The sequence below is a fragment of the Kogia breviceps genome, chromosome 14 (genome assembly GCF_026419965.1).
Source record: "Kogia breviceps isolate mKogBre1 chromosome 14, mKogBre1 haplotype 1, whole genome shotgun sequence".
Lineage (NCBI taxonomy): Eukaryota > Metazoa > Chordata > Mammalia > Artiodactyla > Physeteridae > Kogia > Kogia breviceps.
The window spans coordinates 90,023,288-90,138,084 of NC_081323.1; the positions used below are offsets into that span (position 1 = coordinate 90,023,288).

General features: G+C 60.7%; 4 protein-coding genes across 10 annotated transcripts; 2 read left to right on the forward strand and 2 right to left on the reverse strand.

Moving 5' to 3' along the window:
* Positions 1-12,907: 12,907 nt before the first annotated feature.
* On the reverse strand, positions 12,908-69,535 carry LOC131741549 (uncharacterized). The gene is made up of 9 exons (XM_067013712.1): positions 69,186-69,535; positions 68,871-68,886; positions 65,561-65,635; positions 62,875-62,940; positions 20,374-20,514; positions 19,077-19,836; positions 15,516-15,579; positions 13,770-13,916; positions 12,908-13,072 (listed from the first exon to the last, which is right to left on the reverse strand). Exons 1-6 carry the CDS (start codon positions 69,533-69,535, stop codon positions 19,498-19,500), a joined length of 987 nt encoding a protein of 328 aa, XP_066869813.1. The 3' UTR covers positions 12,908-13,072; positions 13,770-13,916; positions 15,516-15,579; positions 19,077-19,497.
* On the forward strand, positions 69,521-71,479 carry PSMG3 (proteasome assembly chaperone 3). Of its 3 annotated transcripts, none has more exons than XM_059038580.2 (3): positions 69,521-69,567; positions 70,185-70,422; positions 70,982-71,479. In XM_059038580.2, exons 2-3 carry the CDS (start codon positions 70,207-70,209, stop codon positions 71,132-71,134), a joined length of 369 nt encoding a protein of 122 aa, XP_058894563.1. In that variant the 5' UTR covers positions 69,521-69,567; positions 70,185-70,206; the 3' UTR covers positions 71,135-71,479. The 3 variants fall into 3 exon arrangements, with proteins under 3 accessions (XP_058894563.1, XP_058894564.1, XP_058894561.1); XM_059038581.2 differs by having other exon boundaries at positions 69,551-69,637; XM_059038578.2 differs by lacking the exon at positions 69,521-69,567 and adding an exon at positions 69,570-69,987.
* Positions 71,480-77,515: 6,036 nt separating this feature from the next.
* TMEM184A (transmembrane protein 184A) lies at positions 77,516-85,470 on the forward strand. 2 transcript variants are annotated; one of them, XM_067012811.1, is made up of 10 exons: positions 77,536-77,751; positions 78,050-78,181; positions 78,294-78,523; positions 81,085-81,250; positions 81,753-81,843; positions 81,953-82,028; positions 82,138-82,229; positions 83,071-83,240; positions 83,714-83,911; positions 84,728-85,470. In XM_067012811.1, the coding sequence occupies exons 1-10, from the start codon at positions 77,685-77,687 to the stop codon at positions 84,985-84,987; spliced, it is 1,482 nt and encodes a 493-aa protein (XP_066868912.1). In that variant the 5' UTR covers positions 77,536-77,684; the 3' UTR covers positions 84,988-85,470. The 2 variants fall into 2 exon arrangements, with proteins under 2 accessions (XP_066868913.1, XP_066868912.1); XM_067012812.1 differs by lacking the exon at positions 78,050-78,181 and having other exon boundaries at positions 77,516-77,751.
* Positions 85,471-87,987: 2,517 nt separating this feature from the next.
* MAFK (MAF bZIP transcription factor K) lies at positions 87,988-99,581 on the reverse strand. Of its 4 annotated transcripts, none has more exons than XM_059038571.2 (3): positions 99,389-99,581; positions 91,412-91,491; positions 87,988-90,582 (listed from the first exon to the last, which is right to left on the reverse strand). In XM_059038571.2, exons 2-3 carry the CDS (start codon positions 91,445-91,447, stop codon positions 90,148-90,150), a joined length of 471 nt encoding a protein of 156 aa, XP_058894554.1. In that variant the 5' UTR covers positions 91,448-91,491; positions 99,389-99,581; the 3' UTR covers positions 87,988-90,147. The 4 variants fall into 4 exon arrangements, with proteins under 4 accessions (XP_058894554.1, XP_066868915.1, XP_066868914.1 ...); XM_067012814.1 differs by lacking the exon at positions 99,389-99,581 and adding an exon at positions 96,777-97,023; XM_067012813.1 differs by lacking the exon at positions 99,389-99,581 and adding an exon at positions 93,674-93,912.
* Positions 99,582-114,797: the final 15,216 nt, after the last annotated feature.

The following is a 114,797-nucleotide window of genomic DNA, read 5'->3' on the forward strand; positions in this document are numbered from 1 at the left end:
GGGCCTCGAAGGGGATGCGGACTGCAAGGTAGTGGCAGGGGCTCTGACCCAAGGGACCTGAGGAGCCTCCTGAGTGTTTAGAAAATCCCACTGAAATCCAGAGCGCGCGCGTGTGTGTGTGTGTGTGTGTGTGTGTGTGTCTTAGAGACACACGCAGACGTGGGGCCAGGCAGGCACTCGCATGTTACCATGCTGAGACCCAAGTCACTGTCAGAATTCTGGCCCCACTAATTGCTCTCTTGGAGCAGGTGATGTTGACAAGCAGACATTTAGATTCAAATTCCCAGGGTCTAAGAGGGGGGCTGCTGGGTCCAGGTTTCTCCTGGGGGCCCCGGCCACCTGGTTTTTTTTGGGGGGGCGCGTAGGGAGCTGGGTGAGCAGCAGCCTCTCCCCAGCTCGGGTGGCGGGCGTCAGCTTCTAAAGGCACTTTGAAGAACTGCTGAGCTTTCCAGAGCGACTCCTGTGGGGCTCCGGGGAGGGGACCTCAGTCTTTCTCAGCCCCCCGCCCAGGCACACGTGCCCAGCACAACCCTTGCCCACCACCCACGCCTGCCAGGCCTCAGGGCGAGATGGCCATCCCTGCTTTTCCTAGTCAGGACTCCTAACTGCTGCCGCGGCCAGGGGGACGGAACAGCTGCTGGCAAGGGAGGGTCCAAGAGGATCCGACTGTATGACCCCCAACCTTCCTGACCCAGAGAACAGGGGGTGCTCAGCCCTCCCTTAACAAGAGCCCAGGAAGGTGAGGCACCAAAGTGCTGGGGTCCTGGCCCGGCTCCAACCCCCGAATCTAGAGAGCAGGTGGGCATTCCCTGCGACCACGGGCCATCTGGAATTTGTTCCTCTTCCTGACTGTGCCTCTTCTGAGGCACCCCACCCCCCAGGCAAGTATTGGCTGCCCAGGGTTAGGGCTCTGTGGAGGGGCTCAGAGGCCAAGGGGAGGGGCAGGGAGGGTCCAGGAAGCAGGATGCAGACCTGAGATGAGGTTGAGAGTGTGTCCCCCATTGCTCGTTCAATTAGAAGTTGAAAGCTGCAACGACCCAGGGTGCAGGCCAGGGGGCTGGCTAGGCAGGAAACATGTGACTATTTGTGGCTTCAAACCAACATAAGCCCCGTTCGCTCCTTTTCTCTGGGGCTGGGGCCTCACCGGAGACAGCCCCAAAGAGAGAGGAGACTGGGGAAGGCTACCTTTATATCCCGCCTCACCCTGCAGCCTTCGAAAGCTCCTGCCCCCAAGGCTCCTGAGATCTTACATCCCGTTAATGCTTTCTTCCCAGCCCCGAGCCCAATAGACAGGCAGAGAGGCAGACCCAGCTGCATCCAACCAAGGGCTCCAAGATGGGCCACGCAGACGAGAAGACGGCTCACACCTGAGGCTCCGCTGGGGCTGCAAACCTGGCTTGATCTCCCCAAGCCTGGAGGAGAGGCCTTCAGGGGCCCTGCCTGTGCTAAGCGTTCCCTGTGGTGTTTCTTCCATAAGGCACACGTTTTCATTGTACCCCCACTTTACAGCTTTGGAAACTGAGGCTCTGAGAGGTTTACCTGCCCCAAGGTCACACAGCTGATGCCGGCAAGAGTCTGGTTTTGATGCCAGAGGCTGCCGGTCTGTTTCGGAGGGGGAACACCTGCAAGGGGCCCCACCGTGAGCGACAAGCAGGTGACCTGCGGATTTTACAGGATGGAAGGGGGGGACCTGCGTCCTTAGAGGCAGGTTGGGGCAAGGAGGCTCAGCACCCCTCCCCCAAAGGATGACAATGAGAACAGGTCCGAGGTGGGGGAGGGGTGGAGAACATCCACCAGGCTCTGAGCAAAGGCCCCCGCCCCCACCCCCACGGCCCGGGCTTTGGCTCCCCGATCGCAGAATGCGGCCCCTCCCCCGAGAAAGGCTGGACCGTCCCGGGGCGCCTAGTGAGGAGGCGCGCAGCGTCGGAGAGCGGGCAGACAGGGCAGGAACGGTGACACCGGCACCGACGGGGGTCAGGGACCCTGGGCCGAGGAGGTCTGGGGAAGGGCAAGGGCCGCGGCGGGTCGGCCGCAGGGAGCAGCCGCTCTGGGCGAGGGTGGGACGCGGACCGACGAGGGGAGAGAGGTGCTGGGGAAGGGGCAGGTCCTAGAGAGGAGTAGTTGTGCGAGGGGCAGGGGCGACCTGGGGGCGCCAGCGGTACCCCTATCCAGGACCCCGCTCTCCCCGCTGCCGCCGCCAAGTTCCTCCAACTTTGCCCGCAGCGCTCGGAGGGCGCGCTGGGCCTGGGCGCACTAGGGCCGGGGGCGTAAAGAGAGCGCGCCGGGGGCGCGAGGTGCGGGGCCCGCCGCGCCGGCCCCGGGAGCGCCTGGACTCCCGCGCGCCCCGGCTCGGCCCCAGCCCCGCGTGGACTCGGGCTCCGCGGGCTCCGCACTCACCTGCTCGCCCGGCCGCCGCTCCGGGGCTGCGCCCGCCGCCGCCGCCGCCGTCCTTCAAGCTCTAACTTCGCTCCGGGGATTGAAATTCCTCCCCAGCTTCGCCCATCGATCCGCGCGCGCCGCCCCGCCCCTCGCCTCGCGGGCCGCGGGGCTGTGTGCGCGCCCCTCCCCTGAGCTCCCCGCCCCCCTGCGCGCTCCCTCCCACCCCGTCTTCCTCCCGCTCGAGTCCGGCCCGGAGTCTCGCGCCCTCCCCTCCCCCTCCCTCCAGACCCCCTCCCCCCCCCTCCGCTCGCCCGGCCTCGCCGCGGCCGCGCTCCTTCCCTCCGGCCGCCGAGCGGAGGGGGAGGGGAGGGGAGGTACTCGAAGGCGCAGAGGGTTTCTTCTCGGCCCCTCTCCGGCCCTTCCACCCACGTCCGAGTGGGGGCGGGGCCGCCCTCCGGGTGGGGAGCGCGCAACAGCTGTGCGGCCGGGAAGGGCCGCCCACGACCCCTCCCCTTTAAGCAAAGACCGGGCGTTCTCAGGACCCGATGCGGCCCGGCTGTCCGGCCCACCCAGGAGAAGGTAGGGGTCCGGGGGCAGAGAGCTGGGGGGCGGGGTGCGGACAGGTAGGGCTGGCACCCTCTCCGCAGCCCTGGCCCCCCTTCCTTCCCTCACTCACCCCGACATCTGGGAAAACTCCGAGGGGCTCGGCAGACTCTTCCCTCTTAGTTTGACCCTCACAACCTGCGTGTGCAGAAGCCCCCTTTCCGCGAGTTACAGAGAGGCCCGGAGGCTTGCCCCACGTCACACGGCGGGTCCGGAGCACAGCTTGGCCCCCAGGGCTGAGCCTCCTGGCCGCTCGGGGCTCCTCGCTGGGGCCGGGCAGGCCTCGGCGGTGCCACCGGCCGCCCGGCTGGGCTGCCCGGCCCGCGCCTCGGGCCGCTCGTGTCCCCGCGCAGCCCGGCCCGTCCCCGCCGGCGCCCGCCGCGCCCCCCCCGGCTTCCTGTCCCCCGCCCGCCTGATTTCCCGGCCTCAGTACCCCCGGCACGCTCTCCGCTCCCCGCCAGCAGCTGGGCAATTCACCGAGCATACAAAAGAGTTGACTCAATTCAAAGGCAGCAAATCAAGATAAATCCTATAGTGTGTGGGGACCGGAGAGAGAATGTGAATGAACGCCCACAGCACCAGCGACTCCTATAGGGACTGCCAGATCCCCCTCGCCCTGCGCCACCTGGGCACGGAAGGTCAGCCAGGAAGTGGGGAGTGGGCTCCACGCTGCCCTCCCCCTGCCGGGTGGGAATCTAGGAGTTTAGTGCTTTGTGGCCCCCTCCTGCCTGCCAGGTGGGGCTCCCTTGTGAGGGGGGTGCAGAGCCATAAAGGGGGTGCTGGGACAAAAGCAAGGGTGCCCCGTGGTTGCGTACTGGGGGGGGGGGCGGTGTGTCCAGAGACGTATCACAGCTCCAGGGGTCAGGGTGAGGCACAGGCAAGAAGGCAGCTGGGCCACGTGGGGCATCTCAGCTGCAGCCTTTCTCCTTGGGCTGCCCCCTACCTGGACCCTTGTCCCAGCAGGCCCCAGGCCAAGGGCAGGCCCTGGCTATCGCCAGATAGATATACTGCAAGCCTCAGCTGTGCCAGGCCTGGGGACCAGGGGACGGAGGGGTTGGTGAGAGGACCCCCTTCCCCTCCATGTTGTCTAAGAGGCCCTCCGCAGCTGCGGCTGGCACTGGGGAGAAACTGGTCCTTCCCCGGGGTGACACTGCTCACTCCTGGAAGGCCCAAGAAATCAACCTTCAAGCCTCTGGCCTCACCAGCCCTGTGCAGGGAGTGCATGGGAGCCGAGGCTCCAGTGCATTCTTTCCCAGGCAAGCCTCTGCCAGAGGTGACTGACTCCCGTTTCTGGCTGGTTCCCCCGGGGCTATGCTGGCCAAGCAGCTCGGGCTCAGGAAGGATCCGGTTGGCTTGGGATGGGCCACTGGGGTACACCAGGGACCAAGCTAGGGCCTGCCCAGAGTTACATCCCAACCCCCTCCTGCTCCCTGGGCCCAGGGGCTCTGAGCCCATCTCTTAGGCGTAGCGGCCAAGGCCAGAGGCCTCAGAGCGCCCTCACCGGCACTGCCCCTCCCCCGAGGCGAGTATTGGCCGCCCAGGGTTAGGGCTGTGGGGAGGGGCTGAGGCCAACGGGAGGGGCAGGGAGGGTCCAGGCGCCCGGGGGATCCGTGAGCCGGCCCCACTGAGAGCAGATCGCCGAGTTGGGGGCACAGGGGATTGGAGCTGGGGCGGAAGGCGGGGCTCCGGGTCCTGGCCACTGAGCCCCCCCCACCCCAAGCGGAGGCTGCACCTTAGGGCTGCGACCTCGTCCGCTGAGTCTCAGCTGGGTCGCCCCTCCCCCGTGGCCGCGCCGATTGGCGGCCTGCGTGTAAGTCATTAATTCTGTTACAGAGACGCCGGCGCCGCCGCGAGGACATCTGTCAGGGACCACATACTGCGCTCCACGCCCCCTAGCCCACCCCCAGACCCAGAGCGGGGGAAAGGATGCGGATCCTAGCTCACCGAGGCTCGGAGATCGCTGGAGCACAGCAAGCGAGCGCTGGACAGCGTCGGGGTCCCGGAGTTGAAGGAGGGGGCGGGGCCCGCGGCCAGGCCTGGGGACAAAGACACCCCCCCCCAGCTGCCTGGGGGCTGGGTGTTGCAGACGGGGAGACGGGAACCGGTACCCCGTGTCCCCCGTCCCCCAAATCCTCAAATCCACTCAAGCTCCGGTCTGAGTGTTGGGGGTGGGTGGAGCGGGGGGGGGTAGGAAATGGAGTCCTCCTGGGCCTTCGGGGTGCGCGCAGGCGACGCTGAAGTGGCGGCCACCAGGACATCGCCTCCTCCCTGCACGAGAGGCTGTAGCTACACCCCAAAACCCTCTCAGGAGCTTCGCGGGTCCCCTTCACTCTCCGGAACCCCGTCGGCTGCTCGCGGCGACCACCGCACTACCCGCGCCGCTCCGAAGGGGCGGGTGAATGGGCCGCGCACCACCCGTGTGAGCGCGGCAGGAATTCCCGCTCACCGCCGGCAGCCCGGCCCCAGGGATCCCCACCCACCGGCGCAGGAGGGCTCGGCTCAGGGCTGTGCTAGAGTCGCGCCGGTCTGGACGGTCACAGGCCACACCATGCAGTTTGGGAAGAGAAAAAGTTGGGGGGGGGCGACACCCCGAGACCAGAGAGTAAAGAATGAGGGGAGAGCAGGGGGCTATGGAGGGAAGAGCGGCAGGATGAGGACCACGAGAGGCGGGGGGGCAGCTCCGGGCCTGGGGTCCCGCCCCGCCCCGCAGCCAAGCCCAGCTTCACAGCTTCCCTGGCGGAGACAGGTGCGGGTCACGGGCGCCTATTAATAGCCTGGAGCCGGGTCCTTCCCGCGAGCATGGCATTGGCGGGCAGAGCCGGGCGACCGGACTGAGGGGGGGGGGGGTCCTGTAACACCCCCTCCAAGGGCTCCCGCGGCGGGGGCGGGGCAATGCTCCCTCCACGCCGGCTGTGCGAAGGCTAGGCGCCCACAGTCCGCTCCCTGCCCGCCCTCGACTACAAGGTGAGGCTCCCGATGGGGGGGGCAGAGTCTCCGCGTCCACTTGGGGCGCCGCGGCTACCACTGCTCCCTCGCAGGCAGGACCACCTCCCTACCCCGAGCTCCGCCTATCCCGCCCTTCGTGCTCACGGCGCTCAGGAAAGTTTCGGGGTCCCCGCGGCGCCTCCCAGCCCGAGGGGTCCGGAGTCCCGGGCCTTCGGGCCGCGGCGTCGAGGAGGGAAGTTTGTCCAGCCGGGGCTCGGCGACTGCTAACTTCGAGTACGCCCGCCTCGCAAGCCGAGAGCGGGGACGCCCAGGACCGACGGACCCAACGCGCCACAACCAAAGCCCCGCCGGCGGGGGCACTCGGCCCCGGCGCGGACGCCCAGGGCAGGGCGCGGGGACTGGAGCGGCCCGGGCTGCGAGAGCCGCTGGGGACCCCGCTACCGCCCGAGAGAGCATCTTCCTTGCCTCCCCCAGGGGCTGGGGCCCGCTGGCCCTGCAGCTGCGGTAGAAGCGGCCCCCGAGCCGCAGCCCCCGCGCAGCCCCCTCCCCTACACGCCCCTTCCTACCTGGGCCGGGGTGCGGGCCAGGGGCCGGAGGCACGGTCACGGCCGAGCGGAGCGCGCGCGCCCAGGTCCCCGGAGCGCGGCGGCAGCGGCGGCTTCCCCTCCTTCCTCCAGCTTTTCCTCCTCCGGCCTCGCCGGCTCCAGACAGATCTCCTCCCTCTCGCGCCCTGCCCGCCGCTCCCGGAGCCCGCCGGCCTGGGCTCGGCCTGCGACGGGGAGAGGAGAGGAGCCGGCGGGAGCCGGGCTGCGGCGCTCACTGCGTCAAGCGCGGGGCGAGCGCGGGGCGGCGGCGGGGACAGCGCGTGGCGAGCCCGGGGCCGGCCGGGCAGGCGGGGGAGCGGCGGCTCCGGCTCCGGCTCCGGCGCGGGCGCGGTGGTGGCGGCCGCGGCCGCGCCGAGGTTGTAGCACATTCTTTCCGAGCGTGATCGAAGGTTTCGTGGAGGAGCGCGAGCGGGGAGGGCTGGAGGAGGGGCGGGGCACGGGGGCGCGCGGCGGGGGCGGCCCCTCACGTCGGAGGACTGGGGGTGTCCGGAGGGCGAGGCGGGAGGGGAAGTTGGAGCGTGCTGTGGGGCGGCGCGGGGCCCAGCGGCATCCCCGCCCCTCCTTCCGGCTCGCCCTGCGCGCCCCCGCCCCGCCCCAGGCCACGTTAGGGCAGAAGCCCCCGGAGGCCGAGGAGTCGGGACACTGGGTGGACCTGGGAGGTGGGCCCCTGGCCGGAGGCGTGCACGCGCGTGCGGGCACTGCCCTGTGCACACACACCCGGGAACCGCGTGGAAGTTGACCCGAAGTCAGACCCTGTGTGGGCGCGCGCGTCCGCGAGTGCAATTGCTCGGCCCGCAGGGGCGCGCGTTTCCGGGATGGGGAGGGCCCTGCCCCTGCGGGGTGGGGTCGCGCCCTAAAGGGCTTGCCCTCCCCCGGATCGCTGACCCCCACGAACCCACCCATTGCTTGGCCCCGCCCCCCTTTCGTTAGTGGGAGGGCCTAGGAGGGCGTGTGGGATCAGCCAGGCTCCTTCGGATTCCGGAACGTTCGGTTGAGCGGATTTTCCTCCCACCGATCCCCTTCCCCGAACCCCCGGGGGGCTGAACTCTCTCGGTCGGCCTCTAAACAGGGTTCTAAATCCACAGCCCCCTGGTCTCGCTGAGCCGGCGCCCAGCGTCCACACCGCCTCCCCGGGCGGCTCCTGCTTCCCACGGCCGCTGCCCAGCCTGCGGCTGGCGTGTTCGGTGAGAATTTCAAACCAGACTCAAGAGCGCCCCCGCCCTGCACGGCCTGCGCGCCGCTTCCTGAGCCGCTGTGTCGGAGCCCCGGCCCGGGAAGGGAGACAGAGACGGCGGGGTCGACCTGCGCGCCGCGGGGCGCGCGCGGCATGGGTGGGGGGCTGCTGGAGGGTGAGGGGCGCCCCCCCCCGAGGAGGCGACGGGAGAGGCGTGGGAGTGGCGCGTGAGGCTGCGAGCAGCGCGGCCAAAGGCTGGCCCGGCCGAGGATGGGCGCGCAGGGTTCCGGTTCGGGGTCCGGTCCAGCGGCCTCTCCGCAGCCCATAAACTCCGTCCAGCCTGCGGCGCCAGCTGCCTCCCTCCAGCTCCTCCCAACCCCACCCGCGCCTCCGCCAGACTCGACGTCTCCGCGGGAGAGCCGAGACCCCAAAGGGGGCCAGGACAGAGGATAGGCCAGCGCCTCTCCCCCGGACCCTTGGGCCTAGAGGATGACGGTCAACGTCGGAGCCACTGTCTTCTGGCTGTCCTGTCCTTGAGGGGCGCTCAGGCCTCCTGGGACGAAGAGGTGGGGGCAGAGGCTGCCTTGGGGGGTTGTCTCTCTTGCCAAGGTCCCTACTAGAGGTGCACTGCGCCTCTGTAGCCTAGGCAGGCTCACAGCCCCCGTTCCCACTTTCTCCCCAGCTCGCCAGGGCCTTGCAAGCCCGTGACCTGGTTCGCCAGGAGCGGTGCTCCTGCCTTAGGGGAGCACTCGTGCCGGATGCCCAGGCCTTTCCTGCTCCAGCATCTTGAGATGTGGAAATATGCCTTTGTTTGCTCTAAGGGGGCAGAGCCTGGCTACTGCCCCCCAGAAAAGCCAGACGCGCCTCAGGCTAGGAATGGGAGACCGCAGGGCAGACCCAGAGGGAGGAGGGAGAGGCCGGTCTCTCTGGGCTAAAAAAGGCCGAGGGCTCTCTCTCTGGTGTGTCTGCTGTGAGGCAAGATCCTTCCCTCTCTCTCTCCCTCCCTCTCTCGTCTCTCACACACTCCTCTCCTCCTGAGAGCCCCCCCCAGCCTCTGTTGTAGACACACTGCACCCACACACCTCATGTCTATAGACAGCCGCAACCTCACCCACCAGCCCACCCCACCGCGAGGCATGATCTGGTCGGGAACACGGGATACTGCTCCACCCTCACAGAAGCCCAGCTTAAGTTGTAGCTGGTGTAGCCTGGCATCCTGCTCCAAGCAACCCCAAATCAAATACACCCCAAGTCCACACCTAACACACATGCACGCACGCACGCCCATATGTAATTATAAAATTCACCTCCGTGTGTCAAGCGTGTGCGTGCTGCTTGCATCAGCTCAGTTCATCCTCACGGCCACCCTGGAAATGAATACTGTGAACACCTCCCACTTCACAGGGAGGCCAGGATTGAACTCTACAGGAGCTGGGTCAGCAAGATTCTTGTTTTTATTGTAACAAACCAACTGCCATATCTGGATGCACCCCAGTGCTCTTTGGGGAGAGGCAAGCTAGGAAGTGAGGGCCCTCGGGCCTGGGCCTATGGGGCCACCACCTTCCCCAGCTGCTAGCCACCACCCCCCCCGTGCCTGTGTTCCCCACCCCTTTCCTCCGGACACTCTGAGATTCCCCCGGCCAAGTACTCACCACAATGGATTTTTCACCAGACTGTGAACTCAGCAGAGCAGGACAGTCTGACCCACCTCTGAATCTGGGTGCCATACACCCGACCAGCACAGGAGGGGTGACTGAGCGCAGTTTCAGAATAGATGAGGGTCTCACATTTCTCTGCACCCCTGTCATGGCTCCTCTCTCCTCTAACGATGGCCTGGCTGGGAGGAACTGACCCAGGCAGGTCAGTCAGTCACCTGAGAGTATGCAGGGAAAGAGAAGAGGGACACAGGTGGCTGGGACTAATGTGGAGAAGAGCCCTTCCCACCCCCATCCTGGGAGACGGTACCCAGAGAAAAATGGAGACTGTCTCTTCCTGTGCCCAGAACTTCACAGTAACAACAACAAACCCAAAAGGCATAAAAGAAGCAATATGTCCAACTTATATCCAAGCAAAGATCCTATATCCCCATATGTAAAGAGCTCTTACAAATCAATTTAAAAATACACCCAAGAGGGAAAAAAGTGAGCAGAGATTATGACCAGAAAAGGAAATAAAAATAACACTTATATATACAAAGAGTGCCCAGTCTTGCACTTAACAACAGAAATGCAAATTAAAATTACTCTCAAAGATGATCTTTCATTCATCCAATGGGCAAAGAGTAAAGTTTAATGACACACCATGTTGCAATGGTATAGGGAAGCAGGCACTCTTGGAACATCTGAAACAATGTCCAAATTACAAATACGTGTATCCTTTGGCCCAGCATTTACTTCTAGGAATCTGTCCTCCAGAGAACTGCTCGCAAACGTGAAAAATGATATATTACTGCATTCAAGGTTATTCACTGAAGCACTCTTTGTAATAGCAGCAGATTGGAAACATCCTAAATATCGGCTGGCGGTGGAGTGCTGGGACACATCCACATGGAGGCGCGTGCAGCTGGATAAGCACAGACTTATTTGAGTCCATCTCCCAGAATGGTCTTTAGGGGAACAAGCAAGGAGAGGAACAGTGTATGTAGTACTTTTTTTTTTTTTTTTACGAGTACAAAAAGGGTGTAACAAAGTAACATTTTACTTGCTTGTGTGTATTATTTACTGACAATGAAATTCACCCTTCTTGAGAGTACAGTTCCACGAGTTTTGACAAATGTATACATCTGTGCCATCACCACCCCAATCAGGATATTAAAACTTCCATCGCCCCAGAAAAGGAGACTTCTCATTGAGGACCCACGTCTGCCATTTGAATTTTGTACAACGTGCATACATTTCCTTTGGTAATAAATTTAAATACAGAAGTTAAAATGAAAAATTGTTTCATATCCGTCATCTCATCTGGTCCCTGCAATAACCCAGGAAGGCAAACCTTTGCAGCCCCATTTTACACATCAGACTGAACTTTGTTCCTGCAATGACAGAGACTTGCCCCAGAGAGCAGAGTCGGAACTTGAACCCAAGGCTCTCTTTTGTTTTAACAGATTTATTGAGGGATAATTTACATGCCATGCAATTCACCCATTTCAAGCGTGCTAGTCAACGGTTTTGAGTATATTCACAGAGTTGCGCAACCATCTAATTGTAGAGCATTTTTTACCCCAAAAGGAAACCCCAGTACCCGTTAGCAGTCACCCCCATCCTCCACCACCACCTCTAACCCTAGGCAGCCACCAACCTACTTTCTGTCTCTGTAGACTTGATTATTCTGGATATTTCAAATCAGTGGAATCACATGCTAAGTGGTCTTTTGTGACTGGCTCATTTCACTCGGTGGTATTGTCTTAGTGGTAAAATGCAGGGGGTTTTTTGTTTTTTGCTTTTCGGTGTTTTCAGATATGGAGTTTACTTAAAATCACGTTAACCTGTGATGTAGGCATTTGGAATAAAAGAGTGGAAAACGAGCTGAATGAGTCTGGGAAAGCATCTGAATCAGCATCATTTTACCCGCAAGGAAGATGACGCCCACGAGGTGAAGTTTCTTGCCCGCGTCAAATGTTAGTTAGCAGCAAGTCTGTGATGAAAATCTAGATTCCCTTCTTCCTACTCCACTGCTGCTGCTTCTGACAAATGCTTGGCCTACACGGTTCAGGTTTAGAATCCTAGGTCCCTCTTCTCCGACTTCTCCAGAGACGGCAAGACGTGGAGAGGATAGGAAAGGGGGGACCCACGCCTGCATCCTTCGACACAGGCCTCTGTAGAATCTTGAATTCATCATTCTCTTCCCATTTCCACTGCCATGACCAGAAGACTTCTGCAGGAACTTCAAAGCTGAGATTCATATATGTTGTAGCATATGTCACCATTTCATTCCTTTTGATTGGCTAATAATATTCCATCGTGTGGAAGGACCACATTTTATTATCCATTCATTAGCTGATGGACATTTGGGTTGTTTCCGCTCTGGGGATATTACGAATACGCTGCTGTGAACATGTACGTAGTTTTTACATTAACATGTGTTTTCATTTCTCTTGGGTATATACCAAGGAGTGGAATTGCTGGTCATATGGGAACTCTGTGTTTAACATTTTGAAGAATTCCCAAACTGTTTCCAAAGTGGATGCAACATTTCATATTTCCACCAGCAGTGTGTATGTTTCCATTTCTCCACACCCTCACCACCACTTGTTTGTATCTGTCTATTTGATTCTGGCCATCCCCGTGGGTGTGAAAGGGTATCTCACTGTGGTTTTGATTTGCATTTCCCAATGGCTAATAATGTAGAGCCTCTTTTCATGAGCTTCCTGGCCTTTGTAAATCTTTGGAGAAATGTCTATTAGGATCCTTGTCCACAGCCAGTAGGCTATTTCTCTTTTTCTTATTGAGTTGTAAGAGTTCTTTATAGATTCTAGACACAAGTTCCTAATTAGATTTATAATTTGCAAATATTTTCTCCCTTTCTATAGGTTGTTTTTTTCACTTTCTTGTTGGAATTGTTTGCAGCACAAAAGTTTTTAATTTTGATGAAGTCCAATTTTTTTTTTTTTTCTTTTCGTTGCTTGTGCTTTTGATGTCGTATCTAAGAAGCCCTTGCCTGAGGTGAAGATTTACTCCTATGTTTTCTTTTAAGAGTTTTATAGTTTCAGCCCTTATATTTAGGTCTTTGATCCATTGAGTTATTTTTCAGATGCTGTGAAAAAGGGGTCCAATTTCATTCTTTTGCATGTGTCGTTGGTCCCAGCACCAGTTGTTGAAAAGACTGTTCTTTCTCCATTGAATCATCTTGGCCCCCTTGTCAAAAATAAAGTGACCATAAATACAAGGGTTTATTGCTGCACCTCGGTTCCACCCCATCGGTGAATATGTCTCTATCCTCCTTCCAGACCACTCTATCCCGGTCACCGTAGAAGTCTGACAGTGGGACGTGTGAGCCCTCTGCTTCGTTGTTCATTTGCAAGATCGTTTTGGCTCTTTGGGGCCCTTTACTCTTGAACTCAGTGCAAACCCTTGGCTTATCCCTCAGCCTCCCTGGCTGCCTACAGCACATGTAGGAGCCCTGATAACTCAATATTACCAACGATGGAATTGCTACCAACAAAGGGCATACTTTTTAAGCACCTACTGTATGCCAGTACTTACTGTAAGTACTTGACGTTCATTAATTCTTTCATGCCATGGCGACACTGAGGCACCGGGAGTCCAAGAAACTAGTCCAAGGTCACACACACGGTCAGCGAACAGCTACCACGGTCCAGCCGCTTGTCTCCAGCACCGGGGCTCTTTCATTGGCTTTCACGTGTAATCTTGCAAACTTTCAAACATACAGAAAAGTTGAAATAATTTTATAGTGACACCCAAACGCCCACAGCAGACGTTTGGCTCCACTTGCTTTATCACCTTTCTCTCCAGCCCCCAGGAATCAACCACTTTCCCAGTTGGTTGCGGATGTCCGTACACGACACCCCTAAACAGGCAGCGTGCACAGCACAAACTAGAGTTCAATGTGCATTGTGGACTTTTAAATTCTTTGGAGTAAAACTGATAATGAAATGTAGAAACATCAGGGGGACCATCGAATGCTCTAACGTGTACGGACTCTGCAGCCCGAACCCCCACTGAGAGACAGAACGTTCACTCCAAAAACGCCCACGTGCCCCGGCTCCCCGCGCCACCCTGGCTCCGACTTTTTCCACCGTAGGTTGGCTTACTCTCTCTTCCGGAATTTCATAAACTTGGGGTCATGGAGTATACGCCCTCCCTGGGTCTGGTTCCTTCCACCCCGTCCGAGGTGTGTGTCCGTTGGCTGCTGTCTCGCCGAGCGGCGCTGAGCTGTACCCGCATCACGGCCGCTCTCCCATCCTGGGGCTGGGCGCCCGGAGGCCTCGCAGCACCCCCCTCCCCATGGCGTGTCTCGGCCCGAGGAAGGCAGAGAGACCCTCCCAGGCTTCAGACACCGCGTCGCCCCCCCACGGCCTCAGCTCTGGCCTCTCTCCTGCTCACCCGCGTGACCTCTGTTCGCACCTGCGTTCCCACCTGCTCCTCAGGACCCTCTGTCCAGCTGCACACCAATCGGAGGAAATGGGGGCCATGTCGCCTCCTCGGAAGCCAGAGGTGGCAGAAATGCACGTCTCTGTTGGCACCTTGCATCTGGGATAAACTACACGATATGCTGTTGGGTGGAGAAATCAACAGAGTGTGAACTGCATAGTAAATTCAATCCCAATTTTGCAAAGGAAAAATGTACGTGTGCGTAGAAGTAAGACCTGGCCGAATGATGGTGCTTTTCGTTCTCTTTTTTTGTTTTTCCCCAGAATTGTCCCTCTTGACGATTAGGAATGTGGATTACGACGGCCGGGGCTGTCGTGGCGCGTGAGGCCCGCAGGAGAGAAGAGAGGAGCCTGGGCCGGCTCTGAGGCGTCCTGCCCTTAGGGACCCTGGGATGTCAGGTCTGCGTCCCTGACAGGCACGGCCCAGGGCCACCATCAAGGACCAGCCAATGTTTGCAGACCGGATGCGGGCAGGAAGGACGGATGGACAGACAGACAGAGGGGGCCTCACACCTGGGTCGGGTCCATTGCGTCTCCACAGGCTGCCTTTCCCGGGGCTGCAGAGGTGGGGCCGGGAAAGCTGCCCCAAAGGGGCTCGCACCCCCTCGTGCTTCGAGGGCCGGAGCTGCTCTCCTACAGCGTGAGAGGCCGGGGACCACAGCTCCAGGCGCCCCCAGTCACTTGGGCCCCCTAGGATTTTTCCTACTCACTGAAGGACTAGGCCAGAAAATAACAAAGATGACATTTACGAGCTTTGAAGTGGACTGAGGGGTATTTTCTTTCTTAGAAATGGTTTCAGCCACCAGATTTCCTTCTCGGGAGGAGAGATCAAGGACGTCGAGGCTGGTAGGGAGTGGCCCCAGGGGGGCCCCCAGGTCCCTCCAGGGACTGACTCCAAGATGGAGGTGCCATCGGAAGCCACACGTGGACGTGGCCTTGAACACACGTGGACGCCCGCCGACTCAAAGAAAGCGGCTGCAGCACCGGCCCTTCCCCCACTTCTCACGCGAGCCCCTGGGGTCAGGGCCAGTCAGAGCGGTGTCACCTTTGGGCAAAGTACTCACAGCAGGTGCTTCGGGACCGAGCCGCAGGCGGGCCCTTCCTCACAGGTGGGCCGTCAGCGCGTAGCCCTGCTGCCCTGCTGCCCCGCTCGGTGGGGCGCCCAACGCCCACGCTTCTCCCTGGGAGACCCGCTGCAGCGCAGCCCCGGGGCGCAGGAGCCGGGGGCAGAGGGGCGGGTCTGGGTTCAGCGGGCACCATCCTAGCGCAGCACTCATATCCTGAGGGCGTGGCCCCCTCCCCTCCAGGCCTGTGCTCACACCTGCGCCCCATGCCGCCCGCCCCCGGCCTCTGCCCTTCAGGCCCCGCTTGGGTGTCCTGGGCCGGTTCCGGTGCCCGTGCACGCCCGTCACCTGGGCCGGCGTCGTGGCTCCTGGTCGGGGGTCACCTTGCAGGAGGAGGCTCGTGCCGGCGCCCCCGAGCCCCAGTGCCCCTCACAGGACTTGATCTGACCTGGTTGGAGGGGGCGGGGGCGGGGGGGTCCCAGGGCAGGGACAGGCAAGTGGGTCCGGGGAACAGAGGCCAACTCCGCCCCTCCCCCCGGCAGTCTCCATGCCAACCGACTGTCCCATCTCCTGCTTCGGTGTCAGCTGCTCTCCTTTCCCAGAGGGCCCCCTGCCCCCACAGACAGGCCACTTACCCTGAGCCCCCGTCAGGATGGAGAACCAGGCACAAGTAGGAGATTTGGGCCAGGAGGTGCCCTGCTGCAGGGAACGATTGATTGAGTTTCCTCCAGGAATGAGGCCAGCGCCTCCATCCTTCCTGGCCGAGTGCCCTCCCTCTGGCCTGATCCGTGGGTCAGAGGCATGCGGACGAGAGTCCAGGGGGTGGCCTTCCACACAGCAACCCTGATCCACCCCTTCCTGGGTCCGTGCCGAGGCCTCTGCAGGGCAGCCTGGGATCTACAGCTGCAGGCCTCAGATCCCCCCAGGCTGCCCCGCCCCTGGGCCTCCATTAAAGCACCAGCTAGCGTGGGAAGTGGCCTCTCCACCACCTCCTTGCAGGACAACGTGCCCCCCCCAATTACTTTTGAGAACAATATACACCGTCCCTTGTGTTACTGGCCTTTCTTCTCCCACTCAAGCCTCCTGGCCCAGTGGGGCATCAGGATGTGCTTGATTTCCTCCAGTGTCAGGGAGCTCACTACTCAGCCCTGGCAGCTGCTGGCTTTATGCACCTACATGTCCCACCTGGCTCTGTCTTGAGCAGGGCTGAGCACCCTGTCCTGCCCCAGACAGGGCGGCTCCTCGGGCCATCTCAGGGAAGCCTGCGGTGAGCCCACCTCTGAGGGCTCCTGGCCTCAGGTCAATCCTCGGCCCAGCCCCGCCTGCCCCCTCCCACGTGACCTCCACCCACACCTCCTCGCCTCCCCTGCATCTCTGCAAAGGTGTCCCCAGCTCTCCTGGCTGTGCAGCCAGCCACCAGAACCCCCTGGAGCTGACCTCTTGGGGGTCTGGGCTTTGCGGGCCAATGGGCAGCAGCCTGGGACAGGCTGTGATGGAGGCCAGCGGGGCAGGCACCCCGCTTCATGATGGACTGTCAAGTGGGCAGCAGATAAAATGCCTACCCAGTGTGACAGAAGCAAGAGATAAAAAGCCTCCACGGCGCCTTTTTATTGACTAGAAATTTGTCCTTCACGTCCCATTATCTCCCGGGCTAACAGGCCACACATCGAAGCTGGAGGGAAGTCAGCGTCCTGGCCACAGGGAGACGCAGGCTCCCGGGGCGCCCGACGCAGCCTGGGGCCCTCGGTCGCCCCCCAGCAACGGCGGGCCCCTCCCAGGACTCTCTGACGTGGCGGGTCACTGCCCCCCACGCACTTCCTCCCCCTTCTTGTCGGGGGTCCGGCAGGACACGGTCACCCCTCGCGGAGGCCGCGGGTGGCACGGGACTTGTCTAAAGCAGAACTGCTCCTAGTTCTGCGGCATCAGTAGAAGCGCAGGTTCTGGGGTCGCCCACCGCTCGGCATTCGAGGAGGACGTGCCCCCGTCTTGCAGTTGGGGCTAAGTCCAGGGATGGGGGGCGTTTACCCTGCATCCCTGCAAGTCAGAGGCAATGCTGGGCTGGGACTCAAGGCTATGGGGCCCCAGAGGCTCAGGGAGCCCCCGGGAGGGATTCGGCTGGGGTCCGGAGCGTCTGCAGATGGCTGTGGAGCTCCAAGCAGACCAACACCCAGAGCACAGGCTTCCCCGGCCCCAGGGGTCTGCGGCCCCAAGGCCCTTACGAGGCCAGCAGGCAGAGGGCTCAGGAGGGGCTTCGGGCGGCCTCAGCCCGGAGCTGCCTCCTGGGAGTCCTGGAGCGTCGTTGCCCGCCTGAGCCCCGGGCCGGGGTTCCCCGAAGCCCCTCCTGAGCCCGGGGGTCCCCCCTGTTCCTGTCCTGTGCCGGCCCCTCTCCCAGTCCCCTCGGGCAGGCGGCAGCTGCACGCCCGCGACTCCACGCCCGGCCCAGCACCCCAGGGACCGCGCGAGCCAGAAATGTCTGTGGTTCAAAGGAGGCCAGGAGGCACGTTGGTCTAAATGAAGGGCCATTTCTTCCTTCCAGAATAGCTGGGCCCGCGGCCCCTCCGAGGAGCCTGGAGCTGGCTGGCCCGTCGCAGCACGCGGAGCCAGTAATTAATAAAAGTGGGTAATGATGGGCCATCTGTCCCAGCCCGCGCTCCACGGCGGGGCCACGCCGAGCTCTCATTAGGCATTCCTCGGCTGTGTCCCCACAGATGTTGACGGTGGCCGTGGGGCTCCCGCGGGAAGACGGGGTTGAGCAAATTGAGGCAAACAGCACAGAGAAGGCCGGGTCTCAGGGAGGGAACTCACGCGGCGTCGGCCCGAGTGAGACCCGCGGGCGGGGGCCGCCGTCTGTCCTCCTCCCGGGAAGGTGGGACGGGGTGCAGGCTGCGCGTGGCGGGGGCCTGGCCTCACCTGCTCCCTGCACGACCTTGGCCGAGCACCGGACCGCTCCGGGCCTCCCCTCCCGGCTGCGGGGAGCAGGGCAGGGCCCCAGGACAGGGGTCAGAGCGTGTGTTGGAAGTGCACAGGCGTCAGGGGTCAGGACCCCCAGAGCCTCTAGTGTGTTCACGTGCAAAGGAGGCCGCTGTCCGTGGAGTCTAGTTGGTGAGCGGTGGACAGAAGGGGCCTCGTGTCTTGGGACTCCTGGAAGGTGCTGGTCGGGCTTACCGTCCTTGACAAGCCGGCCACCCTGTGCTCCTGCCAGAGACCCCCCGACCCTGGAAGAGGCCTGCAGGCCAGGAGCCACTCCTCGCCGCGGGGGAGTCCACCAGCAGGAGATGGGGGCTGTGGGCGCCCTGGACGCCCACGGCTTGCAGTCCAGTGAGAGTCAGATGATCAAAGCGGGGGCTGCAGGGAAATCGGGGTTCAGCACGGGCGGGGGTGCCAGGCGAGGAAGCGCCCCCAGAGGCCTGGGGCGGCAGGGAGCCTGCGCAGACGCGGAGGCAGGGTTTGCCCTCTTGGGATCCCAAAGCTTTGGGCTCTGCGGTGTGTCACGGCTCCGCAGGCCGGCTCCCCTCCGGACAGGTGGCCAAATGCCCCCGGGGGCGGGGGCAGGGCCCTCCCACGCGGGGCAAGGCCCTCCGTCGCAGGGCAAGGGTAGCTGGCCTTGAATCCGGCCGCAGGGAACAGGCATGCAGAGGGACACTGAGATGCAGAGCCAGGCGGCCTGTCCGAGGCCATGAGCAGTGGCGCCTGACTCCCTCCGGGCAGAGGGAAGCCCCAGCCCACCCGACCCTGACCTCGGAGGTCTTCCCGCCCCCTTGCCCACCCCCTCCGCAGCTTCCAGATCCGAATTCTCCTGTGGTATCTCTGGCCCTCGTCCCCTATGTCCCCCGGGTGTCTCTATTGCATGGTGAGAGGGAATCTCTCAAAATGGACCTCATTTTAGAGGTAAACACTCCGGTCTCCGCTGCAGACGCAGGTATTGAACACAGACCACAGCAGAGGATCTCTGCCTGCTCAGCAGCTCTTGGCCCTCCGTGTCCTGTCAGCTGACCCCACCCCTCCTGGTCAGTGCACCCACCCACCTGTGTCTCCCCGGTCCCAAGGGACAGCTAGCTGAGCAGGCCCTGGCCGCGGGCCCGTGACATCGGACCCCAGGCCTCTCTGGTTGCCCGCCTGGGTAACCCAAAGTCTGCCTGGCTCAGCCCCAGAGAACCCAAGCCCCCAGCTCTGTCCCCACACAACGGAGCACTCACCCGGAAAGTGGAATCAGAGAGGACGTGTCTGTTCCAGGGGCAGTCAGCCTGGCCGGACCGGACCCTCGGCGCCCATGGAGGTCAGAAGGGAAACCGAGGCCCAGCGGAAGCCAGCCCTTCCATGCAGAATGGGGTCAGAGTGGAGACAGGAACCCAGACCCCCTGGGCGCCAAGGCCAGGGGTCTTTCCCACCCAGGGTCTGCTGCCAGCCTCGCTGCAATAGAGGTAAAGCCCCCTCAGGCAGGGGTCAAGGAGAGAAGAGGGTGCAGGGAGCCTGGAAAGCTATGGAGGTGCTCAAGGGCAAGGGGGTGGAGAGGAGCGCGTCATTACCAACGTGAATATTCATGAGTCCTATGAATATTCATAGCAATCTCCTACCACTGATAAGGGAGAAGCTGGGCTGGGAGGGAGAATCCATTACTCACTTATCTGGCCAACGTGGGGCCAGAACCCGGACAGTAGCCCTGGGTCTTGCGGCCCATCCACCAGCAGACCCAACAAGGACCCCTCTCCAAAGGTTGCCAAGGAGCTGGGGCCAGCAAGGGCCTGGCCAGGGTGAGAGGGCCACATGGCTTCTCCCTGCCATGGGCGTGGGCTCCCGGGCCCAGCTGGTCACGGATGCCTGGGCGTGGCAGGCAGCGGGGGAGAGTGGCCAGGAGCTGGGTGCCTCAAGATGGGTCTGGCTCCTCCGAGTAACTGGCGAGCAGCCAGAAGGAGCTGGGAAGAGGTTGCAGCTGCTGGAAACAGGATCCCCTCGGGGCTGATGAGGACAAGATTGATGTCAGGGGTGGAGGGAGCCCAGAGAAGGAAAGCGAGGATGGCTCAGAGAGGGTCAGCAACTCGCCCGAGGTCACACAGCAAAACCATGAGGCAGTCCAGGGCTCCATTCTGTGAGTGTATAAGTGTGGGTGGGGGCTCTGGTATGCAGGAAGGTGACACCTGAGCTGGTTCCTACCCTAGGACAGGTGTCTGATTCTTCCCACACTTAGTAGGCCCTCAATTTGTATATGTCCAATGAATGTATGATCCACAGCTCCACGTGTGTCTGTATTTTAAAGGGAGAACCGAGTCTCAGAGGAAGGGCCCCGTCCCAGGTCATGCTGGAGGGTGCGATGGGTCAGCCCCTGTCTCACTGGGTTATGTCTGCAGGTTAGACACGGATCTTTGTGGAAAACCACGGTTTTTGGTGATTCTGAGCCGTTAGGAGCAGGGAAGACTCCGCCAGCAGTCCCGCCTCTCTGTGATCTCAGTCCCTTCTTATACACGGAGCTGAGAAAGGTGTGCAGGTGATACTCACCTGCAGGAAAACAGAAGACTCGGGAGACCAGGGGCCGTTGAGAGCGGAGGGCGCCAGGGCTGGGCTGAGCCAGGACAGGGCAGGTGGACAGGAGGGTCCCAAGGCCAAGGGAGGCCCGAGTCTCTGGAGCAAATCCCGAGGCTGAAAGGGTGAGCACACGTGTCCATCTGCATGGTGACAAAGCAGGCAGGACACCACATTGACAGAGGATCAAATGAGGAGGCTGACAGTTTGTGGGGGACTAAAATAATCATAAATGATGGTTTTTATTAAAAAGTATCACCGGGAAAACGTAGGCTCGTTCCAGAAGCCCAAAAAGAGCCCAAAATGTAATAAGGGGGAAGAGAGGAGCTGGGGAATGGAAAATCTAAATCATGAAAATAGCCCAAGAAAATCTTCTGATATCTGCTGGCAGCGGCGGGAGGGAAGGAGGGAAGGAAGGAGGGAGGGAGGGTGTCATGTAGTGTGAAGCGATAAACATTATTCTGCAGCCGGAACAGCACGAGGGCGGGAGGAGGAGGGACAGATAATCTATCACGGAGGCGTGATGGATGTTCCTGCTGCGGACAAGGAGGCCAGGCCAGCCGCGGGCCCAGCAGGAGCCCAGGTCCCCGGGAGAGTGGGGACAGCCTCTGGTGGCCCTGGGCAGCCTGAGTTACACGGTGTCTGGGCCGGAAGGGCCCGGGGCTCGTGGAGTCCAATCTGGACGAGAGAAGGGAAAGAGGCCCAGAGAGGGGAGGCCGGGGCCCAGAGTCACACAGTAATCCAGGGTCAGGGAGAGGCCGGAACATGGGCCTCCCTGGAGACAGGGGAGGTGGGGATGGAGCAGCAGCTGAGGACCCCCAGATCCAGGCCTCCCCCGGGGAGGAGTCGCAAGGCCTCGCTACCTCCTAGCAGCTCCCGCCGAGCCGGCGGCCGCAGCGGCCCCCCACCCCCACGGGGGTGCGGGCTGGGGACCCGGCCTGGGGGTGAGTCCCGAGTCACAGCCACTCCCCCCGGGAAAGTCCCCCGGCGCACAAGTCCCGTCAGGACGCGGAAGGTGGCCGGCGCGCAGTGCCGGGCACAGGGCAGGGGGCCCCTCTACATCCACGGCTGGCCCTGGAGCCTCTGGTGCCATGTCATGCAGGGGGCTCTACCTGGGGTTCCCTCCTGTGAAGCAGGGGACGCTAACCCCTGACGTGTCCAAAGACAAAAAAAAGAGAACGCAGGATCTCTCAGGTCAGTGATCATCTACCCTGTCTTTGCCTGGAATCAGAAATCATCGACGTGCAGGTTCTGGCTAAGGTGGCAGGGTGGCGGGAAGGAGTGGCGTGGCCCGGCCTCAGGGGCGTCGGGGCCTATTGAAACCCTCTGGACCTTGGGGGATGGGAGGCAGTCGGAACATCGCCTCCCCCCCTGCCAGGGGCTGCGGGAGCAGCTGGTCAGCCAGCAGCAGGACGGGCCCACAGGGGCACGGGCCAGCCGGCTCAGGGCCACACCGGAGGCCCCGGCACGGCAGGTGGGGAGAGGCAGGAAGACGGGAAGGTGGAGGCTAGGTCTGGACAAGCAAGGAGAGAGCCAGAGGCAGAGACCCCAGGACCCCTCCCCAGATTCCACCTCCCAGGACCCCTGCTCTCCCGGGGTCGCTCCGGGTGCCGCTGTCCTCCCAACCCTGGCCCCCCGCCCCCCTGGGCAGCTCCTTGCTGCCTCCTCCCCGCACCCCTCTTCTCTGTAATTAAAGGCGATCTCAACCCCCTTTCAGGAAAGTTTGGGAGGAATAGGAACAAACCCCCTTCCGCAGGCTCTGAGCCACTTTGATCAGAGCCGGGGAGAGGCCACGCCCCCTCTCCGCTTGGGAGGGAGCAGCCTCGTTCGCTGCTCTGGGAACCCCAGTCCCCACCCGCAGTCCTCTCCCTCTGCTGCAGGAGAAAGGGCCCGGGGTCCACGTGGACCATGGGATGCAGGGCGGGGAGCTGTGCTGCACGCACAGCCTTGGGCTCCTCCAGGAAATGGAGGGGGTCAGAACCGGCCCCTCGGGGGCTGTGAGGACAGGATGGAACTGCCCGCCCGACCACCACGGCCAGGGGACCTGCCTGCCGCGGCCCGCGGGGAGCTGTGACCGTCGGGGACCCCAGGGAGAGGAGAGTGTCCCAGACACCCCCCTTCAGCCATCCTGGGTCTATGTGGGCCCCCTGATGGGAGGGTGCAGGGCACCCAAGGCCCCCAGCCAGGTCTCGGGACCCCAAGTCCAGGATCCTTTCGGGGCTCGGGGACTCACGAGGCAGTTGTCTCCTAGGGCCCAGCCCCGCGAGGCTGTGTCCATCCCCCGCTGGCTGCAGAAGTCTCTGTGGGGTCGGCTGCGAGGAGGAGGAGGAGGAGGAGGAGGAGGAGGAGGAGGAGGAGGAGGAGGAGGGCCCATTCATCCTGCTCGGACACTGCAGAGGGGGCCTGGAAGGGCGGTGACCATGGCCGCGCCCAGCAGCGTCTCCCGGGCGCTTTGCAAGCGAGGGGAGAAGGATGGAGCCGTGACTGCCCGAAGGGTCCCAGGTGGGGTTTCGGTTTCTCGAGGAAGTTGAGGTGGATTTTTCCACACGACTAACTTTTCCCTCTGAAATTGGTTAAAGGCCTTCCTGGGTTCGGGAAACAAGGAGGCGAAGGAGGAGGGAGACAGAAGCAGGCCCTGGGAATGACGCCCAGCCAGCGAGAGAGGCCAAGGAGGTGGGCGCCCTGCTCCGAGGAGCTGAGAGGCCGCGCCGGCCCGGCTGTCACAGCTCCCGAGCCCCCGTGTTCAGGATGCCGGAGGAAACCACTGCGATCGGGCCATCAGCCTCTGGCGGCCTGGGCCTCTCGCCCCAAGCGCTGGAGGAATTTTTCAACAGCTGCAGATGACTTTCTCGGGGGGAGGGGAGCAAAGCTTCCTTCCCCCCCAGAGATGCCTGGAATCCTGAACTGGCCCCGGGCCCCGTCCACCTAACCGAGGAACGCCAGGGCAGACAAGGCAACACGCCACGGGAAGGACGCAGAGGGGGGAAGCTGGCCCGCAGTGCAGTATGGGCTTCGGTCACCCTGAGCAGAGGTGGCGGCCCGTGAGGCAGCTCCCCCCGCCCCCCACCCCCGTCCCCACCCCAGACCAGGGTGGATCTGCAGCCAGGACCCCCAGCACCCCTCTCCTGGCTCCCCGGCGCCCCTCTTCCATATGACACCGAAGCCCTCCCCATCCCTAACATTTCCCAAGGGTCGATTAGGATGTCTGGAGTTGATTAGACTCTGACACTGATGAAACCCAGAGGTAATTAGTGAAAGAAAAAAAAGTTTTGATGAGCCCTCAGCATAATTCTCTCCAATTATTCAAAGTTCATGCCTGCAGGGGGTGGAATAGCTCCAGGAATATTTATTTATATCCCGATTTTTTTCATCAACTTTGTGAATCTAGTTAATAATCACCAGGCCTGAACTTGTTAACTTGGAGACTGATGGGGCCAAGCCGGTCTGACGCGCAAGGGTTCAGCCAGGGGACACTGGGGCCTGTCTTTTCTCCCCCGGAAGAAGCCTGGGGTCGCCACCGACATGTGTCACTTGGGGCTCACCTGGAGCTTGTGGGGGGCAGGGTCGGGGGCAGGCCCTTCCTGTGGGTAGGAAAGTGGGAGGAGGTAGCAGCGGCCACGCGCCCGGGGCCACGGGAGGTGGCTCCCGCAGCAGGGCTCCTGTCCTGGGGACGACCTCTGGGTGGAGGCTAACGTGGGGTCTTGGCCATCTGCTGCCCCAGGCCCGGCCCGCCCTGCTCTCCCCGGGTGCCCGGGACTATAGCTGGTCCTCAGCCCTGCACAGCGCACGCTTTGCCAAGCCGTGCACACCCCCAATGGTCAAGGAGGCCCCTGCTGGTGGCTTGAGGCCCAGGCCAGGTCCTGTCTGTTTGTGGCTGGCAAGACAGGGCAAACTGCTGACAACAGGTGAGAGCGGTGTGGCCGAGGCCACCAGGTGTGTGCGGTGGGAGAGTCGGCTTCCCGCTCCGAGCCTCAGCAAAATCTCACGGGGACGGGCAGGGTCCCGGAGGACCCCTGCTGTTTTGGGGAAGTTCCAGGGCAGATATGGGGACACCACGGCAACTCTGGTGACTCTGAACTTGGAGCACAATTGCTTGGGGACAGTGTGTAATTCCGTTTCCCGGTGTTGCCCAGCTCATGGACCAGGTGAATGGGGGTGGGGGGTAGGGAGGGGTCTATTATAGGAAGGAGAAAATCAAACATTAAAGAGAAAGGTTTTCGGGCTTCCCTGGTGGTGCAGTGGTTAGGAACCCGCCTGCCAATGCAGGGGACACGGTTTCGAGCCCTGGTCCGGGAAGATCCCACATGCCGCGGAGCGACTAAGCCCGTGCGCCACAACTACTGAGCCTGTGAGCTGCGAGCCACAACTACTGAAGCCCGTGCACCTACAGCCCATGCTCTGCAACAAGAGAAGCCACCGCAATGAGAAGCCCACTCACCGCAACGAAGAGTAGCCCCCGCTCGCCGCAACTAGAGAAAGCCCGCGCGCAGCAACGAAGACCCAACGCAGCTCAAGAATAAATAAATAACTAAAAATTAAAGAGAAAGGCTTTCCATTCATCAGGAAAGTGCCGCAGCCTCTGATGCAGGTGAACAGAGCCCTCCCCCACCGGGCCGCGCCCCCTCGGCTGCCGGCCCCTCCCCCTCCATCCTCAGACCCTCCAAGTTAACAAGCTCGTGGCCTTTGCAGGTCTGGAAAGCTAGGCTTTAGCTCTTGCCCTCAGAGGCCATGGGGCAGAGCATCTGGCAGGGCTGGCGTTCCTGGGGGGCTCTGGGCTGGGTGAATCAGGGTCCTTTCTGCCTGCAGAGTGTGGGGTCCATGCAGGTGCAGCTCTAAGACTGGCCGCCTCACTACTTTCACGTCCCACACGCCCTTCCAGAACCCTCCACTCCCGTGCCGAGAGGTGGAGTGTGTTCCAGCCCTGCGTTTGCGGTGGTCCCCAGGACGCAGCGTGCGTGACGAAGTGATGTTCTGTGACTCCTGACACTGGTCACAAACGGCGGTACCACGGCCACCTGGCTCTGCCTTGGGGACGCAGACACCCTCTTCTGCCCACAGACCGCCCCCACTGGAGCTCACCCTCTGGAATGAGGCCCCGTCACCCGGGCAGGACGCCCCGCCCAGTGCCTCCGGCGGGCAGCAGAGACCAGCGTCCAGTCCACGCCCGGCCCCGCCCAAGGTGCAGACTAAACCGCTGTTGTTTCAGGCCACTGAGCTCGGGGCGCTTTGGGATGCAGCAATGGTACCAGCAGGACAGGGGGAGCAGGGCGGGGCTGGGCTGCCTCCTCAGCGGGAGGCTCAGAGCTCCGCCCCCTGCCGCCCCCACCCCCACCCCACCCCCGCCCCCGCCCCCGCCCCGCTTCTCTGCTGCTGTCCCGGCTGCCCAGAAGAGCCCGCCTCAACATCAGATTATACTCTTTTTGGATTAATTTAGCCCAAACCAGCTAGGGCTCTCCTCATTAGGTTTTTGGGGTTTTTTAAATACATTTATTTACTTTATTATTTTATTTTATTTATTTATTGTGTCTGGCTGCGTTGGGTCTTCGTTGCTGTGCACGGGCTTTCTCTAGTTGCGGCGAACGGGGGCTACTCATCGTTGCGGTGCGCGGGCTTCTCATTGAGGTGGCTTCTCTTGTTGTGGAGCACGGGCCCTAGAGCTCGCGGGCTTCAGTAGTTGTGGCACACGGGCTCAGTAGTTGTGGCGCACGGGCTTAGTTGCTCCGCGGCACGTGGGATCTTCCCGGACCGGGGCACGAACCCGTGTCCCCTGCATTGGCAGGCGGACTCCCAACCACTGCACCCCCAGGGAAGCCCCTCATTAGGTTTTAATGGGGAGCTTATTAGCTGGCGGTTCAGGGAAGGGTATTTGCTCTGTCTGCCCAGGTAATGCTGCTTCAATCCAGCCAAGAGGAAGTTCGGAGACACCCCCGTTCCCCTGTTCCCGTGAAGGTCCAGCAACCCCCACCAAGACGAAGGAAGAAGAGGGAACTGGGCGTCCACTGGCCACAGTAAGAGGCCTGGCCGCTGGGTCCGGCGTTGCCACTGACCCACTGGCCAATCCCAGTCAACACCCCACCCCACTGGCGGCCTGAGTTTCCACATTTGTGCCCTGACAGAGTCGGGCGAGATGAAGACGACACAGGGAGGTAGAATCGTTCAGCGCTTGCCGCGTGCTGGCCCCAGTAACAGCCTTCAGCAGCAAAAGGAATCCCGCCAACAAGCCAGGGCGGGGGTGCCCGATCTGCCCGGTTACGGGGAGCTGCTGGGAACATCCGTGCACCATTTTTGTGGGACATGTGCATGCGTCTCTCTTGGGTGAGAACCTAGGAGCGGAGCAGCTGGGTGTCTGGGTCGAGGGCAGGCGTATGTTTCACTTCCCCAAGTGGCTGCCCTGCCCTGCACCCAATGTCAGCGGAGGTCTGCTCCAGCTGACCGCACCCTCGCCTGCACCTGCTGTGGTCAGTCTTTCTCATTCAAGCCTTCCCAGGAGGTGTGAGGCGATACCGCGCTGCGGTTCTCATCTGCCTTTTCCTAATGACTAATGACATTGAGCATGTTTTCAATGTGCGGAGCCGCCGCGTCTTCGTTACTGAAATGTCTGTTTAAATACTCGGCCCATTTAAAAAACTGGGCCCCGAGTCTTCTTATCACTGAGTTCTGAAAGGTCTTTATATATTCTGAATACAAGTCCTTCATCAGATATATGTTTCGCAAATATTTTCTTCTAGTCTGCAGCATGCCTTTTCGTGGGAGAAAAACTTAGGGACCTTGGGTTTGGCAAACATTTCTCAAACGTGACACAAAAAGCACAGATTATAAAATAAAGTGGACTTGATCAATATTTAATGTGTTTGCCCTTCAAAAGACTGTGGTGCCCATTTTAAAGATGGGAAAAGTGAGACTTGAAGGGCTAAGGCATCTTGCCTTTCCTCTGTGAGTCTGGGCAGCAGTGTGGTGAGGGGAAGAAAAGGACTCGACGGGGGTGACCCCGCTCCCTGCTCAGCTCTGTGGCCTCAGAAGCTTATCCAAATTACTGTCCGGCCCCCACTGGTTACCGAGGGGGTGGGAGGCCACAGCACTGCCCAGCGACGCACGCCTACTGCCGAGTGGTGGCGCCAGTCTTGCAGCCAGGGGTCTGGCCCCCGGGGGGGTTCTGGGGCTCAGCGAGTGAGTGTGTGTGCCCCGTGGCTGCAGGGCTGGGGGCGTCCCAGGCAGGCTGGGAAGCAGAGACTGTCAGAGCCCATGGAGCAGCAGGGCGTGGCCTTGGGAGAGAAGTCAGGCCCAGAAACAAGGATCTGGGCACATCTGGGGGCCAGCTGGGGGCCTGGGGGGCACTCAGCGCAGGCTCTGTGCCGCCACCAAGCCCCTCACGGGACCTCACAGGCCCCTGCCTCGGCCCCAAGGTCAGACTGGGGCATGGGTCCCCTAGGCGGCTCATACCCTCAGAAGGCATCTACCCTGGTTCACGGATGGCCCAAGAAGGGAGGGGGTCCCGAAGCATACAGGGGGGCCACAGTGAGGTAGGGCCAGCCCCAGCATTACCTGCCAGGCAAGGGGGGTTCTCAGTCTCCACTGGGCCTCCCTGCCTCCAGGCCTCTCCCACAGGAGCTGGCGACATAGCAGCCCCCCTGCCACCACTCCAAAACCTGGGATGGCCCCTGATTCCACAGACTGTCCGGGCGCCAGGCCCTGGGCTGGGCGCTGGGCATGCAGAGGAGGGGACATATGGGGACACGGTTTCTGCTGGCCGACGTCTCCACCGGGTGTCCCAGGCCCTCTGTACGACTCTGGCAGAGTTCTCAGGTGCTCGGCCCCTCGCTGACCCACAACCGACCCACCCTCCTTAGCTCTGGTCTTGCTCTTTGGGGCTGAGTTGGACTTCTCCTCCAGGATGCCTTCCTGGGCCCCATAAACCCTGGAGGCCCAGCTTGGGGCACAAGGACCAGAGCGACTCACGAAGCCCCCACCTCAGTCCCTTCGTAGGAGGAATGGGGCTGTATCTCAGGGAGGGGCCTGTGAGCTAACGTGTGCACGTGTCTGCTGAGGTGCAGAGCGCTTCGCAATCCGGAATCCGGAATCCGGAAAGCGCTCCCTGCGGGGCAGCCTCGGAGGACACGCCCCTCCTGCTCTCGGCGCCCTCGCGCGGCTCTTCCGGTGCCGGGAAGCGTCGCACCTCCCCTCCCTGCCACCTTGGGTCCCGGGCTCTGGGAGGCCAGCCGCCGTGCCGCGAGGACACCCGGCCTGAGCAGGGGCCAAGTGGCAGGAACGGAGGCCCCGGCCACTACCGACCCCGAGGCACCTGGACGGGGAGCCTCCGGCCGCGGTCAAGCCTTCAGATGCAGCCTCGCGGGAGCCCCTGAGCTGGAACCACCCAGCTACGCGGCCCCCAGATGACTCACCCTGGAAATTATGGGAGATAAATACGCATTGTTGGGCTTCCCTGGTGGCGCAGTGGTTGGGAGTCCGCCTGCCGATGTGGGGGACGCGGGTTCGTGCCCCGGTCCGGGAGGATCCCACATGCCGCGGAGCGGCTGGGCCCGTGAGCCACGGCCACTGAGCCTGCGCGTCCGGAGCCTGTGCTCCGCAACGGGAGAGGCCACAGCGGTGAGAGGCCCGCGTACCGCAAAAAAAAAAAAAAAAAAAACGCATTGTTTTACCTCTCACTAAATGCGGGCGGGGGGGGGGGGTTGTTACGTAGCAAGAGATTTCGAATACACAAACCATGTGCTTTGTGAACCAAAAATAATGGTAAGAACAATGATAAAGTATGTTTGCAGGAGCAGCGGTTGGGCGCCGTCCCCGGAGCCACCGCGATGGAGTCGGGCGGGCTTCCCCGTGAAGACACGGAGCGAGCACGGGTCTCGTGCGCTGGGCACATCCCCACGCCCGCCCAGACGGCCAGCGGCTGCCTCCAAGTGGTTCGCCCAGGCAGGGGCTGGAAGGGGGTCTCAGGTCCCCCTCCTCTGCCCCCCCACCCCGGTCCAGTGATTGCCCCTTTCAGCAGGAAAAGCCCTCACACGGTTTCCCCCATCCATGGCTTATGCAAGAAAGTCCCTGTTCTCACTCAAAAACGCTTTCTTTCTCCAAAAGCCTTGCCCTTGCAAAAGAAATCCTCTGCACTTTCAGAATATTGCCTCTGCTGCGAGTTTTAAAAAATTCATCCAGAAAGTCAATTGATTTCTTTGTTCTTCGCTGTGTCTGCTTCCCCACCCCCCCCCCGACGCAGCCGGGGCCCCGATTCAGTGGGCAGAGGCCACAGAGAAAGAAGAAAACTGTGGAAAAGACAAAAACCTCCGTTATGAACTCCAGACTGTATGTTGTCACAAGTGGGCCCAGGCTGCCGGGGGGTCAGGGCGAGCCCCAGGACCCGGTGGTGGCGGAGCCGCGGTGGACGGATCGGGGTCAGCTGCCTCCCCCAGGCCCCCAGCCCCAGCCTTCCCGCCAGCCCGGAGGCCACCCCCTGGGATGTTAGCCCCGCCAGCCCTGCATGCCACGTGCTCAGTCTAGCCAGGCACACACGTGTCGGTGCACACAGCCCTGGGTGTGCACAGGTGAGGTGGGGGGGTATGGTGGCAGCCAGAGCAGGGCTGCAGGTCACCGCTGATGTCAGCTCAGAAGGGAGAGCAAACCTGAGGCCGCCCCAGGCCCCGGCCCTGCCCCTCGGGCCTGAGTGGCCCCCACTGCTTTCGCCTCTCTGTCCTCTGTGCTTAGCCACTGCCTCCTCGGGGTACCTGGAGGCTCCCACTGGACACAGACAGTGAGGGGCACCCCTGGGTGCCCAGTTAATGCCACCTGCACCAAGAGGGGACATCTCTGGGGCACCCACTGCATTGCCCTGTGCTGGGGACCTGAGCTCCCGGGATCTTGGCACAAATCGGTGCAAGTGGCGATCTGTGTCTGTCCCAGAGTCAGTGGGCATGAAAACCCCTCTCTGACTTGGTCCCGCTCCTCTTTCTTCTCGTGGAATTCATGTAACCCTGGCAGCTTCAGATTTTGACTGTCCTTGTGTGGAAGTCAAAGAAAAACAGAGTGTGAAGGGCCCCGAGAAATCACTTCATTCAACCTGCTTGTTTAAAGACAGCGAAACTTAGGTCCTGGAAGGTATTTCTAAACCCCAGTGTCTGGCATGGTTGGTGATCAGGAAGGGATGGGTCGGGGAACATGAAGTGGGTAGAAGAGGGAAGGATGTGGGTGAAGGATGGGTGGGTGGATGGATGGATGGGTGAAAAACGGATGCTTCGATGGATGGGAACACAGGTGGGTAAATACGTGAATAATGCATGGGGGGATGGGAACTCACAGCATTAGGCCTCCCACTAGCATCCTAATTTAGTCCATAAAGTAATGCACTTGTCTGGAAATACGATCAAAGCCTTAGGAAAAACTCTGCCATATACCCAACTCCGAAGGGCTCTTCACAGACGGTGCAGAATCAGTGACGACCCCCCCCCCCACCGCAAGAAACTCAGTGGGTAACGCAAGGGGCCTGGTGTCTCTAGATGGGGGACAACAAATGCGAGTACGTTAGTTCAGAGAGCGGATACAGTGATGGACAGACCACACCCGGGAAAAGCAGGAGAAGTTCCTGGAAAGCTCAGCCTGCAGGAGAGGAAACAGTATAAACCGTAACAACTGCCAACTATCATAGATCAGTGCAAGTCTGCACCAGGTCTGGTTTTGTTCGTCTTGAGAAATTGACAAGCTATTTGTAAAATTCAAATGGAACGCAAAAGACCGAGATGAGGCAAAGGGATTGAAAAAGAACAAAGTTGGAGCGCTGACTCACAACCTGATTTCAAGACAGATTATAAAACTATAGTGATCAAGACAGTGAGGTATTGGTATAGTACAGACAAATAGGCATGGAATAGAGAGTCCAGAAATAGATGCACACATACACAGACAGCTAATTCTGACAAAGGGGCAAAGACAACTTAGTGGAGAAAAGGACAATCATTTCACCCAACGATATTGGAACATTTGGATATCCTTATGTTAAAAAAAAATGAAAAATTTTGATCCATATCTCACACTACATACAAAATTTAATTCAAAATGGATCACAGACCCCAATGTAAAACCTAGAATTATAAAACGTATAGAATACAACATAGGAGAAAACCTTTGTGACCTCTGCTTAAGTAAGGATTGTTTAGATATGACACCAAAGGCGTGATCCAAAAAAATAAAAATTAATAAACTGGGCATCGTCAAAAGTAAAACTTCCTGTTCTTTAAAGATAACTGCAAAGAGAATGAAAGGACAACTCACAGGATGGGTGACAATATTTGCAAATTGTACATCTGACAAAGAATTTATATACAGAATGTGTAAAGAATTCTCAAAATTCAACAATAATAAACCAAAAAGTCAATTTTAAAATGGGCAAAAGATATGAACAGATACTTCACCAAAGAAGATATACAAATGGTAAATAAATACCTGAAAAGATGCTCAAAGCTAATAATCATTTGGGAAATACAAATTAAAATCACAATGAGATACCTCTCAGCACCTATTACAACAACAAAAATTAAAAAGACCAATCATATCAAGCATTGGTGAAGATTTAGAGGAACTGGAACACTCATACACTGCTCAAGTGAATACAAAACTGTACAACCACTTTGGAAAATAGTTTGGCAGATTCTTAAAAGTTGGAAGTTAAATATATACCTGTCATATGACCAAAACATTTCACTCCTAGGTATTTACCCAAGAGAAATAAAAAGATATGTCCATACAAAGAACTGTACAATAATCTTCATAGCAGCCCAATTTGCAGTAGCCTAAACTGGAAACAACCCAAATGTCTCTTAACAGGTGGATAAACAAATTGTGACATATCCATTCAACGGAATGCTATTCAACAATAAAAAGGAATAAACTATTGATACACGCAACCTCACCAATAAATCTCAAAAACAAATAATGCAAAGTAAAACTACCTCTATTAACAGATGACACAACCTTATATATAGAAAATCCTAAAGAATCTATACACACAAAAGAAACTGTTAGAGCTAATAAACAAAATCAGCAAAGCTGCAGAATACAAGCTCGACACACAAAAGTCAGTGGTATTTCTATACATTAACAATGAGCAATCTGAAAAGGAAATTAAGAAAACAATCCCATTAACAATAGCATCAAGTACTTAATAAGAAGAATCAGATACTTAATAATAAATTAAGTAAACCAAGGTAGTAGGTACAAACTGATATAAGGAAATCTATAAAACATAGAAATCTATAAAATCTATAAAACATCTAAATAAATGGAAATGCATCCCATGTTCATGGATTAGAAGACTTAATAATGTTAAAATGACAATATTCCCCAAACTGATCTACAGATTCAATGCAATTCCTATCAAAATTCCAAGGCCTTTTTTTTTTTTGCAGAAATGGACAAGCTAGTTCTAAAATTCATATGGAATTGCAAGGGGGTCCCAAATAGCCAAAATAATCTTGAAAAAGAAGGACAAAGGTGGAGGATTCAACTTGGACTTTCTGATTTCAAAAGTTACTACAAAGCTACAGTAATCAAACAACATGGTACTGATGTAAGGATAGACATAACGATCAGTGAGAGTTCAGAAAAAACTCATACATCTGTGGCCAACTGATCTCCAACAAGCAGGCCACCACCATTCAATGGGGGTAAATAGTTTCTTCAACAGATGGTTCTGGGGCAACTGGAGAGCCACACGTGAAAAAAATGAAGCTGGACCCCTACCTCACACCACATATAAAAATTAACTCAGGGCTTCCCTGGTGGTACAGTGGTTGAGAATCTGCCTGCCGATGCAGGGGACACGGGTTTGTGCCCCAGTCCGGGAAGATCCCACATGCTGCGAAGCGGCTGGGCCCGTGAGCCATGGCCGCTGAGCCTGTGCGTCCGGAGCCTGTGCTCCGCAACGGGAGAGGCCACAACAGTGAGAGGCCCGCGTACCGCAAAAAAAAAAAAAAAAATTAACTCAAAATAAATTTTAAAACCTGAACATGACAGCTAAAACTATAAAATTCTTGGAAGAAAACAGAGGCAAATCTTTATGACCTTGGATTTAGCAATGGTTTCTTAGCTATGACACCAAAAACACAAGCAACAAAAGGAAACATAGATAAATTGTACTTCATCATACTTTAAAACTTTTGTGCACCAAAGGACCCCACCAAGAAAGTGAAATGACAGAATGGGAGAAAATATTTGCAAAACATATCTGGTAGGGGTCTAGTACCCAGAACGTATAAAAAACTCATACAACTCAAGAATAAAAAGACAGGCCAATTTTTAAAATGAGCAAAGGATCTCAACAGACATTCATTTCTCCAAAGTAGATATACAAATGGTCAACAAGACATGAAAAGATGCTCAACATCATTAGTTATTAGGGAAACGCAAATAAAACCACAATGAGGTACCACTTCACACCTACTAGTCTGACCACAATAATAAAAAAGGAAAGAAAGGAATAGGTGTTGGAAGGATGTAGAGAATTGGCACCTCGTGCAAGCTGGCGGGATGTAAAATGGCGCAGTTGCTGTGGAAAACACTTCGGCAGTTCCAAAATGTTCAACACAGAGTTACCACGTCACCCAGCAATTACATGCCTAGGTACAGACCCCAAAAGAACAGAAAATAGTTGTTTAAACAAAAACTTGTACCTAAACGTTCGTAGCAGCAGTATTCACACTAGACAAAAGGTGGAAATAACTCAAATGGCCATCAACTGATGAATGGACACATAAATAGAATGCGGTCTATTCATATGAGGGAACATTTTTCTGCCACAAAAAAAGGAACGAAGCAGTGACACCTGTTACAACCTAGAGGAACCTTGAAAACATGATGCTGAATGAAAGAAACTGGACACAAAAGGCCACATATTGTGTGATTCCATTGATATGAAATGTCCAGAATAGGCAGGTCCTATTCCGGATTTGCTTAAAATCCTAAAAAGATACATAAGGCTACATGCTATATGATTATATTTATAGGATGTTCTAGAAAAGTCCAAGCTATTAGTACAGAAACCAGACCCGTGATTGCAGGGACTGGAGGTTGGGTAGGACGGGGGCCCGACTGCAAAGGGACCTCAAGGGGGACCTAGTATCGAGAGAGCCCGAGAGGTGGGAAAGCAATGAGGGTTCTCTAACGGTGGGCACCACCGCTCAGACACCTGGCAGGCCACAGGAAAGAAGGAGCTCTGGCCCGCGGGCTCCTGTCCACTGGGGCCCCAGCGGGCGGGCGGCCATCCATGCGCCAAGGTCTCACTGAGCGCCACGGATCCAAAGATGTGCTTGGCTCTAGTTTCTAAAAATGGCCGCGCCTGTATTCCTGGTCCCTGGTGGTGGTCAGGACTCTACTCCTCCCCTTTGAACTGTGCTCCCTCCTCTGGAATCTGGGTGGGGACCCATGTCTCCACCAGCCAGGACGGTGCAGAGAAGCAGTCTGTATATTCTGGGCTAGGTCACCGGGAGGACACCGCTTGTGCCTGGCACTCTCTCCGGATGCTTGCCCGGCCCCCGCGCTGTGAGGAAGCCCAGACCCCACGGAGAAACCGCCAGTCAGCCCTCAGCCCCGTGTGTCACCCGGTGACGCGTGAGCAGCGGAGAGGGAGGCGGAGAGTAGGCAGACGGCAATCCCAAGTAGAAGAGAAGGCGACGAGACAGTAAAGAGCCCAATGAAATGGGGTGTGAGTGGGTGGGGAGGAAAGTCGAAGCAGCATCAAGTTCAAAGGCCCTGAGGCAGCAGCAGGCCTCAAAGCTGCAGGAAGCCAGGGTCCGTAAGGCTTCAGCCGAAAGAGCCCCCGGGCGGGGCTGGGGGGGGGTGCGCAGAGGATGGAGCAGGGCCAAGTGGTGTGGGGGCTTTGTCGGCTTTTTCCTGGAGGGTGTGAGCAAAACCTGAACGGAGCCCAGTGTCACTTGGCCTTTGGTTTCTCTTTGTTTCCTAAGAAAAGCTAGCAATCAGATTGTAATGTAAAACCTCTCCACTTTAAATCTTGGCAGCAGATTCTAATTTTTTTTGTAATATTGCACTTTTCAGACAAAGACCATGTCTGGGCCACCACCGGAGGCCTGGGGTGAGAGGGGGTGTGAGGCAGTGACCCTGGGGCTGAGCCCTGCCCTTGCCCCACCCTCCCCACATCGCCCCACCCAGACGCTGGTGCCAGATCCCCTCAAGTTCAGAAGGAGAGGCCTAACGCCAGGGGCTCCTGTGACGATGGGTGGGCAGGCCCGAGATGGAGGGGCCCGGAGCCTAGAGGGGGCCCGTGGGGCCGGGCTGCAGGCCACACGGGGGGCCTTCTGCACTCTGTGCCCTCCTGGCCTCTCCCCACCCAAGGCTTCGCCCAGAGCCTGAGACCTGGGATCCCATTATCCACCCCAGCCCCAGGCCACAGCTCTCAGGCTCCAGATCCAATGACAGGCCCGGGAGAGAGCAGGTGGGGAGACGATAGGCATCCGGGACCCCCCCACCCCCGCTCCCAGCCCACCTGGGGTCCCTGGTCTTTCTTGGTGACTTAATCCCAGGCTCTGGGGAAAATACGTGGCCCGCAGGAGAAGCCACAAAACACAGACACGGGCCCCCAGGCTGAGGTGCGCAAGGAAGGAACGATTTATGAGTCTCTGTGACGCAGCTGAAGGTCAGCCTTGAGGCACTGCTTCCCGCACGGCAAGAACTCAGCCGCTGCCGTCTGAGCCCCCCCTCGCTTCTCCCCGCAGACGTGGGTCTGAGTTCTCCTGTGTGTGCGGAGAGAACACAGGAGAACTCCGCACCGCCTGCCCTGGGGCATTGCCCCATGGCCCTCGGGTGTGGCCCGTGTCCTTCAAGACCCCACAAGTCACCTACGTCCCTGTGGTCACATGGCCTCCAGGGCTCTCTCTGCTTTGCTGGGACGTCCTGTTCCCATCCGGGCCGCTTTACTGATGTGCAGGAGGCCTCTGTGTAGCCTGGGTGTTAATCCCTCGTTGGTTACGCGGATTGTAAGTATCTCCTCTGTGTCCGGTGGTCTTATTGCTGTGTTTACCGCGTGCTTTGTCACGTCAAGTTTTCTCATTTTGCTCTGGTTGGATTTATCAATCTTTCCCTTCACTTTTTGTTTGTTTAAGAAGTCTTTCTCCAGCCAGATTTGGTAAAAAAGTTTTCCCTGTACACTTAGCTCTCTAACCATCGGGGTCGCATTTCATAGCGATGTGAGGTGGGGTCTCACCTGGTGATTTCGGTCTAGGGGCTGATTCCCCAGGTCCCCTTATTGCTTGACCCCTCTCTCCCCTCTGATTAGAATAGCCACCATCTCCTTGTGATAGACGGTGGGGGGGGGGTTGAGTTCCTGGAAGCCCTGGGAGAGGGGAATGTGGAAGCGGAGATGAGGGGGCCTAGAGGGAACAAGGAGGCCAACTGAGGTGGAGGCGGCCGTGAGGCTGGGTCCATGTGGTCGACGCGGGGCTCCCGGGGGAGGGGCTCCGGGGACGCCGAACGGTTAAATGGGACGGGCAACACTGGGGTGTCTGCGTTCTGTGACAGAAGCTTCCCGGGACCCCGAAACCTCCTGATGAGGCTGCTTTGCACACAGGAGCCTTGTGTGAGGGTCAGGCCTCCGGGGCGGTGGGGGCAAAGCACAGGCCCTGGAGTCAGGAGGCCCAGCCGCCCTGCCAGCTGAGACCCTGGCCGCCTGCGAGGTGGGGTGGGGTGGAGGGCTCCCTGCCCTTGACCCCGGCCCCAGCCTCCCCGTCCACCCGCTGGAGGGGGTCACCCAGCCCGCTGAGGGGCCGGGGCTTGCTCAAGGCCACACAGAGTCACAGGAGTGAAGACCGGGCCTGGGACCCCGGGCTCCCAGCTGGGGCCCTCTCGTGCAGGACAGCTGCCCCAGCCCTCGGGGAGGGGACACTCGGACCCCTTGGTGACACTGCCTCCCAATCGCCTTCCGCACCCTGGTTCCCCCCACCCCCCACCCGGCTCAGCCACCAGCTCCAGTCCTCACACCACGGTGCCCAGTGGGGCTGGCAGCTCAGATAGGGAGGCCGGGCGAGCAGGAGTCCTGGAGCCCTGGCTTGGGGGTGTCTGCTTCCCGGGGCTGCCCTAACAAAGCACCACAGGCTGAGCGGCTTACACAACAGAGATTGATTTTCTCCCCGTCCTGGAGGCCGGACATCTGAGATCAAAGTATCAGCAGGGCTGGTTCCTCCTGGGGCCTCTCTCCTTGGTGTGCAGACGGCCGTCTTCCCCCCGTGTCCCCCTGGGGTCGTCCCTCTGTGCGTCTGAGTACTAACCTCCTTTTCTTATAAGGACCCCAGACACGCTGGATTAGGGCCCACCCGCGTGACCTCATTTTACCTTAATTCTCTTTAAAGGCCCCGTCTGCATACACAGTCACAGGCTGAGGCGCTGTGGGTAGGGCTTCAACACATGAAGTTGGTGGGGGACACAGTTCATCCCATAACGGGGCGGGGGGCACAGAGAAGGGCCACGGGAGAGGATGGAGGGGGGCTCAGGGGCAGCGGGGATCTGGCCCCATTACCTGGTGCTCTGGGGTACGAGAGGCCTGTGCCGGTGTGATGCCTGGGGCACGGGGCACGCTTTGCGGGTGACGGGGGTGTCGGGGGCGTCGGGCCCTCCACCGGCGCCGTGGGCGGCACCCGGGGGACCTTCCTGGCCCTGAGCGGGAGGCGCACGCTGTCCGTCACCGGGGACACGCGGATTAAACCCCCAGTGAGGTGCCACTTCGCAGCCACCAGCTGGGCAAAGATTCAGGTCCGACAGAACGGAGTGCTGGCGAGGCTCCGGAGCGACGGGAGCTCTCCCGGGGGCGGGACAGCAGACGGTGCCATCGCTTCTCCTGGAGTTGCCCGCACCTGCCCGGGACCCAGCGGTTGAGCTCCGGGCTGCGCGCCTGAACCCCCCGCCCGCACGTGCTGGGACTGGCATGAGATCAAGAAGCGCCGCGAAGAGCACTGTGTGTATTTCACGGGAAATGGATGGATGACGCTCACGCGGGAGCCCCGGACCGCGGTCAACGTAAACGGATGATCGACGAACCAGACATGGACCGACTCGGGTAAGCCTCGGGAGGGTCATATTTGAGCAGAAGAGCAAGCTGAACGTCAGGGACTCAAGATACCATCTATGTCAAGTTTAAACATTGACTCTGCAGGCTGCTGGGATGTAAGCAATGTGTTGTAAACACACAGAAACACTGTGGGACTGAGCCACGCTGAAAAAAGGTCTGAGAAGAGGGCACGTATCAGCACGTTACGTCTGCTCAGCCGGGCCGCTGGGCTCACAGGTGTTCATCACGTCACTGTCAGCGCCCCTCAGCCAGTGGACAATGCTCCTGATTATTCCAGGAGCGGTCTGACCTCCATTCCCAGGTGGCCCGAGAGAGGCTGCCCGCAAAGGAGGGCTGTGCTCCCATTTCACATGTGAGAAAACTGAGGCCCCAGGAGGACGCAGGACCCCCTGAGGCCACACTCAGGTGGGGAGGAACTGAGCTTGGGTCCAAACCAGGCCACTCCACCACCACCCACCACCCGCTGGGCTGGATCTCATGCTCCTGGGTGGAGGCGACACTTCGGTGTGGATGGTTTACCTCTCGGCGGCCCTGCTCCCTTCTCAGCTCCAGCCCCCGCCTCTCCCCAGACCTTCAGATCCACTGCCATTTCCCTAGACCTGCTCAAACGGGACGTGTTCAAACAGAGCACCTCGTTCTCTGCTCCTCGGCAGCGGCTCAGGCCAAAACCTCTCATGATACCCTCTTTCCAGAAACGCCCCCAAGGCCAGAGCAAGTCCAGAAGCCCCAGTCCCCCTCCAGCCAGCAGCCACACTGGGATCTCCATGTTCTCCCGCCTTCCACTCCCCAGTGAGGAGGTAGCTCCAGCCTTCAGAGCACAGATCACATCCCTCCCCAGCTTAGAGCCCCGTGGCTTCTCACATCCCTCCCACCCCAGCCTGCAGGCCTTCCTTTCTCTACCTCCCTGCCCTCAGTCCCTCCTGCTCCAGTGGTCACACGGGCCACATTTCTTTTTTTTTTCTTTTTCAAACCTGACTTTGAATTTAATTATCTTATTACTGACCGTTTTATTTATTTATTTATTATTTATCTTTGGCTGCGTTGGGTCTTCATTGCTGCGCACAGGCTTCCTCTAGTTGCAGAAAGCAGAGGCTACTCTTCATTGCAGTGCACGGGCTTCTCATTGCGGTGGCTTCTCTTGTTGCAGAGCACAGGCTCTAGGGTTGCAGGCTTCAGTAGTTGCAGCACGTGGTCTCAGTAGTTGTGGCTCGCGGGCTCTAGAGCGCGGGCTCAGCAGTTGTGGTGCACGGGCTTAGCTGCTCTGCGGCATGTGGGATCTTCCCAGACCAGGGAACGAGCCCGTGTCCCCTGCATCGGCAGGCGGATTCTCAACCACCACGCCACCAGGAAAGTCCCAAGGGCCACATTTCTGACCCACGTTTCTGATCCACCCCAGGGCCTTTGCACTTGCTACTTCTGCCTGGAAAGCTCTTCCTCCAGATCTGCACGTGGCCAAAGTTACCTCCTTTGCAGATAAAGAAGCCCAATGGACACAGGGAACAAGCCCTGATGGGGGGAGGAGGAGTGGCCTTGTTGTCATAAAAGAGGCCTAAGTAAATGGCCACTTGGCTGGGGCGGTGGAGGGTATTCCGATCTGCCTGAGGGTCTGGATCAGGTCCACCCCTCGGGTCTCTTGTGGCCTTGAGGGGCCTCCGTTTCTCCCGCTGTCAATGAAGGGGTAGACCAGATGGCCCCTCAGGGCCAGGTCTGATGGGAATGTGACATTTGGAGCTGCCTCCCAGGGGACCTCCAGTCAGTGTGGCCCATCAACCCCAGGAGAAGGACACTCACACCGATCGGTCAGCAGACCAAGGCCCTCGGCATGCAGCCAGAGCCAGGAATTCAGCCTCGCCGTGCCAATTTAATCCAGCCCCCTGACTGGCAAAGCCCCATTACAGCTCGTCAGCATACAGCAGGTACCCCCAGCCCAGCCCGACTTCTCCAGCCTAGATGATCATCAGAGCATCTCAAGTGGATCTAAGATGCCCCTAATTGGAATCCTGACGATTCGGAAACTAACAATACACTCAGCTCATCCTTAATTGGCGTGGTGCCACTGGAGACGCAGGGCGGTGAGAGCCGAGGGCCGGCTCTGACATGAGCCATCATTAGAGCTCCTCAGGCAGCTCTGCAGTGGGGCCGGTCCCCACCCCTGCACCCCCGGAGCCGCGGCCCGGCAGGCCCCACCCCACCTCCCCAGTCTTCTCTCTGACCGCTGGGCCCGGGGCAGCTGTTTCTGAGGCTCCTAGGGGGCCCTGGGGCCTGTTCCTGCGTAGATCCCCACCCTGGGAGGCTGGTCAAATTCTGGGGCGCTGGGAGGTCTCTACTCTCCCTCATCGCCAGCACTGCCTCCCCGGGTCGGCCTCGGCTGGTCTGACGGGGACCTCATTAAGTGTGTGGGGAAAACCACCCAGAGCGTCGGGCCCACGTGGCTTCGCCCGACGTAAGTTCTCAGCGCACAGCTCCCGACCCTGTTCTGAGCCGCACTTTCCTCAAAGGCGAATACGGATCAAGTTGCTGGTTCAGCCTTTCCCCCAGCTTGTTGGCAGCCCACACTCACCGCACGGCCAGGCCCTTGGAAAGACAAAGGAGCGCGTGAGGGGTGTGGGCGCCACCGTCCCCTCCTTTGGGGGCGTCCAGGCTGGGCACACAGGCGCGGCTAGCTCTGGACGACCAGCCAGCACAGCCTGAGTCCCGGGAGAGCCCCACCCGCGGGGGCTGTGAGGGAGCCCCGAGCTGTGGCGGTGTGCTGGGAGCAGGCCCTGCAGAGCGGGGCTGCGGGGCGCCCTGGGGGCCGGGGATGGTGACCAGCACCGTCAGGGAGACTCCAGCCTGGGGCCACCTGAGCTGCCTGGCAACGCTGCTCAGGAGCCATGAGGTTCAGCCGGCCTGCCGCCCACTCAGGCCGGGCCCCTCTCCTCTCCCAGGGGCCCTCCTCCCCACCCGTGTCCTCAGGCAGGGGCGTGAGTGGGCAGGGGCTCCCAGTGTCCGTAAGGCACAACCCAAACTCCCCGGCGCGGCTTCCAAGCCACATCTCTCCCCACCCCCACCCCCAGCCACACTTGTCCCCCCTGTCCCTTCCTGCCAGAGGCTCAGTTGGGAAGGAATGCCTTGCCGCTCTCCAAGGACGCCTGGCTTTGAACCTGCTGTTTCATCGGCTTGGAGCATTTCCGCCCTATCGCACGCCCCTGGCTCGGCTAAAGCTCCGGCCATTCTTCTGGACCAGCCAGGACAGGGCGGGTTTCAAGGGCCTTCCACGCAGCCCTGTAGCCCCTGGGCTCGCCCCAGCAGAGGACTCGTCACTGCAGCATCACTACGTCCGGGCTCATTCTTCTCGGCCGCTGGGCCACACCACCCGGGGGCAGGAACCGTGCCGCCCCGCACCCTCGGTTCCGTGCACACCGTTGCCGAACAGCCGGGAGAACTGTGGGATCCAGAATCCAGCAGCTCTGGGCCCTGGCTCTGCCACTTCCTGGCTGTGCATCCTTGGGCAAGTTGCTGACCTTCTCTGAGCCTGGCTCCTCACCCACAAGCTAGGAGTGAGCACCCCCACGCCTGAGTTACACGGTCATTGCAGCACTTCCTGAATACGGCACACGGTGAGTGCTCAAGACATGTATTTTAAAGGGTTCCAGCCCCTGCCTGGCACACAGTAGGTGCTCAGTAAGTGTAAAGATGCTGCTGGGGCTCCAAGGGCCGCTCATCTGGCTGGGGCTCTGGTCTCTCCTGGGAACTGGAGCTCCGTGACAGGCCCCAGCCCCTGGCCGGTGCCACCAGCTGCCAGACCAAACCAAGAGGCTGCCCTCTTGCCTCGCAGAGCCGGGCAGGGTGGCTCAGTGGAAGTCCCTGGGCCGCTCTGGGCTCCCCGGGGAGACGGGGAGAGGGGTCATTGCCGTGATTAACATGTCGCTTCTCATCAGACACCACCTCCCAGTACTTTCTCTGTGGTTACTGACACTGTTCCACACTCCTGCCTTTTCGATTTCTGACTCTTTCTCTTGTTGGATTGCTCTGGCTTTGCCCTTAATAAATCTCATTTTATCCTTCTAATTAACTCAGACGAAGTTGGACGGTTTTAATATCGTGTAAATTATTAGCCATTCTGTCAGTTTACTGGTATCTGCAAAAGTTCACGCATGGATTTGCCAGCCTGTCCTCTGGGTCAGAAATCCGTGAGCTTCGTGGAGGCGGCCCCCAGCCCGGGTCCCGGGAGCCGAACCCAGCGCCAGCCTCGAGGGCGCCTGTCTGTCCAAATTACCTCCCGGGGAGCAAGCAAAGCATGGGGGCGAGCCTGCGAGCGTGTGAGCGCGTGCGCGGCAGGCTGCTGGCCTCGAAGGAAGGGGCGCTGGGGTCTGGGACGAGTGAGTGGGGGAGGACAGGGAGGGGGCCACCCCCAAAGAGGCCACGAAACCCGAGAGTCTGGGTCTTGTGGGGCAGTGGGGAAGGTGGGGGGCGGGGAGGAGGCCATGCCAGGGCCCCTCAAAGGCAATACTACAGTCATGGACGGGGGCTTCCCTGGTGGCGCAGTGGTTAAGAATCCGCCTGCCGATGCAGGGGACGCGGGCTCGAGCCCCGGTCGGGGAAGATCCCACATGCCGCGGAGCAACTAAGCCCGTGCGACACAACTACTGAGACTGCACTCTAGAGCCTGTGCTCCGCAACAAGAAAAGCCACCGCAATGAGAAGCCCGCGCACCGCAGCAGAGAGTAGCACCCGCTCGCAGCAACTAGACAAAGTCCACAGGCAGCCAAAAATAAAATAAATAAATTTTTTTAAAAAAATAGAACTTCAGAGCTTCCCTGGTGGCGCAGTGGTTGAGAGTCCGCCTGCCGATGCAGGGGACGCGGGTTCGTGCCCCGGTCCGGGAAGATCCCACATGCCACGGAGCGGCTGGGCCCGTGAGCCATGGCCGCTGAGCCGGTGCCTCCGGAGCCTGTGCTCCTCAACGGGAGAGGCCACAGCAGTGAGAGGCCCGCGTACCGCAAAAAAAAAAAAAAGAACTTCATTAAAACAAAAAACACGGGCAGAGGAGCCAGTTATGAAACCCAAATATTCAAAGAAATCAAAGTGTCTCTGACGGACAGCAGGAGGCAAGGCACAGCACCAGCGCCCGGGGCTTCAAGTGCTTAAAAGGAATTTACTATTTTTAAATAGCTAACATTTACTGAGCATTTAGCACGTGCCAGGCATTATTTTAAATATTTTACAGAGAGTAATTAATACCCTTAACACCCCTGTGAAGGTAGGCATGGTGATTTTCCAACAGCTTTACTGAGATATAACTCACGCACAAATCACCCACTCGGAGTGCCTAATTCGAAGGTTTTTAGTACCTGCCCAGAAGCGTGCACCCACCACCAACAATCCATTTTAGATCATTTTCATCGCCCCAGAAAGCACTCCTGCACTCCTCGGCCATCACCCCATTCCCCCACCCCTCTCAGCCCTGCTCACCACGTTTCACATAAATGGAATCACACACTCTGGGGCCTTGTGTGGAGGGCTTTTTTCACTGAGCACCACGTTTTCAGATTCATCCAGGCTGAAGCACGTATCAGGACCTCAGTCCCTTTTTATTTGCTGAATAATATTCCTCTGTGTGAACAGACCACATTTTATCATCTGTTCATTGGCTGATGGACATTGGGGTTCTTTCCACCTTTTGGCTGTTGTGAATATGCTGCTGTGAACATGTGTTTCCCTTTCTTGTGGGCAAATACCAAGGAGTGGAATTGCTGGGTCGTAGGGTAATTCTGTGTTTAACCATTTGAACCGCAGGACTGCTTGAAAACGAATCGATTTTAAAGATTAAAAAAAGGAAACAAGAGTGGTGCTTTAGGGCACGCGTCTGTGCTGTGTCTGGTCGGCGCCAGGAGACTGGGATATTTTTGTCTCATTCATTTCTGTGTCCTCTGGCACCGAAGGGCCCTGTCATGGATGAGTGAGTGAATGAATGAATGAGGTGACCCATGGGACCTGGGAGAAGAGGAAACAGACAAAAGCGGGGAGAAGTCTTGGTTTTCCAGTCCTGAAGCCGAGCTCGGCTTGGGCGTTGCCCGAGCCCATGTGCACTCAGGTGGGACCTGGAGGAGACCCCGCCGAGGGGCTCTCGGCAGTTGTTTCCTGTCACCCGCCCACCCCGGGGCTTCGGCTTTGCTCGCAGCCCAGAAGCCCCTCCTTCGCCTAAGTCACTGTCTTCCAGGCTCTCCCTTTGACAACACCTCCCCACGCTGTCTGAGAGGCTGTAACAGCCTGTTAAACAGCATAATGAGAGGAATAAAACCCACTGAGACGTGGCCCAGCACTGCACACAAAACCTGAGGCTGCCGCGGGCGGCCTACAGGGGTTTCGTAGGGGACGGAAGTGCGTGGCAAAGACAGCACAGCCGGGCCGCGGGGCCGGGGGCGCGGGGCGGGGGCGGAGACGGCAGCGCCGGGGCGGGGCCGGTGCCTGGGGGCGGGGCGGGCCCGGGGCGGGGCCGGGGTGGGCAGTCCTCGGAGGGACCTCCCCGTCCTCCGCCTCGCGGAGTATGCGAAGCGCCCGGCTCTCCGGCTGCACCTCCTGCCTCCGGGGCCGCGGGACTGTGCTCTCAGGTGTTAACACGCTGGACCCTGGGCCCAGCCCCGCTTGTCAACCACCCTCGCAGCCGGCAGCTTAGGCGGCTTGGCGAGACCCCGCTCGGCCCCGCGCCCCCTCGGCCCGCGTCTATGGTGCAGCAGGCCTCCTCGCGGCTGCCTGCCCCTCCGCACTACCTGCCTGAGTCCCGCTCCTGGGCAATCCGTGTGCGTCAGTGTAGCACACGGCCTTTCCCAGCATCGATACTCCCGGACCACCTGCTCTCCCAGAACCTTCCCATGAAGGGCTGGGGTCACCTCTGGTCCCTCTTTCAGCCTGGGCAGGCCTCCAATCGCCTTATGGATAGAGTGCAGCTGAGAGATGCTCTCGGTCAGCGCGGCAGCTGTAACAAATACCACAGACCCGGCGGCGGCGGCGTCAACAGCAGACATTTATTTCCTCTCAGCTCTGGAGGCCGAAGATCCAGGTGTGGGCAGGGTGATTCCTCCCGAGGCCTCTCTCCTTGGCTTGCAGATGGCCGTCTTCTCCCGTGTCCTCACGTGGTCGTCCCTCCGTGCGTGTCTGTGTCCTAATCTCCCCTTCTTATTAGGACACCTGTCAGGCTGGATTAGGACCCACACACATGACCTCATTTTACCTTAATTCTCTCTTTAAAGACCCCGTCTCCAGCACAATTGCATCCTGAGCTACTAGGGGCTAGGACGCCGGCGCACGGATTTGGAGGGGGCACAATTCTGCTCGTAACAGATGCTGTCTGACGTCTGGGGCTGGTATCATAAAAGGTGATGCGCTGCCGCCGGAGCCCAGGGATGGTGCAGTGGGGGCCGGGGGGAGGCCCACGCGGAGGGGAACCGAGGCCTCTGGCCCTCTGCCAGCACCCCCTGCCAGCCACGTGAGTGCAACATCTCGCAAGCCATCCTCCCGTCGTGGACCTGCCTTCCACGGGGCTGGTTCTGTGCCAGGCTCCCTACCTACACTGGCTCCTAGAGCTCCTAGGGCAGCCACAGCAAGCCTGTGAGGTGGCAGACATAACTGTCCCCGTTCTGCAGGGGAGAGACTGGAGGCTCAGAGAGGGCGGGCCCCTTGCTCACCCCAGAGCAGGGCCCAGGAAAGGCTGAACCCACTCCGGGCTTAACCACTCTTGGCCAAGCACTGAATCGTGCTGCCTCAGCCTGGACAATCCCCCCCAGGCCCCAGCTGGCGGCTTCCATACCCGGGCAGGTACAGGGCCAGCAGCCAGTAAACATCCCCAAGGAGTGGCGGGAAAAAAGTACCAAAGTTACAAGATGACACAGCCTCCAGGAGCCCCAGGCGATGGGCCGTCGGTCCCTCATTGGCTGTTGGCCTGTGTCACCCTGGACAGCAAGGCGGGTGGGACCCTGAGAGGTGGGGGCTCTGGGTTGCCTTGGGTCTTTCCGCGAGGTTGAGGTGGGTTCCAAGGACGTTGGAGAGTCCTGGCACCAGGAAGGGCTCAGGGCCAGACCCCCAGCACCCCTCTCCCTCCCCGTGGGACCTTGTGGGTCCACGTGGCTGGGAGGGCGGGTGTCACGGGGGGCCCTGGGGGTGTGCGCCCATCCCCACCTCTCTGCATTTGCTTCACGTTCTACTCCTCTCTCCACGTGGCTTCCCCCACCCCATCTCTCTTCTTTCTCTGCAAATGGACATCAGATTTCCCAGACCCCATGGGAATAAAGCTGCCCCGCAGCCACCTGCAGGGACTGACCTGCTACCCCCAACTGCTGATGTGATTGGTCTAGCTTAAGTCACGTGACCGGCCCTGGTCCAATCATCAGGGCCCAGATGGGCATGGGGCGGGATGGCAGGGAAGACGTGACAGCTGGGTTCACCCTAAAACCACAGCCCGCATCAGAGTCAGCTCAGTGCCTGGACTAGACCTACCGTTCCTGCAGCCACATCCCCTGCCCAGCCTCCCACAGCAACTGGCACAGAACCGGTCACATGTGGCTTCTCCCTGGATTCAACCAGGTGGGCCAGCGGCGCACCTCTAAGGTCACGCTGAATGTGATCTTTGGCCATCTGGCTGGAGGTGCGGTGTCCAGAAGCAGGAAAGTGATAGGACTCTTGGCCGGTTGGTCAGAAAAAGGAACATTCTGTTTGGTTCTGAGTGCCTGACTTTAGGGACATTGGCAGATCAGAACATCCCCAGGGACAGGATGGGAGGACCCAGGCACCAGCTTAGGACACACGGTTAAGGAACTGGAGGTGCTCAGCAGAGGGGAGGATGAGCTGGCCACCTTCAGACACCAGGCAGGCAGGCAGGCAGGAGGAGTGGGGGGGTGATTTGTACATCTTCAGAGGGCAGAACACAATCAACAGGAGCAGATTTGACCCAACACTGGAGAGACTTTCCCATAGCCAACTTGACCAGCATTAGATGTGGCTGCCCTGGAGGTGGTGAGCTCTCCATCACTGGCGGTATTCAAGCAGCAATAGGACAGCTGTGGGTCAGGGACATCGTACAAGGTGAGCAGTTGGCCCCCCATGCTCCCGCAGCTCTTCTCATCTGATGGCCGCCATCCAGGGCTGGCTCTGGGGAGACAGCATCTCTTTCTCTCTAAAAATGAATCCTCACTTCTCATCATTTCTGTCATGTTGAGTTCTACAGGAACAGCTGTTAAGAAATCACATTTGTACCTTCTCAGGAGCTCTCTTGAACTTGGAGTGCAAATTAACTTCATGTGATCTGAAACATAAAAGGTCGCTTCTCCCACAGATTAAAAGCTGCGAGCTGCTTGCCAAGCTGGTGAGCGTATCAGGTCCTGCGGGGACGTCTGCGGGGAGGGCCGGGCATCCACGCTGCCGCCACGTTCACGAGGACGGCTCCGCACTGTCCTCTCTCAAGGCTGTCTGCCCCGGTCACAACGTCCGCCCAGGCTGTGGCCTCTCCATCCCTGACGGCCCTTCCCTGCTGACCTGCAGCCTCCGGGACTTCCAAGTGTACCGAACACCCACGCAGGGCACGCGGAGCCAGGACCCTGTCCTGCCTATCTTCCTGGCTTCTTCCTGCCTGTGTCGTGTCAGAAGTGGGCAGGGCACAGCCGAGGGGCCTTCAGTCTCCCCACGCTGCACCAGGGCGGAAGCCCCCAAGTTCTCGTGTGTCCCCACACCCAAAGCCCCTTGGACGCCAGAGGCCCTGGCTACTCCCCCCGCCCCCCGCCCCCCCCCCCGCCTCCCCACCGTCACCAGGACCAGAACTCCCCTTTCCGGCACCCCATCCAGGATTCTCTCGCCCTCACTCATCAGCAAGACTCAAGGACACCGCTGCCAGCCCTGGCCGCTGAAATGCTAAATAGGAGTCGAGGGAACCGAGAGGACGTTCTCGCTCGCAGAGCCTGGCTGTCTCAAACATTCCCCTCGCTGTGAGCTGGCTCTGCACCCCGGGCTGACCTTTCTTTACCAGTCTGTCCTGGGTGGGATCCTCCCTGCTCCCCACCCAGGGGCCTCAGGCGGCTCAGGGCTCAGCCCCAGAGACGGGAGGCATCGAGGGAACCTGAAGGGATGATTGTTTTGCTGGCGTCAGAGTGTCGTGCCCGGTACACGCGAGCGGGACTGAGCGGGAGCTCGTGCGGCCGGAACACGGCGGGAGGCGGAGGTGAGCTGCGCCCAGGGCCTTGTGGCTAAGCATCCGGGCTCAGAGGTTGGAGAGGTCTGCCTCGTGGGCCTCGGTTCTGTCACCCGTAAAAAGGGGAGCGTAGCCCCACGCCTGGCAGCCACTGAGTGCCTGATGCAGGGTGTGGTGTGAGGGAGGCGGCCAGGGCGGGGCACGGACGCCTTTGGAGGGGCTGGAGGAGACCAGGAAGCCTGGGGAGAAGAGCCAGGCCACACCTCTGGGAAGGGCCTGTGTCCCGTGTTCTCAGCCAGCGCCTTGTCACAGGTGGAAGCGGGGGGAGCATATGGGCTCCCCAGCCGGTGCCCATGTGGGCTGGGGGCCAGTTAGGGGCGGAAGTTCACAGGGTGGTTCACTTGCAATAGAAACTGCACCACGGCCACATGGGGTCCCTACAGGATTTCTAGCACCTCCAAGTGGGGTAGCCTGCAAGTAACCCCATCACTTGCTCTTCGGGAGGAAGTTGGGAGGATGTAGCTGGGTCCAGGAGGGTGGCTTTCGGGCACAGTCAGAGGCGTCAGTCCTGCCTGATGAGAGGCCCTGGTGGCAGCCAGCCTTGGAAACGGCGGTCCGGCAGCTGCCAGCTATCACCTCGCTGTAGGGGCCGCTCTGGCGAGGGGACCGGGGAGAGGTGGCCTCTACCCCTCCAAGATGGAAACTCACCCCCTCGGCTGCCCAGACTGGGAGTCGCCGTCCACGGGGCACTTGGGATGCAGCTGAGGGAAGCCTGAAGCCTGGACGGTCCTCTTCCCTGGGGTGGGACACAGCATAAACCAAAGCCCCGTCTACAGACAGACAGGAGGCACCCAGGGGGTACAGCCTGCACGGGGCCGTGGAAAAGGCAGAGGGGTCAGAGAGCAAAGGAGCACAGGAAACGTCAGCCAAGTCCCTAACTGGCCAGCACTCTTGCTCTGGTCCCCTCAGCTGACCTGGACCCCCGACCGGGGGTGGAGGAGGCCGCTGCCACTGCCGTCTCATCGCCACTGCCGTCCTCACATCGTCACCGCCGCCGTCGCTGCCACCATCACCCCCATGACCACCATAAACGTCACCAGTATCATCTCCACCACCACCACCGCCACCACCTCTATCGTCACCGTTATCAACACTTTCGTCACTGCCATCGTCCCCACCCCCATCGGCATCCCACACGGTCACCACCGTGGTCAGCTCATGGTCTGCACGTTCTCGTTCTCCCTAGGCCTATGCACACGCCGCCTCCTCCTTCCAGAACTCTCTACACAGCTTCACCTGCAGAAGAGCTACTCACTCATTAGGTCTAGGCTGGGAGAGCTCTTCGTGGAACTTTCCCCATCACAGCACCGAGCGCACTAGACTGGAGCTGCTTGTCGACGTCTGGCCCTTCAGCGAGGAGCCAAGCTCCTTGAAGGCAGCCGTGCGCACCCACGCCCCCCAGCCCTGGAGAAGGCCCGCTCCGTGAACAGGTCAACGATCAGCCACTAAGTACCCCGAAGGGCTGTGCTCCTCCTCGGACCAGGCGGGCCCCGGGCCAGTGTCTTACAGGCACGATTTCTACCTCTTGGAGCACCTCGGAGTTCAGGCCTGGCCTGCAAGGACGCTGCCGTTCAGAGACAGGGACCGACTCACCCGGGGGTGTGCAGCGCCTCAGAGGCCACGCCAGGATGGGAGGCCACGCGACCCTCACCCCAGACGCAGCACTGCGGCCCATTCCGCAAGGCTCTGGTTCCCAGTTCTTGACCGGGGTCTGGTTCGCATGGCCTTCCCGGCGTCACTCCAGAGCCCCCCCCCCCGCTGATCGCAACTCCGCAGAACCCCACCCCGCACGCCCACAAGCTGGACACAAACAGCCGTCGGTCACTGCCAGCGTGCTGGCACCGTCATCGGAGCCCTTCTCTGGAGTCCTGAATCAGCACGCCCCGCCCTGGCCTCCGATGGGAGACCCTCAGCCGTGGCCTCCCGCTCACCGGGTGTCCACTGCAGTCCTGCCACCAGCCCAGGTGTCGGAGCAACCTGAGGCCTGGTTGAGAGTCCCCTGACCCCTGCACTCCGCGAAGTCAGGGCTAACCAGGACGGTCCCCTGCAACCCGGGGCCTGCGAACCCCAGAATGCTTCCGCAGCATTCTCCCAACAGTCCCGAGACCAGGCACAACCCCTTCTCCACGTGTTTGGGGCACGTGGCCGCGTGCCCATCCCCAAGCGCCCGTCAGGCCCCGAAGGCCTGGACGGCCCTGGCTTTCTCCATCTTGGGCTGTGGGGGCCACACACGCCGTGCACACACACGTCCACACGCCAGGCACACGGCACCCAGGCAGAAGGCCCCTGGGTCTTTGCATGCGACACCTGCTGCGCCTGCCCCGCTCCACCCTGCCTCCCCAAATCTGACCATCTGACATCAAGGGCTCCCGAGGGGAGAGAAACCCAGGGAACATAATGAATCTGGAGAAGCTGCATCATTAGTTCAAACTTCTGGCTGAACTGGAGTTTACACCAGAGAGTCAGCCTGGCAAGGCAGCAGGGTGCCAGAAGCTTCTCTCGGATTTGGGGGACTCAGGATGGGAAGGGGTCCCAGAGACCAAGCAACTGATGGGAAATGGAGGTCCGGGGTGGGCGTCGTCCAGCATCACGCAGCCTCTCCTCCTCGAATCCCCCCGGGGATGTAGCAGACGCAGAGGGACGGAGCCCCTCAAGGTTGGCAAATGGCCTCCTCGCGGGAGGACACGCGACCCCAGCACAGAGCTGGGCTGCATGCCCAGTACAGCACGGCCGGAGGGACAGGGCCGGAGGGGCGGGGGCCGGAGGGGCGGGGCCGGAGGGGCAGCGCCGCTCACCCCTTCTCCCCACGTGTCTGACTTCTGCCCCACTGCCTTGTGAACGATGCCCCCACCAGAGCTTCCCGTAACCAGGGCCGTTTCCCGCAGCTGACACAGGAAGGGGATATTGCAGCCTAGAGGCATTTGGAGATTAGAACGCTTTAGTTAATTTTTAGTGATCAATGGTCAAGGCCTTTTGGAGATGAAAGTCCCGCGGCCCCCACTGTGTGACTCCACTAATGGAATAATCGTCTGTATAATGGGTTAAAAACACACAGCCCAACCCCTGAGGGTGTGTGGGAGGCGCAGAGCTGCTTCCTGTCAGTGAGGAGTGATACTGGCATCGGAGGAGAGAGGCTTGTCCGCGTCCTCACGTCCCTCCCCCGGGACTCAGGCCTGTTCCAGCCGGAGGGGGGCAGGCGTCCTGGATGAGGAGCTGCGGGCGGGGGCCGCGGGAGGGGACAGTGCACTGCGGGGCCCTGCACCTGCCCCACCCCACCTGCTGGCCCAGGACACAGCTGCCCAGTGAACGGCGGCCTCCCGTCTCCCCCGTGTCCCCAGCCCTGCACCGGCAGGCCCCCACACAGCTGACTCCGCATCTCCATCCCCACGGCCTGCTTGCCTCCCCGCGTCCCTTCATCTCCCTGCGTCAGAGACTGCCCAGGCCTGCGACCCAGGCCGGCGGCCCCGGAGCACACGTTACGGACCTGTTGTTCCCTGTTCGTTCCCTCTCTCCTGCGAAACGGTGGCCTTTGTGGTCACGTCGCCACCATATCCCCATGCCCAGCAGAGCTCCCTCCCTGTCCTGATGGACGCTGGCTGCTTGCGTGGGAGGGAGGGAGGGAGGGAACGGCACCCTTGGCCTGGGGCTCCGGCCCTCCTGCTGCGGGGCGGGCGGGCTCCCTGGACCATCTCAGAAAGGCGGGAACTGGGGGAACAGCAGCGGGGGTGCCTCTGGGCTTGGGGTCTGCAGGCAATCAGGCCTCTTCTCCTGTGCGGCTCCCTGCCAGCCCTGCTAGGGGACAGCTTCCCCAGGCCCCGAGGTGCCCAGTCCGCCGGGGCTCTGCCCTTGTTCCCAGTCTGCGGAGGGCTCCTGCCTCCGCCTCACCAGCACTCGGCCTGACCAACAGGTCCCGCCACCCTCCTGATAACTTCCCCGCCGCGCGCCGCCCGCCGCTGCAGATGAGCGGAGTCCCCGGAGGCCGAGGGCTCTGACAAGCCGCCCGGCCCCGCCCTGGCTTCTGCCCCTTCCCGGGACCTCGCGCTTCCCTGCCGCCTGCTCTGCCCGTGCTGTGCCCCTGCGGGGGGTGCCACCCCAAGGCCACGAGCCGTCTGTGCCATCGCTTCCTACGCACGGGTCTCCTCTTCCCAACGCAACTGGAACCCGCCTCTGCTCAGCACCGTCCAGGTGTCCTGAGCCTGGTTCTCTGGGGACAAAATGGGGACCGCAGGGGGTGTGGCCCTCAGTGTTCAACAAGGTAATATCACCGGGGCACGAAGAGAGCTCCTGGCACGTGGAAGGTGCTGGAAAATGTTGGTCAAGCCTGACTAATCTTTCTAGTCCACGGTGCCTGCAAAGGGTGGACAGACAGACAGATCGGGCTGCCTTCTCTCCAGCTGAGAGCGTGGCTTGAGTCCCACCGCTTCCTGGCAAAGTCCTACAGGTTGCACCGGGAGCTGCCACCCTCCCCACGCTCCCCACCTCCCCCCGCGAGGCCAGGTTCCTCCTCCTCCAGAAGAAGAAGGAATGAGGCAGAGGAGGACGAGACGTTGGAGAAGTTGGCAACTTGCGAGGGAGTGAGTGGATTTCTGAGAACCCCAGGTACAGCTTAAGCTACAGATGAAAAATTACGGTGATGAGCAAGAAGGAATCTTTGGTGAGGCAGCCTTGGGGGAATATGCACTTGGCTGACATGCAAGGACAGGCGGGCTCGGGGAGACGGTGCGGGCGGGACTCCGCTTGGGGAACGGGGTGGGGGGGGGTGGGGGGAGCGACCCCGCGGAGGGTGCCCCCCCACCAGCCTCAGCCCTCCAGGTGCCAGGGCAGGACACCCACTGCTGGCCGGCGGGTCCAGCCTGGCTGACTTAGTCACCCCGTGTACATCACGCGCCGAGCGCACACTGCGCGCCTGCGATGCGTCCCCACCCCCGCCAGAGTCAGGGGCTCCGGGCCCAGCGCTCGCCTGGCCAGGACTCCAGGGGAACTGCCTGCAGGTACGGCCGCAGTGCTTCTCTCCACCAACAGGCAGTCTGTTTCCCCTCCCTTGGGTCTGGGCCAGGCCCACGACACGCTTTGCCCCTGGAATGGCGTGGGACTGATGTAACACATTCCCACGTCTGACGTGAGAAGGCCCTGGAAGGCTCCCCCGATCGGCCCTGTCCCAGTAAGGATCTGACGTGAGAAGGCCCTGGAAGGCTCCCCCGATCGGCCCTGTCCCAGTAAGGAAGCTGGTCCGGCCCTCCGAGGGCAGGGGCCCCGGGAAGGGAGCCGGCCCAGCACCACGGCCTTCAGAGGGAGGCTCCCCAGGTGCTGCTGCAGGTGGGTGAGCCCCACTACACCAGAGGGAACCACCAGCCCTTCTCTGCCTGGTCCTCTGGGAAGCCACCCGCCCCCAGCCCCCAGCCCTGCCGACTCAGATCCACGTGGGCGTAACCCTGGGCCCTTGGGAGTGAATCTACGGCCCCTCTCATCACCCGGTTGACTGAGAGCCAGGCAAGAGGCTTGCAGGAGTCCCCCGCTGAATTCTCTCTACGTCCTGAGAGGGCGGCTGTGCTATTTCCCGCCATCTCCCAGGGGAGGACATTTGAGAGCTCAGGTCACAAAGCTCCTGGACGCCAGAGCCCAGACTCACACCCAGGCCACCTGTGTCCTCTGAAACCACACCCCCTTGGCCAGAGCTGAGGACCACAGCCCCGCCCTCTCCAGAGGCTTCCAGCCCGTTTCCACTTCTCAGGCCACGTTTGCTTCCCACCCATCCTCCCGGAGCCCAGACCCCGGGCCCCCAGCTCCCCTTTCCTCCACCACCCGCCATCTCTTCTGCTGCCTCCCTATTTGCTACGCGACCCGAAGTATCCAGGCAGCCTCTCTCTCTGCACAGCGTGGCGTGGTAGACCCAAGATGCTGCAGGTCCTTGCCCGCCTCCTGTTGATGTGGAGCCTGCGCCCCCTCCCCTTAATCTGTGGGCTCAAGAGTGTACGGTGGGGGACCTCCCCTGGTGGTCCAGTGGTTAGGACTCCACGCTTCCAATTCAGGGGGCAGGGATTGGATCCTTGGCCAGGGAACTAAGATCCCACATGGCCAAAAAAACCAAAAAGAGCGTACGGGGACTCAGGCTCAGATACGTGTACACCCGCGGTCACGGCACCATTATTCACCGTAGCCAAAAAGTGAAACAACCCCAAGTGACCATGAGTGGACGAATGGAAAATAAAATGTGGTCCATCCGCACGGTGGGCCGTCACTCGGCCCTAAAGAGGAAGGAAACTCTGACACCTGCTACAGCCTGGATGGACCTGGAAGACATGAGGCTTAGTGAAATAAGCCAGTCACAGGAGGACAGACATTGCCCCGGGTGGCCTCTCATCAATGCCACGTGGAGCAGAGGAGCAGCCCACCTGAGCCCAGCCCGGGTTCCTGACCCACAAAGTCACGGGCTACAGCACAGCCGTTGTTGTGTGGCTTGTCACACAGCCAACCGGAACACGGTAAGACAGGCCATCCAGATACCGATCCAGGACACGACTGACCCCTTCCTGGGGCCCAGAGCATGCGGGCAGCTGCGGGCATTCAGGTGAGTTAGAAACAAAGCCTTCCCGGGGGGGCTCACGGCCTGGTGGGGCAGCAGCCAGATGAGGGGTGGGACCCAGCTGGAGAAGAGGAGGGGAAGGCTTCTTGGTGTGGCTGCTTTGGGCTCTGACCCAGTCAAGACTCTCTGAGCCTCAGCTTTTCCATGTGGTGTCTCCTCCTGGTGACATGAGGACCATGAGACATCACAGGAGGAGATGGTCCAGGACACAGACATTCACCAGCGCCTGAGGGAGGTGGCGTAGAAATACCTCCAATACCTGGGGGGGGGGGTGGCTTTGAGGGGTCCTCCACAGTGTCGCCCAGGGCCCCGAGCAGGGGGGCGCCGCAGCCATCCACGGGGTGACATGTACCCTCGCCTGACTCACTCCCCGCTGCCCTGAGAGCACCTCCCAGTGACAGCACTCCTTCTCAGACCCTCCTCTCGGGGTTGGCTTCCAGGGAGGTCCCCAAGTCTTTCCCAGAACAGCCCTGATGCCCGTCCTGCACAGGGAGGCACAGGGCTGGGTGTAGACGCAGACAGGTCTGCAGTCAGTTCTTCAGCGGAGCAGCCGTGCAGCCCCAGACAACCTCTCTAGAGAGGCCGCCTGACGTCGCTGAGCCTTAACAAATTGATGTCTGTAGACGGAGGGCTTGGCTCCCGGCTCAGGACCAGTGTCTTCCTCGCCTGGCCCTCAGCGGGGGTCCCTGCCCTGCCCCTGGTGCGCTGTGTGACCTTGGGGGCACTCCTTCCCCTCTCTGGGCCGCAGACTCCCCCAGGTTCAGCTAAGGGATCAGCCTCAGCTGCCGAGACCCACTGAACTCTTAGGACACGGGGTGCTTGCTTAGGAAATACCCCCCGGGGGGACGCGCGTCTATGGCTCTGGTTCCCCTCCTGGAAGGGACCGAAGGACAAGCCCGCTGGTGCAGGGGTGCCCCTGGGTGGGGAGCGTGGGCAGGATCTTTGCCCCCGGACCCTTTGCCCCCCCTGCCCTGCTCTGGCCTCCTCCGTCAGCGATGGGGGAGGACACCCAGCACTCCAGCCCTCTTGGCAATCTCGGGGCACAGCGGGTACTCCTTGGCGGGCACCCCCACCCCCTGCTCGCCTCCGCTGACCTCGGCTCTAGCCTGTGGCCTGGGCCCTCCAGCTCCACCCAGAACTCTCTCATCCTCGGTGCCCGCTCTGTGCCAGAGAGCCTGCTGGCTGGGAGGGGGGGACCCGGACCCAGAGAGCAGCCCCGTCACAGGGATGGGGCCTCCCACCTGCCCGCCCACGGCCCCAGGCACAGGCCCAGAGTCGATGCCCAGGACGGGCTAGGAGGACACAGGACTGGGAGGAGGAACCAGCCGGGCGTCTGACCCCGGGGCAGGAGAGCAGCAAACTGCCAGGTCTGCGCATCCAGGGCGGCCCCGCAGCACCATCCACCGTCCCCAGCCGCCTGGAGAGCCCGCCTAGCTCCGGGCAGTGCGCTCTGCCAGCCCGCGGACCCCACCTGCGCTCCCTGTGACCTTGGCGCCCAAGTGCACAAGTCACAGGGGCTCGCAGACTGTGCAGCCCACCCCGGAGGCGGCAAGAGGGAAGATGGGTGTTCCCAGTTCGTGGATGGGAAAACTGAGGCTCGGGGAGGTGGATGCCTCTGGGGTCCTTCCGGGGGGATGGCTGCAGGAGAGCAGGGCACCCAAACTCATTTAGGAGCGACCGCTTCCTGAGCAGAACCGAAGGTGGTCGACGCAGCGCACGGATCAGAACCTGGGTCTCCGGACCCTCAACGCTGTGCTCACCCCCGCAGCCAGGCTGCGCCAGGGAACCAGCCCCCCAAGGCTGCCACGCCCTCCCTAGGCGGCAGGGGGCCCGGGTGCTCGGAGAAGGGCGGGGGTCGGGGGTGGGGAGGGCAGGAGTGGCCATCACGCTAGTGAAGCCATCTCGCCACCGTAATGAAGCCCTCGCGTACCTCCAATGACACTTAGCAAACCCGGGCACAAATAAAGAACGCCAGTCCAATTGAATCAACCTTCAGCTGATCGGCACAGCTAAACAAATTATCCCGAGGCCCGGACGAGATTAAAAGACCGGGCAGGTCCAGGCTGGGATCATTCGGCAGGCGGGTTCATGGGGTTTAATGAGTTTAAGCCAAATCCCCGGGCGTTCACGTCTCTGGTTTCAGGCCACTCTGCTCCCAGAGTGCAGGCTTTCCGGGGCCTCGGCCCTGGGGGCTGCGGAGGGAAACCAGACACACGGCGGAGGGAGAGAAGCGGGTAGAGGACAGGCCGGGAGCAGGGACGCCCTTCCGGTACAGGAGAGAAGGTGCGGGAGGCTGTGGCCGGACTGCCTCCTGGTGATGGAGCCAAGTCTGATGTGCGGGGGGGCTGGGCAGGAGCTGGCGGCAGACCCACCCCCCTCCTCGCCCTGCGGCACCACCGCCCACACACCCGCATCCAGACCCGGGCCCTCCGGGAGGGGCCTGCTCTGCGGGGCCCCGTCCCGGAGTGAGTTCCCCTGCCCCGCGTCCCCCGCATCGGCAGGCGGACTCTCAACCACTTCGCCACCGGGGAAGCCCCGTGCCTCCATTTTTTTAAGTTACAAAAATATAAACCTGGGGTTCCCCGGTGGCGCAGTGGTTGGGAGTCCGCCTCCCGATGCGGGGGACGCGGGTTCGTGCCCCGGTCCGGGGGGATCCCACGTGCCGCGGAGAGGCTGGGCCCCTGAGCCGTGGCCGCTGGGCCTGCGCGTCCGGAGCCTGCGCTCCGCAACGGGAGAGGCCGCAGCGGTGAGAGGTCTGCGTACCGCAAAAATAAAATAATAAAAAATAAAATAATAAAGTAAATAAACCTAACCTGGCCTAGAGCCCTGCTATTTATTCAGAGAATGTCAAGGCCCTCAATTGCTCAAGGTTTAGCCCCGGGGGAGGCTGGGTCCTTGCTTTCCATCCCCCCAACCCTCCTGTCCTGTCTGAGTGATGCTTTGGGGCTACATCCCAGAAGGGGGCAGTGAGAGTGCCCAGGTGTCACCCTGACACCTCAGTGACCCCTCCAGAAAGCCTGGGAGAGGACAGTCCTCCCTGTGGAGTCTGGACAGCCTGGCAGTTCTGACCATGAGCAGGGAGGTAGGTACCTGGGTGCCTGATCTTGCTTCCCTTTTCTCTGTGGCTACCAGGAAGCTCAAAGCTAAACCTGGGGCCCAATCATAGCGACTGTGGAGGACCCAGTGGCCAGCATGCACCCACTGTGTGTTTCATTATGGCCTTGACAGTCTAGTCCAGCTTATATTTCCTAGTCCTGATCTCTAATGCTCATGCTGTGGCCCGATTTATAATCCTGTTAACTGTGAGTGTCCTACGCTCTCCCCAGCGGTTGGGGTTGGACTTGGACTTCCTGCTAGCCCTACAGTGCATAGCTCAGGGTCCGGCCCGCAGGACAAGCTCTGCAAGTGCCTGTGACATAAATGACAGATGTTGACACCTTTGAAGGACAAAGAGGTTTCTCATTAGATGACTCTTTGGATGGGGAGACGGAGACACCCGGAGAAGCGAGTGGGAGTGGGGGTGGGGAGAGAGACAGAGACAGAGGGGTGGGCAAGGGAGAGAGAGACAGGGAGGGAGAAAGACCGGGAATAGAACTGGCTCCTAGACTCTGGGGAAGAGGCCGGGGGCCAGCCCTGCCCTAGTGTGGATGGGGGTGGGAAGGCTCGAGGGAAGGAGGACACCCCCTTCCCCGGCGCCCACACTGGGTTCAGCCCCATCCCTGCTCCGCACGCGGAGAGCGTTATGTGGCCTCCGCTGCCCCCCAGAGGTATCCTCTGGTAACGCAGGCACTCGCCACCCAGCTCTCCGTGGGGCTGGGGGCCGCCCTGCAGCTCACTCCTGCCAGACCCAACTCAGATCCCGGCCTGGGCTCGCCACGGGGCTCTGGGTGCGTCTACACAGTGCAAAATCCCCTGCTACAACGGCCAGGAGTACATTTCCTTCTTTCCCCTTTTTATTTCTTTTCTGAAATATGCTAAAAATTCAAATAGTACAGAAATGTGTGACCATGGAAACTGATGAAAGTCCCAACTAATTCTTCACCCCCACCACCCCAAAATGTCACGTCTGTGACAGTGTCATGACTGACCTTTTCACCGGGCAGCAGATCCTATGTCTCTAGGACCTCTTTGCTTATAGGTCCGTCTTATTTTTCCAAGTTGTTTCCCTAGGGGAGTATTTCCACCTTGCTTTCAACCTCCTCTGAAATTCCTGCCTGTTCCGTTGGTTGGGGTGGATATTCCTGTTTCTACCTGACTCTGCCTTGACCTTCAGCTGTTTGCTCATCGTTGGTCTCTTCTCTGCAGTGAGTGGTGGGCATCTGGGGGTCCCCTCAGACCAGCTCCTAACAGAAAATGTTCATTGACTGAGTGACCAAGCAAACATTGCACCCCCGCATGCATGGAAGAATGCATGCATAGATGGACGGAAACATGGAGAGAAGGAGGTATGGACGGAAGGAAGGATGGATGGATGGATGGATGGATGGATGGGTGACTTCGGCACTTTTAGAGAAAGCCCCCAGCAACGCAGTGCAGGCCCAGGCAGCGGAACGCAGACCTGTGCGCACTGAAAAGCTGAGGTGACAGTGCCTGGGCAGGACATTGGCCACACCTGCTGCACACAGAGGCTGACTTCACCCCGGACCCCTTTGTGTGCTGGGGTATTGTAGGGTATGAACATGTTAGCTATTCTAACAACAACAACAACAACAGTATCAGTAAATTTCAGGAAAGAAGAAAAGAAATAAGACTCCATCTGCTGGGACTTAGGTGTACAAAAGTGAATCCAAAGCCTCTGAGCGCCAGACGCTTGCCCGTCTGTTCCACCACTCAGCTGCCCTCACCCCAGACATCACTTGGGACCCGGCTGAGCTGCAGCTCCCTGAGGACGGCTTGGCAGCACCCAGCTGCGAAGAGCCCTGGAACCTGGGCCCCAGCCCCACACCGCTCCCCCTGGCACCTACCACACCTGTAAGTCCTGGTTCCGTGTCGGCCCCCCTCCCCACCATGGGCTACAGGACAGGGCCCTTGGAACCCTCGGCACCTACAAAGGCTTAGGTCACTGAGCGCAATGTTCTAAAGGCTCTTTCAGGACTTCCCTCGTGGCGCAGTGGTTAGGAATCCGTCTGCCGATGCAGGGGACACGGGTTTGAGCCCTGGTCCGGGAAGATCCCACATGCCGCGGAGCGACCGAGCCCGTGCGCCACTACTGAGCCTGCGCTCTAGAGTCCGTGAGCCACAGCTACTGAAGCCCGCGCGCCTAGAGCCCGTGCTCCGCAACAAGAGAAGCTACTGCAATGAGAAGCCCGCGCACCGCAACAAAGAGTAGCCCCAGCTTGCCGCGACCAGAGAAAGCCCGCGCGCAGCAACGAAGACCCAACAGAGGCAAAAATAAATAAATAAAATTTAAAAAATTGCCGTGTCTCAAACCACTAAAAAAAAAAAGTTTAAAAAATAAAAGGCGCATCCACGTTGCAGCAGGTGTCGAGGTTTCCTTCCTTTTTAAGGCTGAATGATTTCCCACCGTAGGGACAGACCACACTGCGTGTGTCTGTCTGTCTGTGCATGGACGCTTGGGTTGCTTCCCCTTTCTGGCTACGGTGAATAACGCTGCTGTGAACGTGGCTGTGCACGTTGACACATCGCTTCCAGACCCAGCTTTCAATTCTTCTGGGCAAAGCCAGAGGTGGAATTGCTGGATCACATCATAATTCTACGCTCAGCGTTTTGCGGAACCGCCACACGGTTTTCACACCATGGCTGCACCATTTTACACCCCGCGAACAGTGCCCAAGGGCTCCAATTCCTCCACATCCCAGCCACCGCTTGTTTCCTCTACATCTGTGTGTGTACACATTAGCCACCCTAACGGGTATGACAGGCCTTCATTCAAAGGCAGCGCCTGCTTTGGGTTGGGGTGAGAATTTCCTATCGTCTGTCGGCTCCTCGCTTGAATCGTTCATTTGCCCTTCCCCAATTTACGCAGCTTAGGATCCGCTCAGGACACACGGTTCCAAGAGTGTAGCCAAATACACAGTCCTGCAGACACCATCACAGCCAGACACAGCGGACCCCTCACCCCCTGGTGCCCCCATTTGCATCCAAACCTGCCCCTCTCCCCCACTCTGCAGCCACTGATCCATGATGTTGCCTTTTCCAGAACATCACACGACTGGACTCACAGAGCACACTGCCTTCTGCGCTTGGCTTCCTTCCTCCCTTCCTTGTGCTGCTCGGGGGCCCATCCACACTGTCACACGCCCAGAGTAATGACCCATCGCGCGGATGGGCCCCAGTTTGTTATCCGGTCACCTGCTGGGAACGCGTGGCTAGTGTTCCGTTTTGGGTCACTACGAAGAAAGCCACTGTGAGCGTGACTGTTGGCGTGGACGTAATTTTCATCTCTCCTGGGTAAACGCCCAGGGGTGGGATGGCCGAGTCGCATGGTAGGTGCGTATTCCCCTTCATGCGAGCGAAGCAGCTCAACTGCTTTCCACGGGGCCGCCCTGACTGGCACTCCCAGCTCCTGCCAGCACCCGGCGTGGCCGACCCTGTTGAGTTTAGCTGTGTGTTTGGCTGGGGACACTGGCTGGGGACACTCTAGTGGGATTTAGCCACAACTCCTGTGGTCATCAGTCCACCTCGATGCACAGAACCACAGACGCTGGGATTTGGAAAGGCCTTCAAGACACTTTGAGTCCAGGGCTTCCCTGGTGGCGCAGCGGTGAAGAATCCGCCTGCCGATGCAGGGGACACGGGTTCGAGCCCTGGTCCGGGAAGATCCCACATGCCGCGGAGCAGCTAAGCCCGTGCGCCACAACTACTGAGCCTGCGCTCTAGAGCTCACGAGTCACAACTACTGAGCCCACGTGCCTCGAGCCCGTGCTCCGCAAGAAAGACAAGCCACTGCAATGAGAAGCCCGCGCGCCACAACGAAGAGTAGCCCTGGCTCTCTGCAACCAGAGAAAGCCCACGCGCAGCAGTGAAGACCCAACACAGCCAAAACCAAAAACAAATACATAAATAAAGTTTTTAAAAAAACAAAAAAACACTTTGAGTCCAGTCTCCCCGGCGCAGACATCCTGGTACCACCCTTAGCCCCGATGACCACCGGCTCCCAACGCCTCCACGGGGAGGCCCATCAGCACCTCCCACGGAAGGCCCTGGCATTCCTAGAAAGTTCTGTTGGTCAGAAAGTCCGTGTGCTCTGCCGAATCGACCTTCTCAGAACCTCCATGTGGTACAGGCCCTGGGCCCAGCCCACAGACACAGACTGGGCCTTCAGGAAGGCGGGCCCGCCCCGACCTCCCAGCCCACTCCGCTCCCTCCCTGCTCAGACGAAACCAACTCCAGTCCACCCCCCAGGGCCCTGTCCCCATCAGAGGGCAGGAGCACAGAGGAATGGATCAGAGGCACCTGGAGGCCACCCGGCCAATCTGCCCATTTTACAGATGAGGAAACAGAGGCCCGGAGCAGGGAAGGGGATAGTCCAAGGTCATCAGCAAGTTAGTGCCAGGGCCTGGGGGCAGGGTTTGCGTTTCTTTCCCCTTCGGCCTGCCCCCTCCCTAGCCCCACCCACCACCCTGGACCCACTGCTTTACACACCAACTTGAATGTGATCCAGTGGGGCAAACGTTTATCAAAGGCGCACGCTGGCTTTCCGTCCTCTCCCTGTAAAAGAAAAGAGTATGGACAATAACCAGCCTGGCAGCCTTGGTCGTTTGGCTTCACGTGGGGCAACAAGACGGCTTCTTATCGGGGGAAATAACTTCTTAAAATATTGAAAGAAAGGCTTTCAGAAATTGTACATGGATTAAGGTCTCATTTATTAAAGAACTAAACAAATGGTGCAAGACGTGGGTACAAGGCAGTTTTCAATATTTCTAACGAGGGCAGAAAGCCTCACTCCAGGAACAAAAAGATTGTAACATCGGAGCTTGACTAAACTCGGCAGAAAACAGTGACAAGCTAAACTCTCAATCTGTGCCCTGCCGGAATTCGGTCCAAAACCCGAGGACGTTCTTCGTGTTGCCCGGGTGACGTTAAATGAAAATACTCCTGCTGACATGAAACGCCAAAGCTCAGGGCACCCCTAGGCCACACAGCGGGCACCTGCCCCAGAGGGCACCGCCGGCCTCCCCGGGAAAGTGATGCTTTCACTTCTGAGCCTGGGCAGCAGGCATCTCGGAAATGATCTTCAAATGCTCCCTGGGAAGAGGATTTATGCCCTTTCCCGGTGAACCGCTCCCTGGACCCTTATGAACCGGGCTCCGTTTTAATGGTATGCATTCATTTCCCTCGGGAAAAATTCGAATTTCACGTAGTCTCAGGCTTTTGTTTCTGTAATAAAATATATGTGATTTTCAATGGGTTGCCTTTAACCTTTATATCCTATCCCTTCCCTCAACTTGGATAAACCCGGTTTATAAAAAATTCATTGTTCGCTACCTTTTTCTAGATACCTGGGTGCAGTAAAAGGTCATTTCTGTGTCCCGGGGCCCCCTGGTTAGAACTGTCTTATTTCCGTGCTGCCGCTTATTCAAGGGTCTTTGCGACCGCTAAGCGCACAGACACCTCGCCACACAGGCGACTGCCGGGCGTGCAGCCGTGCCGCAAGACCAGGTCGCACCCGCTGGGGGCAGAGAAAGGCCAGTGGCGAGGCTGGGGGTAACAAGCAGGGTCCACAAGCGCCAAGACTCTCTGTCCTCGGCTGCAGGGCTGCCGAGCTGAGGGAGATCTGCAGACAGCTGAGGCTGACCCCGGTCGCCGTGCTGGGCCTCGCTGCCTCTGCAGCTCTTGGGCCCGCTTAGGAATTTACGTCCTGTTACAGAAGGACCCAGCTTAAGTACCATCACAGCCTTTCTCCAGAGGCGGGATGGTGGCATTAAGGACCTCGCAGCCCTAACGGTTAGGGGAGTGGGCGGGTCAGTTTACATCGCCCCTCCCGGTCTTTCTGTTCCTTGCAAAAGCCTGGGCGTGGAGAGGCTGGAGCCACCGATCACACGAGGGCCTGTGCGCGGCGCACTGCCAGTGGATTCCAATGACCCATGAATGGAAGGAGACATCTATCAAGCGCCCCGTATGTGCCAGGCCCTAAACGAGGACCTTTTGCAAATGGGATGTCATCTAATCCTCCCCATTACTGAACAGGCAAGAATGGGTTTCTCCAAAAGCAACGAAGCACTGACACAGGCTACAACACAGACGAACCTCAAAGGCTGAGCGAGAGAAGCTGACGTGAAAGGCCACAGAACGTGAGCCTGTTTATAGGAAATGCCCAGGACGGGCAAACCCGTAGGAACAGAAAGTAGATGAGTGGTTTCCAGTGGGGAGGTCTAAATATTTTGTACTTCCCACTTAGGATTTCTTCTTTGACATACATTATTTAGAATTATTTTTTAAACTCCCAGATGCATGGGAAGTTGCTTTTACATTAATTTTTTTTTTTTTTTTTTTTTTGCCACATTGCATGGCTTGCAGGATCTTAGTTCTCTGACCAGCGACTGAACTCACAGCAGTGAAAGCATCGAGTCCCAGCCACTGGATGGCCAGGGAATTCCCAACGTTAACTTTTTTTTTTTAAATGGTGATTGCTTCAAGGAGAGGCACGTGACCCAGGCTGGTCTACGGAGATTCAATCCTGGGACTTTCACTGGGAATATGGGGAAAGGAAAGCTCCTGAGGTGTGGAGGCTGTTGATTCTCCCACAGCATGGGGGACAGCCCGTCTGAAAGTGGGGCCCGCATGCCCGCAGAGCTAAGAGGCGGAGAAAGACCTCATGCACCTCTCTGGGTCTTCTCAGCCCAGAGAAACGCCCGTCTGTTCTCCTTTTGGGGCAGAAGATGGTTTCACATCTGTGTCTGTCACCTACGCTTGAAAAAATCCTACGGATACAGCTTCCCTCACTCATTCCAAAATATCTATAATCTAAATGGCATAAAAGACCTGATGGCTGTGTCTCAGGCCTGCATCACAAATGTCATCTCCGACAACTGCTACCCAGCGCCTCTTAAAATACCGGCCAAGAGAAGCGACAGGGATTATCATTTATATAAATAAAGTGGTTCTGGGACTTCCCTGGCAGTCCAGTGGTTAGGACTTGGAGCTTTCACTGCCGTGGCCCTGGGTTCAGTCCCTGGTTGGGGAACTAGGATCCCGCAAGCCTCAAGGCTCGGCTAAAAAATTATTTCAAATTTAAAAAATAAAGTGGTTCCACCTATCACCATGTCTCACAAAAACTCAGAAGGACATTGCCTCTACGAGACTCAGGCAAACCCTGCCAAAGCCTTACCCATTCCAAGACTGTGATACCCAGGAGGTCCTTTTGGTCCAAGTTTTGGCTACCTGGGTAACTGCAGTCAGGAGGCTGCAGAGGAAAATAGATATTCTCAGAGCACAAAGAGTTTCACGAATGAATTCACCATTTACATAATTGGGCTCCACTCAAACATCCCTCCCTGCATAGCTCCAGAATCTATCTCTCTCTCTCTCTCTCTCTCTCACACACACACACACACACACACACACACACACACCACTGAAAGACCTGGAAATCATGTTGTGAGGCTGTGGAAGTACAGTGCAAATCAAGTCAAGTTGTAAATCTTATGAAAGATGCAAGATTTCAGTAAGTCCATAAATACTGAGGGCTGTTCAGATCTAGCCCAAAGCAGTTGGCAAGAGTGGGAGGGCCTGGCCGTGCAACTGAGGACCACGAACCCGAGAAGGTAATGACAGGCTGCTGCTCCCGCAAGAAGTGATTCCAGTATCAGAGAGAGGCTCTTGGGGAAATGGAGGGCGCTCTTGTATATTTTAATGCAACTGATTCTCTTTATAATGGAGCTGAGAAAATCACACGTGATGTGAAGGAGAATGTGGGAGCTATCACACAACTTGTTGGAAAAATTATGAGCCTGCCAAATCAACACTCCATTAATTCTTTGTTGGCTCTACAAATTATAATTGCATTCAGAACCTAAGTTTCCTTGAATACAAGACAAATTCAAAATATCCCCCCCTTTTTTTTCTTTCTCACGATAAATTCTCAAAATCTTTTTTGCCCCACCATTGACATCATTACTATTTGATTCCCATTTGAAGTGAATTCACTTAAGGGATCTTTCTTTCCAGGTCGATTTCTACCTTGCGCTGGCGAACGGTCAGTGGCAGGCAGTGAGCACCTCCTCCCCTATTGTAAGTGTGTGAGTTCCGCCCACACATCCACTTAGGCCACCAAGGAGCCTCCTCCCTGGACTGCCACCACCTCACCCGAGGACAGCCTTCGCACCTCCTTTCCTCCAAACTTAGTCTTTATCGAAGATCTAGACCAAAAACCAGCCAGGGTCATCAAAACATCATATCCACTCTGTTCTTCCAACATCTCTTTTATAAAAGTGATAAGCTCCTTTCAGACTTCGGGGGCTTTTTGGTTTTGTTTTTGTTTTTGGTGTGGGGAGGGTCAGATTTCTTGTACCAATCTGCCTTCAGAGAGAGAATGCATGAATTGGTGAATAAAAGTAAATGAACCTTTCAGAGGTTTCACGTGGCAATACATTGGCAATTGGCTTTTGGGGTGTGGGGGGGTGGATGTGTATTTAAATTTAGAACCAACAAAACTTTAGACTCTCCTGAAAAATTGATATGTTTCTTCCTTTTTGAGTATTGGGACCACGAAACTCGTAACTTTTCCGACTGTGAACTGGCTGCAAGAGAAAAACAAGTTTCCTCTTGATTTTTATGTCTATTTTGATAATGTTTTGTAGACTTGCCTTTTACTTTTAGGCCACCAGAAATCACTGTGGAATGAGCATGCTTCATCTGACTTAACTTGGATTGTACAAGGAGCCATTACATCGTGAGAAAAGGCGGTAAGGACATGAGGGGTCCCAAAGCTTCCTAAGGGGTTAAGTGACGTGGACAGACCAGGCTGGGGGTGGCGCAGAATGTGCCCTGACAGCTCTGTCAGGAGCCGGAGAGAAAGCCTTCCGAGTGCGCAGCTTTGAAGGGTGTTCATCCCCTCGGGAAGAGGCTCACGGCTCAAGTGACCGCAGTGTCAGACGAGACTCCCCGCCCTGCCAATACCACGGCCAGCATGGAGAAAGGGAAGACAGGTGGGGGGCTGGGGGACTCTCAGAATCCCTGGGAGGAACCAGGAATCATCCTGCTACACGGCAGCACTGTCCCTCGTCTTCCCCTTTACCCAGGCGTGCGAGTTGCCTTGCGAGACCAGTAATTAAGGGTAAAGGCCCGAAGCCCAGATCCAGCCCTTATCAGCTCTGTGACCTTGGGCAAGTTCTCTGAACCTGAACATCCTGTCTATAAAACCGGGATAATAACAACTCTACTTAAAGGGGATGTTAAGATTAAAGATTAAATGAGTTACTATAGAGAAAGCACTTAGGGGCTTCCCTGGTGGCGCAGTGGTTGGGAATCCGCCCGCCAGTGCAGGGGACACGGGTTCGAGCCCTGGTCGGGGAAGATCCCACATGCCGCGGAGCAACTAAGCCCATGCGCCACAACTACCGAGCCTGCGCTCTAGAACCCGTGAGCCACAACTACTGAGCCCGCGTGCTGCAACTACTGAAGCCCATGAGCCACAACTACTGAAGCCCACATGTCTAGAGCCCGTGCTCCACAACAAGAGAAGCCACCGCAATGAGAAGCCCGCACACTGCAACGAAGAGCAGCCCCCGCTTGCCGCAACTAGAGAAAGCCCGTGCACAGCAACAAAGACCCAACACAGCCCCGAATAGAAATAAATAAAATAAATAAATTTTTTTTAAAAAGCACTTAGAACAACGCCTGGCACATACTAAGTGCCAAATACATGTCAGCTATTCTTATTATGCCTTTGGACATGGGAGGATATCCCAGATGGGCTTCTGAGGGCAGAGGCCCCGGCACTGCCTAGAGCAGTTAAAAAGCCTTTGTTACCGTCAGGCAGGGGACGCTGACAAAGATTCTCTCCTACACCAAACTCTACTCCCTGAACTCTTTTTCAACCAGGCCTCCACTTTTTGGACTTCTGCATTTTCCAGTTTTAACAAGAACTGCCCCCCGCCATGCTCCATATCTGATACCCTCCCCGCCAGGTCCGATCAGTTCCTCATCTCCCACCGACCCCCAGGTGGTCTGATACCGCCCAGGCCTGCCTTCAGCGAGAATCCTGCTAGGTTTCTTTGGCTAGAAACCCCCAACCCCCTGACGTTTCCTCTCAGTAATTTCCCACCCACTGACCTAACGCTGCTCCTTGGCCGTAAATTCCCACTGGCCCCTGCGGTTTCAAGTGAAAAATGTCACCTGCCGTAACAGTAAACAAAGGATGTTGCAACCGACAAGCCATCCCGTTACAGCCCGCGGACGTTGCAGCCCGAGGGGACTCCTGAAGGTGGAAAGCAAAGGATACTGGCCCCAGAGAGCTGAGGTGCACATCAAAGGAATGATTTCAGTGAGCCCCGACTCTGGCATCTTCCCATACATAGAAAAGCACTCAATTCCTTAACTCGAGGTGTCTGGTTTTCTTTAACGAACAGTATCTTCTGCCGTTCCGACTACCCGGTGTTTGTTGTAAAAGCCCCTGCGCATCCTGGACCCTCCCTTACCTCTTCGGAACAGTCCCTGAGTTATCTGAGATGCCGTGTCCGGGCTTAAGTCCTCAGTTTTGTCCACCGAATAAAACATAACTCTCAGCTTTTAGGTCGTGCATTGTTTTTTCAGTCCACACGGTATTTGGGCATGAGCCCGGTGGGGCCCACAGAGCTCTCCTGTGCCCTATGTCAACGTCCTGAGTGGAATGTTTTCAGCGCTTTAACTGCCCTCCGGCCCTGCTTTTCTCTCTCAGCTCCCCCTGTGCTTCTGTGAGGGTCCTGGAGCCCACGGCCAAGGGGCCCGAGACCCCATTCCTGAGGTTCCCCAACCAAAGAGCTGCAGGGTCCCCGGCAGGAAGGCCCGAGGACCCCCTTCTGGAGAAGCTACAGGCCCCTTGACTGAGGGCCTGGAACCGAGGGGCCGAGGCCAGCAGGTTGGGTGGGGGGGGGGGGGTTCCGCTCCTTCCCGCTGACACGGCGCCGAGCCCGTCCCTGCCCGGCAGCACTGAATCCCGCAGCCCAGGGCCCGGAAGCCGCTGATGGGACCGGAAGCTGCCGATGAGACCGGAAGCCTCCGGCGGGACCGGAAGCCCTGGAGGCTGCACTTCCGGGGGGGCGGTGGAGCGAGCGCGCAGGCCTGCCGCTCGAAAGGCGGGGTTTGTCGGGGGGCGGGCCCGCATTGCCCACGTGCGTCACTTCCGGGCGCGGGGCGGTGAGCGCGGGCTGCGTGGCGGGCGGTGGAGCTGCTGGCGATACGGCAGGGCCGGACGGGGGCGGAGAGGGTGGGCGTCCCCGCGGGCCCCTCCGCCTTGGTGGGGGGGGTGGGGGTGCTGCTTCTCCCGTGGGACCGATGGTTTCCCCAAATACAGAAAACGAAACCTCAGTGGGCGGACTAGAGGGGCGACGCGGGCGCCGCCACCCGCTCCGCCGGGTTTCTGCAGCTGCGGCGCTTACTTCCCCCCCACCCGCGCGCGATGGCACGACTGAGGCCCCCAAGACTCAAATGAGAGGCGTTGGGATGCGCTGGGGGTCACAGTGATGCAGGACGGCGGGGTCCGACGCGTGGGGAAGGGGAGTCCTCACCTGCCTCCAGAGGCCAGTGTATTTTGACATCCCGCCTGTCCGTATATACGTATGTGTCTAGTCAAGGGATCCAGAAAGTTCCGGGCGAATGAAGCCTGTATGGATTAACAGGCACAGAGTTTTGAATGGGCCTACTTGTGTTTCTGTTTTAATGCCCAATCATTCTTATTCTTGGAGCCTCAAGGCTACCTGCCATTGATCGATTGACTCTTTTTTTTTTTTCTATCCTTTTAACATAAACTGAAGGTGCCATCGAGCAGTCCCAGCTATGGAAGGTAAGCCATTGGTGATATCGAAAGAGAAGACTGCAGTGGTGTGTGGGGTCCCCACCCAGGTGGTCTGTACAGCCTTCAGCACTCACATCCTGGTGGTGGTGACCCAGTTCGGGAAGATGGGTACCCTGGTCTCCCTGGAACCCAGCGATGTGACCAGTGACGTTGGCAAGCCCGTGCTGACCACCAAAGTCCTTCTTGGGCAGGACGAGGTAAAGTGGTTGGGAAGGGCTCTCCCCGTGCCTGTAATTTGTCTGTTCGGATGTGGAGCATCTGGTAGGCGAGACCCGCGCCCAGCCCGAGGCAGCATTTTCCGGAGCCTCCGTGCACGTGAGGGCATCCACCTGCCCTTGGTGGCTGCTGCTCCCGGACGAGTTGGTTCTGTAACGTAGGCCTCCCCTCATTTTGACCCGGTCATAGCACGCTATGGTGATGAGTGCCTACACCGCTCAGGAAAGATCACCTGTGACATTTGACAGGGTTTCCCTCTGCAGACCCACATGGGTCCTTCCAGAGTAAAGATAGCTGGAAGAGACAGGAGCCAGAAAGCACTGAGGAGACACATCTAATGATGCCCCTTCGCGGTGTGTTTATGACTGGAGTGTCTGGAGAGTCTCGGTGAATCTGAATCACTGTCGCTCTGGACTTACCGGGTGGTGCTTTAATGGTGGTGTGGGAAGCCCTTCTGGGTCCCCCAGGGGTACTCAGTGAAGGCATTAAGAAGAAAACAGGTTTCTTGCAGTTAAAGTGGTCTCTCCTTGCCTTCGCCAGCCTCTCATCCATGTCTTCGCAAAGAATCTGGTAGCGTTTGTGTCTCAGGAAGCTGGAAACAGAGCAGTCCTTCTTGCCCTAGCCGTGAAGGACAAGAGCATGGAGGGGGTGACGGCCTTGAAAGAGGAGATCCGGACGTGCCAGGTGTGGTGACCGTGGAGTAACCACCCCTGCTGTCCAGCAGGGCCACATGGCGACTCAGACACCCTCTCAAGGATTTGAAGACCCTCCCTTAGTCAGAAGGAGGGGCTTTATCTGGTTTTGGTCCTTGAAGCTGGAAGAAACATGCACGTCTCAGGCCGACTTTGGTTTGGGGGGCTGACGTCACCTGTGGAGGGAGGACGTGGAATGTGTCCTGGGGCGTTGTGAGTGGTCCTCCCTGGGTCCACACAGTTGCACATGTTTGAGAATTGATGGAACGAGTCATGGCCCTCAGCGTGCAGATGAATTGTTGGGGGCAATTTTTTTATTTATTAAAAATAAATGCGCATCCCCAAATACCTGACTGTCCTTAACAGCGCCGCCAAACGTCAGGCACACAGTGTATGTTCACTGCAGTGAGCCGCGGCAGGGAAGAAAACCTGTCTGGTGCAAACTCGGCCTGAGGTTCAGGAGCCACGGCCTTGCTGGCCCGCTCACCCTGCCCCTCTTCCCGTGACTTCTCCGAGCCTTCCGTGCCACAAACGCTGCTTGAGGCCTCACCGCGTGCTGGAACCCTAGCCGCTGGAGCCACGTCCTTGAAGGCTGGGGGCAGACGTGCATCACCCCACGGGCACAGGGTCAGCCATGGAGGGCCCACGTGGGGCAGACCAGGCAGCGCCCCGCTGCCCAGGGAAGGCTCCGTAGCGAGGGGATCCTGACGCAGGAGGAGGGTGTTTCTAGCAAAGGCCAGGAGGCGGGAGAAGCAGACTGTAGGGTGTTGGGGGCTGGCTGAACGTGAAGCCCGAGGGCTGGGGACAGGTGACCAGGGCCTTCTGTGTTTGCTGAGCCCTTGGGACTTGATCCTGACCTCTGCAAGGAGCCACTGAAGGCTGGGTTTGCCCTTTGGAGATATCCCAAGGGTTGGTGGAAGCACGAGGTGAGGCTTGGCTTCAGGACAGCGTATCTGCCACAGGAGACGGCCCATAGGTGCCCAGGCCTGGGACCCACCTGCGCTCCCTCATCCCTCCAGATGTGGTGACCTGGGTCACTGATTGTACCAGAGACCAGACCAGTAAATCTTTGTGCCGTTTGACTCTTAGTCTCGTGAGAAAATAGGGGCAGCAGGAGAGTTGAGGTGAGAGCCGGTGTCTGGAAGCAGAGACCAGCTGGGATCCTGAAACGGAGTGGGCAGCCAGGACCCCCTTCCGGGGAACACCGGCGGTGGATCTGGGAGTGCACACACCACCTGAGTCCTCATGACTGCCCCTAAGAGGCAGGTAGGCAGTGGAGAAAATTGAGTCTCAGCAGGACAGGGCAAGTCGCTCAGACCCCCAGGTGATCAGTGGTGGCCCCTGTTACTTGCACAGGCCCACGGTTGCCCGCCCAGAACATGGTGGGGCAACTGACGTATAATTGAAACCAGGGTCCCCAGCGCCTTCCCGAGTGGCACTTATTCAGAGCTGCCTGAGGCTATCTGGTAGCTATTAAAGAATACAGGGTGAGGGGCTTCCCTGGTGGCGCAGTGGTTGACAGTCCGCCTGCCAATGCAGGGGACATGGATTTGTGCCCTGGGTGGGGAAGATCCCATGTGCCGCGGAGTAGCTGGGCCCGTGAGCCATGGCCGCTGACCCTGAGAGGTCCAAGTACCACCAAAAAAAAAGACTACAGGCTGAGACCAAAGGCTTCCGTCACGAAGCCAGTGCCTCACTGCTCTGTTCTGCCTTATAAATCAAGACATGCGACTCGTATGAAAAGGCATTTGGCCCTTTGCTTTCCGCGTTGCTCTGCTCCCAGCTGCTATAATTCAGGAGGAGAGATACATTCTCCAATAAAGAGGTCTAGAAAGCCGCAGTTTCCGCAGACAGAGCTGTTGGCTTTGTGGAAATTGTTATCCTTTAGATGGAAAGGCTGCATATGGTGCTTACCCGGCGATCAAACTGTAATTACAACTTCCAGCAATTTATGGCCCAATGTAAATAATGAACGTGGGGCTGATTTGCCAGCCCCTGCGGCATGAACTGGTGCACGAGTTTCCCTTTTTCAAGGCCATGCCCTTGGACCAACGCGTTATGATTCATCCGACACGGTTTCCTGCTGAGCTACAAGTAGAGAACCCCAAGTTCCCCTCCCTCTAGCTCCCTTTTCGTAAGTGGACATGGGCCTGCGGCTACAGTTCAGAGTCAAGGGCCAGTGGGTACCCTTGGCGGACAAGAGAGGCCAGGAGGGCGGCCGCCCGCACTTACCAGTCTGAGTAGCTTATCCAGGGTGTGACAGAGCCCTGGATCCACCTGAAGCAATTATGACAAATAACCCACGGAATAAAGCGGTGACCGCAGGGCGCAGCTGGATAAACTGGCATAGGCTGCTTTGTTTAGCGCCTTGGAGTGAAAGCGGACGTCAGGAGCGGGTGCCCGGTAGCTGGCGGGTGACGGCCCGATGGATCAGAACGCATTCAGAGCAGGCAGAGGCATTGTCGTCGGGGTTTCCTAATCACAGCGGGAAGCAGAGGGCAGCCTGTGGGGACTCGTAAATTCCAGGACTGTGGGGAGCCGGGGGGGGGGGGGGGGCGCCGGAGCGCGGTGGGGGGAGTGAACGGGCAGGAGGGCGCTCCCCGATGTAGGGCATCAAGGGGCGAAGGGGCCAGAGAAAGGAAAATGGAGCAGCGTGAACGGGCCGGGGAGGCGGTCGGACATCCCAGCTCCGTGCGCGGCAGATGCTGCATCACCCTGTTTAAGCCTCGCTGCACCTCTGAAGTGGGCGTGGGACACCCCCCCACCCCACCCCACCTACACAGATGGGCCAGGGAGATGCAGCCCCCAGAGCCACACCTGGTCAGTGGTCCAGACGAGATCCACGCCTGGATGTTGGAGACTCGACAGCCAGCTGGACGGTGGGTGGGAGGGACGGCTGGTCCCAAATCTGGGCAGGGCGTGGCGGGTGGTGTGGCTGGGCTACCTGGGCAGGTAGGACCGGCCCGGCAGGGCGGGCGGGGCAGGCAGCAGGAAGGGGTTTTCTGGGTCTGGGGCAAGGCCAGCGCTTTGCCAGGAGCAATCGTATCAGACTGACCCAGGCTGCTGTGAGGAGGGACGGCAGAGACCTGAAGGCCCGGCGGTGGGGTCAGACCACCCTGGTTACCCCCTCAGGCCTGGAGACCTGCGGCAGAGCTGCCCCAGGGGACTGGCCGGACGGCGAGGGAGCCCCCGGGGAGGTGAGCCGTGCGTGTGTGCCCGTATGTACACGTGCGTGTGCCCGTGTGTACATGTGTGCCCGTATGTACACGTGTGTGTGCCCGTATGTACACGTGTGTGCTCGTGTACACACGTGCGTGCCTGCGTGTACACGTGTGTGTGTATGCACGCGCACCCAGCAGAGAGGTGTGGCACCCAGGCTGGGGCCCCGCGCAGCCTTGGAGAGAAGCGCCCACACCCTGAAATTCTAAGACTCACAGCTGCTCCGTCCCCACCCCATCTCTACGCCAGAGGCCGTGCCCCCTGCCAGGCCCCAGGATGCCACCTGATGACCAAAACGGGCCTCAGGCCAGCCCAGCCGGGCCAGGCCCAGGTCGGCACCCCTGCCCCAGGTCCTCATGGAAGTGTGCCCCCCAGGGCTGGGGCAGCTCGCTCTGGGGAAGCGGGCAGCTACGGACAAGCCCCGGGCAGTCGCAGGCTCTCCCTGGGGACCGAGGCAACAGGCCTGGGGAGGGGCTCGGCCTGGCATGGGCAGGACAGAGGGCGGGAGGCCCACAGGACGAAGACAGAAAGCCTCTGAGGTCCCGTGTGGGTCCCGCTGGGCTGCAGGGAAGGGCTGGCTGGCCCAGCCGACCAGAAGTGGAGGAAGACCACCCACGTGCTCGAGGCTGGCGGGACCCCACGCCCAGCCCCCAGCGCCAGCAGCCTGTGGGAGGAGTGGGCAAAGCCTCCCGAGTCCCCGCTCTTACCAGGGCTGACCTGCCGCACACAGCCGGCCGTCACCCGCGGAAACTGACGCTCGGAGAGGCCCACGGTTGGCCCCAAGTCACAGACACGGTGAGAGGCCGGGACCCTGGCCTCGTGTTGGACCCAGCGCCCTGCTCCTGCCCGGCTTTGGGGCCCAGTGTCCTGCCCAGAGGGGACAGCACCTTGGACACGGGGAGGCACAGCTTCCCAAATTGCCCCCAGACTAGAGCTGGAAGGACCCTCAGCCCCCCGGCCCATGAGGCCCAGAGGCAGGGGAGGAGGGGCTCCGGGGTCCCCAGGCTGGCGCCCACGGGCTGCAGGGGTGTGCTGCGGGCCTCTGCAGTCACCCCGGCCGAGGCCGTGGGGGCATCAGCTGAGGCAGTGGCCACTGTGCGGGCCGCCGCCAAAGCCCATCTGGCGCTCGCTGGTGGGCCGGCCGGGAGAAGGGGGCGTGTCAGGACCCCGTCCTCCAGCCCCCCCTCTGCCGGCCCAGAGCGGGCAGCTCAGAGCTGGAAGGGCCTGGCTCGGGAAAGGCGGGAGGGGGGAGCCTGACCCCGTGGGAGAGAGCCGCGTGCCACCGGAAACGGCAGGCCCGCCCAGAAGGGGGGCTGGCCCAGCAGGGGAGCCTGGAAGGAGGTTCGGTGCCACGCTGAGGCCATTAGGTCCCTGGGGTGACGGGCAGGCGTCGGGAGGGGGGCGCTGAGGCCTGTGAGTGGCCCGAGGCTCCTCGGCCACCCCGCCGCTGGGCCGGGAGCTGCCCGGGGCCCAGTCACCTGGTCACGGTACACAGTGGCCAGAGGTGCCCGCCACCCGCGCCCGGGTGGGCAGCTCTGTCCCGCGAGAGGCTTGGTCGGCGTCCAGCCTTGGGCAGGGAGGGCAGGCCCGGCCGGCCAGGCTGCCTCTCCCGCGTGGGTGCCGGCCCTGGGAGCAGCCGCCAGGGGTGGCGCCTCGTGCGGCCAGAGAGCCCCATGGGTGGCCGCAGGGTCAGCCTCTCCGCGGCCCCCCCCAGGACCGGGGTGCCGAGGCCCTCGCTCCCCCAGACCCGGTACCTGCGTCAGTCGCGCCCTCTAAGCCGGTGAAGCGCACCCTACCCACCCCGGGCCCCTGCCGACCCTCGGGCGCTGGGGTCTAGGGCTGGGCGAAGGCGAGGGGGTACTGTCCCAGTCCCCAGGGATCGCAGGGACCTGTGTGCCGTACCCCAGGCAGGGGCTGGCGGACCCCAAGCGCACCTTTGCTGATGAGAAAGCAGAGGCCCAGCGAGGTGAAGGGGCCGCAGAGCAGGGTCAGGCGAAGGGCTGAGCGCCGGGGCTGCCTCTGGAGCGACCTGGTCGGGAAGCCAGAGAAGGAAGGGGAGCCCCAGGTTTATAAAACGCAGCCGAGCGGACAGCGTCGCAGGTCCGGGCGCCGTGGGCAGGCGGGGCTCGGGGCGGGCGCGGGGCTCGCAAGAACTCATGTCGGCTGGAAAGGGCCAGAGACCACGCCGGCCAGCCCTGCTGGGCCAAGCGGGAGCCCACGCGGGACACCGGTGCCCCGGCCACGGGCTGGGCAAGGCACGGGGTTCCCGACGCGCCTGTGGAAGTTAGAGAGGCAAAGAGAGAGACAAGGTGACATCCGAGATGGCAGGAGGAGAGGCGGCATCGGAGGAGGCCGGGAGGGGAGTCGGGCCCGGTCCGGGGGGCTCTGAGTCAGGATGGGGGCCTCAGGGCGTGTCTGGGGGACTCCCCAGGGGGGCGGTACGGGCGGAGGAGTGGAGGAACGGCGCCGTGTGTCCGAGGGGCCGGCAGCCTCCCCATGGACCCTCCTGGACCCTTGAAGGACCTTGGACACGTGGGATCCCCCGACTCCCACCCCTCGACCCCACGATCCAGGGCCGCAGGGAGGGTCGGGCGGCACCAAGGACGGGACCACGAGGGCACTTAGTCCTCGTACCCAGGGTGGCAGACGGCTGAGGCCCCCCACCCTGCTGGCGCCTCCAGGAGCCCGGGGCGGGGTGAGCCCTTCCCACTGGCCCAGGGCTGACCACAGGGCAGGCCCAGTGGCCTGGCTGTGACTCACCCACACCCCCTCCTCCCCTCCCCCCAGCCCCTGGCAAAAAAACCCGAAATGTTTCCAATGCACCTCTTGGGGCCGGGGGCCGCTTTAAGCAAGGTGAAATCCTCATAATAAATTTACCCGTTTTGAAGTGGCATCTAATACACCCTCAATGTCATGCAACTTCCACCTCTATCTCCTTCCAGAATTTTCATAACCCCACTGGAAGCCCGTACCCATTACGCACACAGCCCAACCTGGCCCACCGCAGACCCCTCCCCCATCTCAAGCCCGGGCAGCAGCTGCCTGGCCTTCTGGCGCAGGCAGGTGAGGGCACCTGGCGCAGGCAGGTTCCTGGGAGCCAGCTGCCTCCAGCAAACAGCCGGGGGAGGGATAGAGTGTCAAAGGCGGAGGGAACAGCCCTCGGCTCCTCCCCTCTGCCTGGGCACCTCCCTGCAGCCAGAGGCTCCGGTGGGCCACCTGGGAGTTGAGTGCTGGCCTGCTGGCCGCCTGTCCCCAGGCCTGGCCCAGCCTCCGGAAGGTAGCCTGGTCCCACCCCCGCTGGGGCCGCCCGTGGGGGCCATGTGGCCACACAAATGACCAGCCAGGCTTTCCTGGAGGCCGGGCCTCCCAGAACTGGCCCCGGAGTTTCCTGCCCGAGAGGTAGGTGCCGGACCCTGTGACCAGGTCTGGAGGGAGGGGGGAGGTGCCCGGCCCCCCAGTGGGTTACGAGCAGCTGAAGAACAGAGCACCCAGGGCTGGCAAGCGGGCTTGGGTGGCCAGAGGCCCTGGCCAAGCTGGGCGCCAGACGGCCAGGCAGGCCTGGTGGGTGCAGGGCGCCTCCCCACCCCGTCTGCTACTGCAGGCTGTGCCAGTCTGGCCTGCTTCCTGGACTCCACCCCTGGTAGGCAGGGCACCAGGGGCTCCCCGACTTTCTCAGATGTCTTTGGCCCCTGAAAAGCAGGCTCCCCGCAAGCCCGGGACACCAGAGGTGGGGACCGGTCGCCCCAGGACACAGTCAGGCAGCTGGTGTCTGCACCCAGGCCCGGGCCTCGGACCTGGTCCCTGCACGCAGAGGCTGCCCAGAGCCCAGGCAAGCGGGCAGGAGGGTCGGACCGGAGCTGCCACGGGAGGGACGGGGGCCGAAGCCCAGCGTGGCCCCTCAGCACAGCCTCCCCGTCCCTGCCCCGCTCTCTCCCCCACAGGCACTAGGGCTGCTTGCAGAGTCTGGGCGCACCTTTGCCCTCCCTCGCCTCTGCAAATGACTAATGCCTCAGGGCTCCTGGGGGCCCCCCTGACGTGGGCAACCGGGCTGCAGGTGGACCGCGTGGGGAACAGCTCCCGGGGCCCCTCGCAGCTCTTCCTCACCACGGCGCTGGCCCGCGGCATCTCGGGCGTCTTCGTGTGGACCGCCCTGCTGCTCACCGGCCACCAGGTGAGCCCTCCCCTGCGCGCTCCCTCGGGACCCAATCTCCGTGAGCCGCAGCCCAGCCTGGCCCTGGCCGGCCCTACTGGGGCTGTGGGTCCACGAGCCATGGCCTGGGTGCAGACCTTGGAGGCCTTCGGGCCAGAGGAGCAGCGCCCAGGGGCTCGCGGAGGCAGCATCGGGCCAGGGCAGGGGGCAGGGGAGGGAGAGATCTGGGCCGGAAGGTGGGCTTCCCCCGGGGCGTTTCGTCGGCCCCTCAGCCCGTCCACTGAGCTTGGCAGGACGGTCCCCTTTCACTCATGAGAAGCCTGAGCCTGGAGAGACCGGGGTCTTTCCCAGGCTCACGTAGCTGGGGGCAGGGAAGGCCTTCCCCTCCAGAAGCACAGCATCCCCGGGAAAGCTGGTGAGGCTGGGACGTGGCTCCGTAAGGGGTGAGACCAGGCTCCGGGAGTCAGAGCTTGGCTGGAGGGGCCCAGCGCTGGGGAGACAGGCAGCCCCCCCGTGCAGCGGCGCCAGGCCTGGCAACAAGAGCCAGGGAGCGGGTGACAGGAGGAAGTACCCGAGCGCAGGGCCGGGCAGTGGGGTCCCGAGCATCTCAGGCAGCGGAGGGTCTCGGGAGCCCAGGACTGCGCCAGAGAGACGAGCAGAGCTGGCAGGGAGAGGGCTGCCTGGGCTGGAGGCACCCGGGACCCGTAGGAGGGGCCTCCGACATCATGCGCGAGTTGAGTTTGGCCTTCAGCCTGGGGGTGCTGGGGAGCCAGGGGAGGCTGTCACTGGGGCGAGCTGAGAGCAGAGCTGCTGGAATGACTTGGCTGGCATTGTCACAGGGACTGGGTTGGCGGGGCAAGCCAGGGGCAGGGGGCACTCAGGGAGACTGGCTGGCAGGGAAGCAGGTGACCAGAGGCCTCCGAGGCAGGGCAGTACCCTCTCAGTGAGAGCTACGTGCTGTGTCGTGTGTATCCAGGTGTGGCCTCAAATAACCAGAATATAAGGGGGACACGGCAAATGTATTAGTGGGCCAGGTGCAGCTGAGAGCGGCAGGAAGAGGAGGTCCCTTCCTGTTGGGGCCATCCGGGAGGCCTTCCTGGAGGAGGCAGCATTTGCCCTGAGTCTTACCAAGCTGCCCTGGAGCATCTGGACAGGTAGACCGGACAGGGGGGTGGTGCATTTGCATCTGCAAGGAAGCCACACCTTCCTCCCTGGTGGCAGATGGCTTTAGGTCTGGAGTCGGCTGTGATTTGTGGAACAAGGAGCAGCAAGGGGGATGGGCACCCAACACCCTGGTTCCAGGCCAGTTCCAGCCACAGTCGGGGCCTTGGCTTTGTCCTCTGTCTCCTGCCCTGACCTTTTGTAATTCTGGGTGCCAGCTGAGCACGTGTGTTTGGAGCCCAGCGTCCTGGGGCCCCACGGCCTGGATAGGGCTGATGGAGACCTCGTGGGTGGCACTTCCCAGGCCCCACCCTCTTCCCCGCCCCCACCCTCTTCCCCGCCCCCACCCGCACTCCCATGGAGGAGTCCCACCCTCCCCACCCATTCAGAGCCCAATGGGACAGAGAAACTGGACTCTCACTTTAAAGACAGGGAACCAAGGACAGAGAGAACAGCGGCTTGCCAAGGCCCCCAGCCAGGCAGTGCCAGCCCAGGAGCAGAAGTCCATCTCCTGATAGCTGGTCAGGCCATGCCCTCCTGCCGCACCAGCTGGGGAGGGAGTGGCTGATAAGGAGGCTGACTCTGACGCCAGGCTGCACCCGCCACTCCCCGTGCTGGGCCCTAAGAAGCTGGGTCTCTGTACACAGCCTGCCCTCTGCCTGCCCTCTCTCCACCTCCTCTCATGGCACCTCTTCTGGGAAGCCTCCCAGAGTTGCTTGGGACTACAGCCAGCTACCTGTTTGCCTGGCTCCCCAGACCCTCTTCCTTCTGAAGACCCTGTCACTGTTTTATTTTTTGTCCTCGTAGAAAATACGGATGATCTAGGAAGGCATACAGACGAACACGAGAACCACCCTTCTTTTCCTTTTGTCCAGGGCTGTCTTTCCCTTCATTTTTACCCTGCTTTTTCACACACCTGGGTCCTGCTCGGTTTGCCATCCTGACGTGACCGGTTGCGTTCTGTCGGAGCGTCTCCCCATGTTGGCGATTCGGGGCTGTAGGGTAGCCCTCTGCGTGGCTGCATCTCGGTCACGGGCCCCACCACCGTGCTCAGTCTCGTGTGTGTCCCCACGATGAACGTCCTTGAACGCAAATCCTACTTTTGTTTCTGAATAAATCTGTTCCATGAGATAAATCCCTAGAAAGGGTCAAAGGACGTCGGCCCTTTTAATGCCTCCGCGTCAAAATGCCAAACGGCTCTCCAGACCAGTCGTGCCACGGGGGGTGGGGCGTGACTGCCACCCATCCCCCTGCCCCTGGGGCCATTCTCCTTGAATGAATAAAGGGGCACGTGAGTGAATGCGTGTTCCCAGTGCAGAGTGTCCGCCGAGGGCAGGGCCCAGGGAGGTCCCCTCTGCTTCCTCCCACTTGGGTGGCGGGTGGGCCATGTCCCCCAGGCCTGCCTTGCTCCGCCCGCCCAGATCTACCTGCACCTGCGCTCCTACACCGTCCCCAACGAGCAGCGCTACATCATCCGCCTGCTTTTCATCGTGCCCATCTACGCCTTCGACTCCTGGCTCAGCCTCCTCCTCCTGGGGGGCCACCAGCACTACGTCTACTTTGACTCCGTGCGGGATTGCTACGAAGGTGAGCACAGCTAGCTCCCCCGGGGCCCAGAGCGGCCCCAAGCTGGGCTGGCAGGGAGAGCCGAGTGAGGGGCTCCCAGGCGCCTGCACTCCCCCCGCCTGCCCCAGGGCACCCCACCCTCCAGGCCTGAGTCTGGCTTAGCCAGGCCCCTGCAGGCCAGTTGGGATTAGTGGTGCTAACGATACGAGCCTCCCAGGCTCCCAAGCTGGGGGCAAGACTGCAGCTGAGCCTGCCCAGAGCCTGGCGGGGGGAAAGGGCCCTAGATGGGGTGGGGGGCGTCAGCGCTGCCGTGACTGCTGCAGGCCCCCCCCACCAGGGATGGCATGTGGTCCCAGAATCCGGCCGGGAGCCCCCGTGAGGAGTGGGTCCTGATGCGCAAGCTGAACCCCAGCTGTCTTCCGGGAAATGGGCGCCAAGGAGCTCTGACGGTCAGGGAGCCTTCGTGCAGGCCGGGTGCCCTCGTGGACCGCCCAGGCTCACTGCCGACACCCCTGCTCTGCAGCCTTTGTCATTTACAGCTTCCTGAGCCTCTGTTTCCAGTACCTGGGGGGCGAGAGTGCCATCATGGCTGAGATTCGGGGAAAACCCATCCGGTGAGCGTCTCCCCAGAGCCCGCCGGGCACCCCTACGCCCAGGGTGGGCAGCCAGGCCAGTCTAGGGGTGTGTCCTCCAAGACACACCTCAGGGACTCCCTCACCCCAGGCCCAGCTGCTTCTATGGCACCTGCTGCCTTCGGGGCATGTCCTACTCCATCGGGTTTCTGCGCTTCTGCAAGCAGGTGAGTGCCCGGCCCTTCCCAGCCACCCTCTGACCGCCGCTCAGCGCCCACTGTGCTGGGGGTCCCTCGGCCCCTCCCCCGTCCCCTTACTCTCCTCCCCCACCCCCAGGCCACGTTGCAGTTCTGCATTGTGAAGCCCATCATGGCCTTGGTCACCATCATCCTGCAGGCGTTCGGCAAATACCACGACGGGGACTTCAAGTGAGGCCAGGCTGGCGTGCGGGCACGGAGGGGGTGGGCGGGCCGGCCTGGGGAGCACAGGGGAGGTAGGCAGGGCTCAGCACAGGGCTCAGCAAGGGCCAAATCTCCTCCCCCTCCTCCTCCTGGGAAAGGGCCGGGGGCAAGGCCATGGCAAACAGACCCTTGCCACACATGTGCCCTGGAGACTCCAGGGCTTCGCGGCCCCAGCGCTACACCACAGCAAGGCCACTGGAGGGCGAGCGTGGATTTAAAGGTGCTCGGGCCCAGAGACCCACGCTCTGCGCTGGCCCGGCCCCTGCCCTGGGTCCACACGAACGCCTCACGCGCCTGCGTGCGCATGCTCCCGTGTGCGCAGGCGCACGCATGCTCCCGTGTGCGCAGGCGCACGCATGCTCCCCTGTGCGCAGGCGCACGCATGCTCCCCTGTGCGCAGGCGCACTCATCCTTACACGCACATGCGCATGTGCAGACACACGTGCTCTCACATGGGGACGGGCAATGAGCATGTGCACGAGTTCACACCGTTGACATGCGCACGAAACCCTCACGCGCGACTGTGGGTCCACGACGTAGGGGGCCGTTCCCGTGCCTGGGAGGGTAGAGAGGGGAGGGGCAGCAGGGCTCCTGCCTGGAAAGGGGCAGGATCTAGAGACGACGCCCTGCAACCAGCTCCTCTGCCGTTCCCGGAGGGTGCCATCTGCAGGCCCTGGAGGGAGGGTCCGGGTCTGATCCACTGCCGGGGCCCAGGCTGGGGGCCCAGGCCAATAGCACAGCTGGCAGGGTGAGAAGGGCACGGGGGTGCGGGCCCACCCTCACCACCGGACCCGGCTCTGGCCCCCAGCATCCACAGCGGTTACCTGTACGTCACCCTCATCTACAACGCCTCCGTGAGCCTGGCCCTCTACGCCCTGTTCCTTTTCTACTTCGCCACCAGGGAGCTCCTGCGGCCCTTTGAGCCTGTCCTCAAGTTCCTCACCATCAAGGCCGTCATCTTCCTCTCTTTCTGGCAGGGTGGGTGGGGCTTCTGAGGCAGGGGCTGGAGCCCAGAGAGATGCCCCAGCTGTAGCCACGTCAGCAGGCGGCCCTCACAGCGGGAGGCCATCAAGCCCCTGGCACGGGGGAGATGGTGGGCTCCCCACCCGGCATGTCTGGCCTGATGTGTGGGGGAGGGGCCATGCGGGGGGCGGTGGAGCCCTGTCCGCAGCGGGCCCTGGGCCAGGCTCTGGGCACCGCCAGACCCCCACTTCTCAGGGGACGGTGAGGGGTGGGGCCAGGGAGATGTCAGAATAAGCGCTCGGGGAGTTCTTGGATGTCCGCTGTGCCAAGGCCCCGGCTTTGGAGGCTCCCATCCCCTCTGGACCTCAGACCCTGCAGACCCCCGCCAAGCCCAGGAGGCCGGCCTCAGGGGGACTCTTGGCTGCGATTGGCTGCAGTCCAGCCTCCTGTCTGGGGCAGGCACCTGACTGGCCATCACCATCCCCCAGGGGTGCTGCTGGCCATCCTGGAGAGGTGTGGGGTCATCCCTGAGGCCCAGGTCATCGATGGGAGCAGGGTGGGGGCCGGCACGGTGGCCGCCGGCTACCAGAACCTCATCATCTGCATCGAGATGCTCTTTGCCTCCGTCGCCCTGCGCTACGCCTTCACCTGCCAGGTGTACTCGGAGAAGAAAGAGCACTCGCCAGGTATTCGGGGCCCCGGCAGCCCCGGGCGGGGGTGGGGAAGGTGGCTGTGGTGCACCTGGACCATCACAGGGTGGGCCTGAGGTGGGCCTGACCAGCCCCGTCCACCCTGGGCCCTCCCAGCACCATGTCTCTGTACCCCATCTTGCCCACGGGCCCTGGGAATGTCGACTTGATGGGCAGGGAGATGGCCCCACGGAGGACCCAAGTTCCAGACGGGTGCCTCACCTGCACGTGGTCCAGGGGAAGAGACCAGGCGGGCCGGCGGGCAGGCGGGCTGAACTCTGAGTGAGATGGGCTGGACCTGATGTTTGGGCCCCCCAGGGTCCCTCGGTGATAGGGGGTTGGCACAGCGCCTGAGCCCGGGGGCCCCAGCAACCATACCCAGGTGCCTGGACCAGCCTGACCGGAGAGACCAAGGGCTGGCTGGTGCTGGGGTCCCTAAAGAATGGCCCGTTTGGGTAGGGGTGGCCTGAGCCTGGACCGGTCAGCCTGGAGTGGGCGAGGGTGTGAAGGGTTCACACCAGGGCGGAGAGAAGATGGGGGCCAGCTCACGGCGGTCTCTCTCTGCCACCCCTGGCAGGGGGTCTGGGTTGGGACAGCCCCAGTGCTGGGCTGGGGTGGAGAAGCTGGGCTGGGATTCCGGGGTCCTAGGAGTCACCCTCTGCTGGCCGAAGCCAGGGCCTGGAGATGCAGGAGCCCCGGCCCTGGCTAGCCCCGAGGCTGGTGGGGAGAAGGGTCAGGGCCCGGGGTCTGGGTGCGTGGGGGTAGATGATGGGGCGCGGGGAGCGTGCCAGCCCACCCGCTGCCTGTCGCCAGCCCCCACGGCGCCCATGCAGAGCATCTCCAGCGGCCTCAAAGAGACCGTGAGCCCGCAGGACATCGTGCAGGACGCCATCCACAACTTCTCGCCCACCTACCAGCAGTACACGCAGCAGGCCACACACGAGGCCCCGGGACCCGGCCCGGGCAGGGACCCCTTGCCCAGCGCCCACCCTGGCACGGCCAGTGGCTCCGGCAGGGGCAGGAAGAGCCGCAACACGGAGAAGAGGACGCTGATCCCCACGGAGGAGCTGTAGGGGGTCCTGGGGTCAGCGGCCGCGTGGCCACCGGGAAAGGACAGGGCCCCTCTCCCAGCGACCCTCTTGCCAAAGGTCAGGCTCTCCTGGGCCCCTCCTGCCAGGCCCGTGGAGCCCACTCGGCCCGTCCCACCTCTGGCCGGTGGAGCAGGTCGCTTGGTAGCCCTTCCAGGCGCCCCGGGGCCGCACCATCGCCTGCTGGGCCCTTGGCCTCAGAGGAGGGCACCTGAGCCTACCTGACAAGCCCGGGGACCTGCCGGGCTCCCCTAGCCATCGGCTCAGGTGGCCTCCCTGGATGGACAGCTCCCGGGCGGGGCTGGGCAGCCCGGAGCTGCGGGCCTTGCGGGCAGGGGGCAGGGTGGCCCCGTGGAGGAAGGGCTGGTGTGGCTGCTGGGAGTCTGGGAGGGGCTGGGGCCACCGGTGGAGGGCTGTGGCTTCCTGGTGAACTACACTTATTTATGCATAAACAGCCTGGGTTTTCTAGTGACTCTAGTGGCCTATGTTCCTGCAGGGTCAGCGCTCTAATGAACGGACCACAGTGAGGTAGACGGATGAGACCCATCGTGCGAAGTCTGGGTGCAGCGGGGAGGGTCCCCATCCACTCTGGGGCCGCGGGCCACAGTAGCAGCTCAGAGCAGGCAGGCAACGAGCTCCGACTAGAGCCGAGATGGCCTGACCCGCCGTGCGCACGGCTGTGTGGTCCGGAGCCTTGGCTCCCCCAGTTCAAGGCCCCGTGCCAGCCCCACCCGAGGAGGGGGCTGGCGCCCAGGAGCCTGGGACGCAGGAGGCGGAACAGGACAGGGGGAGTGAGGGTGGGCCCTGGACGTCGGGAGGCCCCACGTGGGAAGGGGACGGCGGCGGGTTGTGAGCCTCGGTCCGTCCAGTGTGGCCGGGGTGCTCAGTAGGGTGGGGCGGGAGCCGGGGAAAGGTGTCGGGTGGTGCGCCGACGGGCAGGCGTGCGGAGCTGGCAGCGCTGCGGCAGGAAGGCCCGGGCACCACCCAGCCACGACCTTCCCCGCCTCCCGGCCGCCGGCTCCCATGGTACCCAGGGAGAGAGGGAAAGGCACTGAGGGTCTCAGACTCAGCAGGGCAGGAACCAGCCTACTGTTTCCAGGGCAGAGTGGGGTCACCCCTGTCCCCTTGTTCCTTGGGCCTGGGGCACGGGACTCAAGGCCAGCGGCCTCTCCCAGGGCCCAGCCCGGCTGCCTGACAAGATAGGCCGGCCTCCTCTCTGCCGCCAGCTGGGAGGTCCCCCATCTGCGTTACCACGCCCTCTGCCGAGGCCCAGCTCGGGCCCCCACGTCTGCCAGCTGGTTTGCAAGCGGCCACGGGGCCCCCAGAGACCCGCGGACCCGGGAGGGAGGTTTTCTGGAGGCTGCAGGGCAGAGGCCCTGCGGTGTGAGCCAGGGGAGGCGGTGCTGCCCCAAGGCCCTCGTCTGGAGGGGCCCTGCTTTGGGGCCTGAGTTGCCCAAGGCTGTGTACCCAGAGCATGTGGGCCAGGGCCGCCTTCTGGAGACCCCGACGCAGCGTGCGGTCCTGGGGTGCTCTGAGGCGGGCTTGGCGCTCTGGGAGCACCCGCCGTGTGCCAAGGACCGGGCCGGCAGTGCCACACACGCGACCCTCACGACGGCCCCAGGAGGGTGGCTGAGGCCCAGGGAGGTTGAGCCGCTTGCCTGAGGTCGTGGAGCTGGCAAGAGGGGCCGCTTGCCCACTGGTCCCAGCCCCACGGGCCCCTGTGCCCGTGGCCAGGCTCTTCTGACCTAACAAAGTCAAGCAGTGAGGATGACACACCTGCAGGTGAGACAGCGCCTCAGAGCAGGTCAGAGGGGCTGCCGGCCTCACGGGCCTGGCCCTGCTGACAGGGAAGCGTGGGTGCTCCGAGGAGGGCACCGCGGGCCACCTCTCCGTCTCTGACAAGAACCAGGCTTCCTATTCCGGGCCGCACTGCGGGGGCCAGGGGTGGCCACGGAGGCCGGTTGTCTCACCCGCGTGCTCTGGCCTCGGTGTTCTCACCTGTGAAAGCGCCCCAGCGGTCCACGCCGAAGGGTGGTGGCCCCCAGAGCGGCTGGGCGGCCTGGGGGCAGGAACCCTTTAACAACCTCCGTGGAGCCCAGCGCCAGGCGGGGTCTGTGCCTCCCCAGCCTGCACCCAGAGGCTGCTGCCAGCTCCGGTCTCAGGGACACACCCAGGGCTCTCCCAGGGCTGCTGCGGGGGTCTGCTCGGCTTGGGGCAGACAGCGAGCGCACCGTGCCGAGCGCGTCTGTCCCCGGACCTAATTCCACAGAAGGGAGCTCGGGGGCTCGGGGGGAAGGAGCCGGCGGAAGCTACGCGGAAGCTGGGGTGGGGCTCAAGCCCAGCAGCTGGCGCTGAAGCACAGTCCCTTGGTTACGAGGTGCCACCCTGGTCAGCCCGGCAGAGGTGGGGCAGGAGGGCTGCCAGTGTTCAGAAACCCCAGCGAGCAGCAGTTCTCCTTGCAAGCCTGATCCTCCCTCAGAGGCCAAGGCCAAGTGCTGACCCACCTGACCCTCGAAGGTCAGTGGGGTAAGGAGGGGGCAGCATCCCCCGAAGACGAGGCGCCCGCTCCCCCACCAGCAGGCCCAGGTTGGCCGGGCCCCCGGCTCTGGCTTTCAGGGGAGTCTGCTTACTGGCTTTGCCCCCCGCCCCAGGCAGACCCCACCTCTCCCACCCCCTGCGAGCTGACCGCAGAGCCCCAGCCAAGAGAGCTGCCCGGGGAAGGGGGGCCGCGCCCACCGACAGGGGCTCCTCGTCAGGGCAGCAGGGGCCTCGGGAACCCCCACCCACCACCCAGAAAGGGAGCCCTCCACGCGCAGCCCTGGAGACCCACTCACAAGCAGCATCCGACGGTGACCCCGCCCCCGGGGGGGCCACAGCCACGGGGGCTGGGACGGGGGGGGGCAGCGCGGGCAGCGGCCCACAGCCCCCCGGGCCGGGGAAGAAGGGAGGGTTGGCCCAAAGCACCAACCGTGCAGCAAAACAACGTGAAACCAGAAAACTCTTTATTGAAAGGTACAAAAGCGTCACGGCAGAGATGTACAGCAATAAATTAGGTGTGGCCGGGAGGGGACAGGCGGGCGCGGGCCGCGCGCCACACCACAGGGGCCACGACATAGGGTCTCTCCTCAATAATTTATATCATGATAAAAGCAGCACAGAAATAAATATTGAAATGAAACTGCTGAGTGGCCAGAGGTGCGGGAAACAGGAGCGGGGCCTTCGCAGGGCCCTGTCGCCCGGGACGGCGAGTGAGCCGGAAGCACGGGGGATGGGAAACCAGCCCCCCCGGCCAGGGGGCCGTGCCTGTTTTCTTAAATTAAAACATCCATATATTAAAACTGTGACAATGAAATTTCAACGCTCTGAGGAGGGGAGGGCTCACGCCGGTCTCCCAGGCCTGGTCCCGGGGAGCGGAGGCTGCGGGATCCGGTGCTCGGAGAGCCCGGGCCGCCCGCCCGCCCGCCCCGCGGGGCACCGGGCCGGGCACGACCCAAGGGCAGCGCGGGGCGGAGGGCGGCCGACTAGAGAAGCCAGGCGCGAGCGGCGGTCCCACTCCCGGGCAGCTCTGCCCTAGAGAGACTTACAGTATCAAATAGGAAGAAAAGGTACGAAAATCTGTACGATAAAATGTGTATATAATTTTATATATATATATACTTTTCTCTCTTTTAAATACCCCCATGGTCCTTATTGATATCCAATGTGGATTACCTACCATGGCTATGGTATCAACAGCTTCTTTACACACCGGCCGTGGCTCCGGAAGGACCCAGACGCCCCAGACCCTGCACCTTCTCCCAGGACAGGGGGACGCTTTTGGGCTGTAGCCCTTGGGGCCCTCCCCCATCCCCCCACTCCTCCCGGGACGGCCGGCACCCTGCGCGGGGGCTTCGCAGCTTGCTGGGGGGCTCACTCAATGGTGGGAGGCAAGCCAAGAGGAAACCACGAGCTGCAGCCCAGGGCTTCTGGCCTGTGGTGGGCTCGGGGCTCGCCGCCCACCCCTCGGGCCCGGCATCTTCCCAGGTGGGGCAGGAAGGGGCGGCCCCTGCCTAGCCACACGGGAAGCCCCGCAGCGGCTCTCTGGGAAAGGACACCGCAGCAAAGGCCCCGCAGTCATCAGTGGCTCTGAGTGCCAGAAAGGAAGAGCAGGTGAAGAAGGGTCCAGGCGATGATTCAGCACCAAGGTTGCAGAGTCCCCGTGTCCTCTGCCGACATACCGTCCGAGCGCTCCCGGCAGCTGGTCCTGGCCACCTTTCCAGCCCAGTGCCGCCCCCACCATCACCTCCCCCCACCATCCACACGCCTCTTTCTCCAACCCCCCTTCTCCCTGCTCTCAGCTCCTCCGGCAGCAGGACCCACAGGCAGGACCACGGGCGCCACTGCCCAGCTCCGTGGCCCGCGCCTGAGGCCACCGCCGCCGCCTTCACACCTGTTCCACACGGGACATAGGGCCCCCCTCCCCCTCCCCGGCCAGGCGGCTGCTTCTCAACGGGGACCTGCCCGAGGTCACCCAACACAGGGAGGAAAGCCCAAGGCTCACCCGAGCCCCATTAACAAGCCGCTCGCTCCCCAAGGCCCCCAGAACTACTGGCACACTGACGGGAGGACGGGTACACGTGCACGTTTGCACACACTCGTGTGTACAGGCTCGCGCACGCTCTCATGCACGTGCAGCCCTTCCTCCACCCACTCACGGGGCACAGGCCTCTGGCTGAGGCTGAAGCAGGATCGCAGGGTGTTCAGACCCCTTGGGGCACGGTTCCTCCCGGGGCACCCGGGGGGCAGTCAGGGCGGTGAGGGGGTCCTGCCCTGGCTGGGGGGCCGAGCAGGGGACGGACGCGCTGCTCGCGTGAGGGGCAGAGGACGTCTGGGCCGGGAACCTCCCCAGGACCTTCCTTCCACACATCCCAACTCCCCCAGTGCAAGCCAGAGCCCTGGAAACAGCCCTGAGCGAGGCGGCAGGGCCCAGGGGCAGGTGGGACGCGTGGGCGCGCGCGTGCGCAGAGCAGGTGGCACTCGGGCGCCTACTCTCTGCCAGCCGCGGCCCGAGCCCCGCACGGGTCCGCGATTTGACTCCGGTGTGAAGGGCCTGCTCCCCGCGGGACCCCCGACCAGCAGCCCGTGGCCCCGGCCCTCAGCCAGGCACTAGGAGGCGGCCGAGAAGGGCACGGAGGTGGAGGAGACGCCGGCGGACTTGACGCTGGTGATGACGCTGGTGGCGGCCACCCGGGTGGGCGTGACGGGGCCGCGGGCCACGGTGCGCGCGAAGGCCTGCAGGGCCTCGTACTTGGAGCGCAGGGCGTCCAGCTCGAGCCTCATGCTGCTGTTCTCGCGGGCCAGCTTCTCCACCTCCTGCTGCAGCTCCCCGCGCTGGCGCTCCAGCTCCTCCTTCTGCGTCACGCGCTTGATGCGGCAGCTGGCCGCGTAGCCGCGGTTCTTGAGCGTGCGGCGCCGCTGCTTCAGGCGGACCACCTCCTCCTTGGTGAGGCCGCGCAGGTGCTGGTTCAGCTCCCGCACCGACATGGACACCAGCTCATCGTCGCTGAGCACCGGGGCGTTCTCGCCCGCCTCCTTCTTGACCTGTGGGGCCGCAGCGTGCGGTCAGGGCGGGGACTGGAACACACGCCACGGGCGCCGCGCCGGGGCTCGGCTCCTTCCGCCTCTGCGCCCCGGGCCGGCCCGCCCTCCACCCGGGAACGGGGACGGGCGCCGCGGGGTCGCCCGGCATCCTGCACGCGGTACGGGGCAGGGTGTCCCCTAGGGGGTCCGTTGGCCATGCCCGGCCGAGAGCCGGTCGCCCGCCGTCGCCCAAGCCCCACGAGGCCGCTGCCCGGCTGTGCTGCCCCTGGGACTCTCCAGTGCCCGGTGCGGGGCTGACGGCAACCCCTCCTTCGGCACCCCGCAGGCCGGTGGGAGAAGGCTACGTGGACCCAGCGGGACCCCAGGAGGCGCCTGGAAGCGCACAGCCCACAGATGCACAGAGAGCCGACTCCGGCCAGACGCAGCTCTGCTCCTAAGCGGGGAAACGGCCAGCCCCAGGGAGGCAGCCCCAGGCGCGGACCCCCGGCGCCAGGCCCGGAGCTGCAGCGCCCGCTCACGGGCACCCCACCAGGGGCTCTGCAGAACCAGACGCCACCCTGCCCACGTCCGGGGCCGGGCTGACAAGGATGTCCTGGCTGGTAGGCACCCACCCCTCCACCCCTCCACCGCCAGACGCCAGAGCCGGCGTCTCCCGCGGCCACAGCCCCCGGCTCTGGCATCACTTCTCCTGAAGGTACTTCCTCCAGTCCACGGCCCCTCCCCACACCCGGTGACAGGCTTCCTTCCTCAGCTCTAGGGCGGCCCCGGGACGGGGGCTTCAGGGGCCGGGAGGGACCTTCCTGGGCCTGGGCCCGTCCCACCCCCTTACCTTCAACGCCTTGTTCGCTTTGGGATTAGTCGTCATAACCTGGGTACAGTCACCCGGACAGAACCGCTTGGAAATGGTAACTGAAAATCACAGAGCACAGAAGCGAGGGGGATGAGTTCCTGGCTGGGCACAGGGCAAGCTGCGGTCACAGGTGACCCAAAGCAGGGACGGCCCCCTGCAGGGACGCCCCGAGGAGGCTCGGCTCCGCGCTCTGCACTGTCCAGTCACAGCACCCTGAAAGCAGGGGCATCCTGGTGGGCCTGAGCCGCTGCCCAGGGGGCCCGGGAGGACACCTGGCCACACCCCCAACTCCAGCAGCAGCCCGCAGAGTGGCCTGCATGCACCATGTCTGGGGCCTGGCAGCCACACGGCTGTGCCACGCTGCCCCCACCCACTGGGCCTGGGCCACGAGCCTCGGCCCCGAGCTAGACGTCTGCACCTGTGGCAGGACGCCACGTTCAGGGGTCCCACTGCGCAGCAGCAAAGCCCCCTCCCGAAAGGCCACACCTAGCCCCTGTGAATCGCCACTGGCTCCAGGGACAGCCCCTGCCCCGGCAAGACCCCATCACTCTGGGCCCACCTGGCCCCCCGAGGGGTCCGGGGGGGAGCCCCTGGCTTGCTGAGCTTACCCCAAATACAGGCGGGGGCAGCCCGGTGCCCGCCCTGGCCAGGCCCCACCCTCCCCAGCAGACCTACCTCCGCCAAGGGCACTGCAGCTGTGACATCACCACCTTCACCTAGGCTGCCCCACAGCCATGACCTGAGGCCCAGAGCGTGGGCGGGGGCTCTGTACGCCAGCCAGCCTGCGACCCAGCCTGCGACCCCGGGAGGTGGGAGCCTCCACCTCCAGAGCTCACTGACCGTCTGGCGGGAGCCGTCTCTGCCGCGCCGCCCGCCAGCCCCCGCCGCCCGCCCCGCCCTTCTCGTTTTCGTGTCTGCATTGTGTCACACATTCTAATCATTCATGAAAAAGCCAGCCAAAGCATCCCAAGCATGATTCCCCTCTGATAGTTGCCATGGCGACCTTGGGACGTAGCCAACCCCCTATGGTCGTCATGGAAACAGAGAAGCCCACAGCAACAATGGCTTGGGGCAGGCGGAGCAGACAGCGCAGGTTGTGGGGCAGCAAGCAGGCCCCTCGTGTCTGCGGCCGGGGAAGGCGTGGGGAGGACCCGGCCCGACTCGCTGGTGCACCGTGTCCCAGCTTACAGGGTCGGGGTCTGCCCCCCAAGTTCCGAATGCCGGACGAGGTGAACTGAGCAGAGAGAATGTCAGAGAAACACCCAAGGAGGGTCTTGGGGCCAGAGATGGAGCCACGGCAAAGTCTCCACCTCAAGGTGAGGGAGACCTGGGTGGACGGCCTTCCCCTGCGGCCCTGAGAACCTCGCTGTAGCACTGCCTGGACCCTCCCCACCCACCCTGCCTCCGCGGCCCGCCACCCTTCACCACCAGAGGGTCTCAGCACCCAGACCTGTGGACCCCTGGCTGCCCCCGGCAACAGAGCCACTCTCCCGGGCGCTGGTGCGGGACAGCAGGACGGCAGCAGGGCCAGTATGGCCTCCGGGGGCAGTCGTGCCCCTCTGTGCTCCTTGCAGCTACACGTGTGCTCGAGACAGACACGCAGCCTCTCCTGGGGCAATCCTAGCAGGGAAGTAAGAGCTGCTTCCTGACTGTGGCTTGACCCCTGGCATCTGGGGGGACCCAAGGGTGCCTCACAGGCCGCCCCTCCCTCCAGTGCAGGGGTCAGCGCTGGGCTGGAGAAGCCACCGGGAGGGCTGGTGGGCCAGGCGGCTGGGAGGCCATGAGAAACTTCTCCACTTCCAGCGAGGAGGAGCCGCTATCATTCCAGCTCGCTCCCAGCACGCCAGGGCATAGCTGGGCGGTGAGTCACCAGCTGTTTACAGAGCTGGGCTCACATTCCCACAGACTGAGGCCCCGCCCACCCACCCGGACCAGCTCCCACCCGGTGGGAAAAGGAAAGGGGGGGCCTCCGCTCGGATCCTGAGCGGACCCTCAGTAACCTACTGGCCTGGCCGGGACCCAGGCACCTTCAGGGCAGGGTCACCTCCCCTGGGGACCTGCCCACCGTGACACTGCCTGGCGGGTCACCCATTCCCAGGATGTACACAGGCCTGGCCTCAGCACCCCATGGGCTCGGCCCCCTGCCCTCTGCACAGGTCCCATGAGCTCAGGCGCCCTTGTCCACCAGGCCAAGGTCGCCCGGGCAGACCCTCAGGCCACATCCACCGGCTCTGAGCCCACCTCGTCCACCACCTGGGCTACTGGGGCCCAGGACCACAGGCGAGGAGCCCCAGCAGAGATGGGAGAGAGTGGTCCGGCTGGGGTCCCAGCCGAGGTCTGACCTCAGGGAGCTTTCCTCAGTTCTCAAGCCTTCTGTGTCCAAGCAGATGGCGTGAATGCGTGTAAATATGGAGCCGAGGGGCTGGCCACCAGCTGGGGGTGATGAAGCAGACCCCCTTCTCTCTGTGGGTCTCGATCTTCCCTTCTGAAAAATGAGGGGGTCAGAACCAAGGGCCCCAGTGCCAAATGTCCTGAGCTGGGCCACGCGGGTGACGCCGCAAGAGACACTCCGGCCGAGGGCCGCGCTCTCAAGCCCCCGGGCTGCAGGGCCTGCGCCAGCACCCGGCCCTGCGGAAAGGTGGCAAGGCCGGGGCGGGAGCAGACACCCAGCGCCCTGCTCAGCATCGTGACCCCCACTGCCTGGGCTCTGCCCCCGCCCCAGGGACCTGCTCCTCCGGGCCGGAGCCTGCCCGAGGGGCTCACGCCAAGTCAGGGCTGCAGGCCCAGGGCCAGAGGGCCCTTCGGCGGACTCGGTGCAGGGACAGGAGCGGCACGGTTACTCACCTCTCGCCCAACACCCAAAACACACCAAGTATTGACCTCACGTCACTTCAGATTTCAGAAAAACAACAGCTCGCTCTTGGAAAGAGGTTCGGAGAAGAGTTTTGTGGGTGTGAAGAAGAGTTTATAAAGCAACTGATTTTGAAACAACTGCCCTAAAAGGGTATTTGTGAACCACGGACCATCAGGCAACCTCACAGGCCAGCAGAGCTCACGCGGGACGAACTGCTTCCTGGGACCCGGCTGGGACCCGGCTGGGGTGGGAGACGGCAGCCGGGCACGGGCAGGGGTGCTCGGCGCCTGCACCGCCGCACCGGAGCCTGGTCACCCCACACGCCTCTCCAACAGTCCCGCACCAGGACGCCCGGGCACTGCGTCCCAGCCGTCAAGTAACAGAACCTGGCGACACCGTGTGCAGAGAGCCCCTGGGCTCGTCCTGGTGGGGCCACCCCAGAAGCTCGGTGGCCACCGCTAGGCTGGGAGCCCGGACGGCGGGGCTGCCCTCCGCTCGCCCCCTCCCCAAGCCCTGAAGGAGCTGCTGGGCCAGACAGCGTGCAGCCAGCACTTCTACCCTAGAACACCTTCCAGGCGCCCGCCAGCCTAAGGCTGCTTTTCAACGCAAAGCTGGAAACTCCGTTCTCACGTATAGCTGAACGCGGAAGAGGGCCTCCTCTCTAGGAAAAGGGAACCCCGGCGGACTAGACAGAGGCAACCAGGTGGCCGCATGGACTGGAGGGCCTCCGGGAGCTGGGGCGCCCCTCCCCTTCTGGGCCCATTGGGAACGGGGCAGGGCAGGTGGGCCAGGTCTCACAGTTCAGGACTGACCCTCCAGAAGGCAGGTGAGCCTGGGCCAGGATCACTTCTTCCCTTCCCTCTCACACGCCCCTTCCTCGGCCGTGACCTAGCTCCTGAGGTCACTGGCGGCCTGGCCAGCCCCCGTGCGCGCCGGCCCTCGTGGGGCTGGGCCGGGGTCCAGGGCCCGGGGGACGTCTTCTCCACCAGGGAAGCCAGTGGCTGACAGGAGCACTGACCCACCCGAACAGCCCCGGGTTTAGATCACCTCGGAGCAAAGGAGGTTTTAGAGTTTCAGATTCTCGCCCAGACTGGACGACCGGCCCACTTGCCCAGACGGTGAGCTGGAGCGTGAGAAGCCGCGTCTCTGATACTGAGCAGGGTGGGCCCTCGGAACACTCCTGTCCGGCCCGGGCCCCTCAGCCCAAGACCAGCGGACGAGCAGCCCTCCCATTCCCAGGCCTCGGGGGCTCAGGTCAGAGGGGCGGGGAGGAGAAGGGGGGAGGGCAGGTTCCCACTCCCACGGCCGAGAGCAAACCCCAAAGCCAGAAGCCACCGTGATGCGGCTGCCCCCGCTCTGGGGGCTGGGGACCTTCTCACGAGAGACCCCAGGCCGAGTGCCCCTCTGGGTGGCCGCACAGCGGGCACGTATCTGCCAGACAAGCGCACATCGACTCATCCCACGAACGAATGAGCCGAAGGCAGGTCCCAGAACCAGAAGGGCTTCCACCGCCCAGCCCCAGCTCCCCAAGACAGGGTGTGTGTCCTGCCGCACCTCTACGAGCACCCCACCGGCCCGGCCCGCACCGAGCCTCCAGGCTGGCCCTGGCCGGCCGCCCTCCGGCAAGACGTGACTGTCTGCCTGCCTCGGAGGACGTCTGGTCACCTTGCCTCTGCAGCCCGAGGAAGCTGTGTCATCCTGGCTACGTCCAGAGGTGACTCAGGCAGCCGCCAGGGTGACAGTCGGCTGAACGCCGCCCCGCACCCGCCATGCCCCGTGCCTCTCCGCTCCTGCCACCCAGCTTCAGGCCAGGCCCTGAGCCCCTCAACCCCCCGGCCGGTCCCCACTCTGGCTTCTGTTCTCCCCCAGCCCGGCTGTGCCATGCAGGGCTCCAACCAGCCCAACCTCCCGAGTCCAGCCAGGGATGCCCCTGGAGAGCCCACAGCCTGCACAGGCCCCGGAGGCTCACCCTCGCTCCACACCTGCCCTCCTCCTGGGTCTCCAGCTCAGATGATGATGGACCCCCAGGCCTCGCCTCTCCTTCCATGCCCACCTGCTAGGCTCGGCCTGCATCACCCTGTAGATGCTCCGGCCCTACAGCACCGCCTGGGCTCAGGCCCCCTGCGTCTCGTCTGTATTCCTATCTCGGTCCCTCAAATGCAGCCCCTCCGAAAAAGCAGGCAGAAGAAGCCCCCCTGCCCAGAGTCCCTCCCGAGCTCGCCTCTCTCCTGACCACCTGTTGCCATGCCAGGCCTCCACCCCTAGCTTCCTGGAGGGCCCCCCAAATCTGTGCTGGGTACTCTCCCACTTCTGAGCCCCCCGCCCTCCCCTCCCCCAACCCTGGCATCACCAGAAAGAGTCCCCTGCCCTCCCTGTGGTAGGTGGGTGCCCCCTCCTGAGCACACATCGAGGGCCGAGCCCAAGACCCGGTCCTTCTGTCCAAGCCCTGCCTCCCTCGCTGGATGGAGAGCAGGACACCCTCTTACCTACCTGCTCCCCCCAACTCCTGGCAGGGGAAAGGTCTGCTGCATAAGCAGGTGTGCTAGCACTGCACTGAAGGGAGGGGGACTGGGGCAGCTTCCACCCTGTCTCCTCTCTGCCCCCTGGCCCAGGGCACCCAGACAGGCAGTGCAGAAAAGCAGGCAGGTGCTGCACAGACCCTGGACACGGGACCCCGCCCCCAGGCAGGGCTCGGGGCTCAGTTTCCTCACATAAAATGTAGTGTGTGTGTGTGTGTGTGTGTGTGTGTGTGTGTGTGTGTGTGTGTGTGTGTGTGTGTGTGTGTGTGTGTGTGTCGGGGCTCAGTTTCCTCACATAAAATGTAGTGTGTGTGTGTGTGTGTGTGTGTGTGTAGACTGAGACCACACAGGTTCATTTCTACCTGCTCTAAAATCCTACAATTTTAAGATGACACTTTCAATTTCCTGAAACTGTAAGAAAGAGGAAACATGACGACTCTGTGACTTATAAAAAGCAAAAGTAAATACCGGAGCAATGCATCTTCCATTAGCAGAGAACAGGGAGGCGGGGAGCAGAGGGGAGGGTGAGTCACTGTTTACTCTCTGAGAAGCAGCTACACAGAGGACGCTCCCAGCTGGCCGGGGCTCCATGTCCCGTGTGGACTGGACCCGACATCCAGAAAGTCCACCCAGAAACCTTTAGACTCGGGAACAGCCAGGACACGGGCAGGAATTCTTGGCTGCCCGAGACTGTGAACAAAATCTGCAGCTGCGGCAGAGACCGAGAGTGAAAGAACGCACCGCGCGGACAAAGAATGGCCCGGAAAACGACCTGGCCCCGAGGCAGCCTCAGCTGCAGGGCTGGAGAAAGGGCCAGAACGCAGCAAGCCCCGGAGCCGACTTCCCCGGTAGCCTCGATTCAACTCCCATTTCTAGCAACCACCTTGAAAGTGAGCGATGCTGAACTTGGAAGCCAGCCCTTAAAGGCCAGCTATGCTCGAGCACAAGAGGCAAACACGCTCTGGGGAGAAGCCTCACTTGTGGTTCTGAGTTAATGTTTTATTTTGGAATAGCGAGAGGTCTAGCTTTAAGTCATAAAAGCAGACACCCTCTACCGAGCTCAGACTCACACATTCCTACTGGACCCAGGGAGAGAAGTTCTCAGGTGTCAACCATCCAGGATGCAACAAGCTGCAGGTGTGCCCCACCCATGGCACAGCCCACCTTCAGCTTCCCAGGCCCTCCCACCGGCTTAGACAAATGATTTTTTAAAAAGCGCCATCCCCCTGAAGACATCAGGCTTGGAGACCGGGCTCCAGAGACAGCACACATGGCGCACAGCCGTACTTCATTAAGACACCTGTGCAGCAACCGCTGTGCGGGCAAAACCTCGCCAATGCCAAAAAAGGGGCAAGGGGAGGGCAGTGGGGCCGCCAAGCCACACTGCGGGGGAGCCACTGATCTGTCACCATGGGCTGGGTGTGGGCACGAGAGTCGCAGGAGCTCCCGAGTGAGGCCAGGAAGCTGGCCTTAGGGGGTGGTGCGTGCTGGTCAACTCTGAATGAACTGATAGGGGGAAGATCTCACTTCTGCCTGGGCTACCAGGGCCATGGGGAAGGTAAACAAGAGCATAATCATTAACACACGAAAGACATCAGGGGACTTCCAGCAACCCGAACACCCAGTGCTCCGGGAATGTGGGCAGAACGTGGGCAAGGGCCGCTTGGGTGAAGACTCCAGGACACGTGGCGCGTGAGGATACTACAACGGGAGACAGGAGACAGAGGGCAAAGCGATGTGCTTTTCCAACGCAGAGCCGGGGCCGGAGCCCAACTCTTCCCTCCACTCCCGGGTTCCGGAGAAGGTGTGTGGAAGCAGGCAGACTACGGACACATCATCTGTGTCCTGAACTCGGAAGAGGCACCGAAGGACCCGCATCAGTTAGAAGGGATGGAGACCCCCATTCACAGAGGAGAAAAACAAGCCGCGAGCCATGGGGTTCGGGAAGTGACGCGTTCGCCGTCCCCCTCCCCACCCCAAGCTCCCCCACCGAGGCCTCCCTCCTTGAACCCCGGCAGGTCGGCGGCTCGGACCGCGACCTGGTCGGCGAGGCCCCTTCTCTTCGCCCTGACCAACCTCGGCGCGGAGGGGACCCGGGCGCGGGCAGCGCAGGCCGGGCCTGAGCGCCACCGGGGCGGGACCGCGCGGCCGAGCCGGGCAGCGCCCAGGTGCGCGAGGCCTGAGTCGCCCCGGTCGCCACGCGCTCCCCGGCACGTGGTCCCCGCTTTCCCCGGAGCTTATCTCCGGGGCCTGAGAGCAAAACAGGTGGGGCGAGCCGGGAGGGGGCACCGGGCCCGCCGAAACGCCGCGCTCCCCACCCGGCCCTCTCCCGGCCCGCCCTACGCCCGCCGACTCCGGACACGGGGTGGGGGTCGGGGGTGCGCTCCTCCTCCCCACAAGGAAGGCCCCCAGCCCGCGCGGCGCGCTCGGGAAGGGACACCTGACGGCAGGTGCGCCGGCCGGGTCGGGGTCCCGGGGTCCGGCCCAATTTGGTCACGGGTCCGAGGGGGCCGTGACTCAGCGGCTGGCGCCCCCGGCCCGGCCCCCCGACCCCTGGCCCAGCCCTGCCCGGCAGCTCCTCACCTGGCGTCGCGCGGGGGGCGCGGGCGCGCGGCGGCTCCTCGCGGGCACGCGCTCTCCTCGCGCTCGCGCTCACTCTCGCGCTCCCCGTCGGCCACCGCCTCCGCCGCGCGCTCCGGCTCGGACTTCGCGAAGAACAACAAGTCCCCCCCGCCGCCCACCGCCCGCCGCCAGCGCGCCCGCCCGGCTCCCCAGCATCTGACACCGCTTCCGGGATCGGCGTCGGCGCGCGTCACGCCGCACCGCCCACCGCGCGCACCGCCCCCGCCCACCCGCCGCGCGCGCGCCAGCGCCCCGCCCACCCGAGGCACCGCCCGCTGCCGCGCGCCGACGACCCGCCCCAAGGTTCCTACCAGCCAGAGGCTCCGCCCCTGCGCCCACCTGTGCAAGGAGGGCAGGCGGTACCTATGACCGCAGGTGCAGTGCGCGCTGCGTGGTGGTGGCTCCGGCGTGCGCTGCGCCCCACACGTGGCGGCAGTCGTCCCCATACGTCGAACCGAGCCGGGAGCACCCCCATTCTCCCTCGAGCTCGCCCTCTCTCAGCTCGGGGGAAGGGCAGGCTCCTGTTTGGACTCCGCATTTGTATTCTCCAGTTGGCCTCCCCTGACCCTAACCCTAAACACCCCACCGCCCACCCCCCGCTCATCCCTTAGCCTCACCAGGGCCCTCGGAGACCCCGCCCTCCCCAGGAGTGGTCGCAGCGGGAGCCCGTGTCTGGGGACGGTCTAGTGGTCTCATCACAAGAGGAGATGGGTCCATGGACACACACATCTCCCTGTCTGCGGGGTAGGCCGGCCCCACAAATGAGGAAAGGGCACCTGGCGTCCCCTCCTGATAGGAACCCCTATCTTTCTTTTGATTTCCCCTCTTGACCAAGATGTGAGTAAAGAGAACAATTTCTCTTCTATCGGAAAGAGGACAACATAAAATGGTGATAAATGGCTTCAACCCATAGCCTCTATGTCTAGGGGTCCAAGACCCCTGGAACAGTGCCCACCTAAGGCCCAGCTGATTGTTGCCATGGGAAAACAGACCCAGCAAAGGCAGAACCAGGATGCTGCCCCGGCCTCAGGTCAGGGCCACCCCAGGAGAGGAGAGCCTCTGCGGGCTGCAGATGGAGGACAGCCTGGCCCACTCCCCCCTCCCCAGCACCTGGATGGAAGGCCAAGCCCCTGGACGGTTTCTGGATCCTTCTCAGAAATAATAATGAGGCCACAAGTCTGAGTTCTGAGTAGAGAACAGGGAAAAATGCCGAGGCTCTGGGAGAGGGGGGCAGGCCTCCCACCATCTCAGGCCCCTCAGGGAACGGGAGAAAGTGCCGAGAGGTTTGCGGGTCTTGCGTTTGCAGTCGGTACCACGGGTGGGCTTCCTTCTGAGTGACCTGCTCTGCTGGGGCGCCCTGGCCTCGTGGGGCAACCAGGCATGCTGAAGCTTGCCACCGGCCTCAACAGGAACAGTTGCCAATAAATACAGCGGCAGCAGCAGTAGCCCATCTCTCCAGGATGTTTTCAGAGCCGGAATTTGAAAGGTGTTTCCCCTTCCCTTAGCCCACACCCTCTGTCCTCAGAGGCGGTTGCTTTGTGGCCCTCTCAGCAAGACACCACAGTGAGTGATCAATGTAATTGACTCTCCTCACTGTTCTCATTTCCCTAACTGGACTTCAGTCTCTTCATCTAACCTTTGGTTACTAAGGGCACTGTCTAAATAGTCTCATCAACACCATGAAAGTGGGGCCTGGAGAGGCTGCATTAGGTGGACCTGGGAGAGATAGAGCACACCTGTGCTAGAGCTGTTCACATCGGTTCACTTCTGGGTCTTAGTTCCCTCGACTGTAAAATGGGCTTGGTAAAAAAACTTATTTACAAAACAAACAGACTCACAGACTTAGAGAAGGAACTCATGGTTACGGGGAGGGGGGGGGTGTGGGGGGGGCGTGGGAGAAGGAGCTGGGGAGGGAACGATTGGGAGTTTGGGATTGACGTGTACACACTGCTATATTTAAAATAGATAACCAGGGGCTTCCCTGGTGGCACAGTGGTTAATAATCCGCCTGCCAATGCAGGGGACATGGGTTCGAGCCCTGGTCCAGGAAGATCCCACATGCCGCGGAGCAACTAACCTGGTGCGCCACAACTACTGAGTCTGCGCACCTAGAGCCCGTGCTCCGCGACCAGAAGCCACCGCAGTGAGAAGCCCGCGCACCGCAACGAAGAGTAGCCCCTGCTCACCACAACGAGAGAAAGCCCGCGTGCAGCAACAAAGACCCAACGCAGCCAAAAATAAATAAAAAGTAAATTTTAAAAAATGTTTAAAAAAATAAAATAGATAACCAGAGACTTCTGTGGTGGTCCAGTGGTTAAGACTCTGTGCTCCCAATGCAGGGTGCCTGGGTTCAATCCCTGGTCAGGGAACTAGATCCAGCACAGCCAACTAAATAAATAAATAAATATTTTGAAAAATAAAATAGATAACCAACAAGGACCTACTGTATAGCACATGGAACTCTGCTCAGTACTCTGTAAAAACCTAAATGGGAAAAGAATTTGAAAAAGGATACATGTGTACGTATAACGGAATCACTTTTCTGTACACCTGAAACCAACACAACGTTGTTAATCAACTCTACTTACACTGGGGCTTCCCTGGTGGTGCAGTGGTTAAGAATCCGCCTGCCAATGCAGGGGACATGGGTTCAGGCCCTGGTCCAGGAAAATCCCACATGCAGCGGAGCAACTAAGCCTGTGCACCACAACTACTGAGCCAACGTGCCACAACTACTGAAGCCCACGTGCCTAGAGCCTGTGCTCCGCAGTGAAGAGCAGGCCCCCTCCCTGCAACTAGAGAAAGCCTGCGCACAGCAATGAAGACCCAATGCAGCCAGAAATAAGTAAGTAAATAAATAAATAGATAAACTCTACTTACTTCAATACAAAATAAAAATTTTTTAAAAATAAATAAAATGGGGGCTTCTCTGGTGGCGCAGTGGTTGAGAATCTGCCTGCTAACGCAGGGGACACGGGTTCGAGCCCTGGTCTGGGAGGATTCCACATGCCGCGGAGCCACAACTGCTGAGCCTGCACGTCTGGAGCCTGTGCTCCGCAACAAGAGAGGCCGCGATAGTGAGAGTCCTGCGCACCGCGATGAAGAGTGGCCCCCGCTCGCCGCAACTAGAGGAAGCCCTTGCACAGAAACGAAGACCCAACAAAGCAAAAATAAATAAATAAATAAATGAAGAAACTCCTACCCCCAACGTCTTCTTTAAAAAATAAATAAATAAAATAAAATAAAATAATAAAATGGGCTTGATAAAATCAAATGAAGATGGGCTTTTTAAATAAATGATGTTAAGACAACATGATAACCGTTTAGTAAAAGATTAAGTTGGGTCCACGGTTTACCCTCATGGTACAGCAGTATTATACATTTTGAATGGATCAAAGAATTAACATTTTTAAAAAGAAACCATGAAATGATGAAAAGGTTCTAGAAATGGATGGCGGTGGTTGCATAACAATGCGAATGTACTTGATGCCGCTGAACTGAAACACTGAAAATGGTTAAAATTGTGAATATCATGTTATGTGTATGTCACCACAATAAAAAAAATAAGATTAAAAAAGCATTAAAATATCGAAGAATACGTGAGTGACTTCCTTTAAAACTTTGTAGTGGGGAAAGGTTTTTCTAATCATGATTAAAAATCCAGACACATTGGGCTTCCCTGGTGGCGCAGTGGTTGCGAGTCCGCCTGCCGATGCGGGGGACGCGGGTTCGTGCCCCGGTCCGGGAGGATCCCACGTGCCGCGGAGCGGCTGGGCCCGTGAGCCGTGGCCGCTGCGCCTGCGCGTCCGGAGCCTGTGCTCCGCAACGGGAGAGGCCGCAGCGGTGAGAGGCCCGCGTACCGCAAAAAAAAAAAAAAAAAAAAAAAGAAATAAAATGGAGGGAACTCGACCTCGCAGGACTGGTGTGAGAGTGCAGTTTCTGAATGGCCGTGAAGACCTTCGCACAGCACCGGGTCCCTGCTTGGCCTCGATCAATGGTCCTTTTATGACCGCTTCATGGCAGGGGCAGCGCTGCATACCCAGATACGCGGCTCCTCTTGGCCCCGGGAAGAGGCTTGTGGGCGTCAGGGCCCACGCCTGGGGTAGACAGACCTGCCCATCGCCCAGCTGGGCAGAGCTGGTTCTTAGGGAGGAGCCTGCCCCCCCACCCCCCGGCCCAGGGTCCGACCCGCCCCCTCCTCCCGGAGAGCTGGAGGTCGGGCGTGCCGAGGGCAGGCGCAGGTGGCCCTGAGCACGGTCCAGGGAAAGGGAGGGACGCTGGGGCCCCGGGATCACTGACTCAGCAGGGAGGTGAGGGGCAGCTCTAGCACGAGGGGCTCCCAGCACTTACTAGCCCTCAGGACCCCCGCAGCTGCCCCTAGAGTCCCGGACCCCAGAAGGGTGGGGGTTGGAACCTTGGAGGGGCCGGACCACGGCGCACCCGCTGCAGGCCCCACCCCTCCACGGGCAGACCAGCGGGACTCTCTAGGAGCTGAAGGGCCGCTATTGGCACCCCACGTCTGTGACAGGGCTGCCTCTGCGGGGGGACGTTTGCTGACCCAGGAACAAGTGACTCGTGCCCTCAGCCCGGCCAGTGGTGCCCTCTCCTTGCCCGGCGCCGACCACGGCCGCCCTTTGAGGATGGGGGACGTGAGGCTAGGGGAGGAGGGCACTGGCCGGGCAGAGCCAGCTCCCCTCCTTGGCCTTCCGCTGTGCCACCGACACACCTGCTCTCAGGGCCCTGCTGGGCTGCGGCCGTCCCTGGTCCCTCCCTCGGGAAAGCTTCCCCAGGGCCGAGGCCCCCCCTGGGCGTGCTCCCGGCAGCCTGGTCCTCCGCGGGGGGTGGGGGGGAGCAGGGCTGTGGCAGGGGTTGGGGGTGGCTGGGAGCCTCTGCCTGCTCACCCCCTCCTGGCTTCTGGGGTGAAGGAGGTGGTGGGCAGGAGCCGGTCTGGAACCCTCGGTCTTGCAAGGGTCTCCTCCTCCCCTCGCCAAGGGGAGAGGGGCCCCTCGGCATCTCAAATCTAGGAGGCGAGTGAGGGGCCCCGGAGAGGGAGGAAGCAGAGTTTGGCTTCCAAAGTTTCCTCTGTGTGGTCATCTCAGGGCCTGTCTCTGCACCCTTGAACTGGGAATAGGATTGACTGAGGATCACGTGGGGGGAGGGGAGCTCTTCGTAAAAGGCCAACTGTTCTCAAAGGAAAAGACCCCCGTTTTCCTGATCACGCTTATTGTATGTTCGTGTATTATTAAGTAATATCGCCGATTCCCAGTCACAATTTGAGAACAATCCTGTCACGATTCCCAACCTCCCTTCCCCCTGCAACCCCCTGCCCGACTGCCGGCGACAGCAGTGTCCTCCGCCAAGCGCCGCCCCCCCGGGTGGGGCTCCCCTTAATATTTCCAGCCCATCAGCTGCGGCCGGCCGGTTGGAGAGGGCGCACTGGCCGCTCCTGAGGTCTGCAGGCGCTCCTCAGTCTGGTACCCACGGCCACACAGATGCAACTTGGTCCCATTTTCCAGGTGGGACACCTGAGACCCAGGTGATGGCAGACTTGTGCTCGGGGTCACCAGTGTGTGTCACTGAACTTGCTTATTCCCGGGGCCCAAACCCTGTGAACTACAAAGGAGGGGGAGCCGGCAGCGACCACAGCTCTGATACCAGGTCCAGGTACCCCTGGGGCACGGAGAGCCATGCTGCGTTCCCTCCCTCACCCCAGGAGACACGCCTTTTATTCTGCAAATAAACAGCCTTTCCTGCCCTTGGAATTTAGAGACGCTGGAGGGCAGGGGTTCTCATCCAAGATGACTTGGCCTGGGGGACACTCGGCCCAGACAGGACACGTTTTTGTATTCTTGGTTGTCACAGCTTGGAGAAGTGACGAAGGCTGTTATCAGAAGTGCGTCTCGCAATAATTGCACTTGACTTTAGGATCCAAAAAAAAAATTTTTTTTTTTTTTTTTCCAAATCGTGCCTTTCCTTCTGGAATCGTAAGTGAACACGATAATGGTACCTGTTTACACGGTGATGTGGATTTTGTTACAGAGGACGCATCAGAGGCGCTCTCACCTGTGAAGCCAATAATGCCTTGTGTACGTGCGATCTGCGGAGAAACGCCTGTAGTTTTCCCTGCAGATGCTGTGGGCTACTTAAGAGTAAATTCTGAATGGTTCTTCCCCCTGTTCTACTGAGAAAACAAATTTCTACTGGCATCTAGTAGGTCGGGGCCAGGGATGCTCGTAAACATTCTACAATGCACAGGACGCGGCCCCAGAAAACAAAGAATTATTCAACACAAAATGTTCAGGAGCTGCTCAGGGGGGAAATGCAAGTCACCTGTCTCCCCCCACCCTCCCACGACAACAAGGATATTAATAGCTGCGCTTTGAGTCCTTTTCTGCCCCAGACACAGGGTGAGGCACTTAGATGCGTTCATTAGCACCGTCCCCACAAACCCCGCTGAAGAACCCAGCAAGACAGCTTTGTCATCTCCAAGTCAAGGAGGACAGAGAACCACGCCTGCGTATTTGGGTGCAGTGAAGTCGGTCCAAGTGACAGGCCTGTGCACAGGTGTTTATTCTGGCCTTATTCGTAATCTCCCCAAACTGAAACAGCCCACGCGTCCACCAACCCGCGGGTACGGCTCGATACCGGATGCCGCGGTCAGCGGCGGGCCAATTGCCAAGTCACGATTTCACGACTGTAGCGCCGTGTGCCCCGGGACGGCCCCGAAAACATTGTCCTCCAACTAGCGGAGTGGGCGTCCTCTCCCCGGAAACCGGGCCAGGCCTTCGTGACAGCTTTGACCCACAGAGGACGGTGGAAGTGCCGTGCCGTCCAGGCAGGTAGGTCATAAAAGGAACTGCTTGGTTTTTCCAGACACCAACCAATCCTTTGACTCTCTGACACCAACGGGGCATCCTACGACTCGATTCAACTCTAGCGCTAACGCCCCTGGTTGAGGGCTCGGTCCCAAGAGGTCCCCCCACAATTTCAGGTGCCCGTTCTGAGCCCCGGGTCCCCAGGCTCCCCACAGCCCACCTGGCTGACTACAGATTCAGGGGTTCCCATGAACCCGACCTCAGGTTCACCCATTCACTATGTGAACAAAGCACAGAGCGCAGGAAATCGTTATACTCGGGACAGGTGCATCGCAGAGCCTTCGGCTCAGGAAGAGCCCAACGGAAGGGGTGCACGAGGCAAGGCGTGCGCAGAGGCGGGTTGGGGTGCAGAGCTCCACACCCTCCTGGAGCAGCCGCCCTCCCCGCACACCTTGTGTACGCCAACCCGACGCTCGTAGGATCTCTCCTTCCAGAGTTTTCATCAAGTTTTTTTACGTACACAAGATCCATCCAGCCACTGGCCACTGGCCATTGAACTCCATCTCCAGTGCCCCTCCCTTCCTCGGAGTCAGGGGTGGGTGGGGTGCGGCTGAAAGTGCCACCCCTCTCATCTCACGCGGTTGGTTCCACCAGCAGCTGGCTAGGGGCCCCATCCAAGGGCTTTGAGCTCTGTGCCAGGAGCGCTGGAAGAAGACCAGACACGTTCTTCTTACTATATTGTGTTGCCTGGCTCTGTCTCTCGGACCTCCTGGCCTGGAAACCTGGTGCCATGCAGTGAGGAAGCCCAAGCCACGTGCAGGTGCCACCGCAAAGGTCCCAGCCTGTGGCCAGACGGAACGTGGATGCCTGCAGCCTATCAGTCTGCACCGGCCTCTCCCCCCACCACATACACACACACACACACTCACAAAAACAGCCCAGATGAGCCCAGTTAGTCCTGGACCAGGAGAGATAATAACCCGGGCTGTGAATAATCCATCCCATGAGCAGTGCAGTCTGGATGTCACCCACCTGGAGGCTGGGCCTCCTCTCTCTCCATTGGCTGGCATTGCCTCAGCCTGAGGACGTCATGGTGGACCAAGACAACCTGGGAATATCTGTCCCTAATTTCTGAGCCAAAGTTCAAACACATGACGTAGTATGAGTTTGGCAGTGCTTCTCGAAGAAAAGTGTTGACAGAGAAAAGTGGGACTGGGATGTATGTTAGAATCTCTGGGACTTTTATTGATGTATGTATTTGCTTTTAGGAAAAGTACATGAGGGCTTCCCTGGTGGCGCAGTGGTTTAAGAATCCGCCTGCCGATGCAGGGGACACGGGTTCGAGCCCTGGTCCGGGAAGATCCCACATGCTGCGGAGCAACTAAGCCCGTGCGCCACAACTACTGAGCCTGCGCTCTAGAGCCCACGAGCCGCAACTACTGAAGCCTGTGTGCCACAACTACTGAAGCCCGCACACCTAGAGCCTGTGCTCTGCCACAAGAGAAGCCACCGCAGTGAGAAGCCCGCGCACCGCAACGAAGAGTAGCCCCCGCTCGCCGCAACTAGAGAAAGCCCGCCTACAGCAACGAAGACCCAACGCAGCCAGAAATAAATAAATAAATTTATTTTTATAAAAGTGCTTGAGGGTATTTTTCTAATTTCAAACCTAATATATGCTCTTTGCAGGAAACTTGACAAACCCAAACAAGGAAACTAAATCCTGTGTAGCCACCCCACTGGCGGTGTTGGGGGATTTTGAGGGCGTGTCGGGACAGTGAGACGGAAGAGGTGAAATCAGGGCTGCCCTGGACAGGCCGGGAGGGACACGGTCGTTGCCGCGGTGGCCTGCGTCCTGCTGCATCAGCCTTAGGATGGGAGAGAAGGTGCGGCTGGGACGGAGGGGCTCCGTCTGCAGCCCCCAGAGGAAGTGCCGTGCCTGGAGAAGAGACCCTCCCCATCCAGGCCCCCTTTCAGTCCCCCCTGATGTTGGCCGTGACCCCAGTGACCCCAACCCTGCCAGCCCCTTGCCCTTGACCTCTGACCTCCTCTCCCCACCATAGCTGACTGGGTGCCCCTGGGGCTTCCTCAGCCACCACAACAAAGGAAACGAATACCCGCCCTCCCCTCCTGCTGGGCCTCAGCCATTCCGGGGAGCCTGGAATCTGGTGAGGTGCTGGCTGGGAGGGTGGGGCTGGGCCTGGGGGTCCCTACTCCTTAGCCCCCCGTGCACTGGTTCTCCAACTGTGCTCCCTGGAACCCCGGGGTTCTGCGGGAAGAAAGGTCCAGCACCCCCCGCGCCCCCATTCGGGGGCACCTGGCTCCTCTCTGCCCTGCTCTCTGTGGGTGACACGAGCCTCCTGCCCCCCCGCGGTCTCTGGAAGGCGTGGAGCCAGCGTGTCCCCAGCGTGTCCCGAGGTGGATCTGCTGTTGCAGCAGAGGTGGGCCCTGGGCTCGGCCTCGCCCCGGGGGTGCCCGGCCTGCTTCTGGGGGCCCGGGGGCCCGGGTGGGGGCACCGCTGAGCTCCGCAGAGCGTGCCAGGCCTGCGGCCCTCACCGGACGAGGGGCGCGAGCGGCGACACGGCTGGGCCCGGCAGGAAGTGCGCCCTCTGCGAGATGCACGGGGGCGGGGGCCGGGCTGCACCCCGGGCCTGCTTCCTCAGCTCCGCTTCCCCCGGCGAGAAACCGAGGCCCCGGGGCCTCCCGGGGTGGGAGGCCGGGAGCCCCTCCCTGCTCGGCAGGCTTCCTGCTCCCGTGCGCTCCCTTCCCGTGGCCGGGGACCCCTTTCCCCGGGAGCCAGCCCGTTCTATTTTCAGACGATTGTTGGAAAGCGCTTCCCCACCTCCGGCCAGAGGCGGGCCCGGCGCTTCCGCTCCAGGCCGGGCTCTGCCCCGCACGGCCCCAGCCCTTGGCCCCCAGAGCCGGCTTCGGGCCGGGGCGCCCGCGGCACCGTCTCCCCGGCCCGGCGTCCCTGCAGCGGCATCACACGGGCCGATGCCAGGGCCACGCGCTCTGGACAGGACTGTTCGTTCCCGGAGGAAATTCCCCAATGCTCCGCGGGAGAGCACATGGGCGCCCGGCTGCCCTGCCCGGCCGCGGGTGTCTGAGTCCCCACAAACACTGACTCATGGCTTTGAAACCCAGTCACCAGGCTGACGGGGCTTCCAGCGCGGGTGAGGCAGATTCTAAATTTAGGAGACCAGGTAGCTGGGAGGCGACCACCCCCGGCCCCTCTGCGGCTGCTCCAGGGGGTACCCAAGTCCCACTCCCCGCACCGTGAGTGCTGGGAGGGGCCGGGCCTGGCTGGGCTGGGGACCCCGGACCCGGGCAAGGAGACCTAAGCCCGGAGACACCGCCCGGGCTGGAGCCCAGCTTGGGGCCCAGGTCCCCAGCCGGGAGCAGCTGCTTCCTGCCCAGAGGCCGTTAGACACACAGCTGCAGCCCTGCCCTCCGCACCCCACCCCCCAGGGGCCTGGGCTGGCCCCTCTCACCTCTGACTCCCACCTGCGGCACCCCCAGCCCTGGCGTGGGTGGGTTCCTTCCCTCCCGTGGAGCCCCGGGGCCCCGGCACACGTGTGTGCCCCCCATGCAGTCGCTAGGTCCGGAGCCTGGGGGCCAAGGCTCTTGCGTGGCTCCGGGTCACAGTACAGATGACCTGGGACTGCAGGGGTCAGAGGCCTGGGCCTGCCCGCCGGACGTGTCCCTCCAGGCTGAACCCAGCTCCCAACCTCATGGCTTCTCTGCTTGGGGTCGCCCTCTGCTCCGGGGCTTTGCACACCTGGTCCACTCACCCCGCCCACGATGACTGAGTGTGGCCTGCGGCCCTGGACCCGGCAGGGGACACACAGGCCAGGTGCTGCTGGGGGCTGAGTCAGGTGGGAAGCAGGCCTTAAAAAGGAGACCGGTAGGTAAGTCCTAGGATCTTGGGGGCGGAGAGGGTTCTAAAGGGAGCTCCGATGGGCAGCAGTTCCCGTAGGGGGCCGGGCTGTGCTTCTGGGGGCTAGGGTGGCAGCACCTGGGCTTCCTGACATTGAAAGAGCCCGAGCAGAGGCCCTGAGACAGGAGCTTCGTGTGTCCCAGAGACGGCGAGAAGGCTGGGGTGCTGGCTGGGATGAAGGGGGCGCGGCTGGCCACGCAGCTTGGGGTCCTGCCGCTGCCGTCGGCGGGAAGGAGGCCCCGAAACACACGCCACCAGGACCCTCAGGATGGACGGACCTTGTTGGGAAGTCGGGTCTCTGTGGCTCTAATTTGGGTAAGGATCTCGAGCTGAGATCATCCTGGCTTAGCGTGGCCCGAAATCCACCAAGAGAAAAGGAGACATGCAGAGAGGGGAGGTCTGGGAAGCCAGCAGCAGAGACGGGGACACGGCCTGAGCCCAGGAGCCCGGGGCCCCCAGGAGCTGGAAGAGGCCGGAGGGACCCTCCCCCGGAGCCTTTGGAGGGAGCGCGGCCCCGGGACACCTGATCTCGACGTCCAGCCTCCAGGACTGTGTGAGGAAATGTCTGTGGTTCTGCCGCCCGGCCTGAGGTGCTTCCCCAGGAAGCTAACGCAGTGGGGTCTCAGGGAGGTCTGGAGACCCTGCATCTTCGGGGAGATTGTGGAATGCAGATTCCTGGGCCCCGCTGGAATTAGACTCCTGGGTGGGCTGCTTGGTGGCCCCTCATTGCCCCTCTGCAGCGCCTTCCTTTCTCCTGGACCAGGCATGGTCGATCTCCGGGTGGACAGGTGGCGTCGGGGGTGGGGACAGTCCTCCGACGCCGCTTGTGCTTCTGAGTCCCTGGCCTGCTGCTGCTTTCCCTCCACCTACCCCTTGACCTCTGACCTCCATGACCCCGACCCCAGCCTCGGGGCTTGTCCAGAAAGTTCAGGCAGGCAGGCAGGCAGGCAGGCCGCATTCTGCGAGGGCCAGGCACTGTCCCTCGGGGGCACCGCTCTTGAGCACAGCCGCACAGGCGTGCAAATCGCTGTGGGAAGTTACCAGCAGGAGAGTGGCCGCCACCTGCCCTGGCAGGGGAACCCCTGAGGACTTCACGCAGGAAGCGACTGAGCTGGGAGGCTGGGTTTGGAAGGAAGAAGAGGTTGCGTCCAGTGAGAAAGAGGATGGAGGAAGCATGCCGGGGGCGGGGGGGAAGCGCACTGTAAATGCCAGCCTGGACCATGCCTGTCCTGTCCTGGAACAGAGAGGGAGGCTGGGGTCGGAGCCGCCCCTGCAGGAGGGCCCCACAGGGCAAGTGCACTGCTTTTCATTCCCTAATGGAAACTTCTTTTTCTGGGACGTTCACATAATTGCAGAAATGAACCACACAGAGAGGACGGCTTGCGTGGCTGCCCCGCCCGTCCCCGTAACCATGGGGACCACTGGGTGTGTTTCGTTCCAGACTTTTCCCACTTTTAGATAGATGTGGTCACTTCCTACATCCTGGTGCACGAATGGCTTCTTTCCCTTCACCGCCGATTGGGCTGTTTCATCACAGAAGCGTCCATTTGGTCCTTTTGCAGAAGCTTCTGAGAAGTGTGTTATCTGGATGCCCCGTGGCTGCACTGACCAGTCCAGGTGGCTGGACACGGGGTCTCCTAGAAGATCAACCTGGTGCCTACATTTCTACACAGCTGGGGTCAAACCCTAGGAATGGTGGCTGGGTCAGAGGTTGGGCACAGCTCACAGAATGGAGCCTCTCATCAGACGTCCCCCCCCCGCCACGATGGTCCTGGGTTCACACAGCATGGGGGCCGGCTGGACGCCCCCCGGAGGAAGGCCAGCACTGGGCAGAGTCTCTGCTGGAATCTGGCCCCGGTTTGATGGCTCCCTTTAACGGTCTGCCTAGAACCCAGCTGTCTAAAGCAGCCGCAGCCCAGCTCCTCCTCGAAGGTTTGAAAGGAGGGTCTCTGCAGAGCCACCAGGGGCAGCCTTGATGGGGCAGGTTGGGGAGGCCGCCAGGAGGCTGATGCAGAGGGGGCATTTCTTGACGCATCCACCCAAACTCATCCCCTAGCGGTGCGCCCACCCCTGTGTCCCTCCTCCCACCTGTCCTCCCCCGCCACCTGTCTCTCCCTCTCAGGTGGCAGGTACCATTCTCCACTCACTGAGTGTCACCTCCCTCGCTCCATCCTTCGCCTTTCCGTCCCTCTTTCCATCCTCCCTCTGAGCCATCTATATCAGTTATTCATTCCTGCGTAACAAACAACCTCAAATCTTAGCGGCTTTGACAAGTAAGGAAGGGAGGGAAGCAAGGAAGTGTTTCAAGAGTCACATCAAAAGAAGACAGGAACCAGCTGGGTGAGGCCCCCGCTGACCAAACCTAGGACAATCTGAGCATCAGATCAATAGTAATAGTAAAGGATTATAATCTGCTGAATAAAGAAGCAAAGCATCCAAACCGATGGGAAAAATAAGTGAATAAATGGAGAAGACATGACAGCTTTTCCTGACATTAGAATGCCAGCTCAGGAATGCAGAAAGAATAAGGGAAAGAAGAGCACCTCTTCCCGGACATCACCATCTCCATCACCACCATCACCACCATCTCCATCACCACCATCTCCATCGCCATCATCCCCACCATCCCCATCACCACCATCACCACCATCTCCATCATCACCATCTCCATCGCCACCATCACCATCACCACCATCACCACCATCTCCATCACCACCACCACCATCGTCACCACCTTCATCACCATCATCATCACCATCACCACCATCACCACCATCTCCATCACCATCATCATCACCATCATCATCGCCATCATCATCACCATCATTACCATCATCATCGCCATCATCACCACCACCTCCATCACCACCATCTCCATTACCACCATCTCCACCACCCTCATCCCCACCATCACCACCACCTCCATCACCACTATCACCATCACCATCATCACCACCATCTCCATCACCACCGTCACCATCACCATCAGCACCACCATCTCCATTGCCACCATCACCATCACCACCATTGCCATCACCATCATCATCACTGATTCTGGCTTGAGCCATCCAGGGCGCTGAAACTTAGCTGGTAAAAGTCTGAGGGGGAAGAAGACATCTGTCCAGTCTCAAGGCATGTTCCACTTATCTCTCATGCACTTCTTTGTTACAAAGGCAAAGTGGTAACTTGACAAAGGAGAAATCCAGCAGGCCCCACCTTAACCAAGCAATCCGATTAACTTTGCCAGTAATGGGCTTAATTAACATCATGTAGCTCCTGATAAGACGTACAGAGAAGAATTTAGTATCACCACGACATTCCTGCCAAAAGTGCATAACCTGGACCTATTCATGAGGCCGCATTGGACAAACCCGAATTGAGGGGAATTCTGCAGAATAGCAGTCCTGGACAAGGAGGCCTGTCAAGGTCGTGAACTACCAAGGAGGACTCAGGGACTGTTGTAGACGAAAGGGTCTCTGGGACGTACGGCAACGGCGTGCACTGCAGGGTCCTGGATGGCCTCCCGTCATAAGGGGTATCACAGGAGCAACTGACAAAATATTTGCTTTAAAAAAAAAATTATTTATTTATTTATTTGGTTGCACCAGGTCTTACTTGTGGAAGGTAGGTTCCTTGTTGTGGCTTGCCAGCTCCTTAGTTGCAGCACGCGGGCTTAGTTGTGGCACGTGAACTCTTAGTTGCAGCACACGGGATCCCGTTCCCAGACCAGGGGTCAAACCTGGGCCCCCTGCATTGGGAGCATGGAGTCTTTTTTTTTTTTTTAAAACATCTTTATTGGAGTATAACTGTTTTACAATAGTGTGTTAGTTTTTCCTTTACAACAAAGTGAATCCGTTATACATATACATATGTTCCCGTATCTCTTCCCTCTTGCATCACCCTCTCTCCCACCCTCCCTATCCCACCCCTCTAGGTGGTCACAAAGCACAGAGGTGATCTCCCTGTGCTATGCGGCAGCTTCCCACTAGCTATCTAATTTACATTTGATAGTGTATATATGTCCCTGACACTCTCTCACTTCGTCACAGCTTATCCTTCCCCCTCCCCATATCCTCAAGTCCAGGGAGCATGGAGTCTTATCCGCTGGGCCACGAGGGAAGTCCCGACAAAGTCTTTTTTTTTTTTTTTTTTGCGGTACGCGGGCGTCTCACTGTTGTGGCCTCTCCCGCTGCAGAGCACAGGCTCCGGACGCGCAGGCTCAGTGGCCACGGCTCACGGGCCCAGCCGCTCTGCGGCACGTGGGATCTTCCCGGACCGGGGCACGAACCCGTGTCCTCTGCATCGGCAGGCGGATTCTCAACCACTGCGCCAGCGGGGAAGCGGGGAAGCCCCCCGACAAAGTCTTAATAAGGCCTTAGCATAACGAAGAGTATTGTTTTGATGTTAATTTCTTGATTTGATAATTGTACTGTTGTTACATAACAGAATTCCTTATTTTTAGAAAATATACACTCAAGAATTTAGGAGTTAAGGGGATTCTTCTGCAATTCTTAACTAATTCAGGAAAAAAATAACGGAGAGAAATGAATAAATCAAAGATAGTAAAATGTTAACCTTTAGGGTACAGGATGAGGGATATATGGGAATTCTTTGTACTATT

Bases quoted from the DNA above. Each gene is read 5' to 3' on its own strand.
- MAFK (XM_059038571.2), bottom strand. From the start codon at position 91,447: ATGACGACTAATCCCAAAGCGAACAAGGCGTTGAAG. The intron at 90,583-91,411 runs GTAAGGGGGTGG...GCGGCCCCACAG, and splicing joins AAGCGAACAAGGCGTTGAAG to GTCAAGAAGGAGGCGGGCGA.
- LOC131741549 (XM_067013712.1), bottom strand. From the start codon at position 69,535: ATGCGGGCCCGCCCCCCGACAAACCCCGCCTTTCGAGCGGCAGGCCTG. The intron at 62,941-65,560 runs GTAAGGCTTTGG...TTTCTTTTACAG, and splicing joins GTATCACAGTCTTGGAATGG to GGAGAGGACGGAAAGCCAGC. The intron at 19,837-20,373 runs GTGAGTATCACC...TGTCCTCATCAG, and splicing joins AGTCTTCTGTTTTCCTGCAG to CCCCGAGGGGATCCTGTTTC.
- TMEM184A (XM_067012811.1), top strand. From the start codon at position 77,685: ATGACCAGCCAGGCTTTCCTGGAGGCCGGGCCTCCCAGAACTGGCCCC. The intron at 81,844-81,952 runs GTGAGCGTCTCC...CCCTCACCCCAG, and splicing joins ATTCGGGGAAAACCCATCCG to GCCCAGCTGCTTCTATGGCA. The intron at 83,912-84,727 runs GTATTCGGGGCC...GCCTGTCGCCAG, and splicing joins GAAGAAAGAGCACTCGCCAG to CCCCCACGGCGCCCATGCAG.
- PSMG3 (XM_059038580.2), top strand. From the start codon at position 70,207: ATGGAAGGTAAGCCATTGGTGATATCGAAAGAGAAGACTGCAGTGGTG. The intron at 70,423-70,981 runs GTAAAGTGGTTG...TGCCTTCGCCAG, and splicing joins TCCTTCTTGGGCAGGACGAG to CCTCTCATCCATGTCTTCGC.